A 117,815-nucleotide genomic window follows, 5' to 3' on the forward strand; every position below is an offset into this window, starting at 1 on the left:
TGCAGGGGGCAGCCTACCTTTCAGCTGCCTCCCTGGCTTGGAGGCCATTACCTGTCCCTGAGGGGCCAGTCTGAACCTGGAACCTAGCCCTCCCTGGCCAGGCTTCGTTGTGTTTGGCTGGTGGCAGGCCTTCGAGCTCTGGCAGTAAACAAAGGAGCTGCCACAGCAGACAGAGTTCTGGTGTGAAAGAGGAGAGTGAGCCTGGAGGCAGTGCCGGGGAGGCCAATCCGTAGGTTGTGGACACAGGGAGAGCAGTGTAGAAGCAGGGTGGCTGGAAACCCAACGGCAGAGAGGCAGAGGACGGAGGGGTCACAGGTGGGGCTGGCTCCTACACGCACTGATTTTCTGGGCTGTGTGTCCCTACTTTCTTGGAAAGTCTGACAGACTGGAGTGGCACCCTGCCTGAGCCCTGTCAGAGAGCTTCCTGTCATCTCAGCCTCTGTGTTCTTCCTGCTGAAGGCCCGGGCACTGAATCGACTGTTGTGGTCTGGCTTGGTACCTAGGAGCTTCCTTTCCCACCTCAACCTGCTCTAGAACTTGCTTTCACAAAAGAGCCACTTAGACTGTGTACCCTCCCCCTTTCCTCCCCAGACTATGGGGATCCAATCAGATCAGTGTGGGGTACAAGCCCTTCCATGCTAGCCATCCCATCAGCTGCCTCCTTGGACAATTATCTTCACCAGGCATCCACCTCCAGTGCCAGTCAGAACAAGTTGCATACTTGTATAGGACACTTCTGTGCAGAAGGGCACAAGGTTTGTATCATTCTTCAGGGTTCACAAACAGGCTCTCAGCTGAGGTTCACAAACATGCTCACGGCTCTGAAGGGCTCAAAAGGCAGCCCAGTTTCAAATTTCAGATCTGTCACTTAGAGTTAGAGGCCTTGGGCAAGTAACTTAATTCCATGAACCTTGGTTTCCTCATTTGTTGGGGGGGGAGGGTGGGAGAGGGGGAAGGGGTAGACAATATGCCTATTTCATAAGGCTAACTGGGGAGGATATGAAGGACACTCAACACAATGGCCCCACAGAGGTAGCACTCGATAAATATTAACTGCTATCATTATTGTGCCTCCAACAGTTCTGTGAAGCAAGCAGGGCAAGGACTATTACTCTCCATTTTTATAGATGAGGAAGCTGAAACCCAGAGAGGTGACTGCAGGCCTCCTGCATGTCTCAGTATTCTTTGTACCATTCTTGCTACTTCTCTGACACCCCAATTCCACTGACTCCAGTCCTGGCAAGTAGTCAAATTACCTGCCTAGAGCTTACCTTCCTGTTCCTAAAAGCTTCTCCTTGGAGGCACACGGCATGTTAGTTTCTGGGGAGAAATAGCTAAGCATATAGGTTAGGGCAGGAAAGATGAGAGGCCCATAGGGGTGGAAAGAGGTGAGGCTTCTAGTGCTCTGATGCTGCCTCTTAGTCCTTTCCACCTCTCTATGTCCCAGGCCCATAAGCAGGAGAATCTGCTTTTCTAGGGCTTGGAACACACAACTTTGGGAAGGCTCTCAGACTTCATTTTGATTCCACAACTAGTTCTTTGGATCTGTATACACACATAAGGAAACAGAGTAAGAAAGCCTTAGTCACATACGCTTGGGAGTCGAGTGGATCTGGGTTTCAGTTCCAGTTCTAACACTTGCTGGCTGACCCTCTCTAAGCCTTGATCTCTCTGTCTGTAAAAGAGGGATAATAATATCAAATTTAATGGGCTTGGGATTTGGGAGAGGGGTTATTTATTCATTCCATCAACCTTTGATCCATTCATTCATTCCTTAATGAGTAAATATTTTTATTTTTAAATTTTTTTTTCAACGTTTTTATTTATTTTTGGGACAGAGAGAGACAGAGCATGAACGGGGGAGGGGCAGAGAGAGAGGGAGACACAGAATCGGAAACAGGCTCCAGGCTCTGAGCCATCAGCCCAGAGCCTGACGCGGGGCTCGAACTCACGGACCGCGAGATCGTGACCTGGCTGAAGTCGGACGCTTAACCGACTGCGCCACCCAGGCGCCCCAATGAGTAAATATTTATTGAGGGTCTACTATGACCCAGATGCTGTGCTGAGCGTTGGGATAATAATAACAACCACAACTGTAAATGTTTATCAAGGGCTTATTATGTGCCAGGTACTGTGCTTAGCACTTTATCTGGATTCTCTTATCTTTCCATGACCATGTCCTCAAGTTCCATGCAAGAATGAAAGAGAAAATAAAGATCCTGAAGGATGCTAGGATGATAACATAATAGGCTGAATCAAAGGAGATGAAATAAAATGAGAATTAAAATTATTTAATATTTGTGTATTTATTAATACATATAATGTAAACATATAAAATTACCCATCAGAATGCATGAAACCCAGCATACAAGTACAGGATGTAAAAAAAAAATGTGATTTCACAACTTCAGATGGGAAAGAGATAGTGTTACAGGTAGCTCTGAACTGAGTTGAATCAACTGAATATAATGTGGATGCTTCAATGAAAATATAAGTGTGGGCTTCATTAATAAACATGTAATATACAAACCCAAGGAAGCTTTGGTTCTGCTCTGTGAGGCAGGACTTGGGAAGTGTTGGGATGGAGAGAGTAAGGGAGAAGCAAAGTCAAGGATGAATCCTATGGTTTTTTTTGCTTGGGCAACTGGGTAGAAGGTGTGCCATATAACAACAAAAAAGAACACAGAAGGAGGAACAGATTTTGAGAGGAAGATGATGAGGTCAGTTTTGGACATGTCAGGTTTTAAGAACTCTTAAGACATTAACTTTAAATAGGAAAAGCAGAATTCTTTCATGAAATGATACAAGGAAGAAAGGATACATGCACAGGATAAAAGCAGGTTTGTTGGTTGTGTGGTGGGAAGTCAAGTTTCATTCTGATGGCTTCTAATTTCTTTTTTTTTTAATTTTTAAATGTTTATTTTTGAGAGAGAGAGAGAGAGAGAGAGAGAGACAGAGAGACAGAGCACAAGCGGGGGAGGGGCAGAGAGAGAGACAGAATCCGAAGCAGGCTCTAGGCTCTGGGCTGTCAGCACAGAGTCCGATGTGGGGCTCAAACTCACAGACTACGAGATCATGACCTGAGCCAAAGTCGGACGCTCAACTGACTGAGCCACCCAGGTGCCCCTGATGGCTTCTAATTTCTATTTTCTCTGTGAAATAGGAGATCAGGCCATCTGTTCAGAGAGGTCAGAGTCAAGGTTTGAAGAATGTAGAATGTAGAAAAGGTTCCTATTATGGGTTTAATTGTATCGTTCAAAAAGGTATGTTAAAGCCCTAACCCTCATACTTGTGACTATGACCTTATTTGGCAAAAGGGTCTTTGCAGAAGGTGAGGTCGTTAGGCTGGGCCCAATATGACTGGAGTTCTTAGAAGAGAAGAGACACAGAGACTGACAGATAGGGAGAAGATCATGTGATGACAGATGAAGAGATTGGAGTTATGCAACTGTAAACTAAGAAACATCAAGGATTGCAGGCAATTGCCAGAAGCTAGGAAAAACCAAGGAGAGGTCCTCCCCTAGAGCCTTCAGATAGAGCATGGTCCTGCCAACACCTTGATTTTGGACTTCTAGCCTCCAGAACTGTGAAACAATACGTTTCCATTGTTTTAAACCACCTGGTTTGTGTTTATGTTGTTGTTGTTGTTGTTGTTGTTGTTGTTGTTATTGTTGCCATGGTAGCCCCAGGAAATTAATATAGTTATAAATAGCAGTTCTGGAGATAGCAAGCCTAGTTGAGCATAACAGAGGTTGGATACCATATCTGGTTGTACTAATAAGCCCTTTGCATGATTTTCTTCAATAGTAGTCAATAATTTGGATGCAGGCATGGAATAAATGAACAATTACAGGGTTGGAGTCTTTCTAGATGAACAGGATAGAAGGACGTTTGAGCAAGGGAGTCGATATTGGTAAGAGAACAATTAAAGTGATAGACCATACGGTCTGAGCTAGATAGAAGTATAGAGAGGAGAGGGTTGACAGACTATAAAGAAAGAAGATAAAGCCTGGAGGTCTCATTGGGGTAAAATGACAGTTTATTAGAAGTAATAACTGAAAACTGAAAGAATAGGATGGTGAGAACACAGAATGGCATAAATTAAAAATTTCAGAATTAAAATGATTCCAGTGATAAAGTCCAGGAATCGTCCATGGGAGTGGGTGGCTGGACACTTCATAAAAATGGAACTATAATCATATAATATGTAGCCTCTTGTGATTGACTTTTTCATTTAGCATGTTTTCCAGGGTCATCCATATTGTAGCACTTATCAGTATTTCATTCCTTTTTATTGCTGAATAACAATCCATTTTCTGAATATGCCACATTTTATTTATCTATTCATCAGTTAATGAATATTTAGGTTGTTTCCAGTTTTTGGCTATTATGAATAATGCAGTGATGAACATTCATGTACAAGTTTTTGTGTGGGCATATGTTTTAATTTTGATCTAGGAATTGAATTAGTGGGTTATATGGTAATTCTGTGTTTTCATTCCAAAGAACAGCCAACCAGACTTTTCCAGAACAGCTGTACCATTTTACATTTCCATCAGTAATGTACGAGGGATCAAGTTTTTCCACATCCTTGCTAGCAATTTGTATTATATGTCTGCTTGGTTATAAGGCATCTAGTGGATATGAGAAGTGATATCTCATTGCGTGTGTGTGTGTGTACGTGTATGTGTATTGTTTATATTTCCCTAATGACTGTTGATGATCATCTTTTCATTAGCTTATTGACCATTTGTATACCTTCTTTGGAGAAATATCCATTCAAATCCTTTGCCCATTTTTAATTGAGTGTTTATTTATTTTTTATGGAGTTGTAGAGTTCTTTATATATTCTAGGTACAAATCCCTTATCTGATATTTGATTTGCAAATAATTTCTCCCATTCTGTATCTTTTTACTTTCTTTTTTCTTTTTTTTTTTTTTTTTGAAGTTTATTTATTGGGGCACCTCAGTTGGTTAAGCGTCTGACTCTTGGTTTTGTCTCAGGTCATGATCTCATGGTGGCTTATGAGTTCAAGCCCCGCATCAGACTCTGCACTGATGGTTTGGAGTCTGCTTGGGAGTCTCTCTCTCCCTCTCTTTCTGCTTTTCTCCTTCTCTTTCTCTCTCTCTCTCTCAAATAAGTAAACTTAAAAAAAAGTTATTTTGATAGAGAGCACAAATGGGGGAGAGGCAGAGACAGAGAAAGAGAGAGACAGAGAGAGACAGAGAGAGATAGAGAGAGAGAGGGAGAGAGAGAGTATCCCAAGCAAGCTTGAGAGAAGCTCAATGTGGGGCTCAAACTCACAAACTGGGAGATCATGACCTGAGCCGAACGCTTAACCAACAGAGCCACCCAGGTGCCCCTCTTCGTTTTTTTTCTTGTTTTTTTTTTTAATTTTTTTTTTCAACGTTTATTTATTTTTGGGACAGAGAGAGACAGAGCATGAACGGGGGAGGGGCAGAGAGAGAGGGAGACACAGAATCAGAAACAGGCTCCAGGCTCCGAGCCATCAGCCCAGAGCCCGACGCGGGGCTCGAACTCACGGACCGCGAGATCGTGACCTGGCTGAAGTCGGACGCTTAACCGACTGCGCCACCCAGGCGCCCCACCTCTTCGTTTTTTTTTTAAAGTTTATTTTTTATTTTCAGAGACAGAGTGTGTGTGTGTGAGCGTGGCTGTTGGGGAGGGGCAGAGAGACAGAGAGGGAGAGAGAGAATCCCAAGCAGGCTCCATGCTGATAGTGTGAAGCCTAACCAGGGGTCTAATTCAAATCATGAGATCGTGACCGAAGCTGAAATCAAGAGTCAGAGGCTTAACTGATTGAGCCACCCAGGTGCCCCTTTACTTTCTTGATGGTATTTTATATATATATATATATTTTTTTTTAATAATTTTTTTTAACGTTTATTTATTTTTGAGACAGAGACAGAGCATGAACAGGGGAGGGTCAGAGACAGAGGGAGACACAGAATCCGAAACAGGCTCCAGGCTCTGAGCTGTCAGCACAGAGCCCGACGCGGGGCTCAAACTCACAGACCGTGAGATCATGACCTGAGCCGAAGTTGGACGCTTAACCGACTGAGCCACCCAGGCGCCCCTCTTGATGGTATTTTGTAACACAAAATTTTAAATTTTTATGCAGTCCAATTTATTTTTCTTTTGTTATCCATGTTTTTGATACTGTATTTGAGAAGGTTTTATTGAACACATGATCATGAAAATTTACTTTAACGTTGTATTTTCTAAGAGTTTTATAGTTTAGCTTTTACATTTAGGTCTATGATCCATTTTGAGTTAATTTTCCATATGGTGTGGGATAGGAGTCCAACTTCATTCTTTTGCGTTGTTTTTTTTTAAATTGCAAATATGTAGGGGTGCCTGGGTGGCTCAGTCGGTTAAGCATCCGACTTTGGCTCAGGTCATGATCTCGCTGTCCCTGAGTTCGAGCCCCGCGTCGGGCTCTGTGCTGACAGCTCAGAGCCTGGAGCCTGTTTCAGATTTTGTGTTTCCCTCTCTCTCTCACCCTCCCCTGTTCATGCTGTCTCAAAAATAAATAAAACGTTAAAAAAAATTAAATTGTAAATATGTATTACACCCCTCCCCCAACTATAATATCCTTGAGGGCAAGGGCTAAGTTCTAGTTCCTTGTATTTCCTTTTTTTTTTAAATTAAACTATTTATTTTGAGAGAGAAAGAGAAAGAGAGAGAGAGAGTGTGTGTGTGTGTGAGAGTGCATATATGTCAGTGGGGGAGGGGCAGAGTTAGAGGGAGAGAGAGAATCCCAAGCAAGTTCCACACTGTCAGCATGGAGCACAACTTGGGGCTTGAGGGCTTGAACTCATGAACCATGAGATCATGACCCGAGCTGAAATCAGGAGTTGGTTGCTTAACTGACTGAGTCACCCGGGTGCCCCATAGTTCTTTGCATTGTCCATAAAACCAATGAGTAAATTTTTTTTGTGGAATACAATTGTGAGAGTGGCATGAATGTTATTTCTTTTCTTTTCTTTTCTTTTCTTTTCTTTTCTTTTCTTTTCTTTTCTTTTCTTTTCTTCTCTTATTTTTTAAATGTTTATTTTGAGAGAGAGAGTGAGTGAGAGAACGCATACACACCAGTGGGGGAGGAGCAGAGACAGAGAGAGAGGGAGAGACAGAATCTCAAGCAGGCCCAGTGCTGTCACGGCAGAACTGTGAGATTATGACCTGAGCCGAAATCAACAGTCGGATGCTTAACCAATTGAGCCACCGAGGTGCCTCAAATGTCTGAACTTCAATGTGGAGCCTCTAAGGGCAAGCATGGGGATCCTGAGGGGTGGAAGCAGTACAGAGGAAGATGAAACATATAGAGGGAGAGGGAGCTTTGGTAGAACAGTGGAGATTGCTGAGGCTTCAGCCCGAGGGTTTAGGATGCAAGTTGCTGGCAAGCGCTGGCAGTGGAAAGCAGCTAAGCAGCCCTGGGGAGTTGAGACCAAGGAGCAGGGGGTGGAGCGCTGTGAAAGGCCTTATGGAACCCTGCAATCTCCATGGGTTCCAAGTTAGATAAACTTGTCCATACCCTCAGCCTGTTCCCAGAAAGTTCCTTCTACTTTCTGTCCTAACTGAAACTTGGCCTTCCTCTTTGAATATTATTTCCCCTGTAGCTTTCCTTCTCTGGGAGGGTGCTTGTCATCATTCTATACCCTGTGTGTGTTAAGACTGACAGTTGAGTTTTCAACCACTTGCTTTCCAATACTACCTTCAATCCATTACCCCTCTACCTGCTGCTCCTTCATGGCTCGTGCTATATGTTCACACTACTTCCACACTCATGGACACTCTCTGTTTATCGTAGACTTTGGCTTCAGACATAGAATATGCCTCTTCATTCCAAATCCAAGCATCATCCTAGGTAACCTCCATGTCTGTATAGATGACGCCTAAAACGTAGGCCCTCAATTGTTTGCAGGCCTCCACCCCAGGGATTTTAACCTCTCCTTTACTTTAGCCACTTTCTTCCACAGTCACCCCCTGCATTTGATCATCACTCAGAACAATTCTTACCCTAAAACTTTAAATTAAAAAAATTTCCAGGTGCCTGGGTGGCTCAGTCAGTGAGTGTCTGATTCTTGATTTTGGGTCAGGTCATGACCCCAGAGTTGTGGGACTGAGCTCCACAATGGGCTGCCTGCTAAGCATGGAGCCAGATTGAGACTCTCTCTCCCTCTCTCTGTGTCTCCTACCCTGCTCGCGTGTGCTCTCTGTTTCTCTAAAAATAAATAAATAAATAAATAAATAAATAATCTCACTGCTGCAACTTCTTATCCTTTAACCTCTCACTGAGTTTTCTCATTACATTTTTCTTTTACTCATTTGTCTCCTCTTCTTTCCTAACAGCTTCTTTGTCTCTATAAATCCTTCACTATACAGATTTCCTGGCCTATCACCTGAACCTTTTTCTTGACAATATCATTATTTTCTTTGTGCTGATGATATGCATTCCATGACCTGGAAAAACCTTAATCCTTTATTGAATCCAACTATCAGCTCTCTCCTCTGCTATTCCCAGGCTGGCAGATGATTTTGAAGAAAAATCACACAGAGGTAGGTTGGTGCTATTAAAATTTTTGCTCTTAAATGTACAAGAATATTCACAGAACATTCATAAGAACAACAACAACAAAAAGGAAACAAATACCTGTCAACTGTATCATATGATAGAACAGCTAATAAAAGGAAATGAACTGGATATATATAGAGCAACATATATAGAATAAAAAAACAACTGTTGAGTGAAAAAAAGGAAACAGCAAAATAAAACATAAGAATGCTGTCAGTTAAGTTTAAAAAAAAAAAAAAAAGAAAATCCACACCAGCCAGAATGACATATTTTCCAAGGAAATACATATATGTATGTGAAAGCATTAAAAAATATCTGGAAGGTGAGGTGCCTAGGTAGCTCAGTCGGTTGAGTGTCCGGCTCGACTTTGGCTCAGATCATGATCTAATGGTTTGTGATTTAGAGCCCCGCCTCGGGCTCTGCTCTGGCAGCACAGAACCTGCTTGGGATTCTGTCTGCTCTTTCTCTGCCCTTCCCCTGCTTGCTCAGAATAAATAAAAATAAACTTAAAAAAATATCTGGAGGAGCACCTGGGTGGCTCAGTTGGCGAGGCGTCTGACTTTGGCTTAGGTCATGATCTCGTCGTCTGTGGGTTCGAGCCCAGTGTTGGGCTCTGTGCTGACAGCTCGGAGCCTGGAGCCTGCTTCAGATTCTGGGTCTCCCTCTCTGTGCCCCCCCCCCCCCCACTCTGTCTCTCAAAAATAAATAAATGTTAAAAAAATTTAAAAAATATCTGGAAGGAAATTAAATTTTAGAGAGGGTGGAAAGGATTGGGATGCAAGGTGGTCATATAAGGAACTTTAGCAGGCTAATTTTTTTTTTATTTTTTTAAATGTTTATTTATTTTTGAGACAGAGAGAGACAGAGCATGAATGGGGGAGGGTCAGAGAGAGAGGGAGACACAGAATCCGAAGTAGGCTCCAGGCTCCGAGCTGTCAGCACAGAGCCCGACGCAGGGCTCGAGCTCACGATCAGCGAGATCATGACCTGAGCCGAAGTCGGATGCTCAACCGACTGAGCCACCCAGGCGCCCCAGCAGGCTAATTTTTATAGAAAAGAATGTAATCATATATCACCTTTTAATTTAAAATTAATTAATAAAATTTAAAAAATGAAGAATTACCAACTTCACTAGATCCTCCATGTTCCACTGGCCCCTTTTTCTTTTGTTCTTCTTCCTTTTTAAATATTTATTTATTTATTTTGAGCGAGAGAGACAGAGAGAGAGAGAGAGAGATCTCACAAATGGTGAGATCATGACCTGAGCCAAAATCAAGAGTCAGACACTCAACCCACTGAGCCACTCAGGTGCCCCTCTCTTATCTCCTTTTAATATATGATGCCACTTGTCCTAATGTATGTGTAGAAGCATTACACCATTGTAATGCTACACATAAGCTACTGATTTGAATGCAGGAAGCATCTTTATTTTGGCTTATATAATCCTTCATATGGGAGATTGATGAGGGAAATCTTCCATTTTATATAAAAACAAAATTAAATTTATTTACAAAATAAAAATTATTAGTATTTGGTGACTATTAGTCTGCTAATAGATCTTCTATTTTCACATTTACCCCTCTCTGATCCATCTCTATATAGCAGTCAATGTCAGCTTCTTAAATGTGAGTCAGTTAGCCCTCCCCTGCTTATTATCCTCCAATGGTTCCAACTATACTTAGAATAAAATACATACTTCATCTAGAAGTCCTTCCACAATTTAGTCTCTGCCTATCTTATCTCTTTAAATTAATTCAGATTAATTTTAATGCCACACTGGTTTTCTTTGGATTCTTTTTTTAAATGTTTATTTATTTTGAGAGAGAGAGAGAGAGAGAGAGAGAGAGAGAGCAGGAGAGGGGCAGAGAGATGGAGGGAGAGAATCTTAAGCAGGTTCCATACCTGGTTTGGAGCCCAACATGGGACTCAATCCCATGACCCTGGGATCATGACCTGAGCTTAAATCAAGAGTGGAACGCTCAACTGAATGAGCCAGAACCACCCAGGTGCCCCTTCTTTGGATTCTTTAAAAAATTTTTTTAATATTTTTTATTAGAGAGAGAGTGAGAGAGACAGAGAGAGAGAGAGAGAGAGAGAGAGAGAGAGAGAGGGAGCACATGCATGAGCAGGGGAGAGGGGCAGAGGGAGAGGGATAGAGAATCCCAAGCAGGATCTGACTGTCAGTGCAGAGCCTGACGTGGGGCTCAAACTTACTGTGAGATCATGACCTGAGTCAAAATCAACAGTCAGACACTCAGGACTGAGCCACCAAGACACCCCTGTTTTTAAAAATTGAAGTATAGTTGACATATGCTGTTATATTAGTTTCAAGTGTACAACATAGTGATTTCACAACTCTACACGTTACTCGATGCTTACCATGGTAAGTGCAGTCACCATCTGTCACCATACAAAGTTACAATATTGTTTTTTTTTAAGTTTATTTATTTTGAGAGAGAGAGAGAGAGTGCGCGAAGCAGAGAGAGAATCCCAAGCAGGTTCCATGCTGTCAGTACAGAGCCTGACGTGGCGCTTGAACTCACTAACTGTGAGATCATGACCTAAGCCAAATTCAAGAGTTGGGTGCTTTAACTGAGCCACCAGGCACCCCACAATATTATTGATTAATATGTTGTACTTTTCATCTCTGTGACTTATTTCATACCTGGAATTTGTTTAAATGTTTATTTTTGGAAGAGAGAGAGAGAGAGAGAGAGAGAGAGAGAGAGAATGAGCAAGGAAGGAGCAGAGAGAAAGGAGGACAGAGGATTCGAAGTGGGCTCTATGCTGATAGCAGCAAGACTGACAGCAGTGAGCCCGATGCTGGGCTTGTACGTGTTCTGAGCCGAAGTCAGACACTCAACTGGGCCCATAACTGGGATTTTTTTAACCTCTTAATTCCCTTCACCTATTTTACCCATCCCCGCGCCCCCACTGGCAGCTACCAGTTTTCTGTATTTATGACTCTGTTTCTGCTTTCGTACTTGTTTTGTTTTTAGATTCCACATACAAGTGAAATCCTATGGTATTTGTTTTTCTCTGTCATACTATTTCACTTAACATAATACCCCCTAGCTTTATTCATGTTGTTGAAGATGGTAAGATCTCAGTCTTTTTTATGGCTGAGTAACATTTCATTGCATATACCCTACATCTTCTTTATTCATCTGTGGATAGACACTTAGGTTGCTTCCATATCTTGACTATTGTAAATAATGTTGCAATAAACATAGGGGTGCATATATCTTTTTGCATTAGTGTTTTTCTTTCTGGTAAATACCTAATTCTTTCGCTTCTTGAAATAAACCCTTATTCTTTCCTATCTCGGGACTCTTGTCCTGGAATCTTTCTTCCCTCTCTCATCCCCCAACATTTGCTGATAAAATAGCATGTTCAAAGTCACTTCCCATGGCTAGCTCCTTCTCATCCTTTGGGTCTCAACTTACATGTCACCTCCTCAGAGAGGCCTTACCTGGCCATGTTATCTAAAGTGTAGTTTCCCATATTATTCTCAAGTTTAGCTCTTTGTTTCCTTCAAAGCACTTCCCACGATTTTTAATTATTTTATTTTTTCCTTGGTTTACTAGATTTTGTGTGCCCCCTTCACCAGTCTAGAGCTCCACAAAGCCATTATACACATCTGTTTTGTGACCAGCACATAGTGAACATTCACTGGGTCTTCGTTGACTGAATGGAGAGGAAGTCTTTTAACATCCTGCCCCTCTGCTCCCAGTCAACCCCAGGAGCATCTACTGCTCTTGGGATACAGTGGAAGAGGTCCACCAGCCAAGGTGATTCTCTCCCACCTCCTCAAGAAACTCCTTGTATCCTTGATTCCTTCTTCTGTGCCTTCACCTTCACAATTATTTCCTATCAAAACTCAAAGATGTTCACATTAAACAACCAACCGGCCAGAAACCCCAAAAGTTCCTCTTCAGGCCTCGGGTCAGCATGTGACTGCCCTCTTGACTTTCAGGACTCAGCTGAACACTCTCCTGTGTTCCTCTACAACAACTTCTCATACTCGTTTTTTGGGAGCTCTTCAATATTGGGATCCCCCAAAGTCCTGTTTTTTTTTTCACCCCCCAGTGAAAAGGGGAGGTATTCCCGTGGGGGAAGAGTCTGAGAAAGAATTCTGACAACGGGGCGCTGAGGAGTGAGGCTGGGTGAGGGAGAAGTAAGTGGTTAAGGAGAGAGCTATGAAAAGCGCAAGGCTATTGGTCAAGGAGGACAGGTGCAGCGGGGAAGACGTGAGTCTCTGTGACGTGTCACAGGGGTAAGACAGGGGAGAACGGGAGGCGCGCGCCAGGTCGGGGAAAGTGCGCGCTCTTGAGCGCAGGCGCCTCTGTGCGCCTGCGCTGCCGTTGCCAGGTACCGCCGGCGAAAGGACAACTTAGACAAGGGGAGGGGGCAGCGGGGACTCCGGAAGGCCACTCTTTACCCGGAAGTGGTTGCAGAGGAACATGGCGTTGCTGGTGCGAGTCCTTGTGAGTGAGGGAGTACTTTTCTGCGGTCGCCCCCAGGGTTGGAGTCGGAAAGGGCAGGGCGGGAGAAGCTGGAGGAGAGTGCAGGAGGGGAGCTTGGGTGGCAGCGAGGCTGCGCGGTCGCCTTTCTGCGGGGAAACTGAGGCAGCTGCCCACTTTCCCCTACCCTCGGTTTGGTGGTGGCTTCCCCGTTTTTGGAGGAGGGAGAGAGTGACATCGGACCCAAATCTGGCGAAGTTTGCTTTTCCTCACTTACTCTTGCGACCGCTCTCCCTCAGGGAGAGGCAGCACGTGGGGGCACTGATTGGAGTTTTCAGGAGGCCTGGGTTCCTGTTTCTGTTCTGTCACTGATTCCCAGTGTGACCTTGGGCAAATCACTTTCGGGTCTCAGTGTCCCGACGGGAAAAATGGGGACGTTAATCTGCAGTTCCTTCGGTTTCCGAGATTCTCTGGGTTTGTTTCCGAGACCAATCAGTAAGACGATTCTTAACTGTACAGTTAAGTGGAATACTGTTTCAGGTCATGAGATTGAAAGCTGCACGCAAACCGAGCTCATACTCTGCCGAGCACAGTGTATGGCACACCGTAGGTGTTCAATAAATGTTGAAGGAATTAACGAAGTGAGGAAGGAATTACTTGACTTCTTAGCACTCTTGTGAGAAACTACGGCCCTTGTGATTCAGCCCCTGTCCTTCTAGCATACTCTGACATCTGGGAATTCAAGGAGAAAGAAAGTGGCAGCAGGAAAAGGTTAGGATGATACAGAACCTAGTTACTAATCATTGAGTGATGGGAGGGTTTATCATTTTAGCTAGTCTTTCAGAAATTGGGTCAAGGACATTGTTTTTCGTAGCAGACACTGCCCATTCCTGCCTCTGGCTATCGTGTGAGTTATTTACACTTCTGTTTCTAATCTTTTTATATATGGTTTATAAGAACTGCAATTTTATGTCTTGTATTTCTTGTCAGCCTAGCAAAGTGCGGTACTCTCTGTTCTGCTCAGTAATTGTTTGAAGAATAGCTCATATAACCTACAGAAAGATTCACTTAGTGAAGTAATTGTTGATGCCAGGGCAGAAATTGATTCAGATCTGAGAACTGCGGGAGAAATGGCAAGTAGGATGTCCTAAATTATTACACTTTTTTTTTAAATTTTTTTTTTCCAACGTTTTTATTTATTTTTTTGGGACAGAGAGAGACAGAGCATGAACGGGGGAGGGGCAGAGAGAGAGGGAGACACAGAATTGGAAACAAGCTCCAGGCTCCGAGCCATCCAGCCCAGAGCCTGACGCGGGGCTCGAACTCCCGGACCGCGAGATCGTGACCTGGCTGAAGTCGGACGCTTAACCGACTGCGCCACCCAGGCGCCCCCTAAATTATTACACTTTTAAGATGGATATGTCAGGAAAAAGATGAAAAGTTTATTGGGCTATATACCTGAAAGGAACACCTTGATTTATCTTGGAAGTTAGGGCCTGCCTGATATATTAAATATTCTTGCCCCTGAGTGTGTGGACTGTTGCAGGTTTATTTCTTCTTAGGTGGTAGCATCCATAGACACCACCTAACTGCCCTCTATTTGTCATATTTTTTGCTATTTATTCCTTTCTGCTCATCCTTTTAGATAAAAAGCAAGTTTAGATAAGGAAAAGTCACTTTTACTTTATACTATGAATCTTTAAAAGTTTCTTATTATATAATGTGCTGTGTGACAAAGCAATGGAATCTCCCCTAATACTAGTTGAAAGTGACAGTAAACATGAAAGCAGCAGATATTTATTGATTACCTATTCTGAAGAGGCATTTGGGTTAGGTGCTGAGGAATTCACAAATATAGGGAATCTACCTTCTAGGAGTCTGAAGAGCCTTGGTTGAAAGTGTGGCTCTGTTACTTATTTTGTGTTACCTGGAGCCAGTCCCCTAACTTCTCTGAGCCTCAGATTTCCTTAACAGTAAGTTTGATAGGATTGATCTGAAAATCAGTTGATACAGGTGACATTTAAGTGCTTTTCTTCTCTTCCTTTTAGTTCAGCACCTGTTTTGAGAGTACTGCATTCTGGGAACTATCCAAGGAACTGAGGATGAAAATCATAGACCTCTGCCTGAAGTTTATAGTCTAACAGGAGAGACAGAAAAGAGAACTCCTAATACAATACTTGAAATGCTGTGATAGAAGTTTGTACCAGGTGCTATAGGAGCAGAGTAGAGACATACTAAACCAGCTTGAGGGTAAGCATCCATCAGGGAGTGATGCCTGAACTAAACGAGAGCATTAGAGAAGGGGAAAGAGAGCATATGCTACTAATGCCAGATAACCAAGAACTGTATGTGACTCTGGCTTGACTTGGGCACTTATGGTGAAATGGCAGGATTCAGGACCTTGTGTCTCATGGTTAGGATTAGAGGTTTATCCTGAGGCACAGGGGACCCTTTGAAATGTTTTAAGCAAGGGAAGATTTATTTTTAAAGTTTTTTTTTTTTTTCAAATAATTTTCATTTTTGGATTTTATTTTTCAAATAATTTTTAAGTTGAAACCAACCCAATCTTCATTTTAAAGTTTCTCTCCTGCCTATAGTATAAACCACTGGGGTACTTCTATAGGCTGAGACCCTGAGTCCTTCAAATGGGTTGAGGAGTTGCATCATGGGTAAACTACAAATGCACACTGAGGAGCTTTGAATAGTGTGCAACCTAACGTGAGCTGATAGCAGCTCAGTGTCTAGGCTGGTTTCCTGTGGTTGCCAGTTTGCGCCTGGCCCTGGAGACTGGGTTCTAGGACAAGGTTATGCACTCCCTGACCTTTTGGTACTTGTGCTGGATACAGACAGGTAGTCCTTGATGGCGATGTATACATATTACTTGGTGTCATCTATCATGCTGTAGATGGCATCTATGTCAAAGCTTCTGTTTTTAATGCAAAAGAGTTTGTTTTTAAAGGGTTTTTTTGATATTTACTCTTTTTTCATTTAAATTTTTAAAGTTAAAGAATAATTGATGTACAGTGTTGCACTTATTTAATTATATAATTTGATAACTGTTTAAAAAATTTTTTTTAATGTTTTATTTTTGAGAGAGAGAGAGAGAGACAGAGTGCAAGCAGGGGAGGGGCAGAGAGAGAGGGAGACACAGAATCCGAAGCAGGCTCCAGGCTCTGAACTGTCAGCACAGAGCCAAATGCAGGGCTCAAACTCAGATCATGACCTGAACCGAAGTCGGACGCTTAACCCCTGATAACTGTTAACATAGGTATACACTTGAAAAGCTATCACCACAATAAAAATAATGAACATATCTGTCAGTCTCCAAAATTTCTTTGTAGTCTTTTGCAGTCCTTTTCTCCTCTTCTCTCCTGCAACCACCACTGATGAGGGGAACACTTTAGTTTCTTTCTTTCTTTTTTTTATTAAAAAAAATTTAAAAATATTTATTTATTTTCGAGAGAGAGGCAGAGTGTGAGGGGGGAAGTGCAGAGAGACAGGGAGACACAGAATCTGAAACGGGCTCTAGGCTCTGAGCTTTCAGCACAGAGCCCAACACAGGGCTCAAACTCATGAACCATGAGATCATGACCTGAGGCAAAGTTGGACACTTAACCAACTGAGCCACCCAGTTGCCCCTAGTTTCTTTTATCATTTTTAAATTGAAATTTACAAATTTCATTTTGAAAGTGTAAAAAAAGTAAAAAAAAAAAACCATATAAACACTTACATCCACTAGGAGATTTTTGCTTTAATATATCCCTGTAGCAGTTGTGGAAGGATCAGTCAGAGTGGGCTGAGTTTCGGGTCCCAAAGTCCAGCCAGAACTACTCACGTAATCCTGGAAGAAGTAGAAGGCCTGTACTAAGAGGAGGCAGGGAAAGTGTGGTTATAGAGGAAGGGATGATTTCAACAAGTATTGAGGAAACAGAGTCTACAGGGTTTGGTGGAAGGTTAGATATTGAGGGTGAGGGAGAGGGGTGTCTAACAGTGAGTCCTAGCTCTGCCTTGGATGACTGAATTAATATAGCAGTGTCCTTCACTGAGAATATCCAGTTGGAGATGGTGGTGTTTTATTGTTTGTTTTTAAGTAGGCTTCACACCCAGCGTGGTGCTTGAAGTAACCACCCTGAGATCAAGACCTGAACTCAGATCAAGAGTTGGAGGCTTAACTGACTGAGCCATCCAGGTGCCCTAAGTGTTTTTTTTTGTTTGTTTGTTTTTTTGTTTTGTTTTGTTTTTTTAAGCAGCTGGTGAGTTGGTGTTCAGGAGAGACTAAGCAAGCAGAGATATAGGTTGTAGTTGAAATAAGATGTTGAGTTTTCCTGGGGAGTAATATGGATAGCTAACATTTATAGGGCACTTACTATGTGGTAAGCACTCTTGTATACTGTATATATACGTGAACTTAATCCTTACACTAGCCCTTTGACAAGGTAGGCACTATTATTTCCCCCATTTTAAGGTAAGAAATTTGAACCACAGAGAAGTAATATTCTTGAAACATTCTCATTAGTTTCCCCTTATTTTTTTTACTCTTTTTTCCCTTCTCCAATAATGGGTTTAAGAAGGAAGAGGAAGCTAAAACATTGCTATTGCTAAGTAGCTCCAGCAGAGGAACTGGATATTTGAGTAATACAGTGGGACTTGTTTATGGTTTATGAGCTGTCCTGGGCATTGGTGGTCATTTTTGCTTTATTTTGACAGTATTAGAAACCGCAGAAAGCCACTCTTGTGCTAGCTATTTATTTATTTATTTATTTATTTATTTATTTATTTATTTATTATTTAAAAAAAAATTTTTTTAATGTTTATTCATTTTTGAGAAACAGACAGAGACGAAGTGTGAGTGGGGGAGAGGCAGAGAGAGAGGGAGACACAATCTGAAGCAGGCTCCAGGCTCTGAGCTGTCAGCACAGGGCCTGATGCGGGGCTTGAACTCACAAACCGTGAGATCATGACCTGAGCCGAAGCAGTCGGTCAACTGACTGAGCCACCCAAGTGCCCCCACTCTTGTGCTTTTTAAAAAAAATTGTAGTAAAATATAGATAATATAAAATGTACCATTTTAATAGTTTTTAACTATACAGTTCAGAATGGTATTAAATGTATTCACATTGTTATGCTGCCATCACACCGTCATTCACAGAACTCTTTTTATCTTGCAAAACTGAAATTCTGCCTATTAAATGATAAATCATTATGCCCCCCTCTACTTAGTCCCAAGCAGCTAGCATTCTTTCTGTCTTTATGATTTTGACTACTGTAGGTACTCATATAAGTGGAATCATAGGGTATTTGTCCTTTTGTGACTGGTGTATTTCACTCAGCATAATGTCTTCAAGGTTCTTCCATGTTGTAGCATGTGTCAGAGTTTCCTTCCTTTTTAAGGCTAAATAATATTCCATTGTATGTATAAACCACATTTTGTTTACCCATTCTTTTGAGGATAGACACTTGGGTTGCTTCCATCTTTTGGCTATTATGAAATAATGCTGCCACTATTTATATCTTTTCAAGTCCCTGTTTTTACTTCATTTGGGTATATATTCAGAAGTAGATCATATGGATCATATGGTAATTCTATATTTAATTTTTTGAGCATTTGCCATTTTATTTTCCACAGTGGTTGCACCAGTTTACATTCCCACCAGGAAAGCATAAGGGCTCCAGTTTCTGTACATCTTTGTTAATGCTTATTATTTTCTTTCTTTTTTTTCCTTCATAGTGGCCATCTTAATAGGTGTGAGGTGATATCTCATTGTAGTTTTGATTTGCATTTCTCTACTGATTAATGATGTTGAGCATATTTTATATGCAAGTTGGCCATTTGTATATCTTTGGACAAATGTCTATTTGAGTCCTTTGCCCATTTTTTAATTGAGTTGTTTGTTGTTGAGGAATTTTTTTTTTATATTCTGGAATCAGTGCCTTATCACATCTATGATTTGCAAATACTCTGTCCCATTCCATGGGTTATCTTTTTACTTTGTTGATAGTAGTCTTTGATGCACAAAAGTTTTTAATTTTGATGAAGTCCAACTTAACTATTTTTTCTTTTGTTGTCTGGGCTTTGGTGTCATAGCCAAGAAATCATCGCCAAATCTGATGTCATGAAGCTTTTCCCTTATGTTTCCTTCTAGGAGTGTCATAGTTTTAGGTCTTATGTTTAGATCTTTGATCAATTTTGAATTAATTTTTGTATATGGTATAAGGTTTTATTGTATTTTTTATTATTTTCCTTGTGTTGCTGTGATGATAACAATTAACATCTTGATTTACAACAATCCAGTTTGAATTAATATCAACTTAATTTCAGTAATATATAAAAACTATGGGGGTCCTGGGTGGCTCAGTTGGTTAAGTGTCTAACTTCAGCTCAGGTCATGATCTTGTGGTTCAAGCCCCATGTTGGGCTCTGCACTGACAGCACAGATGGAGCCTGATTGGGATTATCTCTGCCCCTCCCTCCTTCCTCTTGCCTCCATGCTTGCGCTCGCGCACACATGCACACACACACGTGCGCGCGCACACTCTTTCAAAAATAAATAAATAAACATTAAAAAAAAAAACCCCTGTGATTCCATTTAGCTCCATTCCTTCCTGGCTCCCTTGTGCCATTAATGTCATTCAAATTATGTATTTAAACATTGTGTGCCCATCAGCATAGATTTACAATTTTTGCTTTATGCTGTTGCCTTTTAAGTTAAAAATAAAAATAGAGGAATGCCTGGGTGGCTCAACTGGTTGAGCTCTGACTTCATCTCAGGTCATGATCTCACTGTTTGTGGGTTTGAGCCCTGTGTCGGGCTCTGTGCTGACAGCTCAGAGCCTGGAGCCTGCTTCGGATTCTGTGTCTCCCTCCCTCTCTGCCCCTCCTCCTCTCACACTCTGCCTCTCTCTTATAAATAAAACATTAAAGCAAATTAAAAAAATAAAAATAATTAAAACCAAAAAATATACGTATGCTGTATTTTTTTAATTTATCCAAGTAGTTGCTTTTATCTGTGCACTTTATTTCTTCATGTGGATTTGAGTTACTGTACTGTCAGAGGTCTCATTTCAGCCTGAAGTTCTCCTTTTAGTGTTTGCTGTAGAGCAGGTCTGCTGTTGGTTTTCTCAGTTTTTGTTTATCTAGAAAGTCCTAATTTTTCATCCCATTGCCTTCTGTCTTCCATGGTTTCTGAGGAGAAATCAGCTATTAATGTTATCAAAGATCTCTTGTACATGTTGAATAGCTTCTCTTGCTGCTTTCAAGATTCTGTGTTTTTGTTTTTCAACAGCTTGATTATTATGTCTTTTTTTAACACTTTATTTATTTTATTATTATATATTATTTGTTTAAAAAATTTTTTTAAGTTTATTTATTTTGAGAGCAAGAGAGGGAGAGGCAGGGAGGGGCAGAGAGAGAGTGGGAGAGACAGAATCTCAAGTAGGCTCTGTGCTGACAGCAGATGCAGGGCTTGAATTCATGAACTGTGAGATTATGACCTGAGCTGAAACCAAAAGTTGGACGTTTAACCAACTGAGACACTGATGTGCCCGTTTCATCTTATTTTTGAGAGAGAGAGAGAGAGAGAGAGCGAGCGAGCACTTGTGTGTGTACCACATGAGCTGGGGAGGGGCAGACAGAGGGAGACAGAGGATCTGAAGCAGTCTCTGTGCTGATAGCAGAGGGCCTGATGTGGGGCTTCAACTCACGAACCGAACTGTGAGATCATGACCTGAGCTGAAGTTGGATGCTTAACCGACTGAGCCACTGAGGCACCCAACATATATCTATTTATAGATTTCTCTGCATTTATGCTATTGGAGTTAGTTGAGTTTCTTGGATTTATAGATTGATGTTTTTCATCAAATTTGGGATATTTTCTGCCAGTATTTCTTCAAATATTTTTTGTTTCCCTTTATTTCCTCTTGTCCTTCTGAGACTCCCCTTATACATATGTTGGTACATTTGATGGTATCTCGTAGGTCTCTGAAGCTCTGTTAAAATTTTTTCATTCTTTTTTCTTTCTGTTCCTTAGTTTGGATAATCTTGGTTGATCTATTTTCACGGTCACTGATTTTCTCTTCTGCTCAAATCTGCGGTTTAACCCCTTTAGGGAAATGTTCATTTTATTTATTGTTCTTTTCAACACAATAATTTGGTTTTTTTTTTTTTAAATAATTTCTCTGTTGATATTCTCTATTTTGTGAGATAGCATTCTTATACTTTGCTGTAGTTCTTTAGAATGGTTTCCTTTAGATTTTAAACATATTTAGGGGTGCCTGGGTGGCTCAGTAGGTTAAGTGTCTGACTCCTGATTTTGACTCTGGTCATGATCTCATGGTTCATGGGATTGTGCCCTGTGTTGAGCTGTGCATTGACAGCGTGGAGCCTGCTTGGGATTCTCTGTCCCTCTCCTGCTTGTGCTTCCACTCAAAATAAATAAACTTTAAATAGTTTCACAGTCTTTGTCTAGTTTATCTAACATGTGAGCTTCTTCAGGGACAGTTTCTGTAGATTTTTTTTTCCCCTTCTGTGTATGGACCATGCTTTTATGTTTCTTTACATGTTTCATACTTTTTTTTGTTTTTGTTTTTTGTTTGAAAACTGGACATTTTAAATAATATGTGGCAACTCTGGAAGTCAGGTCTGTCCTTTCCCAGAGTTTGTTATTGTTTTTCTGTTTAGTGATATTTCTGAATTAACCCTGTAAAGTCTATATTCTTTGTTGTATGGTCTCATCTCAGTTAGCTTAGTGGTCAGGTAATGATTGGAGACTTCTTAAATACCTGGAACCAGTAAGTCTTCTGTTTTTTGCTGAAGGGCTCTGTGCACATGTTGTGGTACACCATCAACAGTCTTACAATCATTTAACATCTCTGCCTTAAATTTCACTTCCTGCTTGTGCAGACCTTCAAGGTTAACCAGAGGTCTCAGGTCTTTCCTGTTCTTGTGCACAGCCCTGTGCATATGCCTGGCCTTCAGATTCCCAGGAATATGTCATACCTTTTCAAAGCTCATTCTCTTGCTTTTCCTTTTAAGCTTCTTTTGTTAGCCTATTGTTTTCTCCATGTATTATCCATTGCCTCAGGCAGTTATGAAGTTAAACAGTTGTTTTCAATGAGTGCTCCTGCAGAAATGTTTTTTTCAGTTTTTTCATGTTGAATGAGTTTTACATTGGATGGAGTCTTCTAAAGAGCTACTAAACAGATCAAATAATGCCATTTCTTTGCAAGTAAGGCTTTAAGGACCATCAACCCTGTTCCGAAGTCAACTTTTTTCCAGAGACCACTAGTTCTTTTTAGTGACTAGTACTATTTAGAAACCAAGTCTGGATGCTGGATGTGGTCATTGCTTCCAGGACCTATCAGGACAGGAATAGGAAGCACATGTATGTGTATACATTTACATAAACACATCTATTTCTGTATTTGTCTATACATATTAATAACCCATACCAATAACTCTAAATTCATACTAGTATCTTGGGGTTTATTGTACCTTTCTGCCTTTCTATAATAGAAATTTTAATGTACATAATAATTAATACATATATTTACTGATATGCCCAATCTTAATATATTAAATGATTTGCTCAAATCTTTCCCGGATGTAATCAATCTTTTTTTTTATATATACATTTTTTTTCTCAACTTTTTTTTTTTTTTTTTTAATTTTTGGGACAGAGAGAGACAGAGCATGAACGGGGGAGGGGCAGAGAGAGAGGGAGACACAGAATCGGAAACAGGCTCCAGGCTCTGAGCCATCAGCCCAGAGCCTGACGCGCGGCTCGAACTCCGGACCGCGAGATCGTGACCTGGCTGAAGTCGGACGCTTAACCGACTGCGCCACCCAGGCGCCCCTATATACATTTTTTTAATGTTTATTTTTGAGAGAGACAGAGACGGAATGCGAGTGGGTTGGGGCAGAGAGAGAGCGAGGCACAGAATCCAAAGCGGGCTCCAGGTTCCGAGCTGTCAGCACAGAGCCCGGCGCGGGGCTGGAACTCACGTGAGATCATGACCTGAGCCGAAGTCGGACGCTCAACTGATTGAGCCACCCAGGCACCCCGTAATCAATCTTTTAAAGCTCAGATTGGAACCCCCAACAAAGTGGGAGGAGGCAGAGGATTCAGTAATGATGGAAGGAATTGTTGAACATTCTCTGCTCCTCTGGTATGTCTAAGTATCCTTTTGTATAGCATGCCACTTCATAATTTGCAGGATAGTTTGCTACAATAGTGTTTATCCTCTGGATTATGGAATTAAATTAGTATCCATGGCATTCAGACTACAGGAACCAGTGAACATTTACAGAGTAGATTTGGTGACTATGGTTGATCTTCATTATTCAAGATTCTGTATTTTTGAATTCATTATACTTGCTAAGATTTATTTGTAATTCCCAAATCAATATTCATGGCACTTTTAATGATCATTTATGGATGTGTGCAGAGGAGTGAAAAATTGGAGCTGCAACATGCAAGTCCTTGCTGAGGTCGATATGCTGACTTATTTCAGCTCTTATACTGTAAATAAGTATTGTTTTCACAGTCTATTTAATGCTAAAGTTTTTGTATTTTTGTGCCTTGTTGGTGATTTCCCTGTTTAATATGGCCCCTAAATGTAGTTATCTAGTGTTACTAAGTGCAAGAAGGCTGTGATATTCCTTATAGAGAAAACTTACGTGTTAGATAAGTTTTGTTCAGGAGTGAGTTACAGTGCTATTGTCCATGAGTTCAATGTTAATGAGTTAATTGTATATTTATAAATAATAAGATGTCTTTAAAGAGAAACACACAAGGTTATGTATTGATTGGTTTATGAAAATGTTGTGACCAGAGGCTTGCAGGAACCTAACCCTGTATTTTCTCTAGGAGCAATGGTTCAGTATTTGCTAACTCAGTGTTTATAGTCACTTTATAAAGCAAAACTACGGAGAATAGGAGAATGGACTACCTGTAAAGCCTTTTCCAATTCATGAGTAAGCCAAGGAAAATACTATGTACAGTATCTTAAAAAACACATGCAGCAACAGGCTGGTCAATGGACTGATTAAAGCTGTAGTTGAAAAACTGGTCTGTCAGAATATTTTGAAATACAAATGTAAAATCACCTGCAGTTAACAATATGTACAGAAAGTAAAAACATGAAACCTGTCTTTAAGATTTTGGTTTTGAAGTGTTGGTGAGGTAAAAAGACAATAAAACCTCTTCCCACTTAATAATGGTGTATATATTAGCCTAAGTTAAGGCAGTAATTCTAACCATTGGAAATGGCTGTAAATGTTTTCCTGAACTTGGAAGTTGAGGTTTGCTAATTGTTATAGGCCTGATATGTTAGTACCTTTAAGAGGGAGCTAAGTACTTCCACAGATTTTTAAAAATATCTTCCTTTCTTTTTCTTTCTTTCTTTCTTTCTTTCTTTCTTTCTTTCTTTCTTTCTTTCTTATTTAGAAATTTTTAAAATTTATTTTTGAGAGAGAGGTTGAAAGAGAGAGAGAGAGCAAGCAGGGGAGGGGCAGAGAGAGAGGGGGACAGAATCCGAAGCAGGCTCCGGGCTTTAAGCTGTCAGCACAGAGCCCGACACAGGGCCGAACCCACAAACTACGAGATCATGACCTGAGAGAGCCTAAGTCAGACACTTAACTGACTGAGCCACCCAGGCCCCCCCACAGATTTACATTTATAAATTAAGTATTGGGAGAAGTGGGAAGGAATATGGACCAAGTAGAGTCAGTAGAACCAGTACCTGGAGTCTGGGGAGACCTTTTTTTTTTTTTTTTTTTTAAAGATTATTGATTTATTTTGAGAGAGAGAGAGAGTGCAAGGTGGGAAGGGGCAGAGAGAGAGGGAGAAAGAGAATCCCAAGCAGACTCTGCACTGTCAGAACAGAGCACAGTGCAGGGCTTGAACTCACAAACTGAGATCATGACCTGAGCTGAAACCAAGAGTTGGTCGCTTAACGTTCTGAGCCACCCAGGTGCCCCTGAGGAGACTTTTTGAAGCTAATGAACTCATGGGTTGGGGAGGAGGGAAGAAGAGAGTCCCAGAGGAACTGACTAGAAGGGAATTAGCTTGTGTGGAGAGGAGTAGTAATTCCCAAACCAGAGAATCTGAGTCAGGTTTTGGAACTGCTGAATGGAGAATACAAGGCAGGGTATGTAAATATAAAGATGAGTCTAGAGGGGTCTAGTTGGTCAAGATCAGGTGTTGACGTTTGATTAAAGAGGCACTTGGAGGCACTGCAAGCTTTTGAGAAAGGGAATTCCAGGTTAAAAACAATATTTTAAGAAATAGTTCTTTTTTCTATGACAGTTTGCTGGTGAAAGAGAAGCTTATTTACATAATTCAGTAACAGTTGTTAATAACAGTAATGATGCTTTTGTGTGTATTTTAGTATTCTCAAGGTGCTTTTACATATGATCCTTGGAACACTCCTGTGAGGTAGCTTTTATTATTCCCACTTTACATAAGGGAAAATGGAGGTCCAGAATGTTGAGTAGCTAGTTCAGGGTCACACAGCTATTCAATAAGAATCTTGGGATTCAAATACCCTTTCTGCTACATACCCTTTCTGCTCAGTTTCAATTAAGGGTTTGAACAAGAGTTGTTATTGTAGGATTGGAGAAGGAAAGAACAGAGCTGATTGCTTCTTTCTTCTAATAAGAACTGATTTAATGTATTGGCATAAAACCAAGTAGAACCAAAATTACAGAGAAAAATTTTGTTGACGTGGGGAAAAATATGATGAAATTCTTCAGAAGATCTTCCAAAAGTTTGCATTGTTCCTACTTGTAATTTCCTCTTACTTCCCCCTGCCTCCCTTGGCTTGAATCTGCAGAAGTTTCATCTTATCCCATATTTACATTTTTAGGAAAGGAACATCTAACAGTGGATGATTCTGGCAAATGATTCAGCATTAGTAAACAAAAAGCCAGTAATGGTCTCTTATTTGAACATTATCCCAACAGATCGAACCTCAGCTGAAATAAAATATTTTGAAACTTTACTTTTCATTTGAAACATAAGGTGTTGTGAGTAGCCTATTAAAAACAGTTACACAATTTTAAAACTGTGAGACACTTTAGAAGGCCTCTCTACGTTTAAAATTCCTGCACCTTTCTCCATGTACATTATCCCTATCACTTGTTGCCTACTCATGAGGAAATGGAGGTTCAGATTCAACTTAATATTTATTGAGTTGGACATGTTACAAGGTACGTTTGTTGATTTTTCTTAAGTCCTGAGAAGTAGGGATTTTTTTCCTTTATTTTATAGAAGAGACAACAAAGGCTTGTAGCTTTCAGTGGAGCCAAGAGTCAAATCAGTGTTTTCTGATTCCAAGTACGTGGCTCTTGCCACAATACTATACTGTGTTTTAGTTGTTTCAAGACTAGTTCATAGAGTGTTAGAAGATACTTTGGAGATATTCCTTTTACCCTTTCACCCCATAAATGAGCATGGATCCTGAAGTTGGGCTGTCTGGGTTCAGATCTTAACCCTGCCATTGTATTAACTTTGTGGCCTTGGGAAATTCCTTATCCTATGTATACCTCAGTTTCTTTATCCATATAAGTGGGATAATGGCAATATTCCTAGGTCATTCGGTGATGATTGTGAGTTTTAAGTGAGTTTATATATGTAAAGTACCTAGGAAAGTACCTGTCACAGAACAAATGCTCATAAGTATTACTAATAATTGCTATAAGGAACCTGTGCATTGTAGAGGTTAAATTACTTGTAAAGATCATATTAGAATAGCTGAGTTAAAACTGGAATCCAGATCTTTGACTCCTAGTATTGTAGTTTATGTTTGGCAAAGTGTTTTTAAATAATTTTATATTCAGCCCTCATTGTGGCCTTATAAGTTTTATATAGGTCAAATGAAAGAGACCCTTGGATCCCTCAGAGTTGGTTCCTAGAATAGACATCTCCAGTCCTGTGTACACGAATGCCATTTATACAGTGTGATGTATTTCAGGTTCATAAAATAGAGTAGGCTTCTCAGGTAGCAAGATAGCTCTTCCTTTCCCCAGCCCAGCCTTTCACTTTGGCCCAGAGACCTTTTTGAGGTTGGTTAATACCCTAGGGGGAAACTGAACTTCAGTCATTAACTCTAACAGCCATTTAATCTCTCTCTTTTGTTTTGGAAATCAATTTGGCTTAGTGTTTTCCTACCCTAAAAATGTCAGCCCTAGTTTCTTCATCCTTTTGGGGATGACACTGCTTACTATAAAGGCATTCTATGAAGATCAGATAAATCAGTGTTTATGAAAAGGCATTGCAGACTCTCAATTTAAATGATAATCTAATTGTAAAATGCCTGAAGTCTGCTTATTTTGTTACTCTCCTGAGAGGGAGCCCATGTCCCCCTGCTTGAGTCAGCCTTTACTAGCGTTGTTTTAGTCCATGAATCAGGAATAGGTAGGGGTACATTTTATCCTTGGAGAGATGAGCAGGAGGAAGCTTGTTCCTGGCCCTGTTTTGGAAGTTCTCTTTTCATGTACCCTGTTCTGGCAGAATTTCTAAACTTCTACTCATGGAGTTGGATATAGATTCTTGACAGCCTTTTTTTCTTTCTCTAGAGAAACCGGATTTCCCAGTGGGTTCCAGTATGCAGCCTATTGGTACCTGTGTCCTCTACACAGGCACAGTGGGGCAGGGCTCTGTCTGGTACTTTCCAGGTAAGGTTTGTTGTTCCTTTGCTTGGTATGAAAACCTTAGTGTTTATTTTCAAATGTCATATATTTATAGATTAGCCAAACAAATTGTGTGATGGAAAAACCTCATGAGACCACTTCTGGGTCTCTGTGGTGCCAGCTCAGGACTGATTCCTACAGTATGGTGTCTAGGGCGTTGCTTCTAAATACCCCAGCAGTGGAACTTAGCCTAGGATACCATGCTACAGTCTGATGATTTTTACTGTTGGGAATGTTTCCAGATATTCATCTCAGAGTTAACTGCAGGTTTCTTTTTGTAGCCACATTGTGCCACTTTTATTTGGGGTAAGAAATGTTTCTTCCTTTCTTTTTTTTTCTTTTTATGAACACAGAATCCAAGGAACAATTATTTGAGGCCTTTGTTTATCATTGACCACATGATTCATTACTTTGGACCCTCTTTGAGAGTTTTTTCTCCTGATTTTTGTTAATTATACAAATAATTTAGTAATAAAGGAAATAAAAGTCACCCATGACCTCAAACGTGAAAACATCTGCTGGTTTTTTTCCAGTCCTTATGTAGGACTCCAGTGTGTGCATACTAATTTTTTCCGTAGATGCCTTAACAAATATCCACAGAATTTTATTTTCTGGTGCCTTTTCACTTATTGGAGCAGACATTATTCATGTTAGATAGATTGCATAATTATATTTTTTGATGGCTACATGTTATTCTATTTACTTAGATTTTGATACTAAAATTATTTGCAAAAAAATTTTTTTTTGTCGTAGGCTTTAGTGTAGTTACTATTTCTTGATAGTTTAATAAATTTTTACTTTATTAAAGATGAATTCCTAGGAGGGTATACCCTGGGTCAATGAGTATAGGCAGTTTCTCTCTCCAAAAGGTGGTTTTAGTTTATATTGCCATCAGCAATGTATATATAACTAGTTTTTCATTAACTTCCTCTAAATTGGGTGTTTTAAAAAAAATTTTAACAGGGTAGAAAATGTTATCTTGTTTTGCTTTGTATTTCTTTATCTGTCAAGGTTAAACATTTTTCTGTTTACCAGTTGTATTCCAGTTTCCATATATGGAAAATCATTTATGCTTATATCTTTTCTCCATTTATCTATGGGAATTTATTCATATAAACTCTTACCAATTTATATGAATTCCTTCTGTAGCCATTAACTTCTTTTTCATATGTGATGTGATTAAAATTATTTTTGATATATTATATAATTTATTCATATAAATATATTACAACTATTTAAAATATAGTGTAATTCCCCCTAATTAGTGTGTAAACCTTGCCCTTCTGAGGACATGTATTGTTTGTGCCTGTATTTCCTGAGCTCACTAACCCTGGCACGGAGTAGGCACTGAATGTATGTTGAATGAATGAAGAATATGCCTATACAGAAGAGGCATCTACTTTTTGTAGGCGTGCAGGTATTTCTTTTCAGAGTGGGTGACATTCTGTTACTTTTTGTGCATGGAAAATTTTAATAGAATTATCATAGAGTTAAGTCATTTGTTTTTGTGTGTATATAGTTGGTGGAGGGGGGAACTCATTGTGTGAATCTCTGACTTGTGCCTCATTCTTTGAATCAATAAACATTTATTGACTACCTAATATGTATCAGGTACTATATTAGGTTCTGAGACATCATTATAGCAAAACATCCATGTAAATAACTTAGAGTGCTTTATCTCATGCTGACAGGATATAATTTTAGCCAGGGTAAATAAACGAGACATGTGCTTTATTGGCACATCTTCCCACTTCGAGGACCCCTGGTTGGAAAACTCTGATTTTCCTCAGGTACATGTCTGACTAGGAGGCGTATTTAGTTCAGAATTAAGAAGAGCTTTATGTTAATTAGAATTGTGGTGTCATGGAATGGGTGGGCTAAATTTTTACATAGTAAATTTCCTGTTACTGGAAATATTCAGGCAATAGTTGGAAGAGTGTATACTAAGGGCATGACATAAAAGAAACCTTCATTTGTTGAGTAATAGTATCACATGATCTCTAAGATAATGTCCTAGGCTATAATCCTGTTAACCATTTTCAAAAAACGAGGGACATTGTATTCTCATCTCTTTGTTTTTTTTTAAGTATTTATTTATTTATTTATTTATTTATTTATTTATTTATTTAGAGAGGGAGGGGCAGAGAGAGAGAATCTTAAGCAGGCTCTCCCCGTTGGAGTCAGTGTGGAGTCCAACGCAGGTCTTGACCCCACAAACCGTGAGATTATGACCTGAGCTGAAATCAAGAGTTCAACACTTAACCAGCTGAGCCACCAGGCACCCCATCATGTCTGTCTTTCCTACATAAACTTAACATTATGTCATATTTTGGGGTGCCTGAGTGGCTCGGTTGATTAAGCGTCTGACTTTGGCTCAGGTCGTGATCTTGGAGTTCATGAGTTTGGGTCCCAAATTGGGCTTGCTGCTGTCAGCACAGAGCCCACTTTGGATCCTTTCTCCCCCCGCCTCTCTCTCTGCTCCTCCCTCGCTGTTTCTCTCTCTCTCTCTCAAAATAAATAATAAACTTAAAGTTCTGTCATATTTTGGTGAGTGTACTCAAATTTTTTTTATTTTGAAATAATTTACACCTACAGAAAAGTTGTAAAAACAGTAGGGTTCCCAAATACCCTTTGTCTAGCTTTCTCTAATGTTAAGTGTCTTATATAATTATAGTGTAGTTATTGAAACCAGGAAATTAACATTGATATAATGCTATTAACTAATCTATGCAACTCAGTCCAATTTTACCAGTCTTTTCTACTAATGTCCTTTTTTTGGTTCTTCAATTGGGTTTCTTATAATTAGGTCATGCATTTTTGGCAAAAGTGATATTCCCTTCTTAGTGTAAAATATCCGGGGATATATAATGCCAGTGTGTCCTATTACTGGTGACATTGACTTTAATCACTTGATTATTAAATTGGTGCCTGTCAGGTTTCCCTACTATGAAGTTACTATTTTCCCTTTTGTAATTAGTAAGTACCATGTGAGCAGATACTTAGAGACTATACAGATATCTTGTTTCTCATCATACTTTTGCTCACTACTTTTAGCATCCATCAATAGTTCTTTTTTTGTTGTTGTTAAGATACATAACATTAATTAATTATTTTGAAAGTTGTAGTTTAAAAAAACCCACATAACATTAAATTTACTATGTTAACCATTTGAAGTATATAGTTTAGTAGTGTGAAGTATGTTCACATTGTCATACAATAGATCTCTTGAATTTTTTCATCTTGCTGAACTGAAATTCTACACCTGTTACACACTAATTCCACCCCACCCTACCGTTGGCAACCACATTCTACTTTCTGTTTCTATGATTTTGACTATTTTAGATATTACATATGGGTGGAATCATATATTATTTGTCCTTTTGTGACTTATGTTGCTTAGCATATTGTCCTTAAGGTTCATCCATGTTGTAGTATGTGACAGGATTTCCTTCCTTTTTAAGGCTACATAATATTTCATTATATGTATATACCACATTTGCTTTGTCCATTTTGATGGATATTTGGGTTGCTTCCACATCTTGGCTATTGTGCATAATGCTGTATTAATATAGTGTGCAAATATCTCTTCAAGAGCCTGCTTTGAATTCTTTTGGATATATACCCAGAAGTGAGATTGCTGCATCATGTGGTAATTCTGTTGATGGTTCTTGACTGCAGTAATCATTACTCTGGTGTTTGTATAATGATCATTTTCTATTTCCATCATTACTACTATATTTATTGCTTGGAATTGTACTGTAAGGAAGAGGTGTCACTTCTCCATTTATTCAACTATTTATATGAGTATGAGCTCATAGATATTTATTTCCTTCTATGAGTTATAATTTATTATGCCTATTATTTATTTTGTTGATCAGATTGTCCCAGGTTTGGCTGTTAGGAACTCCTTCAAGTTCCTTTTCTACATGCTTTCATTATTTTTGAACATTCTTTACTTCCTAGCACCACAAGATGTTTCAGGTTTATCTTGTATTTTCTTTGCTTTAGTCCTAGATTCAACAGTTTCTCCTAAGGAGCCCTGATTCCTTTAATTGGAGAATGATATTTGGAATGTTTAGAAATCCACATCTTTGTGTTAGGTGTGCATGAGCATATGTTATTGACCCCTATTTAGGTTTTTGAAAGCAGCTTGATGTAGGGGAAAAAAGATAGCTCTGAATATATGTTTAATCCCTTAATGAACTTTACTTCTTTGGGCTTAAGTGTCCTCATTTCCAAAATAGGAAAAAATACTACCAACCTTGCAAAATTGTTGTGAGATGATGCAAGTAAAACATCAAGCATATACGTTCTGGGCATATAGGAGAGCTTCAATAAATTGTAACTGCTGTTTTGTTGCTATTTGTATGTTCATTGCTACTTGGGTAAATTTCATCCTTACTGTATATACTGAAACAAACAAACAAAAATATTGTCCTAAAACTAAAACTACCTTAAGCAAGTTGCAAACTCTCCCTAGTTCTTAGTTTCCTCATCTGTGAAATGAAAAGTTTGGACTTAGATCTCAGATTTCTTCCAGCTCAAGTGTTGTTATTCTGAGTTACTCCTTAGTTCTTCAGTTGCTTTTTCTCCAAGCTAAACATTTTAGCCTTTCATTTTAATTCCTTTTAACCTTTCCACTAGGACCTTTTATTCATCTCTTTGATCACTCCTGTGGTTATTTTTTGGACTTCTCCAGATTGTCCTTCTATTTAAAAAAAAAGAAAAAAGAAGAAAATCTACCTAAGTTTTATTGAGTGCCGACTCTATGCCCAGAATGATATTGAGCAATGGGACAGAAAATAAAAGAGGTGTAAGGTAGACTGTGCCTTGGTAGAGCTTTTTAAAAGAACAGATACATACACCCACAATATTCAGTAATTGCTTGAGTCCTTCCTTCCTTTCCTTCCTTTTTTCTTTTTTCCCCTTCCTCTTCCCTTCCCTTCCCCCTTCCTCTTCCTTTCCTCCTTTCCCCTTCCCTTCCCCCTTTCCTACCCTTCCCTTCCCCCTTTCCTACCCTTCCCTTCCCCCTTTCCTAACCTTCCCTTCCCCCTTTCCTACCCTTCCCTTCCCCCTTTCCTACCCTTCCCTTTCCCCTTCTCTCCCCTTGCCCCTTCCTTTCCCCCTTTCCTTCTCTTACCTTTCCCCTTCTCTCCCTTTTCCCCTTCCCTTCTCTCTTTCCTTTCTCCTTCTCTCCCCTTCCCCTCCCTCCTCTACCCTGTCCCCTTCCTCCTTCCCTTCTCTTCCTCTTTCCCTTCTTTTCCCCCTTCCCTTCCCTTCTCTTTGCCCTCCTTCTCCTCCTCCCCTTCCCCTCCCCCCCTCCCTTCCTCTTTCAGATCAGGGAGGTCTCTACTTTTAGAATTTTTTGAAAACAAAAAATAAAAGTGAAATCTTATATTCATTTTAATGAGGGGCTGTCTGCAAAAGAGTATCTATCATTGGAGTTGTCTGGAGCAGGTCTTTGCATTTATGTTATGCATTGTAGTTTGCTTATCTTTTTCACATTGTTTTATTTGGTTCTCAAAACAAATTTATGATAGGCAGAGCTGGGGCTTCTGACTCAGTGTTTTCTCTTCTACCATACTGTGCTTTCTCAACTTTGTCTTCTCACTCACCTTCTCTATCCTGCCCACTTCTTTTTTTTTCTTAATTACTTTTTGATGTTTATTTATTTTAGACAGAGAGAGAGAGTGAGTGAGTGAGCATGAGTGGGGGAGGGGCAGAGAAAGAGGGAGACACAAAATCTGAAGCAGGCTCCAGGCTCTGAACTGTCAGCACAGAGCCCGATGCGGGGCTCAAACCCACAAACCATGAGATCATGACCTGAGTCGAAGTCGGACACCCAACCTACTGAGCCACCCAGGTGCCCCCATATCCTGCCCACTTCTTAAGGCTTCTTTGTGAAGTCTTTTTGGATGACTCTAGGTAATTCTTTTCTCCCTCCAAATTTCTGTTGTTTACACTGTTCATTACATACCTTTAATCATTTTTGTACATTTTATTGAAGTATAATAAAAATACAGAAAAAGGCATAAATCATAAGTGTACAGCTGAATTAATCATTACAAAGTGAGCTAACCAGCACCCAGATCAAGAAATAGAACCCAAGAAGCTCCTTGACCCCCCCAGTCACCACCCATAACCAAGTTTAACCAGTCTTCACTTTGAATATCATAAAATAATTTTATCTTTTAAACATACAGTATATACTCTCTTGTGTTTGTCTGCTTTCATTCAACTTTGTTTTAGAAATTCATCAATATTGTTCTGTGTAGTTATAGTTTATTCATTCTCATTAATGTGTAGTATACTATTATAAAAATATACCATGATTCATTTATCCATTTATCCATTGATGGGTACTTGGATTATTTCCAGTTTGGGCTATTATTAATAGTGCTGCTCTGAACATTCTTGTATATGTTTTTTTGTAAACACATTTCTGTTGGGCTGTATACTTAGAAGTTGAATTGCTGAGTTTTATAGACTGTGTATACATTCAGCTTCTTTGGATACAGCCAAATAATTTTTCAGAGTGATTGTACCATTTTACACTTCCACCAGAAGTGTATGAGAGTTCTGGTTGCTCTGCAGCTTTGCTAACACTTCTGTGTGTATGTGTGTGTGTGTGTGTGTGTGTGTGTGTGTGTGTGTTTGTGTATGATCTTTAACCATTTTAAAATATGATACTTGGTTCTGTTTCTTGTGTAGTGAGTCTTCTTTCTTTTCTCCACAAGACTATGAATTCTTCGAGGATAGGGATTGTCTGTATTCTAAAACTGGACATAAAGACTGGCATATTGTGTGCATTTAATAAAGGTTGGGTGAGTGCAGCATGTATGCATGGCATGTATGTAGATAAGGACAAGAAGGAAATAAGAAATAACCATGTAAGTGGTTGAGTTTGTTCATTCAACACATGCTTGAGTGTTTCCCATATTTAACATGCTATACTTGATTCTGGTAATATACCTAGTTTCTACCAAAACTGTTTTTAGATAAAATGGTCAGAGAAGGCCTCTTTGAAAAAGTGACATTTGAATATTTCAGAGTAGTTTTTTCTTTTACAAGAGTTATTTATTGGTATATTTTCAATTTAAATAAAGGATAAAATTGATGTCTTTAAAGGTCAAGGGAGTCTTTTTTGAGGGGCAAGTAAGTAAATGTGTGTGTTTATATATATGTGTGGGTATGGGGAAACTAGGTGGTGTCCTTGGTGTTAGGTACTTGGGTACTTCAGTAGTTCAAATAGTGTTAAATGTTAGCTCATGAATAATGGTCAGACAGAAATACAGCAGTTGGTGAGACAGTCACATAGGGAATCCATTGGTTACTCCTGGAGCTATATAATCTATATATAGGATCATGTAATCTAGTAGAAGAGAACTTGCTAGTTGCAATTGTTGTCAATTGTGTTCTTTGGACCTGTTTTAAGTGCTTTGTGTTCTAGGTAGACCATTACGTTGATGTATGTGATGTAATGGGAGGTAGTCTGTATTTAGTCTGTTTTACAAAGCCTACTTAGTACCTATGAGTTAAAGCATAAGTATTCCTGGGACTGAACAGAAGAATCCTAACTAGTTTTTTAATATCTTTATTTGGAAAGAAAAGTAAATGGTAATTCTTGATTAGAAATTCCATCTTTCCCTCATTAGCATTAAAGAAAAAAATCATTTTCATTTCATGTGTCTCCTCTCTTCTTGGAATAAACCAGAATTAAAGGGGTGACCCTCCTTCTGCTTCCTCTCACCCCTTTTTTGGTAAAGGTAATATAATAGTATTGAGATTTTGGAAACTATATTCCTGAATTCATCCATAATTCTAATTTAACAACATAACTCTTTCATTTCTGTATGTTTCTTTCTAGAGATGCCCATATACGTTCTTGTTTTTACCTATTATTTTATACATATAAGTGTTTCCATGTTGTCAGAAATAATGAGCTTTAAAGTAAACTGTGGACTTTGGGTGATAATGATGTGTCAGGGTAGGTTCATCTGTTGTAACAAATGCACCACTGCTGGGAGATGGTGATAGTGGCAGATAAGTGTACAGAGAAGGGGTTTATGGGAGCTCTCTGTATTTCCTCCTCAATTTTTCTGTGAAGCTAAAGCTGTTTGAAAAAATAAAGTCTATTAAAAAATCTCAGTGACTACCTGATTTTTCCATTGAATAATTTTACTGTAATTTAATTAACCATCTTATTGGAAATCTTATTGGACTTCCCCCCCCCCCCGAGTTTTCACTCTTGTGAAAAATGCTACAGTGAGGCTCTCTTACTTGAAAATTTTTTCCCTTAGGAATTTATTTTCAAAGCTATGTTTATTAGTCTTGATTTTTTTTTAATTTTTTTTAATGTTTATTTTATTTATTTTTGAGAGACAGAGAGAGACAGCATGAGCAGGAGCGGGCAGAGAGAGAGAGAGGGAGACCCAGAATATGAAGCAGGCTCCAGGCTCTGAGCTGTCAGCACAGAGCCTGACGTGGGGCTTGAACTCACAAGCCGTGAGATCGTGACCTGAGCCGAAGTCAGCTGCTCAACCGACTGAGCCACCCAGACGCCCCTATTAGTCTTGATTTTAATACCAACCTAATAGTGTTATGGTGATAATTAAATAAGGTAATACATGTAAGGCGCTTAGCATAGTACCTGGCACATGATAGTTGAAAATAATGGTTATTTTATTGCCAAAGTGCATTCAAATGCAATGTGAACATAAAAGGGAGGCAATTCTGATCTGAACAACAGTAATTTTGGTGATGATGGAAGTTTCCACTATTTATTATTTTGTGAAAGGTACTTTACATGTGTTATCTTCTTTAATCCTCCCTACAACTGAGGTTCAGTAAGTTGCTTATGGCCACCCAGCTTGTAAGTGGCAGAAGCAGGTTTTAAACTTAAAATGGACTGTTAAGAGTCTTCCCCCCCCCCCCATATTCCACACTGCTACTAATGTTTAGATAGGTATTTATTGCAATTCTGGTTCCTAGAATTGACTCAGATTTATTTAGTTCCAGGTTTCCAGGACAGAATCCTTTCATTTATTCATGTATCTAGGAGATGTTTATTGAGTATCTACCATGTATCAGATACCATTTTAGTGCCCATCTTGGATTCGTTTGGTGATCACATGACCAGGAGCTAGGTTAAACAAGGTTGGAAAGATACTATGGTCTTTGCTTTGAAGTAGCTCTACTCAGATTAACTAAGTGAATGCTCTCTGTTGCTTACATCTGTTTTTTTTTTTAATCCCTAGTGGCCTCAGATAAGCCAGTCCCTAGCGTGTGGTGGATCAGAACAGATTCCTGGGATAGATGTACAGTGGAATAGGAAGTATCATACCACAAATAAGGTGAGAATTATTAGTGCTTTCTACATTTATAGATTGTTTTCACACAGGTGTTCTTGTCTGCATCTCAGTAAAATTGTTAGCTGGATGAGGAAAGGAACTTTATTGAATGCAGAAAGTGAGGCTCAAGGAAGTGAACTGACTTGCCCAAGGTCACAAGGATAAGTGACAGACCAACTGAATATTTGATTGAACTTAAGGCTTCTGATCCAGTGTCCTATATTTCTTCCATTGTAGTGTCTTGCTTGGAAAACACTATTATTTTTTTAATTTTTAAAAAATGTTTACTTATTTTTGAGAGAGAGAGAGAGAGAGAGAGTGGGAGAGGCGCAAAGAGAGAGGGAGACACAGAATACAAAGCAGGCTCCAGGCTTGAGCTGTCAGCCCAGAGCCCACGGTGGGGCTTAAACTCAAAAAACCATGAGATCATGACCTGAGCTGAAGTCAGATGCTTAACTGACTGAGCCTCTCAGGTGCCCCTGGAAAACACTTTAGAGATGAAAGTTGTTGTGGATTTTTTATGCTAAAAATAAAATAATATTTAACTTTTGCGGAATTTCTTTCTTATTTTTTTTTTAGAATTTTAATTTATTTATTTTTAGAGAGAGCAGATGTTCACAAGCAGAGAAGAAGGTAGAGGGGGAGGGAGGGAGAGAGAGAGAGAAAGAGAGAGAGAAAGAAAGAAAGAAAATCTCAAGCAGACTTCATGTTCAGTGTGGAGCCCGACATGGGGCTCAATCCTGTGACCCTGGGATTATGACCTGAGCCGAAATCAAGAGTCAGATGCTCAACTAATTGAGTGAGCCACCCAGGTGCCCTCTGGAGAATTTCTTATTGATTATATAGCCTGCCTTCATTTGGAGAGGCTTAGCATTAGAATAAGTTTTTCTTGGAGTTTATTTGCAAACTATAAGACTCATATCTTCTATAGTTATTAATAAAATTTGTTATGCTAAAAAAATATGAGTTTAGAAACATTTATTCAGTGCTTGCTTTGGGTGACTATGATTTTGAATGACTTTTGACTGCTTTCAGACAGTAGTTCTCTTTCCTTTTCCTGTTATGTCAAAAACATACAACATTCTTCTCAGAATTCTTTGGGAGATGAGGGTCAAGATATCCTTTTAAAAGTATTCTTTTCCATAGAATTTTTATTCTGATAGCCCAAATCTATCATTTTCTAGACATGGGTTCATAGGCATATGGTCAGTGAGATGGCTCTGAAATTTCGAGGGCACATATCAGATAGAATTCCAGATGTGTTTGCATTGAGTGATAAGATGCCCAGAAAAATGAGAATTAAAAATTCTAGGTGGAAAAAAAAAATCTAAGCAATAAAAATGCGCTTAGGCCTAATGAGAAACAAAAGCATTCGTTTTAAAAAATTATTTTGCAACTAATTTTGTCCCCTTCTTTTTGATTAAATAGCTTTTTACTACCAAGGATTCCCCACAGCCTGTTGAGGAGAAAGTTGGTACCTTCACAAAAATAATAGAAGCCATGGGATTTACAGGACCTTTGAAATACAGTAAATGGGTAAAGTCTTTTTAAGTTCTTCTCATTTTCTTTTTGGGCTTTGTGCTTTCTGCTCCTCATAGAAGATTTTTTAAAGCTTCTGTTTTGCTTTTGTGAAATTCATATATTATTTTGAGAACTTGAAAATGTGTTGTCTCCCTCCACCTTCCCATTCTAAATCTATGTAACATGTGGGGCTGAACTACTCCCTCATTCCTTTAGCCTGATTCCTTAGAAGTATCTCAGTGCAAGCTAAGACTGGGCTTTCCAGGATCTTGTTACATGATATGCCATACAAATGAGTTCTAAGGAAGTAGATGGGCCAAATGTTCTGAAGGGCAGCATTCTTAAGAAAATATTACTCTCTGATTAATCCATATTCATAAATCATTTTTTCACTAGGTCATTGTAGTGATTTTTGTTAAAATTTTATTAATAAGCATGTTTTAAATTAACTAGTCAATTCTGCAATTTATTGTAATTCTTATTATGGAGGGTTATTTGCTAGCTGTATCATTCCTAGTCAAGCCTTGGCCTAGTACGTTATCTGTTTTATAGTAATTGCTATATATAAATGAATATCTTCTCTGCATCAGGTGCATATTGCCCGTGGGTTTTTATAACATGCCTCTAACTAATTAAAATAATAAAACATTAATCATTGAGTTTTTCTCAGCCCAGTTATCTCCTGATGCTGGCATTTCTGTCTATTTTTATAGGAGAATGCCTTTTAATGCTTTTCAAGGGTTGTTAGAATGTTGGATAAGCCTAATCAGTCATAAGTTCTGTATTAATCAAAAGCAAATCAATGCAAAGCAGTAAGGAGGGCTTTCCTAGAAAACATAGCTTTGCCCTAAATGATCAAATAATGACAGTTATACCATTTTAACAGGGTGAATTCAAATTAGAATTTGAATTTTATTACAGACTTTACTTGTAGTTTCTTCTTGGAATGTCTGGCTCTCTTCCTAACAGTTCTCATTGCAGCAAGTATAGGCTTCTCTCTGTATCTCCTTTTTACATAAATTCTGAAAAGCAAATCGTGATTCCACAAGCATATTAAAAAAATTTTTTTTTAAGTTTATTTATTTATTTTTGAGAGAGGCAGAGACAGCACAGGTGGGGAAGGGCAGATAGAGAGGGAAAGAGGGAACCCCAGGCAGGCTGTGCATTGCCAGTGCAGAGCCCAGTGTGGGGCTCGAACCCATGAAACCACGAGATTATGACCTGAGCTGAAACCAAGAGTCAGATGCTCAACCGGTGCCCCAAGCATTTTGTTTTTAAGGGGCTTTGAAAAGTATAGAAGATAACACACATCAGGCACCTAGGTAGCTCAGTCGGTTAAGTGTCCAACCTCGGCTCAGGTCATGATCTTGTGGTTCGTGAGTTTGAGCCCCCCCCCCCCCCCCCACCACACACACACACCGGGCTCTGTACAGACAGCTCAGAGCCCAGAGCCTGCTTTGGATTCTGTGTCTCCCTTTCTCTGCCCTCTCCTACTCGTGCTCTTGCCTCTCCCTGTCTCTCTCAAAAATAAATAAACATCAAAAAAAATTAGAAAAAAAGATAACACATATCCTAGGTAATGATGATGTTCTTGAGACCCTAAGACTATGAAGTGCCTTCTTAATCATCAGTGAAATATTAATTATATTCATTAAAGTTATCTTTTTTACATCTTAATTTTTTGGCAAATGATAATCATTGGTATATTTGGTAATGTTTTTAATAAGAATCTTTTCCCTTATTAAAAAATGTTTGTGATTATGGCATTTGGATTTAAAAGCTAGTGTATTTTGTTTGAAAGTTAGAAATTAATTAAAAGAGAAGGGAAATGAGAGCAGAAAGAAAGAAAAAAAAGGGAAAAATTTACTGTTTTATTTATTTCTTGATGGTTGAGTTCCACTTGGTTGCTACCATTGCTTTGTCTAGTCTGTTTTTTTATGATTCCAGAGGGAAAGTTGGCTACCATTTGAAGGATTACTAAATCATCAGGAAAATTTCTTCACTGTTGTAGTTTAAGTTAGCCTTTGATTTTTGTTGGTTCCTTTGTGACCTCAACAAAGTGCTTAATATTTGCATTTTAAAGTCTTTTGTGATGTGGTAGTGTCTACTTTCTGTAACTTTTATTTTTTTTAGTTTGTGATAGAAACATCAAAGTATGACATTCTAGTAAAATATAGGTGGGAAAACATAGGTATAACTTTCCATTTTGAGAGATTGCAAGCCCTTTTCAGCAAATGTTGACTCAGAAATCTATGGCTAGACCCTTGGATTGGATTGCCCTGGAAAGATTCTTTGAGTTTTGTGTTTTCGTATGTCTTTCATTAGGGAGAAAAATATCTGCTTGACGGCAATATCAACCGTCTTTCCTCCATTTTTTTTTCCGTAACATTTTTTTTTTTAATTTTTTTTTTTTAACGTTTATTTATTTTTGAGACAGAGACAGAGCATGAACGGGGGAGGGTCAGAAGGAGGGAGACACAGAATCTGAAACAGGCTCCAGGCTCTGAGCTGTCAGCACAGAGCCCGACGCGGAGCTCGAACTCACGGACTGTGAGATCATGACCTGAGCCGAAGTCGGCCGCTTAACCGACCGAGCCACCCAGGCGCCCCTTCCGTAACATTTTCATGTGTAGTTTCATTTTTCTTCTAGATTCATATTTAGGAATTTAAATGTAGCTTTTCCTTACCTATTTGTCCTAAAATAAACATTCTTTCCCGTTATCTTTATGTGGCAGTATCAGATAAAACAAGGACAATATTTATCAGGTTCAGCCACATGCCATAGAATAGGCAGTTTCCAGATTAACATAAAACCAAAAAATTCTTTCTGTTCAGAAGGACACTGACAAACTGGAATGTACTCAGAAGTGGGCAGTGAGTTTTGTGAACGCTTCAGAAAGTGTGTTGAATGAAGAGTGGTTGAAAGAAATAGGAATGCTTAACCTGGAAAAGAGAAGACATGATGATGGTTCTTCTCAGGTATTTGTAAAAAGAGAGAGACAGAGAGAGAGAGAGAGAGAGAGAGAGAGAGAGAGAGAGACTTAATCTAACTAAGGTATTCCAGTGGGCAGTGGATGTTTCATGAATGTTACATGAAGCAGATTTACATTCAACAAAACAAAAATCTAACAACAAGAATTGTCCTTTCGGGGGATAGGTAACCTCACAAGGTCATTGGACTTGTTTTAACAGTGGCCCAGATGGTTGACTGTGAATCAAGAATGTTGTAGAAGGAATTCCAGTATGAAATAGAAGGTTCAAATGACTTCAAAGCCCCTCCAACTCACACAGCTGTTAGTGCAAACTTTTTACTACATTCATTTTTCATCTTGTAAGATGGTATGAGATGCCTCAGTCAGTGGGAGAGCTGATTTGCATGTCTTAAAGCTGTCTTAGGTGCTTGTGTTTTCATCAGGTACACTGATGAGGTCTTCCAAAGTTAGAATGAAATAAACATGAAGTCATCTGAGAACCAGAACAATCTGTATTAACAGGATGGAATTTAGTCTGACCTACCTCTTTAACTTAAATTACTGTGTGAATCTTGAAGAAATCCTTTCTCCAAGTTATTTCCAGTCCCTCTGTGATGGTCTTAGGGGACTTGCTTTAGACATTTGTCCAGGCTAATGGCTCACCCAAGTATAAAGGTTTGGCTTCACTGCAGGAAAAGCGAGGAACTATAAAAATGCTCCTGATTGCCATATTATGAGTGCTGTGTAAATGCACTGGCCAATCTGCTGAGGTCTTCGTTATTTGTGATGAAGGCTTTCTTCATGAACATGTGAGAAAACCTTCTCAAGGGATGACTTGGGTCTTGGTGGCAAATCTGCCTTTCCTCAGGCAGAATAATTAATTATGAACTTAGAGGACTTTCTGTATAAGAATCTGAAGGAAAATGCGGAGTTAAAAATCAAGAAATAGACCATTAGGAATTTTACTTAAAATTGTAAATGTGTTGATATTTATATACCAGTACCCATATTTGACAGATATTAATTTTTACCATATTTGCCTTAGTTTTGTTTTTTCCAAGATAAAATTTTACAGAAAAAACTCCAGCCCATTTCTCCTTTCTTCCCTTCCATTTCTTCCCTTCTTTCTCCACCGAGATAACTACTGTTCTAAAGTTGGTTTTTGTCATCCTCTTGTAAAATTCTGTTCTTTTGCCACTCATATATTATCCATAAACAACATATATACTATTATTTTGTGTTCATATATAAACTATATAAGTGGTATCTTTTCAACCTGTTTTTATTAGTAAACATGTTTTTGAGTGGAGACCTGATTTTTGTCATTTCAACTGCTGATTAGCTTCACACTGTAAAATGAAACTACAGCTTAACTATTCCTCTACTAAAGACACTTGTTTTAGGCTTTTCATAATAATAGTACCATTTAAATTGTGCAGGAGTTTCTTGAGAAAGAGAAATAGAATTATTGGGTACTAGTGTATGAACATTTTTAACAGTATTTTTTTTTTTAAGATTTTATTTTTAAGTAATCTGTACACCCAACTCACAACCCCAAGATCAAGAGTCGCATGCTGCACTGATTTAGCCAGCTAGGTGCGCCATTAACTTATATTTATCAGCTGTTAAATTATACTTATCAGTTGTTATATCAGTTTATATATCTGTAAGTAGGATTTAAATGTTCGATACCATTTCCATCGCTTGATACAGTCAAGCTGTTTAATGTTTACAAATTAGATGGTGTGAAATGGTATATTTTAATTTAATTTGCATTCCTTTGGTTACCAGTAAAGTTGTATGTCTTCTCTTATGTTTATAGGCAAAAAAAAAAAAAAAAATTATAAATGTGTCTGTAGTCGAAGTAGGCCATAAGTTTCATGAAAGCAGGAGTTTTTGACTTCTTTGTTCACTTCTGTATTCCCAATATCCAAATCCATGTCAGGCACTGAGTTGGGTACTCAATAAATTATTTGTTGACTGAAGTGAAGAGCTAACAGATATCTTAAATGCTCTGTCTTGAGAATGGAAATAGGCCCTTCAAAGCCAAAGGATTAGGATGATCATATTAGGATATCATTAGTTTTAATGATGGTATAGACCAGTACTTCCCAAAATGTGTTCTGTGTCAAATACTCCCAAGAGCTGCAGATGTTAGCAAAGGTGAATAGGCTTCTTTTTTAGCCTGCTGATATGGTGAATTACATTGATTGCTTTGTGAATGTTGGATCAGCTTTGCGTTCCAGGGATATATCCCAGCTGGTCGTGATTTATTGCCCTTTTGAAATATTGCTGGATTAGGGTGCCTGGGTGGCTCAGTTGGTTGAGTGTCCTATACTAGATTTCAGCTCAGGTCATGATCCCAAGGTTGTGGGATTGAGCCCTGCATTGGGCTCTGCGTTGAACGTGGAGCCTACTTAAGATTCTCTCTTTTCCTCTGCCCCTCTCCCCTGTTCATACTTTCTCTCTCTCTCTCTCTCTATCTCTCTCTCTCTCTGTCTGTCTCTGTCTCTCTCTCTCTTTCTCTCAAAAAGTATATTGCTGGATTTGGGGTACCTGGCTGGCTAAGTTGGTAGAGCATGCACCTCTTGATTTTGGGGTTGAGTTTGAACCCCATGTTGGGTGTAGAGATACTTGAAAATAAGAAATCTTAAGAAAATATTGCTGGATTTGATTTGTTAATATTTTGCCAAGGATTTTTACATCTATGTTCATGAAGGCTATGGTTCTATAATTTTATTTTCTACTGATGACTTTGGTTTTGATTTCAGGGTAATCTTGGCGTTATAGAAGAGCTAGAAAGTATTCTTCCCTCCTGTTTTCTGGAAGAGTTTATGTAGATTTAGTATCTTTTTTTTTTTTTTAAATGTTTATTTTTGAGAGAGAGAGAGATAGAGTGTGAGCAGTGGAGGGGCAGAGAGAGAGGGAGACACAGAATCTGAAGCAGACTCCAGGCTGTGAGCTGTTAGCACAGAGCCTGACATGGTGCTCGAACTCACAAACTGTGAGATCATGACCTGAGCCGAAGTCAGATGCCCAACTGACTGAGCCACCCAGGCACCCCTCTTTTAAAAAAAAAAATTTTTTTTTTTAATGTTTATTTATTTGGAGAGAGAGACAGAGTGCAAGCAGGGGAGGGCAGAGAGAGAGGGAGACACAGAATCTGAAGCAGGCTCTGGGCTCTGTTGTGGGGCTCGAACTCTCGGGAACCTTGAAATCATGACCTGAGCTGAAGTTGGACGCTTAACCGACTGAGCCACCCAGGTGCCCCTCCTTTCTGATTCTTGATACTGCTAATTTTTATCTTTTCTGTTTTTTCTTGTCTTGATCGGTTCTACTAATGTTTTGTCAATTTTATTGATATTTTCAAGGAACCAGCTTTGGCTTCTTTGATTTTCTGTGCTATTTTTCTGTTTCCAATTTTATTGGTCTCTGATCTTTATTATATCTTTCTTTTTGCTTGCTTTTAGGTTTAATTTGCTTTTCTTTTTTAGTTTCTTACCATGGGTTTGTTTAAATTGGCTTCTAATGCTGATTTATTCCCCATGTAGATATGTCTTTTCCAGTTGTTATATGTTTATTGTTTCCCCCTATGTGAGCTTTACTCTGAAAGCCTTAAAAACATGACAGATATCAAATTAGCAAAGAAAAAAAATCTTAATTATAATTTGAGACATAATCCTTCTTTAATTTATTCGAGGTATTTCTGCCCATCAGAGACACTGTTGTTTTGACTCTAGATTGTATAGATAAATATGACCATTATATAGTATTGGGTATAGTATATTTTTGGTGACTTTGAACCTTAAAAACATAGCTTTACTAAAATTCTAGATTGTTTTGTCTTCATTTGCTATTTCATTCTCAGTTTGTGTAGATTATTTTAGTCTGCATATTTGCGTTTGTAATTCTGTGTCATTTTAAGAAAAAATAAGCTTCTGTAAGCCTTTTGTGGATGGGCTAATTTATTTAATTCACAGTCCTTAGAAATACTTCCTTACTTGAGCACTGAGTTGGTCTTCAGGCCTACAATTCACCTCATAAAATAATTTATTTTTCACTTTTAGATTTATTTTTATGAAGGCATAATGTACATACAGTAAAATATACAAATCTTAAGTATGTAACTCAGTGACTAAATTAAAACCACCACTCAGATCAAGATTCTAAGAGAATTTGGGGCACCTGTGTAGCTCAGTTGGTTAAGCATGACTCTTGATTTCAGCTCAAGTCATGGTCTCATGGTTTGTGAGGTCAAGCTCTTCATCCGGCTGTCTGTTAGCTCAGAGCTTGCTTCAGATCCTCTGTCCTCTCTCTCTCTCTGCCCCTCTCCTGCTTGTGCTGCTTGTGCTTTCTTTGTCTCTCAAAAATAAATAAACATTAAAAAACATTTTTTTTTAAAGGTACTAAGAGAGTTCTTAGTGCTTTGGGGAATAGTAAACAGTTGATCCTTTTACTGTATTTTATTTACATTCATTAAAAACCCTTATTTGTAAGCACAGTCTTCTTAATCAGCAAACTATAAAACTAGGGAAAATATAGAAAAAAATGACCCCTTCCCCAAGGCATAGAAAAAAAAACTTTTACAGAATGGATAGTAGTGCTTCTGAGGAAAGATTGAAGGATTGAGAGTTTTTGTTTTGTTTTTGTTTGTTTGTTTGGCTTGTTTGATTTTGGTCAGAAGAATGGGTAATTTTTTAAAGTAAAGGGTTTCAGATTATAAAGAGTTAATGTGAATGATGCTGAACAGTGGTATAGAGGCTCAAATGTGATGAAATGAGTTCAATTAAAGGAAAGATTTCATTTAAATATTGGAAAAATCTTTTTGACATTTTGATGCTAAATCATAAATATAAAAATTGTTTTAAGTCTGTGAATGGTTGGCTTTAAGAAAAAGAAATAATTGATGTTGGTTAAGCTGTTAAATCTGCCTAGTGACAGGTTTGGACTCATCATTCTAGTTAGACAAATATAAGATTTTGTGACCTATATCTAATAGCATTAGAATATCCACTTGGTCATGTCTTGAGTTTGGTTTTATTTTTTTTGTCTAGAAAATTAAGATTGCGGCCCTGCGCATGTATACTAGCTGTGTGGAGAAAACTGACTTCGAGGAATTCTTTCTAAGTAAGTTACTGTTTTTGATAGTTCTGAAAAGGAAAATGAATCTACTTTTCATGGGGTGCCTGGCTGGCTCAGTTGGTAGAGCATGTGACTTTTGGTCGTGAGCCCCAAATTGGGTGTAGAGATGACTTAAAAATAAAATCTTTAAAAAAAAAAGATTCTACTTTTCATTTTTATGACTGTTAATATCTTCGTGGAATAGGTTTTGAGTCATTGGTAAAGCAGTTTTTTCTGCATAAAGTATGTAATAAAAGCTGTTTATTTTTCTCTTTTAATAGAATAAACAAAGGCCAAAAGAACCCTATAGATTAGACATTTTAACAAGTTTGAAAAAAAAAGAAACCTAAAAATTTGTCCGCTACTTTGACATTTTTCTACACATGTATCTTTTTACGTATGAGTAGTCATAGTAAAACAAATCCTGTTCTACGTTCTGGATGTTTTACTTAGCATTTTGACATGAAATGAGCTTTCTGCCGATCATTGCTCTTTTGTTTCTAGTTTTTAATTGTTTTGGTTAATCCTGGCATATGCCTAATGATTTTTTTTTTCTTTCTGTTGAAGGATGATTTAGGTCAAAAGGTACATATAATTTTATTATTTATATCCCATTGATAAATTGCTTTCCAGGGCACCTGGGTGGCTCAGTCAGTTAAGCATCTAACTCTTGATTTTGGCTCAGGTCATGATCCCGGGGTTGTGGGATCAAGCCCCGTGTTGGGCTCCATGCTGTGTGGAGCCTGCATGAGATTCTCTCTCCTCTCTCTCTCTCTCGATCTCTTTTGCTTTCTCCCTCTCTCTCTCTCTCTCTCTCTCTCTCCCTCTGCCCTTCTCCCCTGCTGGCACTCTCTCTCTTAAAATAAAAAAAAAAAAAAGAAAACTTGCTTTCCCAAAGAGTTTTACTGGTTTAGACCACCATTAGCAGTTGATTATATCAATACAGTATTCATTTTGATGCTGTAAACTGTTTAGTTATTAAGTTTAGTTAAAGCAGATACTTATAAAGTAATTGGTAAAGTTTAAGCTGTTTCCAGTCCTACAGATTTTGGAAAGAAATGTGTATGTGCTGTGTACATAACCACCATTATCCTGCAAGCCACAAACACCTACTTGATATTTTTCACAGACAGCAATTGTTCATATATAATTATGTTAATAACAAGGAAGATAGGTAGATGCAGTTTTGATTATTTAATAACTATTTTGGATTTTTAAAACCAAATGCAAGTTGTTTTGGTGATTTTTACAATTTCAGCAGATTGATGTTAATATTAGAAACTTAAAATACCCTACTGAGTTGTAATCCTGATTTAGTGTCTACCTTCTGTTTCTTATTTATTATAGTGACAAAGCTTCCCTGCTTCTTTTTAATCTCTAAAAATTTCTCATTTGGGGAGAGTTTAGTCTGAAAGGAGAAAATATTTTCTCTGCTTGATGAAGAAACTATTGATATTAGAAGTTGGATTTTTCAATACTTCTTTAAAGTTTATTTATTTTGAAAGAGATAGCACGAGTGGGGGAGGGGCAGAGAGAGTTGGGGAGAGAGAAAGAATCCCAAGTAGGCTCTGCACTGTCAACACAGAGCCCGATACAGGGCTTGAACTCACAAAACTGTGAGATCATGACCTGAGCCAAAACTGAGTTGGATGTTTAACCGAGACACCCAGGTGTCCCTGGATTTTTCTTAAGTGGTTTTTGGAATACATGTCCCCAATTATTTTTCATCAGATCTTTTTTTTTTTAAATGTTTGTTTATTTTTGAGAGAGAGAGAGACAGAGACAGAGACAGAGAGACAAGAGCCTGAGCAGAAAAGGGGCAGAGAGAGAGGGAGACACAGAATCTGAAGCAGGCTTCAGGGCACAGAGCCTGACGTGGAGCTAGAACCCACAAACTGAGAACATGACCTGAGCCAAAGTCGGATGGTTAACCAACAGCCACCCAGGCGCCACTCATCAGATCTTTCTTTCTTTCTTTCTTTCTTTCTTTCTTTCTTTCTTTCTTTCTTTCTTCTTATTTATAACTGTTTAGTTTTAGAGAGAACGTGCATGCACAAACGGAGGGGTAGAGAGAGAGAAGGAGAGAATCCCAAGCAGGCCCTATGCTGTTAGCACAGAGCCCAACATGGGGCTTGATCCCATGAACTGTGAAACATGACCTGAGGCAAAACCAAGAGTCAGACACTGAACCAACTGAGCCACCCAAACACCCCTCATCAGATCTTTTTAAAACCTCATCCTCAGATATCTATTTAATATTTGATTTCATAAGTAACTCATAAATTATTTATAATTATTTTGAAAGGATGTTTACTTGCTATCTGTCTTAGCCAGTCTTCATTATTGAAGATCCTTGAGTTAATATTATAGATTGCATAATGAGATTATTATTAGATATTTAAGGTAACATATTATGTTTCAATTTATATAATCTGTTGTAAACTATAAAAATAAAAGTTTATAAAAATTATTACCATTATATTTTAATAATTCACATTTACATGATATACTTTTACATTTTCTCATTTAGAAGTTACAAAGCCTTGTAGGATAGGAAAGGCTTGTATTATTTTCATTTTTATTTTCTTTTCAGAAACAGTTGAAACTTAAAGAGACTACATGATTTCCCAAAATTGCCTAGCTAAGGCTTGATCCTGTGTTGTCTAGGTTAAAGTTCAGAAATTTTTCCACTGTAACATACTGCCTGTAACATACTGCCTATGAATAAATGTAATTGTAAATTATAAACTGTAATCCATCTTAATATTTTTGTATTTTATTGTTTTTAAATGAGAACTCCTCTAGGAGATATTCTATTAGTATTGTAAACTGATGTTTATATGTATTAGAGGACAAACGCTTCATTGAGCTTTGTTCTAGCTTTGCCTTTTGAATGTTACCTGGGGAGGCAGTACATTTTTTCAGTGACACCCCACTTAAGTTTTTTGTTTGTTTGTTTTTGGGTTTTTTTGTTTTATTTTTTATTTTTGTTTTTTTTTAAAGTAGGCTCCCTGCCCAATGTGGGGCTTGAATTCATGACCCTGGATCAAGAGTCAGATGTTCTACTGACTGAGCCAGCCAGGTGCCCCTTGCTTAAGGTTTTTTTGGACTCAGTTTGAGAATTGCTTTTTATTTTTTTTTCATTATTAAAGAAATTTTTTTAAATGTTTATTTACTTTTGAGAGTGAGAGACAGAGACAGAGTGTGAATGGGGGAGGAGCAGGAGATGCAGAATCTGAAGCAGGCTCCAGGCTCTGAGCTGTCAGCAACAAAGCCCGATGTGGAGCTCAAACTCATGGACTGCAAGATCATGACCTGAGCCAAAGTCAGACACTTAAACTGACTGAGCCACCCAGGCACCCATTCATTATTATTTTTAATGTTTTTTGTATTTTTGAGGGTGGAGGGAAGTGAGGGGTGGAGAGAGAGGGAGGCCCAGAATCTGAAGCAGGTTCCAGGCTCCCAGCTGTCAGCACAGCACAGCACAGCACAGCACAGCACAACCCCTGATGTGGGGCTCAAACTTATGAACTGTGAGATCATGATGTGAGCTGAAGTCAGACACTTAACAGACTGAGCCACCCAGGTGCCCTGAGAGTTGCCTTTTAGACTTACAGCTTGTTCATTTGTATTATGCTCCATTGTGGTCCATCTTTGTAATTTATGGGTAGGTTAAATTTTAAAATCAAACCATAGTGGTTCCAAACTGTGGCAAGTGAATAAAAAAGGGATCCAATCTGGTAAATACCATTTGGAGGCAGATAAATATCTATGAAACAATGAGACTGACTTTCTTGCATCTTCTTTTTAAAAAAAAAATTTTTTTTTAATGTTTATTTATTTTTGAGAGAGAGAGAGAGAGTGAGAGAGATAGAGCACCAGCAGGGGAGGGGCAGAGAGAGACAGAGACACAGAATCTGAAGCAGGATCCAGGCTCCAAGCTGTCAGCACAGAGCCTGATGTGGGACTCGAACTCACAAACCATGAGATTATGGCCTGAGCCAAAGTCGGACGCTTAACTGACTGAGCCACCCAGGTGCCCCTTGCATCTTCTATTTTTAATTTGTTTTAATGTTTATTTTTGAAAGAGAGAGAGAGAGAGATAGAACATGAGCAGGGAGGGGCAGAGAGAGAGGGAGACACAGAATCCAAAGCAGGCTCCAGGCTCTGAGCTGTCAGCACAGAGCCTGAAGCGGGGCTCGAACTCACAAACCATGAGATCATGACCTGAGCCGAAGTCGGACGCTTAACCGACTGAGCCACCCAGGTGCTCCCACCCTTGCATCTTCTAAAGAAAGATTCTAAAGAGTAGGCCAGATAGATTTGGGGTAAAGGAAGAGAATATATATATTGGTTCCAAGATTACACCTGTATTATTACTTATTTATTTATTTATTTTTAACATTATTTATTTTTGAGAGACACAGAGAGACAGAGCATGAATGGGGAAGGGGCAGAGAGAGGGAGACACAGAATCTGAAACAGGCTTCAGGCTCTGAGCTGTCAGCACAGAGCCCGATGCAGGGCTTGAACTCACGAACTGTGAAATCCCGAACTAAGCCGAAGTCGGACGCTCAATGGACTGAGCCACTCAGGCACCTCCAAGATTACACCTTTAAAATGGCTGTTGCTCTCTTGGACTTTTGGTATTTAAGGACTTGACTTTTTAGAGTCCTGAGCATTCAGTAATTTTTTAAAAGGATAGAGAGGCTTAGGTAGCTCAACACTATCATCCTCACTCTTCCAACAAAAGCGAAGCCAGTGTTAATTCATGAAGATTGTATAAGAATGAGTTGTTCACTAACAGTGTGCTTGTGAATAAACAATAGGCCTATAATAGCCTAGTGGGTAGGCCCCAAGTTATAGACTCTCTGTCATCTCAGAGCCAAGGTGTTCAAAGGTCTTGATCCAGAGGCCTACACATTGGGGGTTCTGACTGGTGAGATAACCTTAACAGCCAGCCACCTGTTGTTTTCAAGATGTTCTGATGGTGTATATCATTTGTGACATAAATGAGCGTACCCTCTGTGAGCATACAGTGGTTTGCTAACTGGTCTTCTGGAGATCAGTACTGTTATGAAGAGCACTTTGGAGCAGAGGGGGCCAATCAGTAAAGTTTAATTCCATACTGCCTGAAAACTGCTTTGTTTTTAGCTCTTAAAAGACTTACTACCTTGGAGAGGAGGCTCCTTAATGAGTAAGTTCTGAGTCAGTGATTGAGGTTCATCATTTTATTGACACAGTCTTAAATAGTGACCTATTTAAGATATTTTAAACCCTAGTGTTTAAATAATTCACTGAGAAACAACCATAGTGAATATTTATTGAGTATGTATTAACTATTAACCATTTTGCTAAACGTTTTACAGGCCTTATCTCATTTAGTCCTCACAAATCCCTATAAGGTAGGTTCTCTTGTTCTCCCCATTTTTACAGAGAAGACAGCTGAGGCACAGAGAAGGCTAAATAACTTTACCCAGAGTCAAATAGCAAGTAAGAGGTAGAGTCAAGGTTTTGAATCAGGAGGTCTGACCCTAAAACCTGCATTAAACAAACAACTGTGTTAATACTGCCACTCCATAACAGCAATGAATTATTTAATTTTATCCAACTTGGTAGTGAGGAAGAAAGTACATAGCCTCAGAAAATAATGCACTGAGTGTATATTGTTGCAAGAGTGTGATCATGGCAGAAGACAGTAACAGATTTTAGCTTTGAAGTGTTTAAACATAGTTCATTGAGCTAAAGATCTGCTGTGCTTTTGTGTTGCTCATGCTCAGACATTTAGTGGTCTTGTTTTTTAGGGCTTTACTCTGGGTTTCTGTTCTGACCCCAGTGGATACAGGGAGTCAATATGCAGCTCTTTTCCCATCCTCAGCCCTGAGCCGACCCCCAGAATGGAAAATTGTGACCCAAGTCCAGCTGCTGGCCTGTCTTTGCTTTCCAGCCCAAGAACTGATTCCCTCTCTGAGAAAATTGGAAAGGCTCCTGGAGGCTGCTGAGAAACTTTGATGTAGAGGTAGCAATTGAACAGATTGTCCTTTAGAAGCAGCCAAATTTCATTTTCCAGATTGAAAGACAGACTTCCAAGAAAACTTTTCTTTTTAATGTTTTGTTCTAGCATCCAAAAAAGACCCAACTTCAGATCTGGGCTTGAGAGTTTCTCATGGCTATTCTTGTTCTAGGTGGAGGGTGGTTGGCCCACTCTCAGATGGCATGTATCTTAATAGCTGTATGGTTGGCCAGGCCAGCCTTCACCTCCCTCCTGCTGGGTTCCAAGAGGAAGTCCACTTGACAACTGCTGGGCACCTCCCAGTACACTCACCAGAGTATTTTGGTGTCACTTTGTGACGGACTTGGACTTAAACTCCTGCCCAACCGCGAGCTTGTTAATATTGTGGCTGCCCTCAAGTTACTTAGCCTTTTTGAGCCTCTAAATGAGTGTTATAATACCTCCCTTCAGGGTTAAAGTGAGGATTAAGTGAGAAAATTATTGACATGACTAGCAGTGGACCTGGCAGGAAGTATGGGCCCTTAGTGAATGTTAGGTTCTGATTATAGTGTTAGAGAAGCAGTTAGTGATTAAGAACATGGTGCCTAGAATCAAGCAGATCCGAGTTTGATCCCAGGTGTTTCATTTCATGGCTGTGTGACCTTAGGCAGTTGTCATGATCTCTAGGAGTCCATTTTCTCACCTGTCAAATGAGGGTAATATTAATACCCACCTCATAGGCCTGGTAGGATTCATTGAGCTTATGCCTGTAAGCATCAATTATAATGTCACACATAGTAAGCCTATAAGGAATTACTGCTCTTTATTATTACTGGCGGTGTTAGTGTCCCTCACAGAGGTCCTACCCTGTGTTTTCTCTCCGAATGGCCCCTTTGTGTTATCATTTAGTACGTTGTATACTTCATTGTTTGCTGCAAGGCAGTATATATCCCTTTTATCTTGAGTCATTTCTCCAAAGGACTGATTGTACCCGAAGGGCCTGCATTTCCCACTGTTACTTATTTTCTTTGTCTTCTTGCTTTTGCTTTTCTCCCTGTCATGTAACAGGGTGGGCATATTCAGCATTCAATGGAGGACCCCTCATCTAGCCAGGGGCATTTCCTAGAGATCTGAGAATTGAGAGGTTTGGATGGCTAAGCACTGACCTGAGTTTTGGTAACTTAAAGCCCAGTTTTATCATTCCTACAGGTTGATGAATGGCCTTTCATTAGATATAATCTGCTTTTTTATTCAACTACAGCTCCCTACAGCCCCATTTCTTTCTCCTGGTCATTTATTTTGGATGAGTCATTCAGCATTCCCATGTTCCTAGTACACTGGGTCACCTTAAGGAAGACAGGAAAAAGAAACTAGAACTTAGACTTAGCAGGGCTCAAGTAAAAAAAGCCTGTACTTAATTCGGGTAGGCAAAGTAGTGTCTTCCTAGCTTTCCAGAAGAATTTGAGACCAGGAAGGGAAAATAACATGTAAGTTGGAAGGAACCATAGAGATCATCTAGGCCACATTATACAAAGTGAGAAAACAGCCTCTGAGAAGAAAAGTGATTTGCCCAAGGCCACACAGCAAAGTGGTAACAGGGCTGGAACTAGAGGGCTGGTTGTCTGACTGCATTCAATACTCTTTCAACTCGTAGTCTTATTCTGTGGTTCTCCTGGCCCTCTCTATGGTAGTATAATCACAGAGCACTATAACTGCCATATATTTAGTTGAACAGATTCCTACCAATATTTAAAATATAGGCGATATTTCTCCTCTGAACCCTCACATATTTATACTTTATTATTATTTTCTAGGGTGTCAGATGCCTGATACATTCAATTCATGGTTTCTTATAACTCTGCTTCACGTCTGGTAAGTGAGCAATTTAAGTGAAGTCACCAAATTTTTTTTTTTTTTTTAAACACTGCTGACTTGTAAGGTATAGCCTTCAGCAGGGCTGAATATATGAAATGGCAGTTGTTCAGGCATTAAAAACTGTTCCTTTCATTTTAATAACTAATGTCTTAAAGCACATTTTTACTAAAGGTCAAAGCATAGTCCCAGAAAGAACCTAATATTTGTAGGCTTTTCTCAAAGAACACCTACCCCAGTGAACAATGCTATCAGTATCTCTTAGAGACTCTATGAGCTTGGATGGAAAGTTCTCTCCCTTGGCTGTTTTAGGAAAGTTCACATTTACGTAAAAGTGGTTTGAATTGTGAGAATCCGTGGTCATTTTCATTGCTGGTCATCAGAAACTTATAACAAATTATAGCACTGACATTTACGCCTGTACCTCTAAAATGTGCATACAGGTTAGATTCGTGCCAGGTTTGTTGCGTGTAAAAATATTTAACACCTTAAACAGTATATTTTTTCTTCAGCTGCAAATTAAGTAGCCAAAAAAAATCAATTTTTCATCTAATGTTACACAGTATTAAAGGTCAGAAGGATATAGGAGAGACGTTGAAGTGGGGGCTGGGGAATGCATTTATTGAACTGCCAGATCTCAGGAAAGTAAATTCTGGAGAACTAAGTTTACTACTTTGACCATAGTGAGTATCTGAGGAACGTGGGGAATGGTTGCCCTGTCAAAAGGACCCTTGTTTGAGACTGCCTTCAGCTGAGCTTTGCATCACAGAACTGACTACTATATAAAGACTTTTTGGTTTTGATCACCTCTGAAATATTTCTCCTGAACTCACATAGTCACTGAGATTGGCTAAGGGGCATAAGGTGGCAATTTATTTTATGTTATTTTTTTTCTAAGCGAGTACTTCATTGAGTGCACACTATGTCCTGGGCAGTTTGCTGGGAACTAGCTGTGGTTCTCAAGAAGCCCACAGTCTAGTGAGGGAGATAAGACATTTAATTTTTTTCTTTTTCCAAATTTTATTTATTTATTTTGAGAGAGAGAGAGAGAGCGCGCACGCATGCACGGGGAGGGGCAGAGAAAGAAGGAGAGAGAGAATTCCAAGCAGGCTTTGCACTTTGAGCGCAGAGCCTGACGTGGGGCTCAGTCCCATGCACCATGAGATCATGACCCGAGCTGAAATCAAGAGTCAGATGTTCAACTGACTGAGCCACCCAGGAGCCTCAGGAGAGAAGATATTTAAAATAGTCCATGACAAATTGGAGAATGGCTAAGTTCTGTAATAAATCTGAGTAAGTAGTGCCCATGGGATCACAGAGGAAGCTGCAACTATCAAAACCATTACTAGTTCTGCCTCTTCTTTGAAATGTACCATGTCTTTTAGTCACATAGCTGTGAAGGCAAACTACCTTCTGTCTGAATGGTGAAGGTTAGGAAAAGGCTTAGGGAGGGCAGCTGGGTATACTGAGAGGAAAACTACTTTTTCAAGAGGAGAGGACTGCAGAAGTGGCACTGTAGAATTACTCACTGGAAAGGTGGGAGGGTTCAGAAGAGGCGAGGCTATTCCCAGAGGAGCTCAAAGATAATATTCAGAGCTTGTATGAAAGGCTCTTTATTGCCTATATAACTAGAGGTATCAGAGTGTTAGAGGGAGTGGATGGCAAAATCAAATATATAATCCCTGTGACCACATCCCAAGGTCAATCCCTAATAGTAGCCAGGAGAACCTTGAAACTACTTACAGTTCTCTCAAGATAGCCATCGTTTCCAGACATGCTTGCTGTGTCTTCCTTGCTGAGGTTGGTTTCATTTCTCAGAGGAATGGGGAGTACTACTATTACCAGTTAAGTAGCGGGAGGGAAGCTGTCTGCTTCAAATCTACATTTGGTCTCCCCTCCACCCTTTCTCTTTAGTTCTCACGATCTGCAGTCTTCAGTGGAATGAATCAGTAGCTTTCCAGTTTGAATCAACAAACTTTTATTGGGGACCTACTGTGTGTTAAGGACTGTGGGGCTTTGGAGAGATGGGTATGACATGATGTGCATTGTCTAGCAGGTAACAGGCAGGAAGTATACTTTATGGCAACCTTTCCCACTGAATTCCTCTACAAACCTGCCCCAGACACTTCAGACAACTGGCTGTCCTCAAATACTCCCATGTCCTTGCTCATATGTCCTGGGTGTTGTTTCTGATATTCCCTAAACCTAAAATGCCCATGTTTTCTCTGATAGAAATTCTCCTCACCCTTCATGGTACATCTCAATGTCATCTCTGCCACAGAGCACTCTTTATCCAATACTGCCCCCCACGCCGCAACCACCACCAAATTTGGATTTAGTGATACTTCCTTGTACTTCCAGAGTATCTGCTTGTGCCTTGGGCACAGCACTTCTTTCACCGTCATCCATTATAGGCAACTGTACTTCCCTGCCTGAACTACAGTTTTGTAAAACTTGTGCTGTTTTGGGGCCCACTTGTGCTGTTATCCTCCAAGAAGAATTGGGGAGACTTTCTCTTCTAAGGGGTAGGCGTATTAGGAGGAGTAATCATTCCACCCAAGTCTGTGGAGAAGCTATGTTCTTCCAGCCCTGTTCTCTTAGCCTGAAGCTCCAAGAGGGTAACTGAAAGATAGCCAAGTCCAGTATTAGAAGGCCCAGTGGACTTCCTAGAGATGTATAGGGTTGAAATACCTCCTGAAGGTGGTAGTATGAGGGAGAGGTTGGGAGGCTTAGAAAGCAGTCATAAAAGTAGAAAGAATCTGCCCCATCCCCCAAAGGGGGGAAAAAACCCCTACTAAACAGAATACCCTGGCAGTGGACTTTTCAGAAAGCTTGCTTGGGTTCCCAAGTGTGATGGCTCCCTGTTGGCCTTTAGAATAGGGACAGGATTTCTCACATCCTTTTAGTTCCCCTGGAGGAGGTGTTGATGATTCCCTTATCCTATCTGCCTTCTCTAGTTCCCAAGTTTTTCTGTGTATGTCCAGTTTCTAGAGGGGCCTTATCAGTTGTGTATTCACGTGAACTTGTAGCAGCTGCAATGACTGTGTGTCCTTTGTCTTTGCTGAACAAGGTTAGTATTGAATGTGGCTGCTGAAAAATTGTTGAGAGAGGTTGCTGTCTAGGCTTTCCTGCATCCAAATGTGTACTTGATAAAAGCAGGCCTCCTCCTCTGTTTACTGTCTTGGGCAATGGCACTGCAATCCATTCAGGTGTCCACACCAGAAACTGGGGAGACCTCCCTGACTCTTCCCTTACCCCCCTCATCTGGTCAGTCACCAGTCACCCCTTCAAACTTTTTTGCCCATGACCCACAGTAACAAATGAATTTTACTTTGCAACTCAGAACACACATGTCTCTGATACTACAGTTTTGTAAAACTTGTCCTTAAAATGTCAGATAATCTCTGATATTTTCTATTCCATTTGAATTCATTTTAAAGAAAAAATTTAACATGTGACCTGTTAAATTGATTTTACTGGATTATAAGAAACAGTACTTGAAAACTGGTCTTTGGCCTCCAACTTCCATCTTCACATGCCATTGATCTTCTCAATACAAATTAAATTAGCATGCATGCACGTGCACACACACACACTCTCCCTAATGTTCTCCATTATTCTCAGGACAAAGTATATTTCTTAGCATGGCATTCAGATTCCACCAAATATGCCACCCCTGCTACTCTCATATGGTACTATTCTAGGTACTGCTATCCCCACCACTCCCTCCTCTGCAAGATAAAACAATATTATATAATAGAAATACCAAGTTTTCTTCTGTCCAGAAAGCCCTTCTCTCTCCTCTTTACCTGACAAAACTCCTGTTTTTTCATTCAGTATCTAACTCAGGTATCACTTCTGTTTGAAACCTTCCCTTTCCTTTGAAAGTGAGAGTTAGTTCCTCTTCTGTGTTTACTTAGTATTTTAGGGACCTCTATCATAGCACTCACCATGTAACATTTTTATGTTTTATCGTATCAGTCTTCTTTGTGGATGGTGACTTTATTGAGAGCAAGAATTAGTTTTATCTTTTTGGAAAGATATGAAAATGAGATATTACTTCTCACAGTTCTGTGTATTACTCTTAATTTGTATCAATAAATGTTCATCAAGTAATTGATGTTCTCAGATCTAACTTGACTCGCACGGCATTTGGAAGGGTCCTGGCACTGTCTTTTGGTTGGGTGAGAGTGGCAAAGCTCTGCTCCTGCTTAAGTTTCTCTGGGTTGTTACATGTATGTAGCTGGAATTTATGTTGGCATTACAAGTGTTAATAGATTTGTAGAGATTCCTCTCAAAATTTGTCATGGAACGCTAGTACCTTCTAAATGCAGAAGTTAATTTTAGAAGATGGAATGGGATAAATAAAATTAGAGTATGCCTATGATCGAGATGGAATGGGGAGGGAGTAAAATGCAGTTTGTATTTTAATTTTAATTTTTTATTTTTTTTTTTAATTTTTTTTTTCAACGTTTATTTATTTTTGGGACAGAGAGAGACAGAGCATGAACAGGGGAGGGGCAGAGAGAGAGGGAGACACAGAATCGGAAACAGGCTCCAGGCTCCGAGCCATCAGCCCAGAGCCTGACGCGGGGCTCGAACTCCCAGACCACGAGATCGTGACCTGGCTGAAGTCGGACGCTTAACCGACTGCGCCACCCAGGCGCCCCTAATTTTTTATTTTTTAAATTAAAAAAATTTTTTTAATGTTTATTTTTAAGAGAGAGAGTGTGAGTGGTCGAGGGGCAGAGAGAGAGAGGGAGAGTCCAAAGCAGGCTCCAGGCTCCAAGGTGTCAGCACAGAGCCCGATGTGGGGCTCAAACTCACAAACCATGAGATCATGATCTGAGCTGAAGTCAGACAATTAACCGACTGAGCCACCCAGGCGTCCTGCAGTTTGGATTTTTAAAAATTATTTTAGGGGCGACTGGGTAGCTCATCAGTTAAGCGTCCAACTTCAGCTCAGGTCATGATCTCACGGCTTGTGAGTTCGGGCCCCTCATCGGGCTCTGTGCTGTCAGCTCAGAGCCTGGAGCCTGCTTCAGATTCTGTCTCTGTCTCTCTCTACCCACCCCTCTGCTCACACACTGTCTGTCTGTCTGTCTCTCTCATATATAGATAAACATTTTTAAAAAATCTTAAATTATTTTAAAGTCAGGTGTGTCATAAATATAATTACCAAGCCCTTTACATATGTTATCTTTTATTTATTTACATGTATTATCTCATTCATTATTACAACTACTTTATTCTTGTTTTATATGAGGGATCAGAGGTTTTATATATGAGGGATCAGAGGTTTAGAGAAGTCAAAGAACTTGTCCAAAGAACTAGTTAGTACATGGTGGAGAGAAAATTCTAAGTGTGGATCTGGCTAACTCAACAGTGTTAAGTTGCTTTCCTCATTGGTAATTAAAACTACCAAAGTAATTAAATAATTGCTGATTGATACTAATACTATTTAATATTTATTAATACTATTTATTATTTAAAGTACCTGCTTATTCTTTTTTTTAAAGTTTATTTAGAGAGAGAGTAAGCAAGTGGGACAGGGGCAGAAAGACAGGGAGAGAGAGAATTCCAAGCAGGCTCCGAACTGTCTTGAATTCATGAATCTTGAGATCATGACCTGAGCCGAAATCAAGAGTTTGATGCTTAACTGACTGGCGCCCCAGTACCAGCTCATTATTAAACATAAATCCATAAAATTTTAGGGGCACCTGGCTGGCTCAGTCTCTGGAGCATGCAACTCTTGATCTCAGGGTTGTGGGTTCTAGTCCTCCATAGGGTGTAGAGAATACTTTAAAAAGGGAGGAGGAGGATGCTGCCTGGGTGGCTCAGTTGGTTAAGCCTCCAACTCTAGATTTCATCTCAGGTCATGATCCCATGGTTCATGAGTTCAAGTCCTGAGTTGGGCTCTGCACTGACAATGTGGAGCCTGCTTGGGATTCTCTCTCCCTCTCTGTCCTTCCTCCATCACACAAGCTTGCACTTTCTCTCTCAAAATAAATAAATAAACATTAAAAGCATCTTAAATCCATAAAATTATTACATCTGTTCTCCAATTGAACCTGTCCTCACAGGGCCAGAGTGTGGGAGAGAGATATTAAATCATTAATAGAATACAGCTGAAATAGCATGATGAGAGGAAATGGCAGGGAGAAGAGGGGTACATAATTTAGATGGGGGGATGGGTCATTCAGGGAGGGCTTCACTGAAGAAATGACATCTAAACTGATGAGTAGAAGTTAGCAAGTCAAAAGGTGCATGAAAAGCATTGCAAGTAAAGAGATCTAGTGGTTCAATCCTTTTACCAGCTGGGCCCTTTTTAAATGTGAAATTTTATACCCAGTCACCATATATGCATAGATAAAGAATTGCTGTTTGGGTTGAGGAAGTGAGAATGACCTGTTCACTCAGGTCTTCACAATGTATGCACTGGTAAGGGACTCTTATGTAGCTCTGTGGAAACTCAGACCACAGTTTAAAAACCACAGATCCTGGGGCGCCTGGGTGGCGCAGTCGGTTAAGCGTCCGACTTCAGCCAGGTCACGATCTCGCGGTCTGTGAGTTCGAGCCCCGCGTCAGGCTCTGGGCTGATGGCTCAGAGCCTGGAGCCTGTTTCCGATTCTGTGTCTCCCTCTCTCTCTGCCCCTCCCCCGTTCATGCTCTGTCTCTCTCTGTCCCAAAAATAAATAAACGTTGGAAAAAAAAAAAAAAAACCACAGATCCAGTTCAACCCTCTCATGATTACAATGGGGAGACGATTTTGGCAATTTTAAGGAATTTGTTCACAGGCCTCTTCATCTGTAATGGAGGACCTGAGATCCAAATCTGAAGCTAACTGCTCCTTCTCCATTCAATACTTGGCTTCCTGCTTGAGTGTTCCCCTTTAGTGGTCATGGAGATGGGGGTTTCTTCCCGTGAATATGAACAGCATGGCACTGATCGCCAATGATACGAAATTGTTTCTTGGTACTCACTGTCTTTGTCCTGGGAGAGGCCACAAGTAAAGTAGACCTGAGAACAGTTCAGAGTGATAAGCTCTGTGTATAGCAGACCCACAGATCTTATGGGAACACAGGGGAAGGGGGACTGCCTGGGGATTGTCAAGACAAGCAGTTGCATTGGCCTCCTGGGATCTAGAACCAGAGGACATGGGATCTTAAGGAGTTATTAGGAGATTAAGAAGTAATTGTAAGCTACTTTTTAAGATACTCCAGGTGATTAAGATTGATAATCAGAAACAGGACAGAAGGGAAACATTTTGTTATTTGTTTTTTACTTTTATTTTGTTTGAGAGAGAGAGAGAGCATAAGTGGGGGAAGGATAATGGTGGAGCAGGGAGAGAGAGAGAAAGAGAGAGAGAATTTTAAGCAGACACTCCATGCCCAGCGAGGAGCCCAACTTGGGGCTCGATCCCTCAACTGTGAGATCATGACCTGAGCTGAAATCAAGAGTTGGACGCTCAACTGACTGAGCCACGTAGGTGTCCCTGTTTTTATTTTTTAATTTTAAGATGGGGAAATACTGGAACATTTTTATAAGTCTGGGGGAAGAAGCCTCTGACAAAGAAGACAAGGAAATAAATTGTGCAGGTGGGAAGGGGTTGGAAAACAGACTGGTCCCAGTCTCAGTCCAGCCAGAGAACTGCCTTGGCAGACACTCCCGGCCTTTGCAAGAGGGCTCTTCAAAATCGCCACAGCAGTTTTGATGCAGCTGTAGGGCTTTCAAGCTCATGCTGGATTCCAGCAACTTCAGATCTGCTATATATGGTGAGCCCTGGCCATGTGCACATCCTTTCTCTCCCTCCCCCAGCCAGTCATTCTGTTCAAACACACAAGTAGCTTTTGCCCAAACCAAAGGCCTATGCAGCATCATTTTGTCAACACCGCATAAACTAAAAGCACTGGTACCTGCTACCCAGGAGCTTGGTCTCTTGGGTCCAACAGGCAGGCCACAGGCCGGGTGTAGTTTTTGGAGGAGGCTCACTGTCAGGTGAGATGGCTTCAGGAAGTGCCTCACCCCACTTGTCTGTTTGCCCACAGACGGTCCTGTGGCCCCCATGCTCCCCACATAAAGGTTAGGCTTCATCGGGAGGGAGTTTAGGAAACCAGGTGGAGATAGCCATGTACACAGCCCCAGGAAAGGGTAAGCATGCCAGCTCACAAATAAATAAACTCATTCATTAGCACACTGCTGAGGCTTGAGTGTGGGCATGTAGGCTCTGCTTCCTTGGCCTCGGCTGATGGCAGAATAAGGGAAACAAGCTATGTGAAAGTCCCCTTTGGGATTCCTTCATTAGCAGCCAGAGTGACAGACCTGTCTTGAATGCCCACCAGTCTTCATTGAATTCCAAATCAGATCCACTCTGAGCAGCTTATAAACTACCATGAAGGAGAAAGAAGGCCAAACACAACTGGTATTGTCAGAAGGCCCAAACAGAGCAAGTGGGACGGGATACTCGGAGCTGCCAATACATGGCAGGAGGTCAGCGTCAAGAATAACAAGAATTCTTCCCTCCCAGATTTAGGTAGAGAGGAGGAAAGCATGGCTAGGACTGTTGTTCCTTCGAACTCTGCAGGCAGTGTCACTGCCTTCTTCCTTGTCTGATCTAGCAGGGAGAGGCTCTTGGAACTGTGCTGTCACAGAATGGGGGAAATAGCTGATAAGGACACTGACCTGGGAGACACTGTGGCTTAGGGGAAAGCAGAAGTTCAGGCTTCATTCTAGCTCTGCTCTTTTAAGTTACTTAAGTAATTATAAAATACATTTTAAGACTTTCCAAGTGATTAAGAAAGGTGATCACTAAAGGGAGAAACAGGATGGAAGGGAAACTTTCTAAAAATTTTTTATTTTAAGATAGGGAAACACTGAAACATTTTATAAGTCTAGAGGTAGAAGCCTTTTTAAAAAATTTTTATTTAAAAAATGTTTTTTGTTGTTTATTCACTTTAGAGAGAGAGAGAGAGAGAGGGAGAAAACGAGTAGGAGAGGAGTAGAGAGAGAGGGGGACACAATCCGGAGCAGGCTCCAGGCTCTGAGCTGTCAGCACAGACCCCGATGTGGGGCTTGAACCCACAAACCATGAGATCATGACCTGAGCCGAAGTTGAACACTTAACTGACTGAACCACCCAGGCACCCCAAGGAAGAAGCCTTTTTACTTCCTTCTCTGCTTTCCTCAGAGCATGAGTGTTCTTTTTTGTGAAATGAGAACAGTTAAACTAGGTTGAAAGAGTGAATGCAAATGCATTTTTGAGTGACAAGTCTGATATTAGAGGGCGCCATCAGTGACAGTAATCATTATTATTATTTGCCTTAAGGTAAAATTTTTATCTTAGCCCTTTGTCTTTTGAAACTCCTAGTGAGTGAGTCTTTTTCCCTTTTCCCCTGTCTCTGTGCTTACCTTTCAGTGATAGTTGGGAGTCAGGACTAGGGCTTGACCACTCCTTTTTTTCTTTACTTTGCTAGCTGAGTTATTTGCTTTCCTTATGTGTAAAAGATATCAGTATTATTTATGAGCCACTGGGATCACTGAGAGACAAGGATGTACTGTGAAGCTCAAAACCTCAATAATAAGTTGTGGGTTTAAGAACATCATCAAACTTGGGAGGGGTAACTGGAATTGCTCCTAAACAGAGAGTAGTTTATATACAGACTAAGTCCACACTCAGGGTAGGTGCTTAGTAGATACTTGTTAAATAAATGATTAAATTATTTATTTAATAACAAGAATGTTTTTATTACTAGAGTCTCTCTTTGTAAAAAGATTTTTAAAAGTAATCTATTTTTGGTCACCTGGGTGGTAGAATTGGTTAAGCATCTGACTTTGGCTCAGCTCATGATCTCATGGATACATGAGTTTGAGCCCCGCATTGGGCTCTCTGCTGTCAGAGCAGAGCCTGCTTTGGATCCTCTGTCCCCGCCCTCTCTCCCCCTCCCCTGTGTGTGTGAGCTCTTTCTTTTTAAGAAACATAAAAAAAAAAAAGTTTATAAAAGGTAAAAATAAAAAAAATCTATTCTTTAATTTTTTTAATGTTTATTTATATTTCAGAGAGAGAGAGAGAATGCACGCACGCACTGGTGAGCTGGGGAGGGGCAGAGAGAGACAGAGACAGAATCTGAAGGAGGCTCCGGACTCTAACCCACGAGCCATGAGATCATGACCTGAGCTGAAGTTGGATGCTTAACCAACTCAGCCACCCAGCTGCCCCTAAAAATAATTTCTTTTTTGAGGAGTTTTAGGTTTGAGCAGAAGGTTATCTCTTTTTAAAGTTTATTTTGCATTCTTAAGAGCAATTTTTATTATGTTTTATTTAGCAGGGAGGTGTCTCCCCCCCCCCCGCCCCACTTTCTTCTCCACTTTCCCTAGAACAGAGCTCTGAAATTATGAAGTTGAATCAGTAGTAAAATGTAATTTGGCTTCTCAACATTTAATTTAAACATTTATTATGAGGAATGTATCCATGATGGAAATTGAAATAGAGCTGTCCTGTTCTGTTACTTAAACCTAGTGTTCTCAGTTGTTGTGGAATGTAGTTTCCTTAGTGACTCAGACTTAACTGTTGTACAGTCAGAGCCTGTGACGGGTGCTGGCTTTGTTTTGTGGTGGGCACCAGGGTCATCATGTCTTTTTCGTGTTTGTTTGCCATTTTGGATTTGCTTCATTCATTGTCTTTTCACCTGCCAGTGTACTTTAACCTTTTCTGGATGATTTGGGGGGGTCCTGGTAATGCTTAACTGTAATTTGCCAGACTGTCTTTGAGTTGCGCTGGGTTGTTGAACCTCAGTTGCTGTGCTATTGTTTGTGTGTGTGTGTGTGTGTGTGTGTGTGTGTGTGTGTGTGTGTGTGTGTTTTCAATATATTTTTAGTTTCTTTCTTTCCTTTTAGGCTGCCAATAGTTACTTTTTGTTGTTGTAGGTATTCTTGCCTCAAGTTAGCCAGTCTTCCTCTTCTGATAGGCTATTTCTAATGTGATGCTAGTTTTGAAACTGTTACTGCCCTTGTGAAAATTAAATGAAAGAAAAAGAGAGTAAATGGATTCTAAGATATGTACTAGTCATTAGAGGCAGCAGAAAAACAGTACAACTCTGGGACAAGATTATCAGGGTTCAGATCTCACCTATAAATCTAGTGGTTTGTAACTCTGGACAAGTTACTTCTCAAAGACTCAGTTTCCTCATTTAAAAAGTCGGGACAGTAGGAAGACCAGCCTTGGACTACACCAAAAGAAAAATCTTTTGCATAGTGAAGGAAACCATTAACAAAATAAAAAGGCAACCTACTGAATGGGAGGGAGAAGATATTGACAAATGATCTATATGATAAGAGGTTAATGTCCAAAGTCTATAAAGAACTTCTATGACTCAGCATTCCACCACAAATAAATAATCCAATTAAAAATGGGCAGAGGACCCAAATAGACATTTTGCCAAAAAAGACATGTAGATGGCCAACAGACACATGGAGAGATGTTCAGCCTCACTCATCATCAGGGCAGTGCAAATCAAAACTACAGTGAGATAACACTTTACAGCTGTGAGAATGGCTAGCATCAAAAAGACAAGAAATAACAAGTGTTGGCGAGGCTGTGGAGAAAAAGGAACCCTCATGTACTGTTGGCAGGAATGTAAATTGGTATAGCCACTGTGGAAAACAGTATGGAGGTTCCTCGAAAAATTGAAAACAGAAATCCCATATGGTCCAGGAATTCCACTACTGGGTATTTACCCAAAAAATGAAAACACAAATTTGAAAATATATATGCACCTCTGTGTTTATTGCAGTATTATCTACAATAGCCAATATATGGAAGCAGCTGAAGTGTCCATTCGTAGATGAATGGATAAAGAAGATGTGGTGTGTGTGTATATATATATATATATATATATATATATATATATATATGCAATGGAATATTACTCAGCCATAAAAAGGATGAGATCTTGCCAGTTTCCACAACAAGGATGGACCTAGAGGGTATATGCTAAGTGAAATAAGTCAGAAAAATACAAATACCGTATGACTTCACTTATGTATGGAATCTAAAAAAACCAAATGAATAAACAAATAAAAAGCAGAAATAGCTTCATAAGTACACCGAACAAACTGATGGTTGCCAGAGGGGAGAGAGGTTGGGGGATGGGCAAAATGGCTGAGGGAGGAGTAGGAGATACAGGCTTCCAGTTTATGGAATGAATAAGTCATGGAGATAAAGGATACATCATAGAGAATATAGTCAAAATGGTATCGTAATAGGGTTGGATAGTGACAGATGGTAGCTACACTTGTGAACATAGCATAATGTATACTTTATGGTCTGAGAAAATCTGTGCCTTTTAAACCTCAGAAGGCAGGTGTATTAACAAACTACAGAATTTTCAAATAAATGAAGAATTCCATTACCTCACTATTGCTGTTGATGAATTAACCTCTGACGACACTTAAGCATCAAAACACAGTGTCTTTTCAGGTGAGAGGCTGACATGAGTGATTTGATTAAGAAAATTTTATGGAAAAGGACTATTGAACTTTCCCTGGTTTGTTTCTGCTTTGGAATACATTCTGTATCATGTGAAGAAGGCAAGTCTTTTTCCATGACCTGTTTTTATTGTTATAAAATATTATTTCTTAGGCACTAACTGGGTTCAGAGGTTACAAATTTAAAATCACAGCATAAGCCAATCTCCTGGTTGGAAGGGATATTAAAGATCATGTAGTCAACTTGTCAGATAGCTGAGTTCTCACAAAGCATTTATTCACTCTTCAGAAGTAGGCACGTTCTGTGTCTTGGGCTTATTCATTCCATCATTCAAATCTCCAGAAACTTCTGCTAGAAAGTTATTGTTTTCAGTGCTCAGTGTTGAGTGATTCTTTCTTCCCCTGTGGCTTACCCATTGATTCTGACTCTTAACTCTTGGACAAATAGTCTAATTGCTTTCCTACAATATTTAAGGCAACTCACCTGTTTTTCTCCAGGTTATAGATCTTCTGATCTTTCATCTCTTCCTTTTGTCTCTTAAAATATAATATTCAGGGGCACCTAGGTAGCTCAGTCAGTATCGCTTCTCGGCCTTTTGGCTAAGATCAAGTGTAGGTAGCTCAGTCAGTAGAGCGTCCAACTTTGGCTCAGGTCATGATCTCGCAGTTCATGGGTTCAAGCCCCACATCAGGCTCACTGCTGTCAGCCTATCAGTGCAGAGCCTGCTTCAGATCCTCTGTTCCCCTCTCTCTGCCCCTACCTGCTTGCACTCTACCACCCAAAATAAGTAAATATTAAAAAATAGATATGTATATATAAAATGATATTCAAAACTATGGACAGTATTTCAAGCAGAGTCTGACCTGTGGTGAATGGAACAAAAATGTCACTTTGCACATCGAAGATATTGTATTTCCATTACTGTATCTAAAATCACATTTATTTGGGGGGTAACCTCATCATTACCTTGACATCCTTTGAAGTCAGTTGTCAACTTAAGCCTATAAGGCTTTTTCACATGTAAATGGGCATGACTCACCTATCTTGTACCTACAGTTCTTTTAGACCCAAGGGCAGGACCTTAGGTTTATCCCTGTTCAAATTCATTCTGTTAGATTCAGCCCATTGAAACGGTCTCTTGGAGTATTTTTGGTTCATGGTAGGGTCATCCAACATATTTGTCTTCCTGCCCAGCCCCTTGTCATCTGCAAATTTGGTAAGTATGTTTTCTTTTCTACATCTTTAGTTGTTAACAGAGGTGTTGACACAGGCCAGGCTGGAATCATTCCATTGTGCCATACGATTGCTAGTAGATTTTAATGGGCAGGATTAATTGTCAGTTTAGATTGACTATTCCATAACTATAGCAGGAATTATCTTTTGGTGAGTAGCCCAGTTGTAGCTGCTTAAAAATTTAAATAACAGATAATATGGGGCGCCCGGGTGGTTCAGTTGGTTTAGTGTCTGACTTTGGCTCAGGTCATGATCTCACGGTTCGTGGGTTCGTGCCCTGCATTGGGCTCTGTGCTGACGGCTCAGAGCCTGGAGCCTGCTTCAGATTCTGTGTCTCCCTCTCTCTCTGCCCTTCCCTTGCTCGCGCTGTCTCTCTCTCTCTCCCTCAAAAATAAAGATTAAAAAAAATTTTTTTTTAATTTAAATAAGAGATAATAGAAATAGGGATGTTCATTGAGATTAGGAACTAGTTTGGAAAGTTGATGACCCTGTTTATATTCTTATATATAATTAAGTATAATATTATATTTACTATTTAATAAAATAAAATATAATTCTTATATTCTTATGGAAAGTCTTAAGAAGAGAGCTTTATGGGCTAATTAGAGGCAATGTGGTATAGGAGAAGCCCTAAACTTTGCCCTGAGATGTTTTATTCACTTACTTATTTAGCAAATAATTACTAAGTGCCTACTATACTTAAGCCCTGGATATAGAATGGTTAAAAATAAAAAAAAAATTCAGGCTTCATCTTTGCCTTCAGTGGAACTTATATTCTCATGGGGGAAATGATTTGATAATTACATAGGTAAAATCATCATACTTTCTGTGATCTGTGTTCTAGGTAGGTGCCATGCCTAGACACACACCTTGTGTGTATTGTGTATGACAAACAACACAAGTCATATATTTAATTTAAACACTTCTAGTAGCTCCATTTTAAAAAGTAAAAAGAAAATATTCTGAAATTAATTTTAATAGAAGGTTTTATTTAACTCAGTTATATTTAACTCCACTTATATATGAAATAATATGTAAGCATGTAAGCAGTATAAAAAAATTTGAGATATTTGTAGTCTTTTTGTTGAACTAGATCTTCAAATCTTAAACTTATACCACATGTTAGTTGGAACCGGTCACATTTAAAGTGCCTAATAGCCACACGTAGCTAGTAGCTTCTGTGTTGGACAGCACAGCATTATACCCATCTTTACAGACTACTCTATGGTATTGGGCAAATTACTTTCCATGTTTAGGACTCCTGTTTTCATTCAGTAAAATGACGGATTTTGACTTGCTTATCTTCTAACAATTAAATGTGTGTCCTTTTCATGTATGAGAGTGCCTTCTGAGGTACTGTAAATAATCTCTCTCTTGATCTGGGTGTTGCTTACATGGCTATATATAACATGTAAACATCCATCAAGCTATATACTTAAGATTTGTGTGCTGTTTACAGTATCTATGTTATACCTCAATAGAAGTGTTGTCGTTTTTTTTAATAAGATCATTTCCAGTTTTTTTGATTCTGTGTTCTTTGCTGAAGTTACCCATTACACATGTGTGATATAAAAAATGCAAACAACCAGTTACTCTTTATGTCTTTTTCCCATCCAGGATGTGTCTAGTCCGAATGAAACAGGAAGGCCGGAGTGGGAAATACATGTGTCGTATCATAGTTCATTTCATGTGGGAGGATGTTGAGCAGCGTGGCAGAGTCATGGGGGTAAGTAAATGCTATCAGGTTCTGGTCCCGGACAACTCCAATGAGGGATTGCCTGACTTGAGTTGAAGTTTTATCTGTGCTAGAAGGGCTTTGCTTTTAGATTTCTGTGTAATGCTGCCTAATGTCAAGTGGTAATTCAGCTAGAGTTGCTTCTGCTTCTGTGGAGACTGACATGCCGTGGACACTTTATGTGTTTGCACACATTATTATGGTTTGTCAATGTGAGGACATCCTGTGCATGGAAATGAAATTGTTAAGCCCAAATAATGGTGGTAGGAGGGAAGGGATGGGTTTGTTGAATGGAGGAAATCAAATAATAATTGAATTTTAGGACACTATGCCTTTGACACCAATTCAGTGTTTGAACCAGTTCTCCTCTAAATTAGTTTTGATGGAAGTACCCTGGCATTGGGCCTACACTGTCCTCAGGAACTGAAAAACAAGTCCTTTATCGCTTAACCTAGACTAATTCAGCATCGTATCTGCTGAAAATGTACATTAGTACATTTAATAATTAACCTGAGAAAGGAGAATATATAGCATATATATAACATAGAAGGTAATGATAATAGAAACATGACACCAAAACATTAGAATACAGTTGGTTATACAAAGAGTAATCTTTTCCTTTGTATATTATGTGTTTTTGTGTCTAGACCATATTTTAATAGATTGTAATCCTTGTTTTTTTCCCATTTCATTGCCTCCCAGTTGGGACCATCTAAAGCAGAACCATCAGAAGGGGTCATGAAATGGGTTAATTTATTTTTTGTTTTTGTTTTTGGTTTGTTTTTTTTTTTTTTCATTACAAAGTTCTCCCTATGGACTGAGGAGTAAACAAAGTTTATGTATGTATTATAAAACTCATACATATTCATAGAATAAAAATCAAAGAGTAACAAGTGTTTAATGTAGAAACAAGTGTCTCTTACCCAGGCAAGCTCCCCCAGAGTAACCTTTGTTAATAGTTGATGTGTATCCTTATGGTTGTTTTCTATACAAATGCAAAGGTATAAATGTATATTCTTTTAACACAACACAGATGGGCTTCTACTACACACAGTTTTGCATCTTGGCTTTTTAACTTAATATATATTAGATATGTTTTTACTTTACAATTTTTAAAATTCAAAATATTTTAACTGAGATTGAAATCTCCATACTCCTCAATCTCATTCCTGGCCAGTTATCTCCTTTCAAGAAGTAGTTACTGATCCATTTTAGTGTATATCTTTTAAGGCTTTTTTCTGTGTAATTTTCTTACAGAAAATATGTAGTATTGGTTTTGTGTTTATATATTTTATTATACATGATATCATCCTCTATGTGCTAATGTGTAATAAATATGTACTTAGTTTTTTCACTCAACAATATGTCTTGGAGGTTTTTCCATGTTGCATAGGAGTTAAGTGGGAGGTTGTCCCCCATGTTTTATTTATAGTAATTATTTTCACACACTCCTATGTTATTGTCTGATGGTATCATGTGCTTACTCCTTGTAAAATTGTGGTCTTTGAGACTAAATCATGGAAATGATGGTTGCCCATTGAGAGCGTATTTCCAAATTCTCATGTCTTTGGAGGAACTGCATATATAGGAAGCACAGAGGACATGGGTTTGTTTTTAGTTGTCTTCAATAACATTTACATGCCTTTCTCTGGGACAATAGAACGTTGGCATTTATGTTCATTCTAAGATGATAGCATATGTCAGAGTTTTATCTGCTATCATCATCATCATCATTTGTTTTGGAGATAGTGTGGATTGACTGTCTTTGTAATTGTGTTCTTTGGTTCCTTGTTCATGTGACTAAACTTTCTGCTGTCTTTGCTGCCCAGAATGGATCGTCAGCCTTTAAGCTATATGTGCAGCTTGGTGTTCTGCATGCCCTCAAGTACTTACTGTCCAACGCTGTGGCAGCACACAGTGGACATGGGTGGTGCTGCCAGTTTCAGATCACTTAATGGTAACCAGTGACACCCCTGGCCAGCCAAAGCCTTGGCTGTCTGACGTACAGTGACACAGTAGCTCTTCTATTAGTTAGCTTGTTTTTCTTATCACTATTGACTAAACCCTGCTGGACATTGGACTGCTGGAGCCATGTGGGCCACAGCTGTCTACAACGTGAATAGCTTCATGAACCATAGGTACTGACTTTTGAACTACGGAAACCTCTTAGTTATTACCCTTCCACCATGAATTTCCTTTGGACCTCCATATATATCTCCATCACAATCTCCAACACTTTGAACCTTCTTCTGTGTTACTTTATAATGTCACTTTTACTTGACTGCATGCTTAATGAAGGCAGGAGACCTGTCTTAATACTTTTTTGCTTACATAGTAAACATCAGATGAATAAATACTTGTTGAATGAATGAATTGAACTTAAGCCTCTGGAATTCTGTTTTAAAGCCAACTTATCAGATAGATGATACTTGATTTATTTGTTTCTAGTCCACATATACATCAGTGCAGTCCTGCAGGAATTAGTTTTTCCTCTGCACCCCCCTTCCCATTTTATCCAACCATTCTTCTTTCTGAATTGTTCTAGATATGGTGTTGCCCTACAGAGAAGTGTGTTAGATCAGTGTCTCACTTTTTATGTGCCTGTAGTCCACCTGGGGATCTTGTTAAAATACAGATTCTGATTCTGTAGGTTGGGGTGGAGCCAGAGACAGAGAGTCTACATTTCTAGAGAGCTTCAAGTGATGCCAGTGCCACAGGTGGAGCAGGGTGAGAATGGGGCAACCACACTTTGAATAGTAAAGTTTTCGATGATCCATAACACTCTCACAAGTTACAGACTTGTGAGTTCACCTGCATGAAGAGAAATGCCAAGCCCCAGTTTAGTTACAAAGACTATAAATAAAAGATGGTGGTTTAAAAATAACAGAGGTTTGGAAGAGTTGGGAAATTACTATTATTGCTTTTCTGTTTTAATTGACTTGATCCTCCCCCACCCAACTCATGGTATAAACAGGCAGACTCCCTTTATGCAGGCAAGAAAATTGTTAACTACTTCTCTGTTGTGAGTGTGATTGTATGTATAGAGGGGGTCTCAGACTTCTGTGTGCGTACAGCCTACAGAAATGGGAAAGTTAGGGACATGTGGCTGGAGAAAGTAGTAGGGAGCCAGTGTGGCTTTGTTCTGACCCTGGCTGCCAAGTCTTTCCTCTTCTGTGCTTCAATTTCCTTAAAAAAAATGTGGATTATTGGGGTGCTTTGAAAATCTGTGATTTGAAGGTGGTAATTTGTAAATCTTTCTCTGTGTAATTTGACATCCCAGGTGTACATCTTTAAGAAAACTCATATAAAAAGTAGAATTCATAAGACTGATCAACGAAGTGGTGATTTTTTACATGCCAAATAATTCTTAGAGGCTATTACTTTGAGTGGAGCCATTTGCAATTAATGATGAATCAGAAATTTGAATCAAGAACTCCCTTGAAATTAGAATTGCAGTCTCATTTGGTGAGGACATTTTCATTTAAAACATTTTTGCTTTTTATCGGCTTTTAGGAGCCCAGCTATTGTGAAAAACAAGGCAGACTCATATATCATTAGTGAAGTCGGTATAAAATATAAGTGTTAAATTTGAGGTTACAAAAATCACATCAATAATTTAGAGCGTTCTAACTAAAAAAAAATTATTTGGGATTTAAACATATAAATTAGCTGTGGAAATAAAGTTCATTATATCACCTCATCTGGTCTTGTTTTATTTCATTAACTGGTTCTTAAAAACCTTTGTGAGCTGAGTTGCAGCTGAAGAGGTTGGAGACCATTTTTCCTTGGGCCCTTGCCTCACTCCTGAGTGTTGGTAAGAGTAGAGAACTAAGACTTGACGCAGCTGTAAAAACAGACAGCGCCTTTGGCCTCAGCACTTTCTCCTGGTGCAGGCACATTTCAGATGTAAATTTCACTTTCTGCCTCTCCTACTAATGAAGTAAGTTTCTTTTGCTGGGTTTGCAGCCAGGTGTGTCCAGTCTTGTGGCTAACCGGGGCGCTTTAGTTAATTTTTCCATTTGTGACATTTCAACCAAACTTAAAAAACAAACATAAAAATTAGCTCAAGGCAGTGGCTCAAAGTGTTAATGGTAACCTTAGGCTGGCTAAACGACTTCCTCTCAGTTCTGCCCTGCCAGACATCTCCACCTTGTGGCTTACAATGAGCAGGTTTAAGCTTTCCAAGCTTTGGAGACGGGTGGGAAGGAGTAGGTAAGAAATTCCAAGTTTATCCTTATCAGTGGTCCCTGGCATGCCAGGTGTCTCCTCTGGACTTCAGATGATTTCTTGCTAGCACCTTTCCAGAATAAGGATGAACCTCTCATCACTTCAAGGTCTTCTGTTCTCTTCTGTAACAGAGCTGCTTCATGGGGTGGTGCAAAGGGCCTAGAAAGAGGTGGAGGAGCTGTGGGCTGAACTGGACTCCTTTGTAAAATTCTACTTTGCTTTTTAGAACAGCATTTTGCTTTGCAAGGTCCTCTGTGATCATACTCCAGACTACCTTTCCAAACTCATTTCCTCTAGCTCTTTGTGAACTGTAAATATGTGAAACCTTCTAGCACATGTGCCTGGCACATAGGAAGCACTCAATGAGCATCACATTCCATCCTTGCTTCACATACTCTTCACCCCAGCCAAGCTGAATGCCTTGGTCTTCCTGTCTTGTGTCTTTCCCCGTGCGATACTACTCTAGGTTGCCTAAACACCATAGCCCCAATTCCTTTACATCCCTCCACCCCATACTAGAAGACAATCCCAGTTGTCCCTAGCTGGAAGTACCTTAGTAATTTATATGTGCCCTTCTTCTGGCTCTTACTATTTTGTATCATTGTTACTAGTGTGTATTGACCGTCATCCAGGTGAATTGCCTGGGGGCTGCATCAGTTGTATCCTTTGTATTCTCCAAAGTGCTTGTCATTGCCCCTTGGCTGAATGCTTGCCCAGTAAATAACTGATAACAGAAGACCATTCTGGAAGCCCACTGGATGTATTGGAAAAAGTGTGGTGGAGAGGTATCCTTTTTCATTTTGAACATATGTGTTTGCTCTGTTAGTCTTAAATATTGGAAGAAAAAGAAATGAGAAATTGTTTCCTTTACCCTCAGTTTTTTTTCTTTTTCTTTTTCCATGCTTTCTGATCTTCTAATAGATTTGACTTAAAAAACAATTTATACATGAGGCATTTTATGTTTTTAAACTAACAAAGATTTTAAATCTATAAAGGATGGTAAAAATAAGAATTACACATACTTTAGTTTTTCTGGAAATTTTCTTCCAGGCTGCTGTAATTCCATTCCCTTCTCCTTCCTACCTCCCCACAAAAATCTTCAAACTTCTGTTTTATTACCAGGAGGTAAAAATTTTGCTATCCTTTGCATCTCTAGGTCAGAATTAAAACTCGCTGCCAAAGGTATTGTTTAAAAGGCAAGGACCACTTTTTGCTGCCAATGATATGAATAGTGGAGTGTAAATACAGAGCAATTCTTAGGGCTTGAGGCCTTTAAAATAAGACATGTTTGGGGCACCTGGGTGACTCAGTCGTTTAAGCGTCCGACTTTGGCTCAGGACATGATCTCACAGTTTGTGAGTTCGAGCCCTGCGTCTGTGCTGACAGCTCAGAGCCTGGAGCCTGCATCGGATTCTGTGTCACTCTCTGTCTCTGCTCCTCCCCCGCTTGTGCTCTGTCTCTCTCTCTCAAAAATAAATGAACATTAAAAAAAAAAAATGTAGGGGCGCCTGGGTGGGTCAGTCGGTTGGGCGGCCGACTTCGGCTCGGGTCATGATCTCGTGGTCCGTGAGTTCGAGCCCCGCGTTGGGCTCTGTGCTGACAGCTCAGAGCCTGGAGCCTGTTTCGGATTCTGTTTCTCCCTCTCTCTGACCCTCCCCCGTTCATGCTCTGTCTCTCTCTGTCTCAAAAATAAATAAATGTTTAAAAAAAATTTTTTAATAAAAAATTTAAAAAAATATTTTTATTTATTTATTTATTTATTTATTTATTTATTTATTTATTTAAATATATGAAATTTATTGTCAAATTGGTTTCCATACAACACCCAGTGCTCATCCCAAAAGATACTCTCTTCAATACCCATCACCCACCCTCCCCTCCCTCCCACCCTCCATCAGCCTCAGTTTGTTCTCAGTTTTTAAGAGTCTGTTATGCTTTGGCTCTCTCCCACTCTAACCTCTCTTTTAATTAGCAATAATTGCGCCTTGGATAAACCTCATTGGCTACGATACTGCCACTGCGCAAAAGCTTCTAACCTCTCTTTTAAAATTTTTTTTTAAATAAGACATGTTCTCAGAAATCAGTCCTTCTTTTGGGAAGTTTTTGTTTTTGTTTTTAAATATCCTAAGCTGGGGGATACCTGGGTGGCTAGTCTTTTAGGTGTTGGATTCTTGATTTCTGCTCAGATCATGATCCCAGAGTCCATAAGGCTCTGCGCTGGGTGTGGAGCCTGCTTGGTATTCTCTCTCTCCCTCTGTCCCTTCCCCACTCACATGTGCATGGACACTCATGTGCACGCGCTCTCTCTCTCTCAAAAAAAAAAAAAAAAAATTAAATGTCCTAAGCTGTTGGAGTGGATATTTGTTTATTAGGTGAGAGAAGCCTAAATTCTTAGAAGGCAGAGCAATTTCATTTTGGGATTGGCTCATGAACTTTAGCAGGGTCCAACTGAGATGTATCTTTAGTAGATGCATTCTTTTTTTTTTTTTTTTTAAATTTTTTTTTTTTCAACGTTTTTTATTTATTTTTGGGACAGAGAGAGACAGAGCATGAACGGGGGAGGGGCAGAGAGAGAGGGAGACACAGAATCGGAAACAGGCTCCAGGCTCTGAGCCATCAGCCCAGAGCCCGACGTGGGGCTCGAACTCACGGACCGCAAGATCGTGACCTGGCTGAAGTCGGACGCTTAACCGACTGCGCCACCCAGGCGCCCCAGTAGATGCATTCTTTACACAAGTTTCCTAACCTCAGGTCTTAAGAGGTAGCAAGAGTGCTTGGAGTACATGCTTTAGGCAGTTTTGTCACTGATCAGATGCCTGGGAGCACACATTCGGAATGCCAGTCTGATGGCTTGGTTGGCCTGTCCTTCTGGGTTGCATATTGGACTCACTTTATTTCAGGGATTGTCCCTGAAAAAGAAGTTATAAACCTTTCTGAATTGAATTTAAATTGAATCTAATTCTATCTATGCACACGATCATTTATCTCTCTCATGGCTGTTTTTACATCCAGTTATAGATTGTGAATTAACTGAGGTCTGATTCATATTTGTTTATCTTTGTATTCCTATGGTACCTAAAATGGAGCTTTATACTCAGTAGGCATTAAGTAAATGTTTCTTGACTGAGTAAATCGGTAAGTGAATATGATCCCCTTTGTTATCTTCTGTTTCCCTCATGGAATTTCTGTAGGAGAAAGACAGTGAACTAATTCCATTTTGAAAGCCCTGGCTGCCTTGGTGCATGGACACCTAGGATACACTTCTTAAATACTCTTCATACTCCCAATTCAGTTCATCATTTCAGAACTGTTTACCTCTCCAATCTATCGTGTATATATATATATATATATATATACACACACACACACACACACACAATATATATATATATATATATGTATGGATATATATATGTATGTATATATATATGTGTGTATATATATATATATTTATTCATTCATTCATTCATTCATTTATTGTCTCCAGTCTCTCTAGGTGCCCAGTTCCCTTTGACATCTTTTGTACCATAGATTCTAATACTGCTTAGACCTGTGTGTACTGAGCACCCTGCCATTTTCCACATCTCCCTTTCAGGGGTTAATGGTTCTTCTAAATAAATCTCTGGGAGCTCCTGGGTGGCTCAGTCGGTTAAGCATTTGACTTTAATTCAGGTCATGATCTCACGGTTCATGGGCAGCATTGGGCTCTGTGCTGACTGCTCAGAGCCTGGAGCCTGCTTCAGATTCTGTGTCTCCCTCTCACTCTGCCCCTCCCCTGCTCGTGGTCTTCTCTCTCTGTCTCTCAAAAAGAAAAACAAAACATTAAAAATAAATAAACACATCTCCCTCAGGAGACGGGATAAATAGCTCCATGAACCTGTTCTTCCTAGGTTTCTTGTCTTGCTTCTGCTGTCATCTCTATCAATCCAGCACCCCCCCCCCACCCGCTGGAATTCGTAGTCTTCCTCAACCCCTGCCTCATCCTCTGCACCCAAATTGTCCTGTCACTTTTCTGCCGAAAATATCTTTGGATTTTATCCTCCCTTCTGTTCCATTGCTTATATCCACCCTCATCATCTCTCCTTTATTGCACATGGCCTCCTAACTAGTTCCTGGACTTTCTCTACTCTAGTGAACCCTGTCACCACATAAACCACCAGAGGTTTTTCCAATTTCTACATCTGATTGGATCCCTCCTCTGTCTAGAAATCTGAGGAACAAAATTCAAACATCTTAGCAATGGTATGTAGAACTCTTCATAGTTATATAGGAAAATGTTCTTAGAAGATACAGTATTTAGGATTGAAATGTTTTGATATTTTCACATAGTTTAGCAAAAGAAAAAAGGGCGTGTGTGTGTGTGTATGTGTGTGTGTGCGCGTGCACAGAGAGAGACATGAATCAAATATTACAAAATATTAACAATTGTGAATCTAAAAATCATACAAATTTTTGTTTTCCTACTCTTACATTTTTTAAGTTTGATTTTCAAAGTGAAAAACGGGACGGGGGGGGAAGAAATCTTCATATTCTAGACCCCGCCTACCTCTTTAGTCTGATTGCCAACAAACCCCTAATACACAAATGTTCATGCTCAAGCGCGTCTACACGCACACATACATGCCAGATTGTCACTGATGCTATAGTATGCATTTGGATAGTACCTCTTACACGCAGCTTTTCCCAGCATTCCCTCCCCCACCATAATAATTGGTATATTTGGCCACTCCCTTCTCTCTATTGCTGTAGCACTTTGCACAAACTTCTGAGAGAGGACTTACCATGATCTACTGTAATTGTGGGTTTGTGTAGGTCATGCCCATTAGATGGGATGAGGATCCTAGGATTCCTGGTGTCTTACACAGAATGCCTGACACAGTCACCCCTCAGATACCTGTTGAGTGAACACACGTCCTTGCTTCTATTATTAGTGACTGGGCAGCACTATCTTTCAAATACTGACTTAATGAATGGTCTCTTATCACACCTGGATTCAATTTCTCTGACCACCCTCTCCCCGAAAAGAGTTTCATTTTTCTCTCCCTGACCTCCCTCCTGGGTTCCTTGGCTCTCTCATCATTTATATTTCTAATTCACTTTATGGGATAAATGAACCTTAGGATGTTAGATGGAGTGCCTCAGATATCTCTCATTCAATGGTTCTCAATCTGAAGGGGCTCAGATGTGATTATTTTGAAACATCTCCCCAGAAAATTTCTGATGTACATCTCAGGGTGAGGACTATAGATCTGGTCCCACTGTTTTAATTTATGTGGTGAGAAAATGCGGTCCCAGAGAAGTTAATTGATTTGCCCGAGGTCATGCAGCTAGAAAATAGCAGAATGAGTACCCAAACTAGGAGATGCTGGTTCCCAGTCCGGTATCCACTTTATTATACTGTGATCCCTCACCAGGGGTGTGGGCGGGGGATCAGTTTCATGGTAGTTTCCTTCTCCCTGGTCTTCTTACCAAGGACTTCCAAAGGCCAAGAGGACAGCTTTTCTCGAATCTCGAGGCATTCCATTTCTTCAGCACAGTCCCCAGGCTGAGGCCCCTTTTATTCAGACTTTCTAATCCAATACGGCAGAGGTTTCCTACTCAACAGGACTAATAGAGATTAAGGGGAAAAAAGGACAGGTGAGAATGCTAACAATGTTCTGAATTTGTTTCTTTTTCCAGCATTTAGAGTCTGAACGTCTCCACATAGTCTGAATTTGCCTTAGTTGATTTTACAATTATTTTTCAGAGACTCCTTGGTTGTGTTTTTTTAAGAGTAGAGGAACACGGAGACTGAACACTGTGCTAGGAGAAGCTGGGCTAGGAGACTAACAAAGGCGGTATTATACTGTGCGCTGCCGACCCAATAAATGAATTCAGGAGACACCTAGATGTGTTTCTCGTGGAGGGCGTGAGGGGGAGGGGTCTGGTGAAAAGGCAGAAAGGTGGGATTAAAATAAATTAAAATGGGGCCAGCATGCTGGATAAGGGGACAGCCTCTTCCTGTTCCCACTGTTGCTTAAGATTTTTCATTCTGTTTAGTTCAAAAGTTAAAACTAGTCTTTAACCATGTACTTCATACTCTCCCATCCCCCACTTTCTTAACATCAGAAAAGAATTTAGTTGTAAAACTATTTCAGTCTGATACAGCAGTGTTTATTGTTTGAATGCTACATCTATTGGATGTCTTAGACTATTGAAACTGGAAAGGAACCTGAAATAAACTAGTCCAGAGAGTTTCAAAGTGTGGTCCTCAGACCAGCAGTCTCAACATCATTTAGGAACTTGTTAAAAATGCAAGTTTAGGGCTCCACCCTGGATCTGCTGAATCAGAAACTCCGGTGGTAGGGCCCAGCAATCTGTTTTTTGGGTTTTTTTTAAACGTTTATTTTGAGAGAGAGAGAGAGCATGCACACAGGGGAGGGGCAGAGAAAGAGGGAGAGAGAGAATTCCAAGCAGGCTCTGCGCTGTCATGTTGAGCCTGACGCAGGGCTCAATCTCACAAATTGTGAGATCATGACCTGAGCTGAAATCAAGAGTCAGACACTTAAATGACTGAGCCACCCAGGGGTCCCACTAGCAGTCTGTTTTAACAGACTCCCCAGTTAGAGGGCCACTGCTCTAGTCTCATCCTGTCATTTAACTGATGGAGAAACTGGCTCAAGGAGAGCTGGATAAATTTAAGTTAGAAATCAACTAAAGAGAGGAGCTCAAGTCTCCTGAGTGCCAGCTCTTACTGTTCTCCCTGCTGAGGGGGAGCAGGGTCTGGGCATGGGCAGGTGCCCTGTGAAAGAGGATTTCAGCATAATACAGAAACGTAGTAGCTAACGTTTACCTAAAACTTTCTCTTTGTTGTGCACTTTATAAATACCATATGAGTTTTACATTTACCACAATCTTTCCTGTGAGGTCATATATCTATCCTTGTTTTATAGATGAAGACACTAGAATCAGAGGTTAGTTATTAGTTTCCTGTAGCTGCTGTAACAACTTACCACAAACTTGGTGGCTTAAAACAACACAAATTTATTCTCCATAGTTCTGGAGGCCAGAAATCAGCTTCACTGGGCCAAAATCAAGGTATTAGCAGGGCTGTGCTCCTTCTGGAGGCTTTAGGGGAGACTCTGTTCTTTGCCCTCTCCAGCTTCTGGTGGCTGCTGGCATTCTTTGGCTTATGGCCACATCACTCCCTCTGTGGTCATGTTGCCTTCTCCTCTGCTATCTGGGTCTAGGGGACTTCTGCCTCCCTCTTATATGGGTACATGTAATTATATTCAGGGCCCACCTGAATAATTCAGGGTAACCTCCGTATCTGAAGACCCTTAATCTAATCATAACAACAAAGTCCTTTTCCCCCATATAAGGTACATTCCCAGGTTCCAGGAATTAGAATGTAGATCTCTTGGGAGACCATTATTCCACCTACCAGTAAGGTAACTTAACCAGTCTTACACAGTAAATATGAGCCTGGATTGGAACCCAAATCTGCCAGACTCGAGAGACCATGCTCTTAATCACTACCCTGTACTGCCTGAAAAGGTCATCATCACTAGGAACTATGGCTCTAACATAAGCATTGAGATTTTTAACCCAAGTGTTGTTTCCTTCTTCCTCTATCTTGTATAACATTACTTGTCACATAACACTGAAGTATGCCTGTATGTTGGTCTGGACTCCTTCAGTTAAATTGTTAGCTCCTAGAGGGTAGAGATTGTATCTTTTTTCTTCCATTTAAAAAAATGGAGTTATAATTCATCTACCATAAAATCCACCATTTTTAGTATATATATATATTTTTAATTTAATTTTTTAAGTAAATTCACAGTGTTATGCAACCATCACTGTCTTATTCCAGAACATTTTCATCATCTCAAAAAGAAACTCTGTGCCCATTAGCAGACACTCCCCATTCCTTTTTTCCCTCAGCCCCTGACAACCCCTACTCTACTTTCTGTCTCCATAGATTTACCTATAATGAGGCATTTCATATAAATGGAACCATGTAATGTGTGGCCTTTTCTATCTGTCTTTCACCTAGCATAATGTTTTCAAGGTGTATCCATGTTGTGGTGTGTGTCAGTACGCCATTCCTTTTTTTTTTTTTTAATTTTTTTTTTTTCAACGTTTATTTATTTTTGGGACAGAGAGAGACAGAGCATGAACGGGGGAGGGGCAGAGAGAGAGGGAGACACAGAATCGGAAACAGGCTCCAGGCTCTGAGCCATCAGCCCAGAGCCTGACGCGGGGCTCGAACTCCCGGACCGCGAGATCGTGACCTGGCTGAAGTCGGACGCCCAACCGACTGCGCCACCCAGGCGCCCCCTTTTTTTTTTTTTTAAATGTTTATTTATTTTGAGAGAGAGAGAGAGAGAGAGAGAGAGAGAGTGTATGAGTGTACAAGGCAAGCCGGGGAGGGGCAGAGAGAGAGGGAGAGAGAGAATCCCAAGCTGACAGTGCAGAACCTGCCTTGGGACTCGGTCTCACGAACCTTGAGATCATGACTGAGCCGAAATCAAGAGTCAGACGCTCAACTGACTGAGCCACCTGGGCGCCCCAGTTCTTCATTCCTTTCTATGGGGTAGTCTATTGTATGGATATGCCACATTTGATTATCCATTTATCAATTGATGGACATTTGGGTAGTTTTCTATTTTTTGGCTTTTATGAATAATGCTCCTGTGAAATTCATGTACAGGTTTTTGTCTGAACATAGGTTTTCAGTTCTCTTGGGTATATTACTTAGGGGTGGAATTGCTGGGACATACAGTGATGCTAGTTTAACCTTTTGAGCAACTCCGGTATTGCATTTTGTATCAAGTTATTTGAATTTCAGTGTGACATCTATTGTTATTTGTTTGTAACAAATAGCATTCTCATAATATGTAGTCTTAATCATATTTCTCATCTTACTGCCAAAAAATTTTTATACCTGTAACTATTTACAGTAAAGAGAATGGATGGTATGGTATAACGGAGGGAGTTCTGGCCAGCATGACCACTCTCTGGGTGAGCTCAAGTAAGTCAAATCACCTCACCTCTCTGGGGAGGAGAGCTAGATGATTTCTAAATTCTCTTCCAGACTTAACATTCCGCAACTCTGTGAGAGTCTGAAAAGCTAGCCTTGTGTTAAATCCCAGAGCTTGTGTTCTGTTTTTTTAGCAGTTCATCATTCTCTGTCTGATTTCTGTTCCCAGACACAAACAAGGTTTTACCCATCTATCCATCCATTTTATTGTGGCCTGCTAGCTTCCATGTACTCTGCTAGGCACTGGAGATACACAGATGATGAAGATACTGTCCCTGGCTCCCCGGTCTAGTAGGAAAAGACAAACATATAAGCAGGTGATTACAGTATTAAGAGATTGTGATATTTAAAAATTGCTGAGAAGGCCCAGAGGAGAGAAGCTTGGAGTAGATGACATTTGGGTTGTATCTTTTCAGATAAGTGTTTGACAGATGAGAGGAACCTTCCAGGCAGAGGAATAGTATAGGTAGAGGCAGGATTGTGTGAGGACAAAGCATGTTTGCCTTTGTATGGTGACTTTTGTCCTTTTCCTGCAGTGCTGAAATCAGACTCTCTTTATACAGACTAGCTCCATTTTGAGATCATTTTGGGTGTCCAGTATTCAGAGACTCCTTGACTCAAAGGTCTGCAAAATAACATATTTTGTCTAAGTCCTGGCCACCTATAGAATTTCTTCCTCCCCCCCCCCCCCTTTTTAAGGGCACTTCAGACTCAATTTCAGAGTAATGAAGTTCCCTAAGTGGCTAAGGAGCCTTGATCAAGATTTGGGTTTTTTCTTAACTTAAGCTTAGTTTGGGCTCTTGCAAATGCCCTCTGGTCTCCCTGAGGGTTTTAGTTACATAAAAATATTAGCAACATAAAATTTTACAATATGATCAGCACAGCACAAACTAAATTTCTAACCTTTGACTAGAAACATATATGGAAGGCTTTGTGTTTTAAACTGCCCCCTTCCCAGCCTCCTAGCCTTCATGAGAGGTCATTGTACAGCTCTTTCCATGGTCACTGTTCTCTTCCCTTTTACTGGAGGGCAAAACTAGGGCAGAGAAATAATTTTTATTCACTTCTGAAAGGTTACAGTAATAAAGAAACTCTTGTTAACATCAGAGAACGTTGCAGCCAAGAGTTTTCACAGTCTGGCATTGTTTATTTTACATGTAATTTGGAACCTTCTGCACTCTTAAAATATTGGCACAAAAATGTTTTAACTGTTGAAGTACTTCATTGCAAGCAGCAGTAGTGTGGTGTCAGAGGGGCAGCAGGGCTCTGGAGAGCCATTTGCCCTGTTCCTGTTGGAGAGAAAAAACGGTGTAAGCGTGCGTGTGTGTGTATGTGTGTGCACATACACGTTCACTCAAGTATACATGAACCTTTTTGCATTTAGAAACAAGAACTTTCTCTGTCTTGATGAACTTATATGCATACCTTTATTTAACAATGAGAGTGGTAGAACAATCCTGTTTTCCTGTTGCCAGGGCTACCAGAAAGTACAGAGCTTCCCTTATTTAGGTATTTGATATAATTTTTCATTATCCTCTCTCTCTCACACAGACACTTTATTACTTAACTCTTTTCTCTTACTTTTTTTTTTCTTTTCTTCTTTTGGTTGAGATGTATACTGTGGGCCAGATTCTGGCAGACATTTTACAGATACCATCTCAATCACAAATTGCCTGGTTAGAGAGGTGAGTGTACCCATTTTGTAGCTGAGGAGAACTGAGGGGCAGAAAAGTTGAAGAACTTGGCTGTGGCCACCACAAGAAGTCACAAGCCCAGATCTGACTGACTTTCAAACTTTCGCTCTTTTGGCCATACCACATACCTTTTGTTATAAGCCAACTTGAACTTTTTTTGGAAGTAGGTAGAATATAAGAACAAGTGAATGAACTCATGACTAACCTATCCATTGATAGGAGTAAAGTCAGTTGTGTTGATTGAGATAGTAATAGAAGTACCTGGCTCCATCAAAGGGCTGTTGTTATTGTTGATGTTGTTTTGTTAGGTTGAAATTAAGATTTGGAAATAATTACAGAAGGATCCCATTATTAAATGGGAAGAATACTGGCATGGTGATTGGGCATCTATAGTTCCAGGCTCAACTTTGCTCCTAGAATTTGGAGGATCTTCTCTTTTCCCCCATCTGTTTCATGTCCTGAGGTCTTAAAATAGAGCTATTTATATTAACCTAGCCTTGCTCAGATCCAGGGATTCCCCAAGGCTGATCATGCTCTCTCTAACCTATCTGGTCTGTGAACAGTGGCCTCATAAGCTCTTCTTCCTCCAGATCTTTCTTCCTTGGCCTCCAAAGTGGAGCCTTGGCAAAAGAGGCAGAGGTTACCCCCACCAGGTGAGCTCTGTGAGCTCTGTAGAGGTATCACCAAGCCAGGCCCTTCTCTAGCCAGGGATCTCTAGCAGGGGGCTCCTTCCCCTATAGGAGTTCTATCTGGCTCTGAGAAAAGGATGCTCTGCTATCATATATGTATGTGTGTAACTTCCCAAGCACTTACCTCTCATCACATGGGCTTTGGAGCCAGACAGACCTGGGTTCTAATCCATGCTGTGCATAACCTTGAGATCCTAGGCAACTCTCTTTACCTTTCATTGTCTACATTTCTTTCTCTATAAGATAAGTCACACATAGCATGTGACTTAAAAAATATGATGCTAGTAATGACTTAGTACAGTGCTTGGCACATTTTAGTCACTTGATAAAATAGGCACTGTTTGGAACCTTTCTATGGCACCTAGCGTAGGCTGCCTTATTTGAAGATTTATGTATACATCTGTTATGCCTCACTGGATTCTGACTTTCTGGAGGACAGAGATCATATCTTTCATCTTTGTCTCGCTTATTCTGCCTGGCATAGGTCATGTGCCTTGCAGGCACTCAGTCGAAGTTGGCTAAATCTGTTAGGATGACTTGGACAGAGCAGGGTGGGCATGAATATTTTAGTTTCTCCATCTGAACTTGGGGAAATAGTAACTCCTTATTTTGGAGCCTTTGAGGACAATTTAAAACGATATGTGTGAAGTGTTTGGAGCCCTTTGAAAGGAGGGTACTGGGGAAATTAATGGTGTTTTTGCTTTTCTTGGGAAAGCCCTTTGTGGTTCCTAGTGAATAAATTACTTGGAGTGAGTTTTCTAACACCTCCTACTCTGCCTTTTTTTTTTTTTTTTTTAAATAACTGTCTGCTGTACTGCTTCTTTTGCTCTGACTTACAAAGATATATATTTTTGGTTTTGGACTTTTGACCTCTTTCTGCTCCCAGGAGAGAAATTTCTATCAGAATAATAAAAGGTGTAAACTGTGTGTGTTGCCCCTTTTGTGGGCCTTGGGTAGTTCAGCTGCTAGGGTTAAGAATCAGCAGGCTTGTGGTTTGTGCCTGGTTATGGGGGAAGTAGGAGACGGTTCCCATTAAGCACTCCGTGGCATTCTCTGTGTCTCCCACACTACTCCTTTCATCCCTGTCCTATGCCCTTTTGCTGAGATTCTTTGGATTTCAAATGAATTCTAGTGTCTATGGTATTTTGAGTACAGATAATTTATGACTATGCTTCTTCTCTTTCGAAGACAGAAGGTGTTTATCATCTGCTGTGCTTTGGGTCCCAAGCTGAGTTGCCTGCCAAAGAGGATCCTCCTTCCGGAGGAAGGAGAAGATGGGAGAGTTGAAAAACCACTCACTAGTCTTGGAGTCAAAAGAGTAGGGAATTAAACTTAGTTCCACCATTAACCAGCAGCTTCAGGTTGAAGAGACTAGACCAGATTATTTCTAAGAGCCCTTCCAACTTGAAAAAAATCTGAGTTAAGAGTTTTCCAATCCAGGGTAGTATTCAAAGTAGGGGAACAGCAGTTTACCAGACTTCCTACTTATTCTGTAAGCTTCTTTTGCTCTCTAGCCCTGAAAGAACTGGCCCTTTTCCTATTATCCTCAGCTCAGAGGCCCAGAAGAGACTTGAGTGGATTTGGGGACCAATTTGGGGTTTGTAACATGCTGGAGTTGTGGTCTGAAGCCGTGGGTAGACATGGATGGCAGAAGAATTCCACTTGGTGGTGACGGCCAGGAACTGTGTAAAGGAAGTCCAGACTGCTCTGGCTGATGACAGGAAGCCCCATTCAGGGCTAGCCCTCACTGGTCAGAATTGCAAAGCAGTCAGTTTATATTTTGTGTCACTTCAATGGCCGGCAATCTCCTAGAAGTTTGATAGGCACAAAGATGATCCTCATTTAATCTTTTCAATTGAGGACACTTAGTCCTGGCAAGAAAAAAATGGCTTGTTTGGAGTCCTATATTAGTAGTAGAGCAGAGATTAAAACTTACCGCTGATTGATTCTTTTCTTTTCTTTTCTTTTCTTTTCTTTTCTTTTCTTTTCTTTTCTTTTCTTATTTTAAGTTTATTTATTTATTTTGAGAGAGAGAAACAGCCTGCAAGCGAGGGAGGGGCAGAGAGAGAGGGAGAGAGATTCCCAAGTAGGCTCCACACTGCCAGTGCAGAGCCCGACGCAGTGCTCAAACCTATAGACCGTGAGATTATGACCTAAGCCAAAATCTAGAGTCAGACACTTAACTGACTGAGCCACCGAGTCAGCCCCAACTCTGTTCTTTTCATTACATCATATTATTACCTTTGCCATTCCCTGGAGCTCCCATATATACCCTCCATTTACCTTCTTGTAATACAGATCTCTTTTGATCCTTTTCTCTTTAGGTCAGTGTTCTAGTGTCTAGCACAGTGTTTAGTACATAATAGGCCTTTATCAAGTGTTAGTGGTTGAGTGAGTGAAATCACAGAGTCTATTCCTAACTCATTATCAGAATGAGAATCAGCGGGCTCCCATCCTATCCCCACATCAGGACACCATACACAGCACTGGGCAGTATTCATATTATGAGCCTTGAATGACAGGATTAGGGCAATAGCACTAAAATTATTATCTAACATTCTATGTATTTTATTTTGCCTATTGCCTATGTATTTTATTTCGCCTATTTGGCCTATTGCCTATTTCACAACAGGCAAGTACATTCTACTTCCTAGAATGTAAGCTCCAGGAGTTCAAGTATTGTCTCTCTCTCTCTCTCTCTCTCTCTTTTTTTTAAGATTAAAAAAAAATTTCTTTTTAATGTTTATTTTTGAGAGAGAGAGACAGAGACAGAGTGCGAGCAGGGGAGGGCAGAGAGAAAGGGAGACACAAGATCCGAAGCAGGCTCCAGGCTCCAGGCTCTGAGCTGTTAGCACAGAGCCCGATCCAGAGCTTGAACCCACAAACCGTGAGATCATGACCTGAGCCGAAGTCGGACACTTAGCTGACAGAGCCACCTAGGCGCCCCTTAAGATTTTATTTTTAAGTAATCTCTACACCCATTGTGGGGCTTGAACTCACAACCCCAAGATCAAGAGTTGCACGCTCTACAGACTGAGCCTGCCGAGCAGCCCTGTATTGTCTCATATTTATTGCTATAGCTTCAACTCCTAGAACACTGTTTGGGGGATGGTTAACACTGAATATACATTTGTTGATGATGAAGGCACTATTGAATTTCTTTTTCCCTTCAGGTTCAGCATCATTATTAATTTTGTGGCTCTATTAAGGATTGTTTTATTCACTTATTTAGGGAACATTTTTAAAAATTTTTTTTAGTGTTTATTTATTTTTGAGGAGAGAGGCAGAGTGCGAGTCAGGGAGGGACAGAAAGAAAGAGGGAGACACAGAATCTGAAGCAGGCTCCAGGCTCTGAGCTGTCAGCACAGCCTGATGCGAGGCTCGAACCCACGAACTGCGAGATCACGACCTGAGCCGAAGTCGGACTCCCAACTGACTGAACCGCCCAGGTGCCCCATATTTAGAGAACATTTAGGGAACATCCTCACTGTGTGCTAATCGGCAAATGCTGTTGGTAGAGAGTGCACCAGAGAGATCTTACAGGGCTTATAGTCTCTAGCCTATACCAAAAAGAGAAATGAAGTTGAATTTTTCCTGGGTTAGGTTCTAAACGAAATAGATAAACAAGTAAGATTTGAGTTCACCTGTTTTTTTGCTTGTTTTGTTGTATTTTTGCTGCAGCCTTCTGGAGAAGCTGGCCCAGCCCAGGGCTGAGTGTGATGGTGGGATGGTACTGGAAACTAGGCAGCCCTCAGAGGCTGAAGAGAGGGATGGAGACTGGCAGCCCTGGCTCCAGTGGAGGAGTGGGTTGGGTTTGTAACTTGCTTTCTAAGGCAGAATCAGTGGTTGAGAGCCCTCGGGCACCAAAGCCAGACTGGGCTCAGATGCCATCCCAGCCGTGTGACCTTGGGTAAGGTCCTTAGTCTCTGTGCCTCCATTTTTTTTCTCTGTAAAATAGGGATAGCTATAGTACCTACCTCACCTTAGAGCATTATGGAGGTTTAAGAGAGTTATCACGTGTGAGAATTTCTGAACAGTGCCTGGGGACCAGGCAGATGTTTGCAGATACTCATTTTGTTACTTATTGTTAAGTATTTTTATGTCACATGGTAATGTAGAAAGAAAAAATAAAGGCAGTTTTACATAATTTAGATGGAAAAACTGAGTTTCAGAGATTTGTCTTTGAGAGTCACAAGGTGGCAAAATGGAGCTGACTGAGCCCAGAATTTACTTAGATTTCAAAGCATTTCTAAGGTCTGAGTGGGACTTGTTGAAGACAAATCACTAGAGAGAGCAACTCTTTAACAGATACAGCATTCCAACTGAGGCTTTCTTTTTTCTTTGGATAAAATGTTTACCCTTTTAGTAACCTTTCACTGAAAAAAGAGGCCAAAAAGAATTAGCTTATAGAGACAAGTGTCCATTCCATTTCCTGGGAATCTGAACGTTACTGTTTGTCTCACCATTGACCGCCTCATTACTTGTGCAAGAGTACCTCTACTAGAATTCAGGCTCAGCCATTCCCAGGATACTTTAGCAGGATTCTATCAGGTGGATGGCAGTTCTGTTTGAGCCTTAAGACAAAAAGAATGTTGGACTAGGAATCAGATGACATTGTTTCTCTGAACATCTTGACCGTCTATGAGCTGGGTGATAATTGGTAAGTCACCTTTCTGACTCATTTCTCTCCCTCTACTCTCTCCCCCTGCTCATATGCATTTCTGCATTTCTACAGCAGGGAACAGCCTCTTTCTCAGGTTACCACAGGATCAGTGTTTTGGAAATTGTATGGTTCTGAGCAATAAACAGTAAGGAAACAGCAGTGAAAGACCAGCATTCTTTATGACCTGTAGAGAACAATGGAAATGTCCACCTTACTGTTTGGAGCTGTATGTAGACTTGGTCTGACCTGTTTGGGGCTGTAGACTTTGGTCTAACCTCCTCTCCTCAGCTGGAGTCACTAGTTAACATGTGTGATTCAGTTGATTAGGGTGGCCCATCTCTTTTGCTCCCCATTACTGCAGAGAAGGAGAAGACAGGACTGTTTTGTAAAAAATGCTAGAAATCTCAAGATTGGGAAGGGCATAGATCCTCAGGAAATGTTTTCCAGGCAACATGATGTCTGTCTTGGAATTGCTGAGTGGGAAAGGATTGTGGCTGGAGTCAGTGAGCTCAGTGTTGCCTTCAGGTCTTCTGGGATATTTAGATCTTCAGTACACAGGACAAGTGACAGTGCCCAGGCTCCATTAGCAAAGAACTTACTAATTTGTTAATTATCCATTTTAATCTGTTTCGTTTATAAGTCTGTGCTTTTGAGATGGCTGGTTATTGATGGGGAACAAGCATCCTGTAGTGTTCTACAGTCCCCAGTCTGCCTAAATTTAATAAAAAGTCATTTAGGGGTGTCTGGGCGGCTCGGTCTGGACTTCGGCTCAGATCATGATCTCGCGGTCCGGGGTTCAAGCCCCACGTTGGGCTCTGTGCAGGCATCTCAGCTCAGAGCCTGGAGCTGCTTCAGATTCTGAGTCTCCCTCTAACTTTGCCCCTCCCCACTCATGCTTTGTCTCTCTCTCTCTCTCTCTCTCTCTCTCTCTCTTTCTCTTTCTCTCTCACAAATGAATAAACATTAAAACTTTTTTTAAAAAAAATCATTTAAAAAGCAACATCATGCCTGCAGCTTTTCTGCACTCGTAAGTGCAGTCATGAGGTCCATGGTGCATTTGGGAGCCCGCAAGTGTCTCTGGAAACCTAAGGTGTGTCAGCATCCTGCTGACAGTAATCAGACCTCATGACTGCAGGTAGAATGCAGAGGCCCCAGAGGGATGATATCCCTTGACTGGTAGTGAACAGATTACTGGGAACGGGGATCAGCTCTAGGCCCTGATGTTCTGTACTCCTGCTCCGCTGGAGACGCCTGCCGGGCTCTAGCTAAGTACACATCTTGCTCATATTACATCTTGTTCAAGTAAGATTTTCCATTACCACAACACAGAAGACATTGAGGGCACTGTGATTGCTAAAACCCTACAAGACTGGTTGTCTGCCCTTAGTGCTACCAGGGTCAGAAAGTCATCAGCTTATGATTACATATAACTGTTATATTCTTTTTTCAGCTAGCATTCAGTGAGGTCTGATTATGTGCAAGTTATGGCCTCCTCACCTTTTCCCCTCCACACCCACTGCTGATCCTGCTATAGACATTTCTCTTAAAAGCATTCCTTCCTCTTTATTCCTGTTGCCATTTATGCTAATTCAGTTCCTTACCAACTCTCACTTACACCATTGCTGCAGCCTCCTCTAGTATTCCTTTTTTTTGAGAGAAAGAGAGCACGTGCATGTGCACAAGAGTGCACGTGAGCAGGGGGAGAGGGGCAGAAGGAGAGAGAATCTCAAGCAGGCTCCATGCTCAGTGTGGAGCCTGACATGGGGCTCAATCCCACAACCCTGGGATCGTGACTGGAGCCGAAATCAAGAGTCATGCTCAACTGAATCACCCAGGCACCCTATCTCTTCTGGTGTTCCTGCCTCCGGTCTTTCCCCCAACTTTGTGGTCTGTACTTTATACTTCTAGGGTTAATTTTCAGGAACAAATCCGTCGATGCAACTTCCCTGTGCTTAGACCTCTTCATGTGGCATTCAGGGCCATTTCCAGTCAAACATATACTGACTGCCTTTCTCCAGTTCTGCCTTCTGCTTCTTCCCATCATGGCATCTCTGTTACAGATTTTTCTCTGAAAATGCAGTATTTGTTCACCTCTCTGTGGCTTTGCACATACCATTCTTTCAGTCTGAAAAGTAATAATCCCTGTTCACCCTTTAATATCTAATATAATAAATGTTGCTTCATCTCTGAAGCCTCTTAGCCCTGAGACTCACCATTGCCATTTTTTACAGTGTGCTAGGTGTTATAATCATTTGTGTGTGGAATCTCTTTCACATGAGACCACAGACTTCTTCAGGATAGGTACTATGTTTCATTCATCCTTCATGTCTACTGCATACCGTAATCCCTTGAATATAGTAGGCACTCAGTATATCCTTATTGAACATGTACAAGGCAGTGTAGAATTCTGCACCCAGACAGCTTACAGTCTAGCAAGGAATATAAGTTACGTCATGAAACTACTGCTCAGAATGGGATAGGTATTGTAAGAGAGGCTTTAATGTATGTACATGGTTAAGTCACAGATTGAAATTCTTGTGTGAGAAGAATCATTTATAATTGGAATTTTCTTTTTTCTTATTGTAGTAAAATATACATGACATAGTATTTGTCATTTTAACCATTCATAAGTGTACAATTTGGTGGCATTAAGTGTATTCACAATATTATGTAGCCATCACCTGTCTATCCCAATTTTTTTATCATCCCCAACAAAAATTCCCTCATTTCCACTTCCGCCAATGCCTTGTAGCCTCTATGCCTATCCTAGGTACTTCATATAAGGGGAAATCATACAACATTTGTCCTTCTCTGTCTGAGTTATTTCATCAAGTGTAATATTTTCTTTTTTTTTCTTTTTTTAAAAAATTCTTTTTTAACGTTTATTTATTTTTGAGACAGAGAGACAGAGCATGAACGGGGGAGGGGCAGAGAGAGAGGGAGACACAGAATCGGAAGCAGGCTCCAGGCTCTGAGCCATCAGCCCAGAGCCCGACGCAGGGCTCGAACTCACGGGCCGCGAGATCGCGACCTGAGTTGAAGTCGGACGCCTAACCGACTGAGCCACCCAGGCGCCCCTCAAATGTAATATTTTCAAGGTACATCTATGTTGTAGCATACATCCATTTCATTCCTTTTTAGGGCTGAATAGTATTCCATTGCATGTAGATACCACATTTTGTGTATCCGTTCATCTGTTGATGTATGTGTAGGTTGTTTCCACCCTTTGGCTATTGTAAATTATGCCGTTATGAACATTGGTGTACAAATATCTGTTTCAGTCTCAGCCTCGATTCTTTGGGATATATACTTAGGAGTGGAATTGCTAGGTCATAGGGTCATTCTGTGTTTAACTTTATGAAAAATCATCAAACTATTTTTCACAACACTGTACTATGTGACATTCTCACCAGCAATGCATGAGAGTTCCAGTTTTTCTACATCCTCCCTAACACATGCTATTTTCCTTTTTTTTTTAATTATAGCCATACTAGTAGGTGTGAATGGAATTGTCCTTTGCTTATACTTCAGGTAATTGTCTTACAGATTGGTTCTACCTTGATTTGGGTCATAAATGACCATTAATAAATTAAACTGTTTTCACTTCCCAAATCTTGTATTTAACAACAGGAAACCAAATCCCGATCAAAACTTTCATGTACTGGCACTTGTTAGCAGAGCATAAGCCGTTTCTTAAACTTGGAAGTATAGCAGAAGGGCACTTCTTAGAAAGTTTCCTAGTTAGTCTTCCATAGCGCTTGTTACAGAGCAGGCAGGGATCAAAGGTCTGGTAAAGTTTAGCCTGTTCACCTGAGAGACACTACTATCTCATTAGAATGTTCAGTGAGAGGGGCACGTGGGTAGCTCAGTCAGTAAAGCATCTGACTTCAGCTCAGGTCATAATCTCACAGTTGGTGAATTCGAACCCGCATTGGGCTCTCTGCTGTCAGCACTGGGCCTGCTTCAGATCCTGTCATCCCCTCTCTCTTTGCCCCTCACCTGCGCTCTCTCTCTCTCTCACAAATAAATACACATTAAAAAAAAAAAAAAAAAAAGAACGATCAGCAAGAGAGGAAAAACTCAATTGCCCACTTTGTGTTTTCTTACCCTGACAATCATGAAGTTCTTTCTCTGTTCAATCAGAAGCTCTCCTCCTTACTTCAAACTTCTATATAAGTATTTTGACTTCAAGTCTAGAATGCTAGCAGATGGTAGTCATGGAACTAGAGGTGGTCTTGAAATATTCCAGTGGAAGAGACTGCTCTGAGAGAGGTGTGGGATTTTAGAGGCCATGTGAGGACACACTGAAAGGATGGGAGTTGGGCCTCTTCAGGCTACAGTAGTGTTTGGAAACCATGAAAACAGCAGCAGCAAGTACACAAATCTGCTCAACCCTTCCCCAAACCCTTGTACTCAATCTTTGTATTCAAGGGAGCTTTCCTGAAATTTGTAAAGGTGGATGGACGTCACTAATACAAGAGGTAATTATGAGGAATTACCATATTGTGTAATTATGGAGGAATTATGAGGAAATACAAGAGGTAATTAAGAGGAAATACTGTATTGATTCATTCTGCAGGCATGTGCTGAGCAGTGCACCATCTTTGCCATCAAGGAGCTCACAGTCTAATGCAGTGAGGGAGCGTGGGGGCAAACTATAAACAGATTAGGAAAATAGTACAATATGCCTTCCTGGTGGACATATTAAAAACCACGTGAATGAAAAAGCAACAAGCTTTAGGGAACTTGAAAGGCTTCACAGAAAATAAGGTAATGCCTCTTGTGTAAAATGAGGACAATTGTACCCTCTTTTAAGATTGAAAGCTTTTAATACAGTTGCTGGCACATGGTTGGCATTCAACAAATGTTAGCTAATGTTGTTATTATATTATTATGGAGAGGTTATATTGAATTGATGAATGACAATATATCCATTGATTGCAAGCAACAGAAACTGACTTCAGCTAATTTAAGCAAACAAAGGCATTTATTGGAGGCTAACTAGTGCTCACAGAATGGAAAGGAGAGTTTAACAACAGGCCTCGGGAAGCTCAGGGATTGTAGTATTAACTGACAGGAACTTAGTACAGTCTCTTTGGGATGATCCAACTTTAGCTGCCTTTTATCTTTGGTTATCTCTGCTCAGAAGTAAGAGTCAGATTAGGTTAGCTGGGGCTCCTCTGCCCATCTCTGTGATGAAGGGACAGGTTTCCAGGGTCAGCAGCCTGCCGACTCTTAAGAAGTTGGGGAGGGTAGATCTGGGCCCTAAGAAAGGGATGCCCAGAGTGAGTGATACTCACCTCAGGCAGTGTTAGAGTAGTACTTCCAAGATCTGCCGATCCATTGAGACTGATGATGGAAGCAAACAGGCCAAGTCATGGTACAGCCTCTGGGTGTTTCTTTCATCTGTAGAATCATGAATGTCCTGGCTTGTGACCAATGGTAACCCAGTGTGACCATACCTGTCTGATACGCTTCATTGAAATTTCTCTGGTTTCTCCTTGTTTATTCTTAAGTATGGTAGCTAAAACAAAGACTCTTGACTATTACAGTGATAGAGGAAAGAAAAGTTTTTAACCTTTGTACATGGAATTTCTTTTCATATGTCCACGTTACTTTAAAATTTTCTCATTTGTCAGTTCATGATCAGAGATCTGCTCTGGGACTTTATTATAACTACATATGTAGTCAAACCCTTCCTTCATCCTGTTATTTATCATTATTTTGGCCTAGACATGCCACTGTGTATTTGACCTTGTTGAATCTCTTCTTGTTTCTAGGATAACTTTTCAATAATTCATAGTTCTTTGCATTTTACTCTTGTTTTTCAAAGTACCAAAATTAGCAGTTTTAACTTTTTTGCTTGTGTGATTTCTCCATTTCTGATATGATTCATCAGAAGCAGAAATGTATGACATTTTAGGAAAGACACTAGATTTAGGGTCCAGCTGTCTGAGATAAAAGTCCTAGCACTGTCAAAAGCAGGGTGTGACTTTGGGGAAAGTCATTTAACATTTTTGAACTTTTGTTTTCTTGTTTATAGAATCAAGACAACAGTAGCAGTTAGGCTGTGAACTCCTAGAAGGGCAAGGTTATGATTGTGAGGCACAAATAAGATTGTATATATGAACTCATTATCAAATCAAATGTGATATGTGATATGTGTTCATGTTACCACTACCACTATCGTAATTATTATCAGCACACATTTTCAGTGGAGACCCCAGAATTATTTCCTTTAGAATTTGGTGCTGTGCTGTCAGTGCTGTTGTTAAAAGTGACTCTTTGAAGTCTATGTTAATATAACCCCTATAACTGGAGTATGCATGAGACTTGTCATGTGGGATGCAATCAAAAATTTCAGAAATCAGAGTAGATTATAGCTGTTACCCTCCTCTTATCTGTATGTTCTGACATAGAAGCAAATTCAATTGGTGTGGGTAGTTTGATCTTCCCAGGACCATAAGGTCCCTCATCAGCTCTTTTCAACATAGTTACAGACTTACTGAGGTGTTTGAATGCCTTGTCAAGTGGGTAAATGTAATTTTCAAGGATGGCTGGCTCTTGCTTTGCTGTTTTCCAAGCCTGAGGAAAAGGCTCCTGTACTTTATAACCATCAGAAATTAAAGCCAGTGGTTCAGCAGGTATGCCTGCCAAACCACGTACCTCATTTTTTATGACACGATCAGGCTATACAAATTTTGAATATGCAGATTCCAAGCTGCTAGGCTGGGATTTTTTAAATAAGTAAGTAAATAAATAATGTATGGATGTATATATGTATTTGGAGACAGAGCGTGCGAGAACGGGGAAGGGGCAGAGAGGGAGAGAGAATCTTAAGCAGGCTCCACGCTCAGCACGGAGCCCAACGCGGGGCTTGATCCTAATAAGGGGCTTGATCCCATGACTTTGGGATCATGACCTGAGCTGAAATCAATAGTCGACTGCTCAGCCAACTGAGCCACCCAGGTGTCCCAATAAATAAATAATTGAAAAAAGGCATTTCAGTGTAGTAAGCTTCTCTGTGCCATTAAAAGTTGGAAATCATTTATTAAAATGAGATGTAAGGATTATCTCCTGTTTTAGGTTGGCTTTTCATCACAGCTGAAATATGCTTTACTCAGATGTTCACATCATTTTCTAAAGAGGGAGGAAGACATTGAAACTGTCCATCTTTTCATGTTTTATTATTTTTCCTTTTCTTCTTGGTATTAATACAGTTTCCTCTGGATCTGCCTAACACACACATACACACAGCAGACACACAGAATTTTATTCGTTGTATTTTGCGGTCATTGCTAAAAGAGCCTCGGTAAATCATTTAGTCATAATGCAAGTGAGTTATCTGCACCCATGTATTTGGTCTCTCCATATACCCTTTCTCTCTTTCTTTCTCCTCTCACCCATTTCTGTGTGTTTCACATAATATTCTACAGTGAGCTCATTTCTAAAATTAAGTTTAATAGACTCGTTGATGATCAATGCACATTATCCTATTGCCATGCAATCAGTGTGGCCCATGGTGTTGACGCTGGAAAGCATTGCTGATGCCATTTCTGACTGCTAGAAAGACCTGACCTGCAATCTTTTGTACTGTGTTGTAGCTTTATGATGAATTTGGTATATTTCTTATGCTTTAGTCAACAACTCTAGCCCCATTTTATCATTCGTTCATTTCAACAAATTCTGTTTTTGTTTTTGTTTTTTAAAGATTTTGTTTTTTAAGTAACCTCTACGGCCCAGTGTGGATCTCGAACTCACAACCCCCAAGATCAGGAGTCACATGCTCTGCCATGCTCCACCAGCCAGGTGCCCAGATTCCAACGAATTCTTATTAACTTGTTACTGTTAGCAACTTTGCCTCAAGCCAGTGGCTGCAAAGCTTCTTCTTACCTTTCATGTGCATCAGTTGTGTTGTCCATACCAGCCTTCTTCCATTCTGTCCTCTCACATCACAGCCACACCATTGCTCCCTCCCCTACACCTCCACCCCCGGCCCAGTTTTCCCAGAAATGAGGCTTAGCTTACTAGCGATGTCTGATAGATATCAGTAATTGGCCACTGATGACCCATCGGGTGACCCATCTCTAGCCACCATTGGAATTGGGAATCTCTGAGTTGTGTTTACCCAAGACTCTATTAGCTGTTCTTAGTCCTGCCTCTACAGATCACCTAAGTTGTAGGTACATGAAGGGTGGCCACATTATTTATTGTGTTTGTTTCACCATAGATAGCATTGGAGTCAGACTGCTCTGTGTTCTGATTTTGACCCACTGTTTCCTAGCTTCTCAAATGTCAGTTTCCTCTTCTCTAAAGTGGGGATAGTAACAGTACCTGTCTCACAGAGTTAGTCATTGGGAAGGATTAAGTGAGCTTGCATGCTTGGAGCTTTTTGCATGGTTCTTGGCACATGGTAAACAGTGAGCAATGGGACCTGTTTCTGGAATTTTTGTGGCACCATAGACTGAGGAGAGAGGAGGCTTTGCAGAAGGTATAATTTATAAACTATGTCTTAGAGGATAAGAAGGAGTTAGCATCCCAGTAGATAACGAAGGCAGAAAGATTGCCAGCAACAATATGCTTAAGAGAGCAAGGCGTATTTGTGGAAGTAGCACATAGTTTGCTCTGACTGAAGAGTCAGCCGAAAGTGGGGAGGTGGGAGGAGGTGAGGCAGGAAAGATGACCAAGAACCAGATCACAAAGAACCTTGTAGAGCTCATGGAGGAGTTTAAACCTGATCCTCCGTCATTCCCTCCATCCACATAATCTGGTTCCTCTGTTAAGCAGTCACATAAACGTCTTTAAGAGCAGCAACAGCAAAAAGGGGAAAGAGGGCAGCGAATTGGCCTCAAATGAACTGGCGTGTCTTTAAAGCTAATATTCCTCCTTGCGAATACGATATTAATTAAACATGTGCCTTGCAAGATTCATTATTGTTTTGCTTGTGTTCCCTGTTGGTTGTCTCATTCATTAATCTGCTGATTAGTAACCCTGAACTCTTGCATCTCCCCACCCCCTTTTTGGCATTCCCTTTTTAATATACTATGCTGTTCCCCCTGGGACGTAAACTCCAGGACCCGTCCCTGGCCTGCTCGTGTTTGTTTTCTTTGCCCCTTGTGCCTGCCTCTGCTATAACATTTGTAGTATGTGTTAAGTAATCCTTAAGGTAACATTTTTATTATGTCATAAAAAGTGCATGGCAAATATATTATAACTCATGGACTTTGTTTAAAAATGAACGGATAATTTATTGAGTGTGTTACATGAGCCTTGCTCCCCTCCCCATTTCAGCTGAGACTTGCTGCTCGTTTAGCCTCGCCTCCTATTGAGTGCTCCCACCCTGTGACATGCTGGGAAAGCAGACCCATGGTTGGCTAGAAATGACATCATAGTTTATGTACTCAATAAAAATTTAATTAAGTCATTACAGGAATTGCAGTCATCATTTAACCCTCTGATTTCTTCTGTTTAGTTTATTATTAAACATTCAGTAATACCAGTCACCAAATCCTGATGGCTTATAAAATATCTGCATGAATTTTAATAGCTTAAATAAATGGGAAAATATGAGTAACTGATATAAAAGGAACCTTTTCCTTGTGGTGGTACTGTATGTATGGGTTTTTTATGAAAAGCAAAGCATTATGAAAAGGATAAGAGTTTACTAGGAGAACAGCCCAATGCTATCTGGGAGGAGTTTCTCATTTGGTTTGTCCCATCTGTGTATTCATGGGCAGGGCGCTCCCTACAGAATCATCTGGCAGTGGGGACACAGAACCTGCACACCAACAAACAAAAGCTTCAGTGAGGAAATAAAATCCCAACAGAGGTTCACTGGAGGGAATATCCAGCTCCCTGCCTGTAGCTGCTGGACTGGCTAGAAAGGCCCCTTTGGGATGAGTCCAGTAGTTCAGGAAGCTGTTCTCACTCACCCTCACCTGTTGCCTGCAGATCATGTGTCTGCACTGATCGAGCTTCCACCCTCTTCCAGGAAGGGCCCTTTTCATGATCTAATCCAGCCTGGTGATGATATCTGAAAGCCATTCCTAGCTGTGGCTGCTTGCCATCTCAGAGAGGAGAGGGAGAGGCAACTGGAGTTAGAATATGGGACTGGAGGTCCCATACATACAGGTCACTGGAGTTAGAATATGGGACTGGAGGTAGCTGGAGCCTTGCTAATAGGGAATTCTTGTCCCACTGTCCATTCTTCCTGGGTCATAGCCAGCCAGAATGCAGGTGCATCCCAAGAGGAGAAAGTGTGTATGTATGTATGTAACTGGACCTTGCTGAAAACTGAGGTTTGCAGATTAATGTGTTGGTGATCGCTGGAAATGCCCTACAGATGGTGAAATAGGTAAAGCATTCATCTAGAAATCAGGTTCTAATCCTGGCTCTGACATTAACTTTATGTGTGACCTCAGACAAGTGCCTACCCCTTTTTGGGTGCCAGTTCACTATTTCCTCAGAGGAATCGAGCTAGGTGATCTCTGAAGGGCCTTCCAGCTCTACAGCTCACTAGTTAGATGCAACACATAAACCAGTTCTTCTGAGCAGGTTCAGTGAATGTTTGCCTCAGAGAGATTTGCCTCTGTGTTTGACATCCCTGACGTCTGTCGGTGGCTCTGATTTTTCTTGCACGATTAGGAGAATAACTTGTATGGGAGTAGGGAGAGCTCCAAAATGGGTATCAGCAGGTGTGGGTTGTAGTCCCATCCTCATATTTCAGAAGGAACGAACTCTAGCTCTGGCTTGTTTCTGGACTCTTCCTTTCGCCTCAGCCCATTCTGGAAGATGGTGTAAGAAGTTAGGCAGTATATATTTTTGAAATTTCAGAAACATGCAGGGTACTCAAGCAGCAAAAAAGGGGAAACAAAAGGGTGTCATTGGACAAAACATGCTATGCTTGGCGCTCAGACCCTGGTAAGGATGCAGTCATCCACCTGCCAGTCTTAAACCCTGCTCTGGGCCAGGTCCTGGACTAGGTGTCAAGGGTGCCAAGGTTAATCAGACAGAGTTTGTTATGACCCTTGAGTAGCTCACAGACTAGTGGGAGAAACAGGTACATAAGCAACTCTAAACCATATTGTGCATCCAGAGGAAGAGTGTGGACAGAGCTCTGGGAACATGAAGGCTGGAGGTCTGATTTGGCTTGGGTTGAATGTAGGAGGGAAAGGTCATGGATTGTACTACCAGCTGCATCCAGTCTCACAGTTTCCAGTCTTGAGTGTCACCATTCTCTCTTCCTTTTGAAAATTATCCCTGACTATTGGAACTGGTTTTAGTTTTTGTAAATAAACCAGAAGGTATTACTCATAATTCATTGCATTGGCAGAGCACTTTACAGCTTACTGAGGCTTTCGGCATACATTGTTGAATTAATGAATGAATACGTGCTCATTCACTTGCTATTTAAACCAGCGATATGTGCAGGACGTTCGAAAGGCAAGGAAATAGACTCAGAAAGGTTATTGGATTTGCCCAAGATCGTCACATCCTGTGAATATAGCGGAATTAGAACTTCAGCCCAGGTTTTCTGACTAAATCCAGGTCCTTTCACTACTTCTTTCTGCTCTTCTTCAGAGACCAGTTATGAACCACAGGATTAAATCAATCAGTCTTTGGTTTTTTGATCCAAAATAAAATCATCTTCCTGAAGGCAGGAACCTGATGAAATATAAGCACATGGACTTTGGATTCAAACTGACTGGATACTCATCTCAGCTTTATCATTAATTTGCTGTGGCACCTTGGGCCAGTCACTTTACCTGCTTTCGGCCCAGTTTTCTTTGTCCATAAAAATGTGACTATAGCACATCTACCACCTGAGTTCCAGTGTCAGTTAGAGGAGATGATGTCCATAAAGCACGTGGCGCATACCAGCTGCTCAGTAAATGGTCAGGATTGTTAACCACAAATCTTACTCTCCATGTAAAGTTCCATATAACTTTTGGCTGTTTCTAAAACCTGTCAGTTTAAATACTCAGTGCTTATTGCACATTACACCAGGCTTTCTGCTCTGCCCCAGCGAGGAATGAAACAGACCCTGCTCAAGCATATTCCTAGAGGTCTGGAGGTCAGAGTTTTGACCCTACTGAAGACATTTGGTGAGGGCCCACCTGGCCGTTCTCTGAGATGAGTTCCTCCATGGTGTCAATGGTCTCACTGCAATTGTATTTGAAAGCAGTCTCTCAAGATTAACAGCCTTACTGCTTCAGCCCAACTTGTTCTCTTCTCCTCTGCATAGCCTCAGGGGCTCTCCTTTCTCCTCCTGTCTCCTGGTCCTGCCTCTCTCCCTCCTCTTTGCACCTCTGACAACTTCCTTCTGTCTTTCACCACCACAGGCTCCCTTCAGTAGCCCTTCGACATTTCCTAACCTGGTTCCACCATACCTTTCCAGTTTCTTCCCATTTGCCTTCCCTGGCACTTCCCAAATATTTTCTTCCCTGCCTCTGCACCTTGGCACACCATGTTCCCTCTGTCTAGAATATCCTCTCTCCTTCATGGTCCACGTAAGTCTTACCTCCAGGAGAACTCTTTCCCTGCTCCCAGAGCAGAGATCATTTGTACTAAAATTCCTCTATTGCTCACCACTTCTGGAATAGAATTTGAGGTAACATACTGCAGTTTGTTTTTTACATACCTGTTTTCCCATACTAGACGGTTTGCTCCTTCAGCTGAGAAACATTTCTTACACTTTGTGTTCATAGGGTCTAGCAAAAAGCCTGACACATACCTGTGGCTCAGTTCACTAAAGTGACTTACTGATTTGTGTAATTTAGGATCAAAATCTAAAAGAAACTGTCAAATGGGGGAGGGGGAGAATCCAGACAGATCAGGGAAATGAGAGTGGACTAGCAGTTCGCTCTGTTAGGGGCCTTCTCTCTTTGTTCTACTAAGAGTCTATGATAGTTAAGAGGCAAAAATCATATTTTTTGTTTCTTTCCCCTTTTTTCATACTTTTGTTTTTGTCATTTTGTTTCTGTAGGTTAATTCTTATATCCTGAAGAAGAATATGATCCTTATGACAAACAATTTCTATGCAGCCATCTTGGGATATGATGAGGTAAGGTCATTTGCCAAGCCTTAAGCAGAACATGGGCTTCCCCCAACAAAAGACTTTTTTTTTTTTTTTTTTTTTTTTTTTTTTTTTTTAAATTTTTTTTTCAACGTTTATTTATTTTTGGGACAGAGAGAGACAGAGCATGAACGGGGTAGGGGCAGAGAGAGAGGGAGACACAGAATCAGAAACAGGCTCCAGGCTCTGAGCCATCAGCCCAGAGCCTGACGCGGGGCTCGAACTCACGGACCGCGAGATCGTGACCTGGCTGAAGTCGGACGCTTAACCGACTGCGCCACCCAGGCGCCCCAACAAAAGACTTTTTTGATGAGAAACTCTGAGGAAACCTTCAAGGGGACATCATCACTCACTACCCACTATTATGGCTTGGTATTTATTTCCTCATCTTCATTGACTTGGCAACAGGAATGACTCTGCCCAGAAGTTTGCCTAGTGCTTGGGAAAGAAAGCACTATAGAATATGGTCAAATCATTCAACTAGAAGCATTTCTTGAGTCCTTGTCAGGTGCTGGATGTAGCGACAAAGGCAAATCAGTCATTCTCTTGGCCCCAGGTGCCACCAGAGACAGGAAGACACACACATGTAAACAGCATGGTCTGCCAGACAAATCACACAGTCTTTTAACTTTAATTATAAAAGCAATCTGTAGGGGTGCCTGGGTGGCTCAGTCGGTAAAGCGACCGACTTTGGCTCGGGCCATGATCTCATGACTAATGAGTTCGAGCCCTGCATCGGGCTCTGTGCTGACAGCTTAGAGCCTGGAACCTGCTTTGGATTCTATGTCTACCTCTCTTTCACTCCCGCTCACGTTCTTTCTCTCTCTCAAAAGTAAATAATACATTTAAATAATTTTAAAAATGAAATAAAAGCAATATATACTCATCAGAAACTCATAAAACTGTACATAAGTGGTTGAAGTAGAAAATAGAAGGCCCCTTTCTCTCCTGCCCAATTCCCTGCCCCAGAGGAAAACTTTGTTAATAGTTTACTGGGTGTCCTGCCAGACATTACCTTTGCATGCACAAGCACTTATATATTTATTTTCTTTACACAAATGGAAGTTACACTACATACACTATCCTGTACCTTGCCTTTTTCAGTGAACAATGTATCTTTGACATCCATCCATGTCAGAACATTTAGATCTGTCTCATCCAATTTACCATTTAAAAAAAATTTTTAATGTTTATTTATTTTTGAGAGAGAGGGAGAAGGAGACACAGAATCCGAAGCAGGCTCTAGGCTCTGAACTGTCAGCACAGAGCCTGATGTGGCGCTTGAGCCCACAACCTATGAGATCATGACCTGAGCCGAAGTCGGATGCTTAACTGACTGAGCCACCCAGATGCCCTTCAAATTTACCATTTTTAAGTGCACATGTCAGTGGCCTTAAGTACATTCACATTGTTGAGCAACAGTCACCACCATGTGTTTCCAGAACTTTTCCATCTTCCCAAACTGAAGCTCTGTCCCCCTTAAAACCCTTACTCTTCCCTCAGCCTCCTCCCAGGCCCTAGGAACCACCACCACCTACTTTCTGTCTCTATGAATTTGAATACTCTTGAGTACCTCATGTTAGTGGAATCATACAGGTTTTATTCTTTTGCTCCTGGCTTACTTCACTTACTGTAATGCCCTCAAGCTTCATCCATGTTAGAACATGTGTCTCATCTTTTCCCCCTAGCTGTTACTACAGAAATTTCAAACACATCGAAAAGATGAAAGAATGGTGTAATGAACACCTATATGTGCACTGCCAGTATTCATCATACCTCATCTATTTAACAAAACATGTGCTTTTATGCTCATTTTGTGGTGACCTCCAGATTGAATGCAAGCATCACCCCTTCTGGGAAACAGGCCTGGATCCGCCCTAGGCTCAGTTCCTTCCACCTTCCCTGGACTCTACTTGCTACATTAGTGTTAACTGTCATCCTGGCTGGGTGGGGACTCCTTCTGGGTAGTGGCAGTCTCTACTGTGTTTGCATTTCTACTGCCTAGTAGCATGATACTTGGCGTGTGGTAGGGGAAGAATGAGGAAGGGAGAAAATGCACAAAGGATGAAAATAGGAAACTGGAGTTCAGGCTGGGGGAAGTGTCATCAGCCTGAAGATAATAATTAAAGCCAGGAGATAAGCTTACAAAAAAATTAAGGGATTTGGTTAGGATCTTGATTCTCAGTCTGCCAGATATCTTCAGTTACCGGAGAGCAATTTAGATAGCATACCACACATTGAACCATAGCCTACCACACATAACATTGATTGAACATGAGCCTTGCAAGAGTGGGATGGGAGTTGAGAAAAACTGCTTAGATCTACACATTGTTTTGTTTTTTTTTTTTAATGTTTATTTTTTGAGAGAGAAAGACAGCATGTGAGTGGGAGAGGTGCAGAAAGAGAGGGTGACACAGAATCCGAAGCAAGTTCCAGGCTCCGAGCTGTCAGCACAGAGCCCAACACAGGGCTCAAACCCACAAACTATGAGATCATGACCTGAGCTAAAGTAAGACACTTAAGTGACTGAGCCATCCAGGCACCCCTACACGTTAATTGTTAAATTAGTTGCATTCTGACTTCAGAAAGCTTACAGTGTATAGAAGAATGAGACTTAGAATTGAAGAAATATAACAGTTAGCATTTTTTTTGAGTTCTTTGTTGCATATGGCTCAGTTGATTCCTTTCACCAATATTAATAAAGGTGTTCTGAATTGTGTCTCTTTTCTGTCCCTCCTATCCCAGTCCATCCTGGCAGAGCCATCTTATAGACATGCCTGATCACAAGAGTCACCTGTGGTGCTCTTCAAATCAAATTCTTGAGTACCTCCCTGAAGGTTCTGGTTCAATAGGAGTGAGGCCTGGTATTTTAGCAAGCACCCCAGGTGACTGTTTAGAGTGGGAAAGTTTGGGAAATATACTAATTACCTGGGGCACTTTTTAGAAATACCATTGTTTGGCCCCTATCTCCCAAAAGTTCTAATTTAACTGCTCTAGGTGGGCATCTGTTGTGAAAGTTGCCCAGGTAATTTTAATGTGCATACAAATCACCTAGGTAAAACACAGATTCTGACTCAGCAAGTCTGGAGTGAGGCCTGAGATTCTGCATGGCAGACAAGCCGCAGGTGACATGGTGCAGCCATCTGCAGACCACACTGCGAGTCATGGGTTCGAGAGCTGTCCTAAGACTAGTCACATGCAGCTATTTTGATTTAAATTCCTTAAATAAAATTGAAAATTCAGTCCCACTGGCTACATTTCAGGTGCTCAATAACTTTATGTGGCTGGTGGCTGCTCTACTGGACAGAACATTTCCATCGTTACAGAAAGTTCCATTGGACGGTGCTGTTCTACAGCACCCTTTTCCTAGAATGTTGCTTGGGTTGTGCCCTGACAATGGCCACTTTTGGAACTTTCCTGTTTGCTACTCCGTTAGGTTCAAATTCCTCCATGGAATTTCCAAGCCTTCTGTCAGTGGTCCCCAGTGTGACCTATCCACTGATATCTCCCATTGTTTCCTAGTGTGTAACCTTTCCAAAGTGAGGCCATTTGCCCCACTGCCCCACAGACATGCTGTGACTGTCTGTGCCTGACTGAGACTCTCCTGGACAACTAGGTATGGAGGGCAGTAGCCAAGTCTGTCAGCTTTGGGCCTGAATCAGGCCTTGTAGATACTCTTTCTGTAAATGTTCAGTGAATTAATATATTCTCTCTTGCTTAGAATATCCTGTAGCTCTCCAAATATTCTCTATTCTCTAAGGCCTCCTTCTCCACAAAGCTTTCCCTGACCTCTCTAGATCTGTATTTGTTTACTCTGAATTTCAATATCATCTATCCATCCATCCATTAACAGGTATATATTAAATGCCTACCATGTGGGATGCACTGGGAATGTATTGGTGAATAAAACAAACATGGTCTGGTTCTTTCCTACTGGAGCTTACCTTCTAATGGGGAGACAGGTAGTAAACAAGTAAACAAGCAAATAAATATCTAATTTCAAATAGAGTGTCCTGGAAGCTAAGACTGAATAATGAGGAGCCAACCATGTACAGAGTATACATTGGAGTCACCCTATACAGATTGGCAGTTGTTCATTCTCTAGGATTTGATCCTGTGCTTCTATTTAATGTGCACTAGCTTTGTCCCTTCAACTAGATTGCAAGCTGCCTGCGGGCTGAGACCATTTTGCTGTGATACTGTGTTCTCAGCATCATGCTTAAGCACATAGTGGTGTCACAAGTCAGTCTTCTCTGAGTGAGACTGCCATTCCAAACCCTTAATCATAACCAGGACCTTCGAGCCACAGGCTTCCTCTCAATTACTCTAGGCCTAGGTTTCTTAATCTCTGAAGGATGCTGCTTTTTTGTGTTGTGAGGCAAAATAAGTAGGCCCCTAGTAGATTGTGGGAAGATTACTCTGCAAACTAATATTTGGCTGCCAAGTACCCTTTTTCCTTTCCTGCTTTCTCTCTGACTTACTGCTGGTTTGGTGGAAAGAAAGCTAAAGTTGGGTTTATTGATTTATTCAGCCAATTTCATTGCACTCCCACTCTGTGCAGGTACTGCGTCCTAACCAGAGTTAGTCAGGCACCATCCCTTGACTTCACAAGTGTGTTCTGGTCCTAAGTCTACCACCATTTAGCTAGATAACCTCTAAGCCTCTGTGTACTTATCTTTCAAATGGGGATAATAGTATCTGTTCTTCTCAATATACATAGGCATTAGGAGCCAGGTATGTGAAGGTACTCTGACAGCGTGGAATAGTCAGGTTGTTATCACTGTTAATCTGAGTCCTGAGTCATCCTTTTCTTTCTGACTGATTATGGACTTGCCCCTTCCCAACCATCTCACCCACTGCCAAGGGTGCCTGTTTGCAGCAGGCCATGGCTCCCAGGGCTTTCACTGTCCTGTGCTCTGTGCTCATACTCTTAAGTCCTCACGACGCCTGTTCTCACGCCTGTTCCTTCCCATGTAGCACATGTAGGTCGCTTCCAGCAGCACTCTGGCATGTGCCCAGGGCTCTGTGGACACAGGCAGTCTGTTGGGTTAGCAAATAACTTGGAGAATGGTGATGTGCCTGAGCTTGTCCTTGGGCCCTGTCCCCATCTGCCAGAAGAAGCTGGTTCTCCTGACTCAGCCATTGTGCCAGCACAGTCTCTTAAGCTGTGGAATTGTAGGGGTGTTTAGCAGGGAGCATTTGGAACAGGTAGAATGTTTTTCCACCAAACTGTCAGCACCCTATCCTAGACTTGGCCCTTCCTGGCAGCAGGCCTGAAGTCAGACCTCATATGCTGCCCTGTCCCAGAGACCAGTCCACAGCATCACATTGAATACACGATCTGGGGTCTTTGTGCAGTGATTTGCCATTTACAGAGCCTTTCATGGCCATCATCTCCAAATTCTCACAACAATGCTGTGGGCTTGGTCTTACTGTGTTTGTTCAGCTCATGAGAAGCTGAGACTCAGGAAGGGCTGGCTTTCGAAGGGCCACACAACTATCAAGTGACAGAGCTGCTGTTTGAACCTAGGTGGTCTGATCCCTAGATCTCACTGTTGTTTCAACCATATCCACAGCTGCCTGCCAAAGCAAGCTCCTGGTCTTTGTATCTGACTGTACTCCACTTAACAGAGTACCTTTACATGATCTCACTTTCATAATGCAAAGATGCCGTACGTAGGGAAAGCATTTTCATCTCTGTTTAATAGAGGAGCAAGTTGAGACTCAGGTGTATTGAATTGCCCACCATCTCTGAGCTTCGTAGTAGCAGAGCCAGGACCTGATCCAACCTTATGACTTGTAAATCCCAGCCAGTGCTTTGTCTGGTTCCACATTACCTTGGCACCTGGACAGAGCAACTTCTTGGGGCCTTTCCCTTCAGTCACCCTCACCCCAGGAAGCAGGAACCTTCCCTCTCCTTCCCTTAGAGATCCAAACTAGTAAATGGCCCTAGTCCATGGCCCAAGTGCCGATTAGTCTCTGATATTTGGACTTCCCAACAGAGCCCCTGTCTCTGCTGGGAAGGACAATGTTAGGCACACATGCACACAGTGTCTGAGCATGCCCTCTGTGGCCCATGACAGTGAGCCTGTTCCTCTACTTGAGGAGAGGCAGGACAAGCCATGGCCAACCCAGAGATGGGTGACAGTGAGGTCATGGTGCCTGGTTTCCTTCCCCGGAGAGCCGGCTGCCTTGCATATGTGTCCATGCACTAGAAGAGAAGGTGCAGTGTATTCCCACCTCTGTTTCTGGGGGGAAATACCCCCTCAGAATACTCTGTGCCTGTTCCTTGTGGACGCTGGTGGGAGCAATGTGCCACTGTTTCTCTTCTTAGCTTCACAGGTATCGCTGGGTCGAGTACAGTGCAGGAGAGTAGAGGGAACTGTAGCCTGGGAAGGCGACCAGACATAAACCCCATCTCTGCATCAATCTTAGCCAGGCACTTGGCCCCTCTGGATTCCGTGTCCTTCCTTTGTATGAAATGAAAGGGTTGGATCAGATGCTCTCTGAAGACCTCTTCCAGTTCTATTGTGTAGCTGCCCTGTTCCTTCTTGTGGTGTATATAAGGTCCACAAGGCCTTTTTGTGGTATCTGTAAGGTCCTTCCAAGCCAATGCGGTGCTTGCCATTATGTTTACAATAGTCCCAGCTTTTGTATTGTGGCTCTGCCATGGTCCCCAGGAGACCAGTTGTCTTCTGTGTTCCAGGGAATCCTTTCAGATGACCATGGGCTAGCTGCTGCGCTCTGGAGAACCTTCTTCAACCAGAAATGTGAAGATCCTCGACAGCTTGAGTTATTGGTGGAGTATGTGAGGAAACAGGTGAGCAGCCCTACACCTCTTCCAGAGGCTCATGGAAAGCAGGTCCTTCCTGAGGTCTGTGGATGCTGGACTTTCAGAGGATCATGAGAGGTTGAGTTCCCAGAGGCCAGTCTGAGGGAATTCTGACCACATCATGTCCACACCAGGCACTGATAGAGAACAGCTTCTCTGTATCCAGCCATGAGCTAGGCAGGGGGTGGGGAATGGGATAGAAGAAGAAGAGGCGCTGAGTAATCTCCTGCTTTCAAACACTTTTAGGCGTTCATTCACTACACATTTGATTGTCTGTTGTGTGCCCAGTGCAGTGGGAGACCCTGGTGTGCATAGTCCTGTAGGATATGGGAATGGGGTACAGTGCAGTCGCCCACTGTAGCCCTCTCTGTGCTCACATTGAAGCTTCAAGGTTCATGTTTCCTGTTTCTGATTTCTAGCAGGACTGGGCTCCAGGTAGAATTCCATAAAAAACCCTCAAGCCTCTGCCCACTGAATGCTATCCACAATCAAACAGCGTCCTCCTACTTCATTCCCCATCCCCCTGGTCCCCCAGGGCTCCCTAAAACCAGAGCTTCTAAGAGAAAACTCCAGAGTGAGGACTGCTTCACTACATAGTTTTTCTTGAAACCATGGCTACTTCACCTCTTGATCTCTCTGCTCCTTGATCCTGTATTGATGGGAAATCCATACTTTATAGACGAGTGAGCTGAATGGCAAGGAAGAGGAACATAGAGGCTTTTCCAGGGTCTCCCAGTGAGTCAGCCTGCACAGCTGGCCTAGAACCCCAAGCTGGTGATTCATGTAGCCACTAGAAGCCTTAGCTGCTCCAGACAGCTCATCAGCTCAGGCTGTCCCATGAGTCACATCTCTGCTTCATGGGCTTGGCCTCTGGAGCTGAAGGGGCCTCACCCCACAGTTATTCTCTTATTCACCTGTGTCCATAGCCTTTAAGCCTTCAACAGCCAGGAATGGGAAGGCCAGGCCCTGGCTCTTGGGTAGAAGCCAGCAGGAACAGCTTGTTGATGGCTGGAAAAACCACACAGTGGGGCTTTTCAGACCCAGAGGGTAGAGAACCCCAGAAGCCAGGACTTCTGTTTGACCATTCTTCAAATCTGCTAGAGCTGGAAGAAGGCACTGTGGCCAGGGGGCTCCACCCACACAAAACTCTTGAGACTCACTGTTGACTGGACTCGCTGTCAGACAGAAGTAGCAACTGGCAAAGCAAATGCTGTGTTTTTTTGAGAGACCAGCCCAGCTTTTCCATCTGCCATGGTGGGCTTGTGGCAGAGGCCACAACAAGGGCACAGCTGGGACCTCTCTGAGGGCCCTAAAAGAAAGAGTTACCACACCAGGGCCTCTAGAAAAAATTCCATATTGTCTAGTGAGAGGCAGGCAATAGAAAAACAGTGATAGGGCACTTAGGGAAGCAGGGAGCTTTCATGGGACCCGGTGGTATCAGCAAAACTTCTGAGTACCTGCTGTGCCAGGCACTCTCCTGAGAAAGCAGAGATTCACAGAACCCAGACCTACCCGCGAGCCAACTTATGGTTTGGTGAGGAAGCCAGTCAGGCACAAGCTAACCCTGGAATAAATCAGTCTGTGATGTGATACAGGGTAGAAACAAAGGCTGTGAAAGGCCAAAGACAGGCAAGACTCAGTGTAAGTTAGCAGCTCAGGAAAGACCAGGAGGGGCCCTGAACAGATTAGTCCTGTGCCATGATCCTGGTTGGTCTGGTGGGTAGCCCAAGACCCAGTCAGAGGTTATGTTGAGACTTTCAATGCTGAAGATGGGCAGAGTGGCTGCATTAGGCATAGAAATGGAGTTGTTGGAAAGAGGAGTGTATTTTAGGGGAGATAATGGGTCAGTTGCTCTCCTTGCACCGGAAGACAGCATGATGTATAGAAATCTAGACCTGAGGTATATGTGAGAGACTGAGGTTAGGTTTCAGGGTCAGCAGCCTGAAGGTGAAACAACAGGAATGGGAATTCTTGGAAGAGGAGGATGATCCAAAGCCTAAGATGGGGCCTCTGGACTTCCATCCCTTCTCCTTTTCTCCCAAATGCCTTCTCACCCCACAGTGGAGTCTCAGCTTTCTGAATACAATGCTTACTCCTGATGTGATCCAGCTCCCACTGTAAATTTTGCCTGTCCCCTTGAAAGCATTTCTCATTCCTCTGTTCTCCTTACTAGCAGCAGCGAAGGTAATTCTCCCAGAGACCACTTTTACCTCCTGAGACTTGGCTTCTCATTAGATCACCTGCTTCTTGTGGAACTGCCCAACCTCACCTTCCCTGAAGCTGCGCCCATTGTCCATCACAGTTGTCCCTTCTCCACATTTCTCTCAGAGAAACTGCCAGTCGTCATGGTGGGTGAAGCTGGGCCCACTGGCAAGCATGGCGGCCCACTAATCGTGTGGTCAAGGCCCCAGAAAAAGTTCCAGCGACTAGCAGTTACAAGCATTTAATCTTTTCGTGAGTCCTGTGGGGGTACACGTTACTATTCCCTGTTTTCACACAAGGAGACTTAAACCTCAGAGAAGGGAATTGGCTCACTTTGAGTAACATCACTACCCTGAACGGACAGATAAACTTACACACACATGCACACATCCCAAGGACATGTCTCCCCCAATACATCCTCCCTGAAAAGTTCTTGCAGTCCAGAAAGTCAGGGCTTGTGTGTCTGTTTTGGTTATTAGAGGTATGATGGGGAATTCTCTAAAGCTTTCCCAGTGAACTTTCCCAGTGATTAGTTTCTCCCAACCCTCTCTAAGGAAATAATCTGGAAGATCAGAGACCTGCTGACTGGGAGCTGGTATTGTCAGAACCCCCCACAAACTCCCTCCCCATCCTCTCCATTGGAAGACTGATTCCTTCTGACGTCTCATGTCTGTCCTGCCCTTGTCCCTGCCCTCTGTTTCTTGCTGTCCCTGTTGCAGATGCAGTACCTGGACTCCATGAATGGGGAGGATCTGCTTCTGACAGGGGAGGTGAGCTGGCGCCCTCTAGTGGAGAAGAATCCTCAGAGTGTCCTGAAGCCCCATTCCCCAACTTATAACGACGAGGGTCTTTGATGGACTGGTCCCTCTGAACAGCTGGCCAGCTGGCTTTGAAGAACTGCCAGGAGAGAGGTGCTTGTTTGGCCCAGAACCCTGCAGAAAGTGGCCTGAACTGACCTTTGAACAGCATCTGTCAAATACCTGGCCCCATTTGTGTTGATTTTCCTTTTAATATGCCCAAGAGCCTGATCTGGTGGGGTACAGTGCTGGGAGAACCCTCAGTTCTTCTGAGATATCCTCTCCCTCAAGAGAAGCCCTGAGCAAGAGCTCCCCAGCACACACTCCCCTAATCCCCTCCAGTAACTATGTGATTGACAGCTTTTCCCAAAGGCTGCAGAGGGATGGTGGTAAGTTAGAAACGGTACACTTCCACCAAGGGCCCACCATGGCAAAGGAGCAGTTTGGAATGCTGCTGAGTCAAGACGGGTAACCACACTCTGTCCTCTGGTTTTGAGCCATGGGGTTGAGTTGGCCATTAAAAGACACAGAGACATATCTCTGCAATGACTCTTTATTCTAGGGTTTTTTAGAAACTTATCTGAGATGGCATTTGCCATAAGCTGAGGAGCATCACCCAGCTCAGAGACAGGATGGGGAGAGGGTCAAGAGGATCTCTGCTGCTGTTCTTGCCTCCAGTTCATGGAGATGTCACTGTTGTGGCCAAGGCATAGCCTGCCAGGCTCCATCCTCTGGGATCCAGGAGGCTTCTGATGGCCAAGGGGCTTGTCACATCCTGAGTTGTTTGGAAAGAAGACCCAAGAACATAGGCCTCTTTGTCACTTCCCTATTGAATGGGGTGAGGGACATGCTGTCTTTTCCTCTCTTGACTCCTTTATGTGAGATACTGGGGCAAAGAGAATATTTTTTTCTGGCTTAGTTGTACCATCCCAGGGCCCAACCCCATGCCCAGCTTTCTAGCTCCTTCCTAACTTCTAGAGCGTGTGCTACAGAGCCACCTCGGTCTGTGCTCTTGAGGGTCAGTTGCCTCCTCCCTGAGTATGGGTCATCTCTTGGGGGATTTTCTTTGCATTGAAGGAAGGGGGCGGGGAACCATATTGCCCCTCCTTCCCCCATCAAACTTCCTTCATTTAACTTGCTATAAAATGAGTCATATAAAGAAATTCTATATGGGTGAGGTATATCCCACTTCTGTGAAAACATTACAAATCAGACCGCCTTCTCTGAGTTTATTTAAGATGCTTTTGTTGCAAGCGGAGTTCTAGAGTGAAGCCTCCTCTGTGTGTGTGAGATAATAACACCTTGTAACTCATTACAGCTGGGCACTATTTACATAAACCAGAGCTGAGCCAGGCAGGAATTTGCTGATTAATTTATTTTTAATGGAGTGAAGTATACCATGCACCAAAATAAACTTTACTGTGTGTACCTAACTGCTCCTGGAATGGATGGAAAAATTAATGGAACAGATTTTGGCTCCCAACTCCACACATTAATTCATATATAAAAGTTACTTGAGCCTTAACCCATTTGCTGCCCAGGGCAGCTCCCCAGCCACAGATCCCAGCCCACAGCACCAGTTCAGCTACTGGGCTTGCATGAGAATCACAGAATTGCAGATTTAGAAGAAACTTTAGAGGTCTCTTAGTCCAACCCTGGTCCAGAACTTGACTCCCTTTCTCAGCATCCCAGTTGGCCTATGTTCATACAGGCCGTTTATGAATGTCTCCAGCAGCAGATGGTCCTGCCTGCAGAGCCAAGTCCTGTCTCCATAAGATGAGTAATCATCAAACACTGCAACTTGTAATACGGAGCTGCGTTTTAAAGAGCCAAATTGGATCTGTCATGTTGGGGATGTCCCAAAGCCCTCACTTCCTGCCTGCCGGCATCTTTCACCGAGTATATGACCCCCTCCCCTTCAAGATAAAATCGAGGCTCCTCGAGGCTGCAAGGCTCTTCTTAATTTGACCTGTGCTTGTTTCTGAGTCTCTAACTCATTTCTTCTCCGAGGAAACTGAACCATTTGGGGTTACCTGAAGAGACCACCCTGTATATTTCCTCTACCTGGAATCCTTGTTTCCTCTTCAGACTAGAGAAATCCTGTGTGTCCTCAAATACCCACTCCCCATCCTACCTTGTCTGTCCCAGGTGGAAACTAGTTTTTACATACACACCCTTCATCCTGCACCATTAGCTCCCTCAGAGTGGGCACTGTGAAGTCAGTCACCTTTGTTTTTCTAGTGTCCCAGGAGTGCCTGACTCATGGTAGGCATCAGAATAAGCTTTGCTAAATGACAGAAGGAATGAATGACTAGATCATCAGTCATTATTAGTACAAGCCCAACAAAAAAAAGTCCCTTTCTGGATCATTCTCTGACCCACAGTTCAGCTTATTTTAACAATTCAGTACAAAGTACCTCCGTTGGCTTTTGCATAGGAATGAGCTAAATGTTCTTTCTGTAGCTACATGTTTTTCTTTCTTTCTTTCTTTTTTAAGTAATCTCTACAATGTGGGGCTCGAATTCATGACCCCCAAGACCAAGAGTCAACACTCTACGGACTGGGCCAGCCAGGCATCCCTAGCTACGTGTTTTTCTACTGTAAATTGTTATTATACAAAACAAATGAAGGATGTTTCTTGCCCTCAGGGAGAATACTCTCTAGAAATAATTTTGTCATTTATTTGTACTCTGTGTACTTCCTGAAAGGATCACAGCAAATTAAGAGACACAGTTACAATAAAACTGCAAAATGATTAGAACAAAGTTTAAAAGATAAGGTGCAAATATTGGGAGGCAGGAAGGGAAATAATCATGTTAGAAAACCTGTGCTGCTAAGGTGGCTCAGTTGGTTGAGCATCAGTCTCTTGATTTTGGCTCAGTCCTTGATCCTGGGGCTGGGGATTGACCCCTGAGTCCGGCTCCACCCTGAATGTGGAGCCAGTTTAAGATTCTCTCTCCCTCTCTGCCTCTCTCCCCTCACTCAACGCTGGCTCTCTCTCTAAAATAAAAATTAATGGGGCGCCTGGGAGGCTCAGTTGGTTAAGTGTTCAACTTTGACTTAGGTCATGATCTTGTGGTTCATGAGTTCGAGCCCTGCATCGGGCTCTGTGCTGACAGCTTGGGGCCTGGCGCCTGCTTCAGATTCTGTGTCTCCCTCTCTGCCTCTCCCTCGCTCATGCTGTGTCTCCAAAAGAAACATTTAAAAAATAAAAATAAGAAATAAATTTTAAAAGTTAAAAAAAAAAAAGAAAAAGAATGGGGTGGCTGGGTGGCTTACTCAGTTAGACATTCAACTTCGGCTCAGGTCATGATCTGGCGGTCTGTGAGTTTGAGCCCCGTGTCAGGCTCTGTGCTGACAGCGCAGAGCCTGGAATCTGCTTCAGATTCTGTGTCTCCCTGTCTCTGCCCGTCCCCCTCAAAAATATTAAATAAAAAGAAAGAAAGAACCTGTGCTGCTAATAACCAACTTTCATAGGATTTTTGGGGTAATTTATGAAGTGGTTTTAATGCATTTTCTCACAGCAGTCCTGTAAAATAGGTATCCTCATCGTTCTTATCCCCTTTGCACAGGTGAAGGGACCAAGGGTCACAGAGACCTGGAGGCTCATCCAGACAGAGGAAGAAGGGACCCAGGGTGCCCTGGTCCACATCTTCCAACCCCCGGGTCGTTGTTCTTTCTCCATCCCACACTGCCTCCCACAGGTTAGCAAAGAAATCTGCAACAATATAAAACCGTGCTCTGAGATTCCTGGCAGCCAAAAGCAGAAATGGGAGTCAACGTTATATAGGTCCCATTGTCACATAAAAGGAAGTACACTCTTCATCAGAAGAAATAAATTGTTTCTTTTCAGAGAAGAACATACATACTGTATGGGTTATAAATGAGAAACACTGAACAACGTGAATAGTACCTCTTAAGATTTCAGTTTTGCCTAAAAGTTTGAGAACCATAAATAATTGCTGTTTCTTACAACAAGCTGAGATTAGGGGCGCCTGGGTGGCGCAGTCGGTTAAGCGTCCGACTTCAGCCAGGTCACGATCTCGCGGTCCGTGAGTTCGAGCCCCGCGTCAGGCTCTGGGCTGATGGCTCGGAGCCTGGAGCCTGTTTCCGATTCTGTGTCTCCCTCTCTCTCTGCCCCTCGCCCGTTCGTGCTCTGTCTCTCTCTGTCCCAAAAATAAATAAACATTGAAAAAAAAGATTTTACAACAAGCTGAGATTAAAGCCAAGGCCACAATTCAGCCAGTATCTTTTCCATTTCTGTTTTTGTCTCAGACACTGCTTGGTATTTTCACTTGTTACCACTTTTAATCCTCAGTGACAAATCTGTGAGGTAAGTGTTACTAAACTCCTGTTACCATTGAGGGAAACTGCATGAAGCTCAGGGGGACCCAGATTTACTCTGCATGCAGACTCAGGTGGTTCTGTGACCCGAGTCCAATGCGTTTGGTTTTAGAAAAGGAATACCAGATGGGGAAAGGAGCAGTTATTGCTACAATTAAAAAAAGTAAAAAGAAACATGCGATATTCCAGCCATGTGGGTTTATGTAGACACATACACACACTAACAGGAAATGTCAGAACA

The 117,815-nt window shown here is 40.8% G+C and overlaps 1 protein-coding gene across 1 annotated transcript; it reads left to right on the plus strand.

Annotated features, from left to right (window-relative positions):
* Positions 1 to 13,026: 13,026 nt before the first annotated feature.
* Positions 13,027 to 113,767, plus strand: LOC124503804 (ubiquinol-cytochrome-c reductase complex assembly factor 1). The gene is made up of 10 exons (XM_047069084.1): positions 13,027 to 13,084; positions 27,636 to 27,734; positions 37,007 to 37,102; positions 38,528 to 38,635; positions 46,647 to 46,719; positions 54,520 to 54,577; positions 69,912 to 70,020; positions 103,310 to 103,387; positions 110,106 to 110,219; positions 113,153 to 113,767. Exons 1-10 carry the CDS (start codon positions 13,061 to 13,063, stop codon positions 113,285 to 113,287), a joined length of 894 nt encoding a protein of 297 aa, XP_046925040.1. The 5' UTR covers positions 13,027 to 13,060; the 3' UTR covers positions 113,288 to 113,767.
* The last annotated feature ends 4,048 nt before the right edge of the window (positions 113,768 to 117,815 follow it).

This window comes from Lynx rufus, unplaced genomic scaffold (assembly GCF_022079265.1).
Source record: "Lynx rufus isolate CCGP_SWC_20201006 ecotype Redwood Valley unplaced genomic scaffold, mLynRuf1.p SCAF_8, whole genome shotgun sequence".
Taxonomy (NCBI): Eukaryota; Metazoa; Chordata; class Mammalia; order Carnivora; family Felidae; genus Lynx; species Lynx rufus.

Excerpts from the sequence above, each read along its gene's own strand:
- LOC124503804 (XM_047069084.1), top strand. The coding sequence starts at position 13,061 with ATGGCGTTGCTGGTGCGAGTCCTT. Across the intron at positions 54,578-69,911 it reads ATAACTCTGCTTCACGTCTG|GATGTGTCTAGTCCGAATGA; the intron begins GTAAGTGAGCAA and ends TTTCCCATCCAG. Across the intron at positions 103,388-110,105 it reads CCATCTTGGGATATGATGAG|GGAATCCTTTCAGATGACCA; the intron begins GTAAGGTCATTT and ends TCTGTGTTCCAG.